This window comes from Monodelphis domestica, chromosome 1, assembly GCF_027887165.1.
Source record: "Monodelphis domestica isolate mMonDom1 chromosome 1, mMonDom1.pri, whole genome shotgun sequence".
Classification (NCBI taxonomy): domain Eukaryota; kingdom Metazoa; phylum Chordata; class Mammalia; order Didelphimorphia; family Didelphidae; genus Monodelphis; species Monodelphis domestica.
In genome coordinates, this window is record NC_077227.1 from 408,338,073 (window position 1) to 408,442,566 (window position 104,494).

The 104,494-nt window shown below is 39.6% G+C and overlaps 1 protein-coding gene and 1 pseudogene across 3 annotated transcripts; both read right to left on the bottom strand.

Moving 5' to 3' along the window:
- Positions 1 to 19,378: 19,378 nt before the first annotated feature.
- On the bottom strand, positions 19,379 to 85,136 carry TM9SF4 (transmembrane 9 superfamily member 4). Of its 3 annotated transcripts, XM_056811963.1 has the most exons (18): positions 84,942 to 85,136; positions 51,494 to 51,610; positions 48,540 to 48,639; positions 42,469 to 42,637; positions 42,108 to 42,237; positions 40,364 to 40,487; positions 39,131 to 39,249; positions 38,917 to 39,028; positions 38,182 to 38,252; positions 37,764 to 37,896; positions 37,188 to 37,269; positions 36,991 to 37,066; positions 35,729 to 35,812; positions 26,289 to 26,464; positions 24,797 to 24,860; positions 23,014 to 23,133; positions 22,399 to 22,488; positions 19,379 to 21,596 (listed from the first exon to the last, which is right to left on the bottom strand). In XM_056811963.1, the coding sequence occupies exons 1-18, from the start codon at positions 85,119 to 85,121 to the stop codon at positions 21,447 to 21,449; spliced, it is 2,097 nt and encodes a 698-aa protein (XP_056667941.1). In that variant the 5' UTR covers positions 85,122 to 85,136; the 3' UTR covers positions 19,379 to 21,446. The 3 variants fall into 3 exon arrangements, with proteins under 3 accessions (XP_056667941.1, XP_056667943.1, XP_056667942.1); XM_056811965.1 differs by lacking the exons at positions 48,540 to 48,639; positions 84,942 to 85,136 and having other exon boundaries at positions 51,494 to 51,611; XM_056811964.1 differs by lacking the exons at positions 48,540 to 48,639; positions 51,494 to 51,610; positions 84,942 to 85,136 and adding an exon at positions 43,804 to 44,259.
- An 11,893-nt stretch (positions 85,137 to 97,029) lies between these two features.
- On the bottom strand, positions 97,030 to 98,040 carry LOC100010136 (glyceraldehyde-3-phosphate dehydrogenase-like; annotated as a pseudogene).
- Between the last annotated feature and the right edge of the window lie 6,454 nt (positions 98,041 to 104,494).

Genomic DNA, 104,494 nt, shown 5'->3' on the forward strand with positions numbered 1-104,494 from the left:
AGGGGTCCCTGTTGCTATCTAAACCCTTTTGCTCCCTCCTCGAGTTTGGGGCAAACTCAGGCCTTGCCAGCCTGAGCCCCCTGAGAGAAAGTCAGGTTGACTTATCCCTGGGAAACAGGAGTTGAGGTAAAATCTGCTCAGGTTTCTTCTCAGAAAGTCCCTTCAATTGGGAAGTGTTTGGGGAAAGGATTTCCAGTCATCAGCAGGAAAAGTGGATAACCCTCAGGAGAAAGTCTTTTTCCACCTTCTCTCTTCAGTGTCTCAAGACTGAGAGACCCTCACTGCTCTTCCAGCGAGAGTCCTCTCTTCCGGAAATTCACTCCTGGGCCCCCTCTCCTATCAAGGTGATCAATTTCATATACTTTTCAGTCTGGCACTTTTTCTCTAGTGTCAGCCTCTATCACATATATATATATGTGTGTATATATATACACACGTGTATGCATAAATAGTATACATATATCTATATACATTTATGTCTTTATCATTTCATCCTATACAGTTTGTCACTGTTCCCTCTAAGTGTAATTCTTCTAGCTGCCCAGGTGATAATAACAATTCCCCCCCCCCCCCTTTTAAACATTATTTTATTTGGTCATTTTCAAACATTATTCATTGGAAAAAAAAGATCATTTTCTTTTCCTTCCCCCCCTCACCCCTCCCATAGCCAACACGCGTTTCCACTGGGTATCAAATGTGTCCTTGATTCGAACCCATTTCCATGTTGTTGGTATTTGCATTAGGGTGTTCATTTAAAGTCTCTCCTCAATCATAAACCCTCAACCCCTGTAATTAAGCAGTTGCTTTTCCTCAGTGTTTTTACTCCCACAGTTTGTCCTCTGCTTGTGGATAATGTTTTTTCTCCAAGATCCCTGCAGATTGTTAAGGGACATTGCACTGACACTAATGGAGAAGTCCATTACATTCGATTGTACCACAGTGTATCAGTCTCTGTGTACAATGATTTCCTGATTCTGTTCCTTTCGCTCTGCATCACTTCCTGGAGGTTACTCCAGTCTCCATGGAATTCCTCCACTTTATTATTCCTTTTAGCATAATAGTATTCCATCACTAACGTATACCACAATTTGTTCATCTATTCCCCGATTGAAGGGCATCCCCTCATTTTACAGTTTTTTGCCACCACAAAGAGCACAGCTATGAATATTCTTGTACAAGTCTTTTTCCTTATTATCTCTTTGCGGTGCAATCCCAGCAGTGCTATGGCTGGATCAAAGGGCAGACAGTCTTTTATTGCCCTTTGGGCATAGTTCCAAATTGCCCTCCAGAATGGTTGGATCAATTCACAACTCCACCAGCAATGAATTAGTGTCCCAACTTTGCCACATCCCGTCCAACATTCATTACTTTTCATAGCTGTCATGTTAGCCAATCTGCTAGTTGTGAGGTGATACCTCAGAGTTGTTTTGATTTGCATCTCTCTGATTATCAGAGATTTAGAGCACTTTTTCATGTGCTTATTAATAGTTTTGATTTCTTTGGCTGAAAACTGCCTATTCATGCCCCTTGTCCATTTATCAATTGGAGAATGGCTTTATTTTTTGTACAATTGATTTAACTCTTTATAGATTTGAGTAATTAGACCTTTGTCAGAGGTTTTTGTTATGAAGATTGTTTCCCAATTTGTTGCTTCCCTTCTAATTTTGGTTACATCGGTTTTGTTTGTATAAAAACTTTTTAATTTGATGTAATCAAAATTGTTTATTTTACATTTTGTGACTCTTTCTATGTTTTGCTTGGTTTTAAAGTTTTTCTCTTCCCACAGGTCTGACATGTATACTATTCTGTTTTGACCTAGTTTACTTATAGTTTCCTTCTTTATGTTCAAGTCATTCACCCATTCTGAGTTTATCTTGGTGTAGGGTGTGAGGTGTTGATCCAAACCTAATCTCTCCCACATTGTCTTCCAGTTTTCCCAGCAGTTTTTGTCAAATAGTGGATTTTTGTCCCCAAAGCTGGGGTCTTTGGGTTTGTCATAGACTATCTTGCTGGGGCAAGTCTATTCCACTGGTCCTCCTTTCTATCTCTTAGCCAGTACCAAATTGTTTTGATGACCACTTCTTTATAATATCTTTTGAGATCTGGGACTGCAAGACCACCTTCCTTTGTATTTTTTTTTCATTATTTCTGGGGATATCCTTGATCCTTTCTTCTTCCAAATGAACTTTTGTTATGTTTTTTTCTAATTCAGTAAAAATTTTTTTTGGAAGTTCAATGGGTATGGCACTAAATAGATACATAAGTTTGGGTAGAATGGTCATTTTTATTATATTGGCTCGTCCTACCCATGAGCAGTTAATGTTTTTCCAATTGTTTAAGCCTAGTTTTAGTTGTGTGAAGAGTGTTTTGTAGTTGTGTTCATATAGTTCCTGTGTTTGTCTCAGGAGATAGATTCCTAAGTATTTTATTTTGTCTAAGGTCATTTTGAATGTGATTTCTCTTTCTAATTCTTGCTGTTGAGCTGTATTGGAAATATATAGAAATGCTGATGACTTATGTGGGTTTATTTTGTATCCTGCAACTTTGCTAAAGTTGTTGATTATTTCGACTAGCTTTTTGATTGATTCCCTGGGATTCTTTAAGTAGACCATCATATCATCCTCAAAGAGTGATAGCTTGGTCTCCTCATTGCCTATTTTAATGCCTTCAGTTTCTTTTTTTTCTATAATTGCTACTGCTAGTGTTTCTAGTACAATGTTAAAGTGGTAGAGGTGATAATAGACATCCTTGTTTCACTGCTGATCTTATTGGGAATGCATCTAGTTTATCCCCATTGCAGATGATATTTGCTGATGGTTTTAGATATATACTGTGTATTATTTTTAGGAAAGACCCTTCTATTCCTGTGCTTTCTAGTGTTTTTTAATAGGAATGGGTGTTGTATTTTATCAAAGGCCTTTTCTGCATCTACTGAAATAATCATGTGATTTTTGTTGGTTTTCTTGTTGATATGGTCAATTATGTGGATGGTTTTCCTAATATTTGAACTAGCCCTGCATTCCTGTTATAAATCCTACTTGATCATAGTGAATGACCCTCCTCATCATTTGCTGGTCTTTTTGCTAGTATCCTGTTTAAGATTTTTGCATTTATGTCCATTAGGGAGATTAGTCTATAGTTTTCTTTCTCCGTTTTTGACCTGCCTGGCTTCGGAATCAGTACCATGTTTGTGTCATAAAAGGAGTTTGGTAGAACTCCCTCTTTGCTTATTATGTCAAATAGTTTGTATAATATTGGGATTAACTGTTCTCTGAGTGTTTGATAGAATTCACTAGTGAATCCATCTGGCCCTGGGGATTTTTTCTTAGGGAGTTCTTTGATGGCCTGTTGAATTTCTTTTTCTGATATGGGATTATTTAAGAATTCTATTTCTTTTTCTGTTAGTCTAGGCAATTTGTATTTTTGTAAGTATTCGTTCATATCGCCTAGATTGGCATATTTATTGCCATATAATTGGGCATAATAGTTTTAAATGATTGCCTTAATTTCCTCTTCATTGGAGGTAAGTTCCCCCTTTTCGTCTATGATACTGCTAATATGCTTTTCTTCTCCTTTTTTTTAATTAGATTGACCAGTACTTTGTCTATTTTGTTTGTTTTTTCAAAGTACTTATTTATTAGTTCAATAGTTCTATCACTTTCAAATTTATTAATTTCTCTTTTAATTTTTAGGATTTCTAATTTGGTTTTCTTCTGGGAGTTTTTAATTTGTTTGCTTTCAAGTTTTTTGATTTGTATTTCCAATTCACTGATCTCTTCCCTCCCTAATTTGTTAATATGTGCACTCAGGGATATGAATTTTCCTCTGAGTATTTTTTTGGCTGCATCCCATAAGGTTTGAAAGGATGTCTCTCCATTGTCATTTTCTTCAATGAAATTATTAATTGTTTCTATGATTTGTTCTCTAACTAACTGATTTTGGAGCATCATATTAATTTCCAATTGATTTTAATTTTGCTCTCTATATACCCTTACTGATCATTATTTTTATTGCCTTATGATCTGAAAAGGTTGCATTAATTAATTCTGATTTTCTGCATTTTTATGCCATGTTTTTATGACCTAGTGTATGGCCAATCTTTGTTAATGTGCCATGTGCTGCTGAAAAGAAGGTGTATTCCTTTTTGTCCCTATTTATTTTTCTCCATATATCTATTAACTCCAATTTTTCTAAGATTTCATTCACCTCTTTTACCTCTTTTTAATTTAATTTTTGATTTGATTTATCTAAATTTGATAGGGGTTGGTTCTGATCTCCCACTAGTATAGTTTTATTATCTGTTTCCTCCTTCAATTCTAGTAGTTTCTCCATTAGAAATTTGGGTACTATACCATTTGGTGCATACATGTTGATTAGTGAAATTTCCTTGTTGTCTATACTCCCTTTTATCAGGATGTATTTACCTTCCCTATACCTTTTAAGCAGGTCTATTTTTGCTTTGGCTTTGTCAGATATCATGATTGCTACTCCTGCCTTCTTACTATCAATTGAGGCTCAATAGGTCTTACTCCAACCTTTAATTCTGACCTTGTGAGTATCTACCCTTCTCATGTGTGTTTCTTGAAGACAACATATGGTAGGGTTTCGGATTCTAATCCATTCTGCTATTTGTCTATGTTTTATGGGTGAGTTCATCCCATTCATGTTCAATGTTATGATTATCATTTTTGAATTCCCTAGCATTTTGATATCCTCCCCTAATTCTGACCTTTCTTCTTTTACTATAACCTTTTAAACCAGTGATTTACTTTAAATCAGTCCCCCTGGACCCCTCCCTTGTTATGCTTCCCTTTATGGCCCCTCCCTTTTTGTTCCCTTCCCCTCCCCCCTCTCCTTCCCTCCCTTTTTGTACTCCCTTCCCCCAAGCCCCCTTTAGTTTCCCTTCTCCCTTGCCCTGTTGGATAAGATAGAATTCAAGATCCCAATGAATCTAGATGCTCTTCCCTCTCAGAGTTGATTTCACTGAGAGTAAGGTTTAAGTAATACCAATTAGCACTCTTTCCCTCTCCTTATAAGAGATTTCTTCCCCTCCCCTTCCCATGTGTATCTTTGTGTGAAAGATTATTCTATGTAATTTATTTTTATTTCTTCAAGTATATCTTAGTACCCTCATTGATTCCCTTCATTATCTTTCTTTTTGTCCCTCCCCCCCAATCATGTTAATGCCCCGATCTTTCCCTATGAGTGATTATTCTGGTTACTCTATTATTGCATACAATTTTTGAACATTACACATAACATTTCCCCCATATGTTAGTATATATAATTTGATCTAATTGTAGCCCTTATAGAAGAGAGTTTGAATAAAAGGAAAAAAACCCACTTTTCTCCTTTTCCCTTTCTGTCATATTTACCTCTTCATGTTTCTCTTGCTCTTTGTGTTTTGATGTCAAATTTTCCACTGAGTTCTGGTATTTTCTTTGTTTCTATTTTGTTGAATGCCCATACTTTCCCCTGGAAGTATATAGTCAGTTTTGATGGATAGCTAATTCTTGGTTGAAGACCCAGTTCTCTTCCCTTTATGAATACCGTGTTCCAGGCTTTGCGGTCTCTTAACATGTTCTCTGCAATGTCTTGTGTAATTCTTATTGGTGCTCCTCTGTATCTGAAGTTCCTCTTTTTAGCTTCTTGTAAGATTTTTTCCTTAGCTTGGAAGCTCTTCAATTTGGCGATTACATTCCTGGGGGTTATCTTTTGGGGATTTAGTATAGAGGGTGTTCTATGAACCCTTTCTATTTCTATTTTGCCCCCTTGTTTGAGAATATCAGGGCAATTCTCTTCAATGATTTCTTGTAGTATGGCAGTGAGATTTTTGTTAATCTCTGGTTTTTCAGGTAGACCAATGATTTGTAGATTGTCTCTCCTTCCTCTGTTTTCCTGGTCTGTCACCTTGTTAGTGAGATATTTTATGTTTTCTTCTAATTCATTAATGTTTTGACTTTGCTTTATTATTTTTTGCTGTTTTGCAAGATCATTGATTTCCAGTTGCTCAATTCTGGTCCTTAAGGCCTGGTTTTCTGCTTTAATCTTTTGGCATTCAGCTGTAATTTTTTGGTTCTCTAATATAATTTGTTGGTTTTCTTTTTGAACCATTTCCCACTTCTCTTTCCAGAGGGCTTCCATCTTTCTGATGATAAACTCCATTTGAGACTCTTCCAGGGCTTGTGGACAATTTTCATTTTTTTTTTCGGTTTTGCCTTTGTTTGACTTTTGTCCAGTATTTCCTCTGTAGCCTGGGTTTTTCCTCCATAAAAAGTTTCGAGGGTGACAGTTTTCTTTTTTGATTTCTTGCTGGGATTTTGAGGCTCCTGTGCACAGTTAGCCATTTTTTTCTGGATGTTTTCAGTTCCCTCTTTAGTCAGAAATCAGAGTCTACTGAGCAGATTTTTTTTTTTGTGTATAGAGTTAATGAGCAGGCTCTTGGTTTTCCTCAGTCCTTTGTGGCTTTTCTTGGTACCTTCCTCCAGGGGTCACTCAGTGTCTGCTCTCTCTTGCCTGCCTGGTTTTCCTGTTTAGTTACTTTTGGGGGTGGGTCCCCAGCAGACCTGGTTAATTCCCAAGGACCCCAAAAATGCTCCCTGTTCATTCCAGAGGGACTCCTGTCTCACTCCCTGGCTCCAGCGGGCATTTGCTCTGGGCACCTGAAGTCTGCTCTCTCTCATGTCTTGAGTTTTTCTGTTTAGCTGCCTTTGGGGGCCTGCTGTCTTAGCTCACAAGGGTGCAGAAGTGCCCTCTCCTCGCTTTAGAGGCGCCCCTTGCTTGTTTGTCTCGGTGTGCGCTGGCCCCGGCTCTATGGGGGGGCAGGCTGGATCCACTTGCATTTACTTTTAGGTGGAAGCCTTTTCCCCCTCTCATAAGCTGGTAAAGCATCGATCCCATAGACCTTCACTGCTGGTCCCTGCTCTACAACTCCTCCACTCCTCTGATATAGATTCTTAAGGTCTTTGGGGATGATCCTTATGGTCTATGTTGGTGTGTGTTGGGGAGAGTGAGTAAGCCATGTTTAGCTGGCCACTGTGCTTACCGATAATAATTTTTAAGAGTTACCAATGACCTCTTTTCTTGTAAAGACATATATCATTTTAACTTATTGGATCTCTTAAAAAAAGGGTTTTTTTGTTTTGTTTTTCTTTTTCCCTCTTTTTAAATTACCTTTTGATGATTCTCTTGAGTTCTGTGCTTGGGAATCAAATTTTCTGTTCAGGTCTGGTGTTTTCTTTACAAATGCTTGGAATTCTTCTATTTTGTTGAATTACCATTCGTTCCCCAGTAAGAATATAGTCAGTTTTGTTGGGTAGTTGATTCTTGGTTGTAGACCTACTTTCCTTGTTTTCTGGAATATCATATTCCATGCCTTTTGGTCCTTCAGTGTAGATGCAGCCAGATCCTGTGTTATCCTCACTGTGATTCCATGGTATCTCAATGACTTCTTGGCAGCTTGTAATATTTTTTCCTTGGTCTAATAGTTCTTGAATTTGGATATAACATTCCTGGGTGTTGTCAGTTGGGGATTAAGTACAGGAGGTGATCTGTGGATTCTTTCAATCTCCACTTTTCCATCTTGTTGTAGAATATTGGGGCAGTTTTCTTGGACAATTTCCTATGTTATGACATGCAGGCTTTTTCTTTTGACATGGTCTTCTGGTAGACCAATGATTCTTAAATTGTCTCTTCTGGACTGATTTTATAAATCTTTTGTTTTGTGAATGAAATGCTTCATATTTTCCTCAATTTTTTCATTCTTTTGATTTTGTTTTATAGTGTCCTGCTGCCTTGTGAAGTCACTTAATTCTAGTTATTGTATTCTGGTTCCTAAAGACTGGATTTCATCCCTGGCTTTTTGGTCATCCTTCTCCTTCTGGTCTGATTTTCTTTGGAGGTTATCTTTCATCCTCTTTACCTCATCTTTCATCTCCTTTGCCTCATTTTTGAAGCTGGTTGATTTTGGCTTTCAAGACACTATTTTCTGTTTCCAGATGACTTATCTTAGTTTTTAAGTTCTTTCCCAATTGTCTTCAGCCTCTCTTAATTGTGTGTGTATGTGTTTTAATTAAAACCCTTACCTTCCGTCTTGGAGGCAATTGCCTCCAAGGCATAAGAGTGGTAAGGGCTAGGCAATGGGGGTCAAGTGACTTGCCCAGGGTCACAAAGCTGAGAAGTGTCTGATGCCAGATTTGAACCTAGGACCTCCCGTCTCTAGACCTGACTCTCAATCCACTGAGCCACCCAGCTTCCCCCTCTTAATTGTGTTTTGAATTGTATTTTGAGTTCTTCCAAAGCCTGTATTCAATTTGCTGAGTTTTCTGTTTTATTACTTGATGTTCCTTCCTCCTTCTCTGTTCCATTTGCTCTTTGTTCATTGCCTGTAAAGAAGCTGTTGATTGTAATTTCTTTTTTCTTATTCTGTTGTTTACTCATATTTACCCCTTTTTTACTCCCTCCAGTTGTCTGTGCTCTTGCTCCTCTCATATTTTTTTTTTGGTTTTGGGGTTTTCTGTCAGTCTCCCCTCTTGGAGCTTTGTCAGGAGTGTTGGAGCTTGAACTTTCCTGACCTCTGAAGACTTTTGATGAGCCCAACTGGGTTGGGCTGGATGTGCCCTTAGGCCAAAACCGTCTGGAAGGCAGGAGCAATATGGAGGGTCTCTGCTGCTGTGACCAGGCTGCCTGCTCTGCGCTCCCTCTACAACTCCTTCCCCACCACTTGTGTTCGATGCTCTGAGCCTGGCACAGCCCTGCCCACAAGGTATTCTCTCCAGACAAGCACCTTTGCCTTCCCAGAGGTTCCTGCTGCCACTGGAGGCTTAGTGCTCCAGGCTGGGGAGGAGTCCCAGGACCTTCCTTCTTCCTTCCCCTTAAACCCTAGTGTTCTTGAATTCCAGCTTTTGGGGGGGCTTTACCTTTTGAATTGAGTCCAGCAGGAGGGTTCCTTTGCTCTGTCTTGTTAGGTTTAATTTTCAGTCCCCTATGAACATTTAGTTTGGAATTGGTAAGGAAGGGTTTTCAGAGGTCTGAACTTTTGCTGCCTCTACGCTGCCATCTTGACTCCACCTCCCTCACTTTTGAATTTCTGAGTCTACATAAGCTCTTTCTATATCAACAGATTCAATAGTTGATAAATGCATTACATGCACTGGAACATTCATGGAAGCATATTTTGCAGTTATATCAGCTCTATGATTTCCTTTAGAGACTGAATCTCTGCCATAAGTATGACTTCTACAATGGATCGTCGCTAACTGTTTAGGTTTTTGGATAGCATCCAACAACACAATTATTATTTCTGCATGAGCTATTGGTTTTCCCAATGCAGTAATAAAACCTCATTGTTTCCAGATCTGTCCTGTAGCATGACATACAGAAAATGCATAATGAGAGTCTGTATAAACATTTGCACTTTTACCATTGGCTAGAAGACATGCTTGCTTTAAAGAGACCAACTCTGCTCCTTGAGAACTTAGGTTTCTAGGTAATGACCCATACCACAGTGTCTCAAATTCTGTGACAACTGCAGCACCTGTACATCGAATTCCATTACACAAATATGAAGAACCATCTGTGAATAAAACCAAGTCTGGATTTTAGATTGGGGTGTCTTTTAAATCCATCCTAGGCATATCCACTAGATCTACTACTTCTATATACTCATGTAATGGTTCACCATTCTTTGGCAAATCAGGAAGAAGTGTAGCTGGATTTAATACACTACACATTCTCAACTCGATGTTCTCACTACCTAGAAATATAATTTTAAACTTAGATATTCATTGGTCTGAATATGCTCGAGTACAAAATCTCTTCATTAGTGCTTCTGTTTGATGTGAACAATATACAGTCAATGGACATCCCAAAACTAACTCACAAGGAACTATACCAGCAGCTATTGGATCAAGCTGACAGCTATAATATCCAATTGGACACTAACTTTGTCCTAAAGTCTGTGACAGTATGCCAGAAGCAATGCCTTTTGTTTCACTGACAAATAGTTGAAATGGTTTTGTATAGTCCGGGATACCCAGAGGTAGGGCAGATAAAATTGCTTCTTTAAGCTTGCTTAAGGCTTGCAGATGTTCATAGATTCTGGTTCTGTATTCCTGGTTAGATCTGTTAAACACTGTTAAAAAAGTTAAACACTTAAACACTTAGTTATTTCACTATACACAGGTATCCATTGCCTACAGAAACCAGTTGTTCTAAGAACAGCTCTGAGTTGCTTTTTTGATATTAGGTGCACTCAGTTTCTGGATGTCTGCTATTCTTTTCTGTGTGATATTTCTGGAACTCTCTGCTAACACAAATCCAAGATATTGCACCTGAGGCAAACCCCACTGTAATTTTGCCTTGGTGATTGTCTGCCCATGTTTATATAATTCAATCAAAAGAATCTTGCTATCTCTTAAACACACTTTAGCACTTGGAGAAGCTAGGAGGATATCATAAACAAAATGAACTGTTTTACTTTCCTTGAATATTATGGTTTTAAGGTCTCTCTTCAAAATTTGTGAGAACTGGCTCAGAGAATCTGTGAATCCCTGTGGCAGACGAGTCCAAGTCCACTTGGTTTTCTCCCAGGTAAAAGCAAAGATCTTTTGAGAATCCTCGTGGATTGGTATTGAGAAAAATGCAGAGCGTAAATATGTCATGGTGAAATATCTTGCCTGACTTGGAATGGAAGAGATTATAGCAGCTGGGCTTGGTATAATAGGATGTGTGATAATTTACAGCTCTCAAATCCTAGATGAATCTGTAGACAATTTTGCCATTCTGATCTAGCTTTGGCTTTTTTGATTGGAGGAATAGGTGCATTATATTCTGAGAAGCAAGGTATCATTATCCCTTGTTGGATTAGGGATTCAATGATTGGCCTGATACCCTCTATTTCTTCTTTACTTAAGGGATATTGAGGTACACAAGGAACTGGTCCTTCCTTAGTCCTCACCCTTACAGGAGTAGCTGATTTCAATAGACCTACATCTGTGGAAGACTTTGACCATGAATCTTCAGGGATATCCTCAGAAATAGGATAGATCAATCCAACTCATCCTCTATACAGACTGAATCTAAGAACAGCAATGGAAAAGCTTTCAGAGATTCTTCTGGTAGATGTAATGATATACCCCCGGAATCAGTACATTGGATTGTTGCTTGTAATTTACAAATTAAATCCCTACCAAGAAGATTCATGGGGCAGTCTGGCTTGTATAGAAATGCATGCTCCATAGATAAAGGACCTAAAGCAATCATTTTAGGTTGTAATTTTGCTACTCTCTCTGGTTTTCTAGTCACTCCCATTACTTCCATGGTACCAACAGCTCTACAATCTTTAGGAAGACTTTGCAAAATGGATTTACTGGCTCCAGTATCAACCAAAAGATCATATATCTGATCACCTATTGTAACAGATACATATGACTCTGTGCTGTTTGGAGGTTGAAATGTTTCTAATACTGGTGCTAGCACAATAACATCAGTACAAAGCTCAGTCACTTCCTATCCATCCAAGTTTATATCTGCTTGAATTACATGATATTCCTAGGATTTTGTATCATCAGATTTTACACTACTCTTATTGGTCCTTATATTCTCCACCTTAGTATCATTGTCCTCATTTACAATTTCATTATTATTCAGTTTATATTCTTCACTAATTTCCCTTATTTTACATTCATTAGGATTTTCTACTAAATTTATATTACAATTTTCTTTTCCCTTACAATTATTTACACTAATTATGTTATTCTTTGATTCATTTAATTCATTTATATCTTCATCAACCTTATCATTACACTAATTTTTACTTATGCTCAACTATACTCTCCCTTAATTCAATTACAGATGTATTCAGGGTAAACCTTTATAACGAACATGTACCCTTGCTCTGATCTCCCTTGACAACCTGGCTATACTTTGACCTAGCACTAGACTTTACGCACTCCTGCATAGTGGTCAGATCTGAGGCTTGGGCTCCTTGGCAACAGGCATTTTGGCACTGATTTACATTTCTCATTTGATAATTATTATCCTACCAGTTATTATTATTCCAATTATGGTAGCTATTATTGTTCCAATTATTATTGCTATATTGTCTATTAAATCTTCCATTTCTGTTTGTCTATTGGCCTCTATACCTACATTCTCTGACAGAATGGCCAACCTGATTATAAAGGAAACAACATTTGGTACCTGATCTGCTGTTTTTAGGCCTATAGTTGTTCTTAGACTGCATGGATCTCAAAGTAGCCACTGCCTTGACCTCTTTTATCCCACTGTTTTTAGTTTTTAATTCTGCTTCCTTAAGCTTTCGTTTTGGGTCTTCCACTATAGTATCTTTCTCCTCATATGTATCCTCAATGTCAGTGGTCAAATACATCGCCTTACATCTGAGATCTTTGTAGCAGCCCAGCCCTAGACGTTGTGGGGAAGCAAGGAATGTGAGTGAGCACATGGTCATTATGTGCATGGCAATGAACTTTATTGCCAGCATGGCTGAAGTTTAGGCGCGAAACCTTGCTTTCCTGTGTCCCACTCACCTGAGGAGTAAAACCCCACCTTCACCTTGTCATAGGTTGTATTATCCAATAGGGGTACCCCAGATAACTCATCCATATGTATTGAGGTATCATATAACTGTTCAATATGTATTGAGCTGGCATGACTATAAATAAACCAGCTCCTCTAAGCTCCGCCCACTGGTTCAGGATTCCCGGGTCTGGCAAGTAGCAACTTCTCCCCTGTCCCTCTTCTCTATCTTTCTTACTAAGGCCTGGTCCTTAGACCAGGCCTGCCTTACTAAGGCCTGGTCATTAGACCAGGCCTGCCTTACTTCCTCTCTTTCTCATAATGCTATCTAGCATTATCTACCTCTTGTAGTTCCTAGTCTCCTTTCCTTCTGCACTAGCTTTATCCTCTGACCGGTACGGTGTTAAAAGAGGATCATTGGGTGGTTTCAGCCTGAATATTCACACCCAGTGGTCGGAGCTTAGCTGTGGCTCATACAAATAATATCCGTCTACTGACTCGGTTACTCACATCTCTAAAGTCGGCCCGTTCACGCCCTTCGCGGGTAAAAATCTCTTCTCTATCTCTATCCTCTCAATTCTTCCCCCCTTTGCAGCCTCTTGCAGGCCGGGAGGTTGCATTCTGGCGCCCAACGTGGGGCGCCATCTGTAGCTCTCTCTCTGAGGTGAGAGAAGCCACAAGGTAGGAAGATAGAGACAGGATAGAAGTTTTGATACCACGAGGGAAGTGACGGAGTCCTAGTAGAGATATGAGGTGTTCAGGATGAGTCTTTATTAATTATCAATGAGCCACAGCTAAGCTCTGATCAAAGGACCAATTCAGTAGGCTATTCCAGTCCTGAGATCCATTCCACGCAGGTCAGAGAGGTGAATAGAGAAAGATTAAAGATGGAGCTTGGCCAGAGGCCAAGCTCCTGCAAGGACAGCCATCAGGTAGCCTGAAAGAGAAGGAGCGAGCAGAGAGCAGAGGGCAGAGGGCAGAGAGAGCGAAGGCGGAGCCTGCTGGGCTAGATATAGTTTTTGATATGCAAATATACACAGTACATAGGGATGATTCTCATTGGTTAATGACAAGGCGTAGGTGTGGTTTCTCTTAACCAGGTGAGAACAAAGAAACCTGTTTTCCCGCCTAACCTGGGAGAAGCTGGGGTCAAGGGTCATGGGCCTTCCCAGCCATGAGCACTACTGAGCATGCCCAAGACTCAGCAATCTGCACATACTGTTTTCCCCTTGCCCCTAGTTAGGAGTGGACTGCTACAATGAGCTACTATCCCTTCCTTGAGCATATGTTTAGGAATGTCTCAGCTGCTTCTGTTATTGTATCTAAAAAGGCCTTAGGTGTTTCTGTGATCTCTTTTGCTTTATGGATTCAAATTTTGACCAGACATTTAGTCTCTTAGTGTGTCTTCACTAATTGTGACTTCATGACTTCAATAATTGATTGCCTACACTCCTTCATCCTGTCATATTGTACTTTGCTATTCATATTCACAGGGTAATGCTCTGGCCATGATGGTAGAATGGGGTCCTCCCTAATCTCATCAATAAATCTATTCCTCTCTCTGTCAATAGCTCCTTCATTAATAATGCAAAATTGTTGTAATCTGGGTCAAGTAAATCTCTTTTATTACATGATTGGGTTCTTCTACAAAGCGAGGAGTTCTTCTTTTCATGGATTCCAAGTGCTCAGGGGTGAATCTTTTGTGTGTTTTGACCTGAAATATCTCATTCCTAGAGACTACAGGAAGATCCCTTAGTGGACAATAGGGTAGCCATTCCTGCAGCCTCTTCCTGTTGTAACCTGTTGAGATTTTTAATTTCCCCAGTGTTGACATTCCCACACCCATATTCTGTGTTCTCTTATATATAATTCCATCTGATCAAGTTGATGTTTCATTTGTATCATCATCAGTTTAAGTTCTGAATCCTTAGTTACCCAGATGACCATAGCCTTTAAGCATTTGTTGGTGAAAAAGAAAGGCACTCTACACTTGTACAAGACATGTAGACAGATACATCATATGGGGATATATGATAAGACAGTTTTCATCTTAATTTCCATAACCAGTTTCATTCATTGATATTCCAAGCCTAATGAACATACGTTAGGGAACAGTACAAACAAAATGTAAGGGATATGCAGAATGCACTCTCACAATATTATTAAAACATCCATTATTACATCTCCAGACATATTTACATTTATGGATAATACAGTGTATACAAGTGAATTTGCATTATTATAATGCACTGTTTTTTTACAAACACTTTCTAACAGGAAAAATTTGAAAAGAAAAAAAATTTTTTGCTCAATATGGCTGCCCAAGATGGCTGCTTAGAGCATGTGGCAATAGTCCTTTAATATTTAAATACCCCTAGCAGCTCAGCTGGAGTCTGAGAATTCCTCTGGCCCCCACCCTTGGGCTAAACCACTTCTCAGAGTGAAAATGGAGTGTTCCAGGCTTAACTGCCTTTTCTTCTATACAAATCAATATTATACAATTAATTATTCAATAAGAAAACCATAAAATTTAGATTTTACAACCTAGCTGACTCAGCCAACTGAGTCAAATATTAATTTGGAGGGGTTTAGAATGGAAAACACATAGGGATTAACATATAAATATTTTAATTTTAATTTTCAGAGAGGGAGAGGGTAGGAATGAGGGAAAGGGAGATCTGACAGCTTAATCCCTATTTTAAGCCACTATCTAATAATCCTATCATAACTACAATAAACTCCTAAGGGTCAGTCCAACAGAGTTCAGAGATCTTACATATAGAGGCTTTTGGCAAGTAGAGGCTGAAGTCCAGATGAGGAGTCCTAAGTGGTCCAGAGAATGGCTGGAGCTCCCAATATTGTCCCTTAGTCCACCTAAAGTTATTGAAAAACTCCTATCCACTCCTGCTTCAGAGGGCTACTTGTAGGATGATCCAGATGTCCACAGGAGCACAGATCAGCGACCTCCAGTTTCTTTGGTAGCTGCTAACCCCCAAGAGACAAGTAAACTATCTCTCCAACTGTTTGGAATCTTTCCCCTGCCAGCTCTGAAGATTCTCTGCCTGTCAATCATGCTTATGCACTAAGCATTACATTGCAACACATCTGGACTATTGTAATATCCTGCTGGTTGATCTCTGCCTCTCTTCTCACTTCAATCCATTTCCACCAAGCTGTCAAACTGATCTTCCTAAAACTTAGCCCTTTATTTAGTAAACTCCAGTGGCTCCTGATTACCTTCAGGGTCAACCATAAAGTCCTCTGGCTTTTAAAGTCTTTTACAACCTGGCTCCTCCAGTCTTCCTACACACACACTTTGTGATCTTGGCCTCTTGGCTATTCCTTGAACTCCAGCTTCCAAGTGCTAGCATTTTCATTGGGCGTCCCATTATGTCTGCAATACCTTTCCTTTTCCTCTCTGCCCCCCACCTTCCTTTAAGTCTCAGAGCGGAAGTACCATTTTCTGCAGGAAGCCTTTCCCAGCGTTTCTTAATCTTCGTGCCTTTCTTCTGAGCTTATCCCCACTTTATCCTATATTGTTAGTATATAGCATATAGCTTTTTGTTTGTTGTCATCTCCTCCATTAGACCATGAGCTCCTTATAGAGTTGGGACTGTTTTTTTTTTTACCTTTGTTATCTACAGATCTTAGCACAGTGTCTGGCACACTGTAAGTGTTTAACAATTGCTGGTTGATTGGTTGTTTCTATGCAAGATTTAGGATTTAGAGCTGTAAAGGAGCAAGAGAAGTTAAATATCTTAAATGTCTTACTCAAGATACTTGCAAAGTTAGGATTTGAATCCAGGCCTTCTGAACCCAATCTAGCTTTCTTTAGATCCTCAAATGGTTCTGATTTGCACTTCCAGACAATGTCAAGGCAACTTTTATCCATTTTTTCCTTCTTCTTTTGAAAGATGGACATTCTATGACTTAATGGAAATGTCATAGACTTTCCAACCACCCCTGACCATACAGGAGGGAAGTGACAGAAAAGCTAGTTTACTTCACACCAGAGAAAAAATTTGTTCAGGAACTGGAATGGATTTAGCTCCTTGTATGGTAGTGAGGTGACTCAATGGATAGAGCAGCAGGCACAGAGTCAGGAAGACCTGAGTTCAAATCTAGTCTCAGATACTTACTAGCTATGTGGCCCTGAACAATTCACTTAACCTGTTTGCCTTGGTCCACTGAAGAAGGAAATGGCAAACTACTTCAGTCTCTTTATCAAGCAAACCCTACAATGGGGCCATAAAGATTTGGATATGACTGAATGACAAAAGGTTAGGAAGGGCTAGTCTCTCACTACTAGACTGGCAGAGCTGAGGATTGTCGAAGATACAGTCTACTTAGATTTTCAGAAAACACCGAACAGTCAGATTACTCTCATGGACAAGATGGAGAAATGTGAAATCTTAGGTTTTTTAGGAGGCATAGAGTTTAGAGTTAAATCAGTGAGTCTCTGCACTCTACACTGACCAAACCACATATGAACTATTTGGGGGGGGGGGGGAGGAAAAGAATAAGCATTTATTAAGTGCCTATGATGTACGTACCAGGGCTAAGCACTTTTTACAAATATGATCTCATTCTATTACATACACATCTAGGTGTGGTTTTAGAAAGAACATTGACAAGCTGGAGGGCATCAGGAGAGGATCGCTGGGCTGGAGAAGGGCCCTGAACTCAAGGTCTGAAGAAGACGCTTTTGGAGGTAGTGGGTCCCTCCTTACAGGGGGAGGATGTCAAGTGGAGGCTGGGTGACTACTTGCCAGTGGTTGTAGGGTAGAGGGCCTTCCTGTTCAAGTGTAGTTTGGGCTTGATGACTTTTGCATTCCCTTCTAGCTCAGACCTCAACCTAAGCCTTTGGTGGTAGAGCAGGAAAGAGAAAGCCTGGAGTTGGAAATATGAAATTCAGAGTCACGTTTGCAGAGCCCTGCCTGGGATTATTGGTGGTGGTGGCCCTGTACCATTCCCCTTCAAGGGGGACCTTTTGCCTCCTTCTAAGAGTCAGGGTCAGGCAGCCACAAAGGACCATTTGTTTTTGAGTAAGGGAGTGACCTGGCCAGATCTCTAGATTACGTATCCTTCCCACAGGAAAAGCACATCTGCTTTTTATAAGTAGGGTGGTGGTTATGTGGTATAGAGAAAATCCCACTGGGTTTGGCGTTAGAGACCTACACACATAACCAGACTCTCAACCATTACTGTTATACTAGATCTGTCACCTCATTCCCTGAGCTGGCTTCCTTTGTAAAATGAGGATAACTTGTACCAATGATCTCCTAAGGAGGTTCTAAGGAATAGACTAGAAATAGGTGCTATTATTGTTGTTTTTAAGGGACCTACTCCTTAGAGCACAATATGCAGATGAGAGAGGGAGACGCCTTAATATGACTTTATTGGCTGTAGTTAAGAAAATGACGTTGGTTTTGCTTTTAAGGAATTTTGAAAGTGATTTTAATTCAGATCTCATGGTGGTCTTGAGCAGGGGCAATCCTTATTTAGTTCAGATTGCTGACCTCTGGGTCTAAATAAATAAATAAGCAAATATATATGTTTATATATATATATGTATATATACATATATATATATATATATATAAAAGTAGTACACATTCAAGTGTGAGGGAAACTTCTGAGATATGGCCAAAGAGCAGATAAAATGTAGGCAAGATTCCCTGAGAGGCAGACACCTCACCATGGAGAGAGGGAGCATGGATATTGGATAGGGCACTGTGATAGGGGTTCCAAGATCTGGGTTCAATCCTACCTCAGACACTACTTGTTGATCCTGGACAAGTCACTTCCCTCTCTGGGTCTCAGTCTCTTCATCCACAAAATGACAGGGTTGGCCTGGATGGTTTCCAAGGTCTCCTTTATCTCTAAATATATGACCCTTTCTAGATCTGTTTCTCTCACCCTTCCTTAAAAAATGAGGGGCTTAAACTCACCAATTAGGGAATTTGGATCTTAAAACTGGAAGGAACATAAATATAATTTTGTCCAGCCTGATTTTTAAAACAGACAGCAGAGTGGCATGGTGGTGAGGGGTAAGATAGAAGAGAGACTTGCTCATGGATTCAAAGCACATTAATGGCAGATCTGAGACCAGTGTTATGACACCTAATTCAGTACTGTCTACTAGTCACAGGACATTAACAAACAACCACATATTCTTATGGCGCTCAAAGGGTAGGAAGCAGTATGATTATTGCCACTTCACAGATGAGAAAGCTGAGGTTTTTCCCTATGGTTCTGAACTTGGAGCAGAAGAAAATGGCTTGGATCTGGAACCAGAGGGGTCAGTGGCTTGCTCTCCTACTTGCTGACTTGTGTGACCTTTGAACGAGTCACTTCAATTCTTTGGGCTTCAGTTTTCTCATCTCTAAAACTAAGGGGTTGTTTAGCCTTAAAGACTCTTCCAACTCAAGAGCTGTGATATTGTGAGCCCCAACCTTTTGCCTCTCATAAGAGAACTCTCCATGAGCTTGACTTCATAGACTCAAGGATCTAACCCAATGCTTGCCTTTTACCTCCAAGGAAGCTGACACTCAGAAAGGAGCCAAGCAGTTCTGTCCTCAGGCCCTATGACTCCCCAACAGTCATACTCTTGCCTCCTCCTGGTGTTGCCTGGTTCACAGAGGGCATGGCATGAGGAGCTGAGTGAGACCACCAGACAAACTTGGAACAGGGAGAACTTTCATGTCTGTGGGGAGAAGCAGCACTGACCTGGCGTTATAGAAAATTAATCTGTCCTCACCCACTAGCTTTGGGGAGCTTGCCCTACCCCAGCATGTGAAGAAAGAGAAGATGTCATAATATAGGACCCAGGAGCCAAAACAACAGGACAATGTCATATTTATTTACAACAGGACAAAAAGATACACATATTAATTAAAAATTAAAAACCATAAAAAAAGTCAGAAAAACATATGATGGATTGAACTTCTCCATGAGGAGTCCATCCCAACATCATCTCTTAGAGAGAATATCCCAAATCTAAATGAACTAAAGATTCCAAATCACAGTTAATGATTGTCCCATGGTTCCCCTTTCCCATCTTGATTCTTGGCTGATCCAACTTTGGTGTTACAAAGTAACCCCAAAGGGTTATTAGGCAAGATTGTAAAGTAGGTTCAATGGTTTTAGCTGGTGAAGGGGGGGGGGGCTGGGAGAAATTAGAGGGGGCAGTACCTCACTTCTTTCTCAAAATAGGAGTTAAATCAATCAGCCATTTACAAACAACCCTGAGCTTTATTCTGTGGTGGGAACCAGTGAGAAGGAAATAGGGCAAGAGAAAAATCGCAAATACACCCCATCCAGGTATTAATTCTGGTATGGGCTTGGCCTCTCACAATGTAACAGTGGGGGAAATTGGTCAGGGCAGAAATAGAACTATTCCTATGAGGTCCGTGAGAATGATTAAGGTCACTGTCTTGTTAAAACACCTTGCATGCTATAAAGAAGAAAGGTGGGAAAGGGCTTCCCTTCCTCGCACTGATATTCGGGGAAGACTCAAACTCACCTCCCTTCTTCACTGCTCTTCATTTTAATTAAACTTAGTGGCTGTGTAGGTATGTAACTGTTCCAGAGGAAGGTGGGAATTCAGACCTGGCTCTGAAGCCTGGGGATGGATGGAATGGAGACATGGAAGAGAGAAGCTGGTAATGAGATAGAGGCTATGGACTGATTTGTCCTGAAGGAAGGCTTTTTCCTCTTCCTCAGCCAACCTGCCACCAAAATGAACTGAAACAAGGACTCCAGTGGTCTTTCTTGTCCAGCCCACAAAAGAACTCAAGGGCCTAAAAACAATAGTGAGAACACCTACCAGAATATATGTAAAAGTGCAGCCCTTTTGAATAATGGAGATGACTCCTATGTGAGGATAAGGTGGGGAAATGAAATCAGTCTCCCCACCTACCCAACAAAGTCTTCTCTTCCCATAGGAATGCAGGAAGGCTTGCTGCTCAGTCACACGTTTCTTGGCACCACAGAAACACTGATCGCTTTGTGTGAGGGCCTCTCTTCCTCTCATCCAGTCCCTAAGATGGGGAGATCCCCACTGTCCAGAGAATGTTGTAATTCTAGCATCTGCGCTTTTCACCCCCCTTCTACCACGGGAACTGCTGCTCCACTCTTGACTTTTCTCTGTCTGGTCACTGAACAAGGCTTGAGTTTTGGTTGTTGCAGAGGGTATCACCAAGCTCTTCCCTGCCTTGCTCTGTCTCTGAACATCCAGGGTACCAGCCTGGGGAGGAGAAAGGAGGAAGCAGGATGGGCAGAAGATGGAGGCAGAGGGTACTTGCTGCTGGGGGAGACAGAATGATTCATCTCCTGGGTGGGAAATGCAGTCAAGGATACAGAGAATACAACCAGAGGATGATGGGGAGAACCCTGTCAAATGGGGTTTTTGCTGGGTAGGATGAAGAGCAGCTTCAAAAATGCCCTGGGTGTTTCAAGATGTCATCTTCCTGATGGTTTCTGAGGACTGCAGATGAAACAGCTCTCCCCAAATCTAAAGCCCTGGTGCTCCAAACTCAAGTGTCCTGGAGATGCCTTCTGTTTTCACCCCAAGTCCATTTGTGAAAAATTGAGCAAAGAAAAATAAAAGAGCCAAAGAATTATGCATGGAAGGGCATTTCTTAGTTTTAGAAAAAATTTTAAAAGTCCCCCAAAGAACTGGAATAATATGATAAAATGCAAGATTTATCTACATGTCCCTCCCACCCTAAGTAGCCCCAGGATCCATGAACACTGTGCCAAAAATTACATTCCAAATGAGTAGGAGTTATTTTATTTCACTCATCAATCCCCATTGGTTGGTTTCCTTCAGAGACCAGGGAAAGGAATCCCCCTTCCTTCCTGGCACGAAATGCACAGGTCTCTTTAGTGACAAGCAAATTTCATGTTCAGTCTATCTTCACTGCTGCATAGATTTTCCGGACAAACATGTAGGCTGCATAGAAGCCAATAGTGCCAGTGAGCAGCCAGAAGGACAGGACCATGAGGGCTGTGTAGCCGAAGTACAGCAGGGAGGGAATGAATTCGACGATGTCCAGCTAGAGGCAGGGGAGACAAGCAGAAGGAAGGCCTCATCAGAACTGTATAGGGCTCAGGGTGTACAAGAGGGGAAGCAGGTGGGCTAGGGAGCTCTGGTACCAGGGAGCTAGGGGATTGAATCTCAAAGCTCACATTTCTTTAGCACTTTGAGGTTTAAAACTTTTTCTCGAAGCAATACTATAAGTCAGGTGGTAAAAGTATTCTCATTTTACAAATAAGGAAACTGATCGAGAGAGATGAAATGACTGGTTACAGGTCTCATGTGTTAGAAGCTAACTAGGTCCAGAACCCACGGCTTCCTAGTCACCTCTTACACACTTGAAGAACCTTAGTTTTGGTATTAATTGTTAAATTTGGTGAAGAAATCTTTATCTACCCAATCTAGTCCCTTAAAAGTTTTTATAGCATTATCATGAAGAAGAGACCCACAGAAAAGCTCTCCTCTCAAAACCACTGAGACTCAGGTTAGCCAAAGTAATATATGTAAAGTGCTTTACAAATCTTAGAGCACTATCTGAATGCTAGCTATTATTTATCCATCCATTTGTTTGTTTACTAAGAGCTGAAAAAGCTAAGAACTTAGGTCCTGAAGAAGTTAGTTCTCACCTTCTCATGATGACAGAACCTGAGTCTTTCTTTTAGGGGTAGGAACAGACTATAATAGGAGGAAGGAGGGCTGGATATCCTTCCAGGCATGTGGGCTATCAAGATTCAGAAATCTGATTCTTCCTAATCCCCTACCACCACGTCCTTCTGCTAAGGGATGGGAGATGGAGGTGGCCTCCAGTATGTAACTAATACCTTATTAACAAAGTAAAAAATGGCATAAATTAGGACGTAGAAAGCAGAGCCTCCAGAAACCAGGAAATTCCTCCACCACCAGCGATAATCCTGAGCAGAGGGGGGAAAAAAAAGAATAAAAATTGCGGACTCTAGCCAGACACTCCTTCCCCTACCTCCCAGGCTGACTATATAGTTCTAAAATCCCTGAGTTCAATTTGTTGAGGGGATGGGATAGTATATCATTTGGCCTGTGTCAGGATACAATACTGAAAACAAGGTATACCTGAGAGGCCTAAATATTCTAAGGTCCCTTCACATCTCCTCTGATATTCTATGTTCCAAAGGATCTTCCAGAACCAACATTCTCTGTTCTAAAAATTTTTGCAGCCAAAGCACTTTCTATTCTCTATGTTCTAAAGTCCCTTTTGTTTCCAGTATTCTATGTTCTGAGAGCCATTTCAATTCTGGTGTTCTCTGGTTCTAGGATTACTAAAGGCCATCCTTTCATTTGAGTAGAGTTGGACCACTTCTAATCAATTCTGCCCTGATTTGTTCTAGATTCCTTCCTTCCTTTCTCTTGGTCCAAGCTAACTAAGTCAGGTGCCAGCTCCCTGTTACTTCACGCTTACTTACCTCAGCGCAGAGCTGGAAGTACACCATGACAATGCTGATCTGGGAGCAGGACACGACCAAGATGATAAATACGAGGAACAAAAAGCCGAAGAGATAATAGAACTGATTCTCCCAGATTGCCTGCACACGGTGGAGAAATGTTTCAGGCAACCTGCCCATCCCAGTTCTCTCTTCTTTCTGTTGTCCTGCCTTGGCTTCAGAGGAAAACTTCTCAAGCTTCCCCTATTCTAGGGGCAGGACTCAGGGGTCATACATGAGTTGAGAAGTTTTCACAATGTAGATAATTAAGCAACCCTGCATGACATGAGAGATACTGATGGTGGCCTTGGTCTAGCCTTACAGATAGCCTACCACAGAGGTGTCAAAACTCTTGACCCTTGGCCAGCAAATCTGGCCTGAACTAGATTAATGTATAATTGGGAAATGTTTAATAACAACAAAATATACAATAGAACATAATGTTAATTTGTAATTTTTTTAGTTTAATAATTCATAGCAAGTCTGATAATACTGATTAAACACAATTCCAATTTGCATTTCTCAACACACAGCTAGTAAATGTTAGAGCAGGGAATCAAACCCTGATTTTCTGTTTCTCAGTCAAATAAACTTTCATTATGCTGTTTTTTTATGCCTCCCAAAGAAATGATTGCAGTATTCTTGGTTGGCTTTTTTTTAAGACTCAAATGAAACACTGTCTTCATATGGACTGTCATATTCCCTCCCCTAACCCTAGCTCTTAAAGCCTTCCTCTCTGAGATTACCTCTTGAAAAAAATTTATCTTTATTTCTTTAAAAAAATTTTAAAAACACATTTCCACATAAGTTTTATGATCCAAATAGTCTCCCTCCCTTCCAGAGCTGGCAAGCAATTCAATCTGGGTTGTATGTGTATTATCACGTAAAACATATTTCCATACTATTCACATTTATAAGTGAATAATCTTATAAAACCAAAACTCCAAAACATAAACCCAAATGAACAAGTGATAAATTGTGTGCTTCCATCTGCATTCGGATTCCAACAGTTCTTTCTCTGCAGGTGGAGAGCAATCTTTGTCATAAGTCCCTCAAAGTTGTCCTGGATCATTGTATTGCTGTTAGTAGCAAATTCTATCACAGTTGATCATTCTACAATATTGCTGTTACTGTTTTTAATGTTCTCCTGGTTCTGCTTATTTCACTCTGCATCAGTTCATGTAGATCATTCCTTACAGCACAATAGTATTCCATCACCATCATATACCACAGTTTGTTCAGCCATTTTCAAATTAAAGAACCCTTTATTTTCTAATATTTTGCCATCACAAAAAACACAGCTATAAATATTTTTGTTCAAGCAGGTCCTTCCCCCCAACCTTTTAAAAAATCTCTTTGGGATACAGACCTAGTAGTGGTATTACTGGTTCAAAAGGTATGCATTGTTTTATAGCCCTTTGGGCATAGTTCCAAATTGCTCTTCAGAATGGTTGGATCAATTCACAACTTACCAATAATGCATTAGTGTCCCAATTTTGCCACATCCCCTCCACCATTTATCCCTTTCTTTTACTGTCATATTGGTCAGTCTGATAGGTCTGAGGTGGTATAATTTGTGGTTTTCTAAGTCATGCCTTAGCTACTAGAACAATGATAGCTCAAGCCTCTCCTGTAGCATGTAAGACTAGAAGCAAACCATATGAGACTAAAGGCACCAGAGAGTGGACATCCTCTCAGGCTACTGATAAAGTGCAGGGCCCAGACGGGTGTGCATGTGTATGTATGCAGGAGAGGGGATACTCACACTGAAGATGAAGAAGAGTTCAATGAACATGGCTCCAAAGGGTAGGATCCCAGCCATTAGGATACTATATGGGAAAAGAAAGAGAAGAGAGGGCAGAGAGCGTAAGGTAACACAGGAAAACAAGACCATTTGGCTTTTCACAATGGATGATGATGGTTCGGTTCCTCACACCTCTTGTGTGTGTGTGTGTGTGTGTGTGTGTGTGTGTGTGTGTTTTCAAACCACACTCACACCCATCATCACACAGATCTCTCTCCCCTGCACTATGGGGTAAAGATAGGTGTACCATACTCATTTTATTAAATTTGACTTGAGTTTTTAAAAAAATGTTTTGTTTTGTTTTTAAACCCTCACCTTCCATCTTGGAGTTAATACTGTGTATTGGCTCCAAGGCAGAAGAGTGGTAAGGGCTAGGCAATGGGGGTCAAGTGACTTGCCCAGGGTCACACAGCTGGGAAGTGTCTGAGGCCAGATTTGTTAAAAAAAATGTTTTATTGAAGCCTTTGGACTTTGCATCAAAACCACTTCATCTTCATTACCCCCTCCAGGATGAGAAAGAAAAAACAGTTCAGCAAAAATGACTAATAAGATGACCTTATCTGACAATGTATACAATATTCTCTCTTCCTCCCATGTGGGACAATAATGAACTTATTTTGAGGAAATGGAGACTCAGAACAGTAAAGTGATTTCACTAAGGTTATGTATAGTGAATCAATGGTAGAGGTATGGCTTGAAGTCAGATCTCCACAGTCTTTTTATTCCTCTAAGTGTGCTTTAGGTTCTTTAGTTTGTCTAGGTTTTTGGGTACTAGATAGCTTTGCTGCTGCTTCTTTTTTTTTTTTAAATCCTTACCTTTCACCTAAGTATCAATTTTAAAATGGAAAAGCAGCAAGGGCTACAATTGGAGTTAAGTGACTTGCCCAGGGCCACAAAGCCAGGAAGTGTGTGAGACCAGATTTGAACCTAGGACCTCCTGACTCCAGACCTGGTGCATTATCCATTGTGCTACCTAACTGCCCCCAAAAGGAAGCTTTGCTTGTTCCTCAGAATAGCTCTAGAAGAATGTGGGGAGATCTTTGGAAAAGGGTGCCCACTATCATAATAACACAATGAAAGTCAATATGGTGTAGTGGAAAGAACACTGGATTTAGAGTTGCAAAGCCCAACACTGAGCACCAATTATACTGATACCAGCCATATGACTCTTCCCCCAAGGAATCATGTGGACTTAGTTCTTTTATCTGTAAAATGGGCATTAATACATTACCTAATTCACAGAGCCCTTTTAAGGAAAGCATAGCAATACCTCAGTGGGAACTGATGATGACACAAAGGACCAAATGGTAAATGAACTTTGGTCTAGCAGAGACGGCCCTACCCAAGGGCCTACTTCTCTTTGCCCCTTTTGAAGAACAGAAAACTCTGACTTAGAAGACGGGAAGGGCATTCTCCCCTTCGCCACCCAAGGAACCCACAGGCACCAACTCACCCCACGAATCTGTTCATGTACCAGCGCTGCTCAGGGATCTGCCGGGGGATCTGGTTGGTGCGCACGGGGTTATCATAAGGCTGCTTGCGGAATCCAAAGTAATAGCCCAGGTATACCAGTGGCAGAGAGATCCCAAACCACATGCACAGCAGGGCCACCATCGTAGGGAATGGCACCTGGAAACATTGGATCCAGGACATGAATGATTTCTAAGTCTATGAAGGTCATTATTTGCCCACCTAGTTTTCAGAAATCTGTCTAACGTTAGTTTAAGGAACACAGGTTCGAGGCAGTCTGGTCACTGGCAATTACTAATTGCATAAGAGGGGAACAGAGAATATCTGAAGCTTCATAAAAACAAAATTCTTGGAACACAGCATCAAGAAGAGGTGAATTTGCCATTGTACTAAGCAGTGGGAATTCACAGGGGGAGCTTATTTTAAGCCTTAACTTTTAAAACTGGCTCAGTGACTCATTGGAACTATGATGTCTGTCTTCCTGCCAGAGGAAATCACCAACTGAGGAAGGCAAAATGTGTGAAATGCACACTTATCTACCTTCTAGAGGAAAAGACAGAAGGACTTCAGGAGGGGGAATAGAATTCAAGAATTCAAGAGGAGCTACATAGTGAACCAGGAAGTACTTCCCCCAAAGGACACATCTGGAGTCTCCCAGTGAAAGGCAACAACCAAGAAAAAAAGAAGGATGATCCAGAAGCACCAGAACAGGCTTGCTAGGAAATCAGTTACTGGTTTCAGGGATAAAGGACAAGTTATGGTGCTCCCAGTGAGGAATACAGAAGCAAAGCAGCCGCCTGTATACTTGATATGGCCAAGTGGTAGAAATGCTATCTTCCTCTCTACTGTATTCTGAGATGGGATGGGGAACCTGTTGAGCCTAATCAAACACAATGACTGGCCACTTACAGTGACTTAGTGATGCTTACTGTGAGAAGAAATCTGGAAAGGTCTCTAGGGACTATGAAAATCTGAGCAGGAAACTAGGCATAAGTAGGAGAGCCATACCTTTTTTTTTTTCCAATGAAAGGTTTCAATTTTACAACAGAAACAATAGAAAAATTGAATAGTTTAAATACTGATGTTAAAGAATTAACTGCCAAATCCAATGACCTTTTCTCAGTCTTCTTGTTTCTGTAACATTTAATACTATTAACCAACCTAAACCAAGGTCTCAACTATTTTTGTATCATGGACCCTTTTGGCAGTCTCAGAATAATGCTTTTAAATGAACAAAATAAAAAAAAACCCATCGGATTACAAAGGAAATCAATAATATATTAAAAGTTCATGAATCCCAGATTGATCCTCTTCTCTCTGAGTTTAAATAACACAGCTCTCACTTGGTTTTTCTTCTTTCGCTTCTGTGGCTATTCCTCCTCAGTCTCCTTTGCTTATCCTTATCCTTATTTCATCCCCTATGCCTGAGCTGCCCTTGAGACTCTCTAAACAGGCATCGCTCTCATAAACTCATCTGTAGTCTCTGTGTAGAATTCCAGGTCTAGCTTTCTAGCTCCAGTCTCAGTTGCTTACTGGATGTCACCAACAGAATGTCCCAGAGGCATCTTGAAATCATCATGTTTGAAATAGAAGTAATTATCTATCCCCTTCCTCATGCTCTCCTTTCTCAAATGTTCCTATTTTTTGAGGGCACTCCACTGGCTCCAGGTTTACAACCTCGGCCATATTGACTTTGCCCCTCTTCGACCTTCATAGGCAAGCAATTGCCATGTCTTGTTGTTTCTATACCACACCACACCTCTCATTCATTTCCATCTCCCTTCTTCCACTCACATGGCTACCACACTAGTTTAGGCCCTCTTCTCATCTAGACTATTGTGTGTAAACCTTAACAACATAATCAATTTTTTAATTCTGAATTCAATTCTAACTATAGATATACACAATATTCAATTTTCTAAGAGAATTAGAATAGTGAGAGAGGAAATAGAAAAGAAAAGAAAGCAAAACCAATGTTTTGCTAGGCGCATTGACAGAAAGCCAATTAGGGGCAGTCCCTTTTGGCATAAATGTGTACAATTACAATAAATGTGCAATCAAAAGTTCAGTCCAATCAATCATATCCAAAGTTCATTCTTGATCTTCTTGATGAAGTGTAGGTTTTCAGCATCTTTCTGCAACAGTTCATTCTCTGGATATAAAAGTTTCAAGCTTATTTCTTGAAGATCTTTTCTCGAACAAAATCAAATCTTGAATTTTTACAAAAGTACAATCTTAAACAAAATTCAAAATTCTTGGATTTTTATAAAAATACAATCTTAAACAACAAAATTCAAAAATTCTTAGATTTTAAATTAAAATATAATCCCCCCTGAAGTAAGTATTAAAAAATATCAAGTTTAGCTCAAAATGCAATGTTCAGTTATGGGGGTGTATGTGTCAATTATCAAAAGAATAGAAAAATAATCAAAGACCTAAGAAAAATTCAAAATAGGCCTTGTATAGGTCCAGTTTAAAGTAATTTCTATCCCACAAGTATGTAGGACAGAATGCAGTAATATTTCACTTAGCCATTTGTAGCCAAGACTACAGGAAGTTGCCATAATATAAGAAGAAAAGAATTAGAATTCTATTTTGATGGGGAAATGTCATTCCCTCGTCTGATTCCCCCCCCCCCCCCCCTCAGGGATATAGGGAGCCAGCATGATAGTCAAGCTTTGTACTTGTTTGAGTACTTCGTAAAGAGTGTAGATACAAGGAAGTCCTACGACTTAAACATAAGTTAAGCGTCGCAACCTCGAGTCTCACTTTAATTTCTTGTGTGCTCTATTGGCACTATTCAGGTTTAGTCTGTGCTCCTTGTTTTTATCCCTTTTCCTGGAATCAGACACAAACATTAATCACAGTCCTATAATATTTTATCAATAAATGGCAGGTTCCCATAGTTTAAAGCTTTTAGGTATATATTGATATTATAGCAAGAGTATATATATTAACTTGTATTACTGCAGGAAAAAAAATAATATTAATATTAATATTAATTATGTGTACCTTCAGTACAAAAAATGAGAAAAAAAATCAAATATTCTGCTCAAAAAAGAAAAGAAAAGAAATAATAAAATTAAGGAAAAAAATCAGTAATTCAATGTGTTCTTGAAAAAACAGCATCCATTTGTCTATGAATTATTATCTCCAATTCATATGATAAGATATAGTCACAATTCATATGATAGGATAGAGTCAATCAGTCTCAGCAGAAGATGCTTTCTTCACATGTGAGCAGTGAATCCAAGAGTCTCTTTCTCCAATCTTTATAGATGTTGGAGTAGCTCACTATCGGTAGGAAATTTTTCAAGTATGAAATTTCCCAATGGGGAAATTTCCAACATTCATAAGTCTAAGAAATTTTAAGGTTTACATGTGACAGGCCCTTAATTGGTCAGCCCTAAAATGCAAAGGCAGTTGGTGGTTCAGTGGATAGAGAACTAGGCTTAGGGACAGGAGGTCCTGGGTTCAAATCTGGCCTCAGACACTTCCTAGCCATGTGCCCTGGGCAAGTTACTTAACCCCCACTGCCTAGTCTTTATCGTTCTTCTGTCTTGGAACAACACATAGTACTGATTCTAAAGCAAACAAGGATTTTTGTTTTTTTAAAACAAAATTCAGATTCTTGATTGGCTTTTAAAAGCTTGTCTCAGTCTGGCTTAGGCCATCCTTTCCAGGCTTTAGTGCACATCCTTTCCTTTATAACTTTTGCCTTCTAGTCCAACTGTCTTACCTGCTGTTTCTTACATATAACATTCCCTCTCTCATATTCTTGCACACATGGGCTGTCTCCTATATCTGGAGTTTTCTTCCTTGGAGGCAAGGGCTCTGTGACTTATCTAAGCTCTATATTGACCACAGTGTTTAATAAAATTTTTGCTATGGGGTAGCTAGTGGCTCAGTGGATAGAGAGCCAGGCCTAGAGACTGGACATCCTTGGTTTAAATATGGCCTCACTTACTAGTTGTATGACCCTGGGCAAGTCACTTAAGCCCCCTACCTAGCCCATACCTCTCTTCTGCCTTGGAACCAATACTTAATATTGATCCTAAGACAGAACATATGGGTTTAAATGGAAAAAAATGCTATATTTAGAATTGATAAGAGGGACGGTGGCACAGATGATACTAAACTGAGGCAGCATAGTATGTGGAAATGGTGCTGCACCTGGAGGTTTCAGAACTGGGATCTGAACGAATGTCTTTCCTTAGTAGCTACATGACAAGCTAAGAAGTTAATGATTGCAAGTTAAAATACCAATTAATGGGAATAAGAATACTTGCAACACCTGCTTTACAAAGCATTTTGCAGATCATAAAGTTCTCTATATATGAGTAATGTTTCCAGATAACTGTGTGGAAATCTATAAACCTTAACAAGTACAGTAGATAGAGCACCAAGCCTGGAGTTGGGAGGTCCTGGGTTCAAATCTGACTTCAGACACTACCTAGCTGTGTGACACTGAGTAAGTAATTTAACCTCATTAGCTTGGCCCCTGCATTCTTCTGTCTTAGAATGGACACTAGGACAGAAGATATGGGTTAAAAAAGAGAAGCATGATAGAGAGTATTTGGGTTTGTATAAAAAGAAAAAGAAACACAAGTTATGATGTTATGGCTGTAAGTTACTAACTACCCAGACAGGTGAACGGAAATGGAAGAGTTATTGATAAAGATCCCCAAACTAGCACTGAGTCAAGAAATACTAAAAGATTGTAATTCCCTGGACCTCTGCTAGAACTCAAGTTCCATTAAACTAGCACATTTTTTTTAAACCTTTACCTTCCATCTTAGACATCTTAGAATCAATACCGTGTATTGGTTCCAAGGCAGAAGAGTAGAAAGGGCTAGGCAATGGGGGTCAAGTGACTTGCCCAGGGTCACACAGCTGGGAAGTGTCTGAGGCCACATTTGAATCTAAGACCTCCTATCTCTAGGCCTGGCTCTCAATCCACTGAGCTACCCAGCTGCCCCCTAAACTAGCACATTGTTGATTGAACTTTTAGTCATGTCATCAAACAAGAAAGTTTTTTTTTTTAAATAAACCCTTACCTTCCATCTTGGAGTGAATACTGTGTATTGGCTCCAAGGCAGAAGAGTGGTAAGGGCTAGGCAATGGGGGTCAAGTGACTTGCCCAGGGTCACACAGCTAGGAAGTGTCTGAGGCCAGATTTGAACCTAGGACCTCCCATCTCTAGGCCTGACTCTCAATCCACTGAGCTACCCAGCTGCCCCCAAACAAGAAAGGTTTTGACCAAAAAGTAGAAACAACTATAATCTTGAGAGAAGATTACCAAGTCATTGTAGACTTTGAAGTAGCCAAAAGGAATATGCTGGGCTTGAGGAGATATATATCTTTGAGCCTTTTCTTTTTAAAATCCGTACCTTTGGTCTTAGAATTAAGTATTGATTCCAAGACAGGTAAAGGCTAGGCAACTGGGATTAAGTGACATCCAGAATTACATTACTAGGAAATATCTGAGGCCAAATGTGAACCCAGGATCTTCTATCTTCAGGCCTGGCTCTGAGCCTTCTGCAAAGTAAAATGATAATGTTTGGAAAATAAGCAGTTGAGTTCCTATGGCCAGGGAATAATCAATCAATCAATCAATCAGAATTTATTAAGTGCCTGTTAGGTGCTTCCAGAAGCACCTAACAGGCACTTACAAGGTCTGGGGGATACAAGTACAAAGAATGAAACAATTCATAAAAGGTTTACATGGTTAAGAGGAGAGATAAGAAGTACATACAGAAATGCATAGAGCATCAATTTTAAGTGAATAAATACAAATATATACAAAGTAGCTAAATACAAGGTGGTTTTGGAAAGGAGGAACTAATGACTTGAGAGATCAGGAACATCATGCTCCACTAAGTCCTTAAAGGAAGAGAGGGACTCCGAAATAGAGGCAAAGGAGTACATTCCAAGCATGGGGAGGCCTGGTGCAGGTTATCAGGTATGAGTAAGGAGCAGAAAGGCCATTCTGGTGGGATCAAAGAAGGCAGCTGAAATGACCAATGAGGTTAAAAGACAGACTAGGTCTAGGTGGTGCAGTGCTCAAAAAGCTAAACAGAGGGATTTATAGTTAGTTCTAGAAGCAATGGGAAGCTACTTGGAGTGGAGGAGGGGAATCACATGGTCAGACCTCTATCTTAGTAGTGTTTAAGAGGGCCTGGAATGGTGAGAAGCTTGAGGTAAAGAGACTAATTAGGAGATTACTAATTATATAATTTAGGTGAGAGGTGAGAAAGGCCCGAACAAAAGTAGTAGCTATATGAGTAGAGAAAAGGATTACATGCAAAAAAGGCTATGAAGGGAAGTGAGTGATTGGGGTGGAGTAGGGCACAGCTGGGTGGCTCAGTGGATTGAGAGCCAGGCCTAGAGATAGGAGGTCCGAAGTTCAAATCTGGCCTCAAGACACTTCCCAGATGTGTGACCCTGGGCAAGTCACTTGACCCCCATTGCCTAGCCCTTACTGCTCTTTAACCTTGGAATCAATAAACAGTATTGATTCTAGGATGTCTAAGATGGAAGGGTTAAAAAAAAAAGGGATGGGGGTGGGGGGAGGACTTAAAAGGAGGAACTAAAAATCCAATCACAAATTTTTTTACATTTCAGTCATTTTTCAGTTGTCTAGCTCTTTGTGACCCCATTTGGGGTTTTCTTGGCAAAGATACTGGAGTGGTTTGCCGTTTCTATTTCTAACTCATTTATAGATGAGGAAACTGAGGCAAACAGGGTGAAATGACTTGCTCAGGGTCACCCAGCTAGTAGGTAGCTGGGGCTGGATTTGAATTTAGGAACATGAATCTTCCTGACTCCAGACTCAGCACTCTATTCACTGTGCCACCCAGTTGCCACACAAATGATTCTAAAGAATAAGAAAAGTAGGAGACAGCTAAAGAGGAATTCAAGTATACAGAAAGTTTTCTAACAAGGTAATTCCAAAAGGATACATAAAGAAGATGGAATCAGGTGTATATAACTAAGGGAGACTATTAAAAAAGCCTGGCACAACACTATAAAAACAATTTCAGGAATGATAAAGCTGAGTATAAGCTGAGACATATACAAAATGCTTTGGACAATAAGATAGTCTTTCTAAGCTATGTTTTGTGCAAGAAGGACAAAGAAGGATTTGGTCTGATGCCTGATCTTTAGACTAGAAAAGAAAAGCAGAAGTTGGGAATTGGTGCTAAAGATGTGTGAGGGGAGATTGAGACCCTTGAATAACTTAACCTTAACCTATGGGACTTCATAATTCTCTATATATACAGGTTCCCTAGGTCAGAATAGTTGGACCCTATGCTATGGGTTCTTAACCTTCTCTGTGTCATAGACCCATTTGGATTTGAGCGAATTTTCTCACTAAGTGTAGAATTAATATGGTGAGCCCCCAGGAATTGAGGGGGTGGTGGTGGTGGAGAATTACTTGGTTGCCTAAAGAGGGAAAAATTAGCTTAGTAATAAAAAGAATAGATGAAAGCATCCACATTAAATTGGTAATGGGACTTGTTGGGTCCTACATTTTCAGCCTATGTGAGGTTTAAAGAAAAAAAAAAGAAACAACTGGGAAGCAGATTTCAGCTCAATGAATGGAAAAAACTTCATAACAAACAATGTTCTTAAAAACAGAATATGGAGAAGCTAGGTGACTTAGTGGATAGAGTGCCAGGCCTAGAATGGAAGTCCTAGGTTCAAATTTGGTCTTGTATGCTTCTTAGCTGTGTGATCCTGGGCAATTCACTCCACTTGTCTATCCTTTACTGCTCCTCTGCCTGGGAACCAATACTTAGTACTGATTCTAAAGACAGAAAGTAAGGGATTAAAAAAATTTTTTTTAACCTCCCTGCTCCCCAAACCCAGAATAAGCTTCTTCTTTCTCTGTGAGATAAGCTTCCTATTCCTGGAGGTCTTCAAAAAGAGGTTAGATCAGGGGTCCCCAAACTTTTTACACAGGGGGCCAGTTCACTGTCCCTCAGATTGTTGGAGGGTCGGACCATAAAAACCTAACCCTAACCCTAACCAGGCAGCAGTATACACAGTGCAGAATCCCCTCCCCCCAGATCACTGCTCACCATGCTAATGTCTTCCATCGTGCAGCCACATAATCCTTTGTTTGGTGCCTCCTTCTAAGGTGCCACGCAAAGGATTATGTCACTGGAAGTAGAACTGTATGTGAGTGTTGCCGCGCTTTGTGGCGCTGCCACATACAGTGCTCTTCTCATTGACCACCAATGAACAAGGTGCCCCTTCCAGAAGTGCGGTGGGGGCCAGATACATGGCCTCAGGGGGCCACATGGGCCATAGTTTGGGGACCCCTGGGTTACATGATCAGTGGCTGGAAATGCTGTGAAAGAGATTCCTGCTTCGAATAAAGGTTAGACTAAACACTCTGAAGTCTCTCCCAGTTTTAGGATTCTATGCTTGAATAAAAGGGCCTTGGCACAACAAACAGTCCTGAGCTATCAGAATGGGAAGACATGAGAGATGATGGCTTTTCAGCTGCTTCACAACTGGGCTAGGCTGGACATAGGGCATCTAGTTCAGAGCTAAAGAGAGTATTAGTCTCATTAAAGAAGGAAATATACATTCAGAGAAATTGAGTTCTCCAGCTAATGAGATGAAAACTTGCTAGGGAAGGCAACTATAGCATTATCCCTTGAACTCTTCATATCCAATTTGGCAGAAAACAGCAAAGGAATAGGGAAGGAAAGAGTCCAAGGAGAGAGAAAAAGAAGAGTGCATCAAGTAAAATAGGGGAAAACTCGTTCATCTATTTAGCTGGCTAGCTCTGGCTATGAAAAAAGAAACCAAGTTAAAAATGGAGGAAGTGAGAGCTGAACAAAAGTTTAAACCTAGAAATGACACAACCACAGACTCAATATGTACTGTTTTTTGACAACTTCTAGAAAATGGCTCTCCTGGCTTCTGAGAAGGAATATTTTCCCCAGCACCTTGCTCCTAAGAATCCTCAGCCAGAACCTTTAAGGAGAAGAATGTTTTCATGGCACTTTTGACTAGGAACAAGCCTTCCTAGGCTTGCTGAGAGCTATGGCCTGGACTCTCGTAGCAATAATTCCTTGGATTCCACAATGGATGATATAGTTACACTACAGATACAAATGAGTTTCTGCTTTGTTTATAAGTTCTAAGGAAAGAAAAGTTGCTCACTCAATTCTCTGCCTGCAGAAACTTCTAAGTATTTTTGGAAAGACTTTTTAAAAAAGTAAATTATATAAATGATACGTAGGAGCAATCTTGAGGGACAAATGTAGGTATGGCTAAGGAAATTCCACTTGGTACAGAGTATTCTCTGCCAAGAACATGACTATTGGACCCCAAACAGAAAAGAAGCAGTCATCATCATAAGAAAAAGGATCTGACCAAAGGACTCGGGGCTTAGGGACTACTTACCGCTCCTGATGAATGTTTCCCCCAGATGAAACAGTTCAGCACAAAGCAGATGCCAAAGACCACTCCAGGATACAGCATCGCCGTCTGGTAATGAGAGCAATTCCAATTGGCTAGAGGGAGCTATCAGCAGAGTTACTCCCTGCCCTAAGTGGAGCTTCCTGTGCAGAATGTCTATTTGCCTAGGGAATGTTCTCCTTCAACAGGTGGGCTAAGGCCACAAGGGCTCTCAGGTCAATGCTGCTGCCTTAACAGAGGTCAGGGTTTTGTCTGCACTGCAAACTTCTCAAGTTAATCACAGTAAGTTACCTCCTCCAGCTGCCTGAAGTCCTGTTTGGTAAGGGCTAGGTATTTCTGAAAGCTGTACATGAATGCTTTCAGTCACTGATAGTCACAGTGTTTTGTTGCTACGATGGCCTTTTAGCTCTAACATCTTATGAATCTGCACAAGTCTTAGTCTGAGAGAGTTAACACCATTTTCCAAAAAACATACTTTTGAGACAAGAGGCAATTTTTGCAGGAAGAAGCTACATCAGTCTTTGAGTTACAATTTCAAAATTTCTACTGATACTACATTTTTCCCTTCTGTGTTCAAAGCTTGGGCTTTCTTTTCCTCCCTTAGCACTTCTGAGAGAGACAAAGGGCCACATATGGCTCTTATTCATTAAAGCAATTTCCCAGCCCTTCTTTCTCCAAGATATTAGTTCTCATTGTTCTTTTGAGCAGGAATCTGTAGCAGGTTTTAGGTAAAGATTACAGGGAAGGAGTCTTTCCAAATTTCTATAACCCTGTTTGTCTTAACTTTGTCATTATATTTTTTAAAAAGTTTTTTTTTTAAACCCTTACCTTCCTTCTTGGAGTCAATACTGTGTATTGGTTCCAAGGCAGAAGAGTGGTAAGGGCTAGGCAATGGGGGTTAAGTGACTTGCCCAGGGTCACACAGCTGGGAAGTGTCTGAGGTCACATTTGAACCCAGGACCTCCCGTCTCTGGGCCTGACTTTCAATCCACTGAGCCATCCAGCTGTCCCAACTTTGTCATTATATTGACCCACAATACTTCACCAGGATTCTTTGTCTGTCCTCTGACTTGTCAGAATTCTTCAAAATGCCATCTTTCTCCAACAAGCTTTCTTCCCAAACCTATCTTTCCCCTAATGTCTGTCACAGCTCCAAATAAATGAATATAAACCATTCAGGCCTGCTGAAGGATATCTTTGCTTCCCAAACAACACTGGGAAGGGTTTAGATAAAGAGAGCTACTCACACAGAAAGCTCCTTTCTTCCACCGATGACCCTTCAGGGTACGATATAGACGACCAGCTGAAAATCCACCAAAAACTCTGAGAGAACATTGGAAATTACTCTAGTTAGGGGGAGGACTCTTTATAGAGATAAAAATAAAGAATATAAAAAATATTTTCACCTAATCTACTCTTCCCAAATAATTAATATGCAACCTACCCCATAAACATGAAAAGGAAACAGGCTGTAGTCATTAGAGCACCCCGGCTGGAGGGAGACAGCATTCCTAGCATGGCAACAACTGGGAAAGGAGAAGACAGAAATATGAGGCAGAGACATATTCCACACCTGTTCTTTGTAACTTGAGGGTTTTAATTGACTACAACTCCTTTGACCCATTCTTTTCCCAAGATGGGAAAACCTTTTTATAGTAAATGGAAAGACAGATGCTAACTAGATCTTTGTAGTAGCTGTTTCTGAAGTCATACTGGTCATGGGAAACTTGATCCCTAAGCTTTAGGTAAGAGAGAGTGAGGAAGACTGAAATCCCCAGGAAATACACAATGGTCACTGGCTAGTAAAAGAAACATCTAGGACCAATGTGGACATCTTTCTCAAGATGGCACTCACCTGGTAGAGAGCTAGAGGCTCAAGCCCTTAGGAACCTGCTCTTACCTTTCCCTCTAAAGTGCTCCCTGGGCAAAAGAGAATGACTAACCCAGTGAATAAGAGAGCCTAGCACAGAAATGTTCATCAGGACAATCATTACCCCTCAAGTCCCAAGACAACACTCACAAATGACAATCAGAATCATACAGAAGAGCTGAATTCCAGAGCCTAGCAGGGAGCTGAGAATCATGGGATACTGGGGGGGCCTGAAGACGTCACCATGTACCAATTTCCAGCCAGATTCCTCCATGGTGTCTTCCTATATCAAAAATCCACAAAAGTAGTACTGTAAGCCTAGATTATAGTGATTACCACCTAAGAAAGTTCCTTACTTCTTTACCTCAAGCTCTGTCCCTTTTTAATATTAAATTACTCCTTCCAATAACCCCAATAGACAGGAGGCACAATGGTCTGGCAGACCAGAGGCATCCCTGTGCTTACTGTGTGATATACAAAGTCATTCCCTTTCTTCTATGACTCTAGGACTAGTACCTGAGAAACTGAAGCCCTTCTCCCTTCCCATCCCCCACCGTGGCCATCATACAATGTCATCCTCCTTGTTATAGTTGGCAATGTCCTTTCGAAGGGTCCTGATGATGATCATGCTGAGGATACCTGAAAGATAGACACAGGTCAACTCATCAACTCTTCCATCTGCTTCGCCTGTTGGTGTCTTACTGAGGACTCATGGGGTTTCTTCTATTAGATATAAGGGTTCAGGACTCTCTCATAGTTTGGAGAGACCTCAGAGAGGATAGCTAGTCAACCAGGACCTGAATAGGAACCTGAACAGAGATGCCCTCTTTGGACACCCCAACAAGAAGTTCTTCAACCTTTGCTTGCAGAGCTCTAGCAATGAAAAACCTCACAATGCCAGGTGAAGTTCCCCAGTCCCCTTTTGAACAGCTCTAGTTACTAGAAAGTTTATCTTTGTATTAAAAATAAAATCTGCCTCTGTACCTTCTACTGATTTATGCTTATTCTGCTGTCTGGGACCAAGCAGAACAAATCTAATCTCTCTTTTATGTGACAACCCATTAAATACTTAAGACAGAAATGAAGAAATTTTCCACCTTAAAGTTCAATGCAAAGCATTCAGCTCTATCCCTAGGACAGGACACATGGTGACATGGGAAAAGTCAATGGTAGCTAAAAGTGAAGCCCAGGAGGATTTGACTCTCATGGAACTGTCACTCTCACCCTCCAAAGGTTCCAGTCTATAAATGGGGAGAGGCCTAATCTAGAGATCTCCTCCAAAGTCACTGCCTGCCTATCTCACCTGAAAGGAAGAAGACCACCACAACAGAGTTAATGATGGAAAACCAGTGAATCTGCACATCACTCATGGTCAGATAGGTGTCCCAGCGGGAGGCCCACTTGATATCGCTCTCCTGGGAGGAGGAACAGAGAGCAGGGTCAGAGCTTTTTCAGGGGAAACCCTCAAACAGAAGAGCATCCACTTCCCTGCCCAGGGACCCTGGCTCTAGCCTCACCTCCCAGTGCACAGAGTAGGTGAACAGTAGCTGATTCTCCTTGGTTGGATCAATTTCTTGCGGGGCAGAGCCTGTAGCATCAGGCAGGGTACATGCGTTCTTTTCATCCACCTTGAGGTCTAGAGGAGACACAAACTTGGTCTGTCCCTGCCAGGATACCCAAGTAGTTCCAACAGAGGCTGATCTACTGTTTTCTGGTGCTGAGACTCCCTCCCTCCCTTTTACCCCACAAAATGTGAACCTGGCCACTAGCATTTTAGCTATCCTCAAGGAAACTGAGATTCACAGAAGGGGAATGACCTTCCAAAGTCACAAAGCTAGAGAGCATTTGAGCTGAGATTTGAATCCAGATTTCCTGACTCGAAGTTAAGGGCTCCTCTTTCAATACATTGTGCTCTGTAGGAGGCTATAGGGTCCAAATGTGACCTCCCTCTCAAAATGGAGGTGAAGGAAGGAAAGGGCCCTGAAATGGAATCCAATAAAAATCAAAGTGACAGGGATAAGCTTAGTCACCTTCAGAGGGTAACCACATATTACTAGGGAGACCCAGGCATTTCTCATAAGAGAAAGCAATCTAAATAGAACTAAGAGGCAAAACTCCTCATAGTTTTGTAGTGTCATCTCATCTGATCCTTACAACATCTCTGTGAAGGAGCAAGCCATATCATATTACCCCCGGTTTATAGCAGAGGACACTGAGGTTCAGAGGTGCCTGGGTCTTCTAATTCCATGCTCTACTTGACCCCACTATTGGTATACCTTTCTCATTCTCTAGAGACTGGTCGAGCTCAGGTCCACTTAGAAGGTATCATGAGGGCAGCTGGGTAGCTCAGTGGATTGAGAGCCAGGCCTAGAGACTGGAGGTCCTAGATTCAAATCTGGCCTCAGATACTTCCTAGCTGTGTGACCCTGGGCAAGTCACTTAACCCCCATTGCCTAACCCTTACCATTCTTCTTCCTAGGAACTAATACATAGTATTGATTCCAAAATGGAAGGTAAGGGTTTCGGGAAAAAAAAAAGAAGGTATCACAGAGCACTGGACTTGGGAGCAGTCAGACCTGGCTTCCATTTTGGATCCCTTGGGCCCGGTAGGCAAACTTCTAAGCATATACTTGCTGACCAGAATCCAGTTTCTCTCTCTGTTTTGTGTCCTTGGCTGCTCTTCCTATTTCTGCAGCTAGAAGTACCCTGGCTGTGGAATACCTCCCCTCTGACCTCAGCCCCCCACTCACCCTCCAGTCTGATGCTCTGGGGAATCACCTCAAAACGGACAACACGATAATTGTGCTCCTGATCTTCTTCTACATCTTCTCTGTGATAGTAAAGGATGAAGGAGAGATGATTATGTAGATAGATCTGAAACAGAAAGAAAAGGAAAAATAAATATACACATTGATGGCTGGATGAGTGGCAGCATGGAGTAGTAGTAAGTTGGCCTAAAAGCCAAAAAAAACAAAACAAAAAACAAAACAAAACCCAAAAAACCCCAAAAACCTTTGGTTCAAGCTTTGCTTCTTGCATGTACTTGCTGTGTGGCCCTGGACAAGTCACCTGACCTCTCAAGTGTTCTGGGCAACTCTCTAAGTCTGTAAGTTACCTAGAAGGTACTGACCTGCATTGGTAGAGGGAGTTTCCTCACCTGGGAATTCCCTGTATCAGTGATATCACAGGTCCAGTCCCTCCCCTTCGGTGTATCCTTGGGAAACTAACATCCTTCTCTTGGGGAGGACAGGGATGATCCAGGGTTCTAGAAATCAATTCCCTGGGAAGTCCTACCAAGTAAAAAAGGGACCATGTATAGGCTCAGCAACATACTGTGTGTCTATCATTCCAGGTACAGCTTAGCTATCTGAATTCAGGGAGGCCCATCAACTCCTGAAGACCATCTGAAGTTGTTAACTGCAACAGTGAAAGAAGTAAGTTCCCACACTGAGGAAAGTATAGATTCTTGTATGGACAGTCAATTGAGCAACAGCTGCAGAAGTTATCATTTGGTGAAGAGATCAGAGGAGGCAGGATGACCAGTTAGGAGACAAGAAACAAAAAAATCTGATCCTTAATTGGTCTTCTCCATGTTCCAATTTACTTTGCCCAGCTATATTACCTTTCTAAAATGTCTCTTGGATCATGTCTCTCTCCTCCTCAAAAACCTACTCCTTTTGGAAAAATCTGAAAGTCCTTTCTTCATATGGCTTTTAGAGGGGCTCTATAATGTCCCCTCATCTATTTCCCCCAAATTTACCTTACCCCTCTCCGGCCTGAATTCCAGCTAGAACTCCATGCCCAAACAATCTTTATCCTTCCCTACCTCTAATTCCTTCTTCCTTGTTATTGGACTCCTGTTCATCTTTCTGAGCCCAGCCCACTTTAGTACCACCTATTTCCTGACTATGGCCTGTGCTCTCCTACCTCCTTACCTGACTCATTCTGTAGCCTCAGTCTCCACTCTGATCTGTTGAATTCTGACCCCTCTTTTAAATCCCAAGGCAGATGCTGCTTTCTTCAAGAAACCTTTCTTTTGTGTCAGTACCCACTTTCCCCTCTCCCTTTCATGTACACTACTGACAGCCAACATTATTCACTGATGACAAGCTTTCTCTTCATGAAAATATCTTGTCAGCTAGGCTGTGAAGTCCAAGAATGACAAAATCTTGCAATTCTTTGTATCTCCTTAAGCCCCTATCAGTGTCCTGCACATAGCAGACTTTTGATAATCAAGACCAGTGACTGACTGATTAGAACAGTTCAATAATTAGGTTGGATGGCTGTGGTGTAGATGAGAAAGCCTTGGACAGGAAGCCAAAGATAATAGATATGTGGAACCCAGGCAAATCACTTTGCCTGATACTATTTCCTTTCTCACAAATGGATGGCCTACACGTTCCCTTCCTGCACTACCATTTCCTAATCCCTACCTGGCAACCTTTGAATATAAGTTGTGGACAAGAGATCCCCAAGCACTTGGTAACTGTTTACCTTTGTGGCATCCATGAAGCCTAGCCTGTAGCCATGTTCAAATTGCACTTCCTTTTCCTTCTTCTTGCCCTCATCATCCCGATTTGAGTATAGCTCCAACCGAGTGGCCACAGGCAAATTATCTGCAATGCTGAAATGGCAAACCCCAAGTCAGTCCCTCCAGGTCTGCCCCAATTGAAAAACAGCCCTCTTGGGGGTATGAAAGAGGAGGAGGAATTAAATATACTAAAAAAAAAATAATTAAATGCTTCACTTTTATTATAGAACCCAAAATAAAAAACTTATTCCAAGGCTTCAATTTAGATAGACATCACTGAAATAGAGAAGGAGGAAGAAGAGGAAGAGAAAGAGAGCCACTCACAGGTGGACATAATAATCCTCATTGATGCGTTCAGCCACAAGTTTGCTCTGTTCAACTGTCAGCACCACAGGCTTTCGAGGCTGGTAACACAGAACCTCACACTTCTTCTCGCTGTTCATTAACACCTGGAAAGGGGTGTTGACAATCCGATCCCCTCTCAGCACCTCTCCTGCCACATGAAAGAGACACAGAGAGAAGCAGTCCATCACAGAGCACTTGCTTGATATCAGCAGAGGCTCAGTTCTCCTCTATCTCCAAGGGACAAGATGAATTTGTAATAACAGATAATATGTAACATATAATGCTTTAGGGGCAGCTAGGGTGCTCAGTGGATAGGGAGCCAGGTTAGAGAAGGGAGATTGGGCAAGTCAGTCAACTCTAATTATTTAGCCTATACCACTCTTCTGCCTTTGAACAAGACACAGTATTGATTCTAAGACAAAACCCCCATGAATATATAATGCTTTATAGAGACATTATTTCATTTGATGTTCACAATGACCTTGAGAGGCAGGCAAGTACAGCATTATTTCTATTTTACAGATTAAGAAACTGAGGCACAGAGAAAGTGATTTGCCAAAGTTACAAAGCTGATAGATAGGTCCAGTACTTTTTTCCTATTATTTGCTTAAGGAAGAGAAGGAAAGAAGATGAGGAGAAAGTGAGAAGAGTTTAGCAAAACAAACACCACTTTTTCAAACCCAGAAAATTCTGTTAAAACAAGAATATACTGTAGTACTTTGTCTCTTTTTGACACAGTTCTTATTTTTTTCTGTTGTAAAAAGATGATTAAGCTACATGAGCAATTAACTAAGAAAACTGTGTAGATAAGAATAAAATGTATTTTTCTAGTTAAATGAAAATAATAAAATTAATTTCAGATTATGATCGTCACAATACAAAATGTTTCATAAAGGAGAAGGTAACTCACAAGGGGACACATTAATTCTTCACAAGGTGATCAAGAATCAATTCATTCCATAACAATTAGGTACATGGTAAACAGTTGACTGTCTTTAGAATAACTTTTGCACACCCAAAGCAAGCATTTCTTAAATATCTGGGGAAAAGGAAACAGAGAAATGGGGCAGAAGTTGTCTGAAGTCTCTCACAAGATCCCTGGATTCCACAACTTAGTAAGACTCACAAGCAGGTAGATTTCCCTACTTTGGTGGCAGAAGAGAAAGAATTAATAGAAAGCTCTGAAAATGAGAGGAGAGCAGAATTTGGGACCCTTTCTCTTGACAGTGGGGGTCAAGAAAAATCAGCAGAGGAAATGATTGCTCCATTAGTTTCTTCTCTTCAGCTTGAGGTTGAGGAGACTCCTTTTCTTACCTTTTAGTGAATCCTGTTGGATCTGCCCTACCCATAACACATCTAGTTGGTTCCAAGATCCTACACTTAGCCCTTTCTTAGATCCTGATATCCAGAGGTGGTAGTGCCTGGTGGTTGAGGGCTCCATGAACACTATTCATTAGCACTCCCTGCCTGAGCATTAGGGAGGCCAGGCTGCTTGTGTCCTCCTGAGTTACAGAACATGATTCTATTGTCCTCAATTCCTTCAGCTCCTACTACCTTCGTCCAAGCTAGAAGAAACAGGAAAAAACAAATGCCCCTTCTATCTTCCAAGCCTAACACATTTACTACTTGAAATTCTTCTCCTTAAGAGGTTCACTTGAGTCAACAAGTAACCCCTGGAGATGCTAAAAGTGAGGGAATTCACACTTTAGTGTGGATTAGCTTTAATAACATTGTTTTATACCAGTTGAAATGCACGGTGATGGGTCAACAGAATCTTAAGAGTTAAAAGGTTCTTCAGTTTCTCTTGTCAAACTTCGGACCAAAGGCATCCTCTACAACCAAGAAACAATAATCCTCTCTATTGGAGGCAGTCCTTTCCAGGATGTGGGATTAGCTACTTCTTTCTCAGGTTTTAACTGATAAGCTTATTTTGACATATTAACCTATTTCCCATGAACAGCTCTCTCCCCCATTTCTTTTTGAAACCCTTACTTTTTGTCTCAGATTCGATACTAAGTATCTACTTCAAGGCACAAGAGTAGTAAGGGCTAGGCAACTGGGGTTAAGTGACCTGCCCAGGGTCACACAACTGGGAAATATCTGAGGCCACATTTGAGGCCAGGTCTTCCAGACTCTAGGTTTGGCTCTCTATCCACTGATATTACGTAGCTGCCCCTCTATGTACATTTCATACAAAAACCCATCAATATAGCCATCATTACTGACAACAGGTGTAGCTTTCTATTTCAACACTGGCCATAGGGATGAATGCAATACTCCAGATGTGTTCTGGCCAGGGCAAGGAACAGTAAGACTAGCACCTTTCTCTTTAGAGAGGTTATACCACATTGCTGGTCTGTTGTAGTCAGCCAAAATATCCATATTTTTTTTAAGAAACAGGAACTGTTAAATCATATCTAACTTATTATATGTATACATACATATATAATTTATTTTATTTTAATGCTAGTAGAGGACTTAATAACATTTATCCCTGTTAAATTTCATCTTCAGTTCATTTACCTAACTTGGGAGTCTTTTCTGAATCTCAATTCTGTCATCAAAATACACTAGCTTTGTTTCACCTGCCAATTCATCATCACAGATTTTGTCTTCATGTAAATTATTGAGAAAACATTGAACCCAATAGGGCCCTAGATAGAATTTTTTAGATGCCATTAAAGACTGCCTTCCAAGGGCAATTCAACTTAAAAAATACTTATTAAATGCTTGCTACATAGAATGAATTGTGTTCAAGATGGGGATGTCTAGTGGAGTTGAAGTCTTACCTTTAACATTTTTTAGCTTGGTGATTATGGGGAATTTAATTTCTTTAAGCCTCAGCTTCCTCATTTGTAAAATGAGGGTCATAATACCTATTGGATCTACTTCACAGAGTTGTTAAATGCCTCAAATGAGAGAACAAGTGCAAAACATTCTGCAAACCTTAAAGTATTATATATCAGTTATTATCATTAAAAAGATAAAAACTATATCATCAGTGCCTCAAGGAGTTTGCATTCTAATGGAGAAGAGGGCAAGAAGAAGAGATAACAAGTATTCCTCTGATGAAGGCAGAAAGTCATGGGATCAAAAGAGAGCCAGGGAAATACCTGAACAAAGCAGTTTCTCCTAGAGTACAGGTAGTATTTGGGGAGGGGAGAGAGTGGTAGAGGAGAGCTTCAGGCAGGAGATAATATCTGAGTGGAGCCTCAGGGGAAGGGGAGAAGGAGGTATTCCAAGCAGAGCTATGAAATGAGCAAAGGATGAGATAGGAATCTCTGACAAAGATTAGAGAGGAAAGGACGAGAGTGAAGGACAGAGAGTAGTTTAGTCTGACTGGCACACAGGATAGATGGAAAGATGTAGTAAGAGATTAGGCTGGAACCTATTTTTCTCACAATTCCAAAATAGTAAAAGGAAGCATTCACAGATCTGTCAGTAGTGAATTAGAATTAGTGCCCCTGTCATGTCAGGGTCATTTTATTTAGCAAGTAATGGGGAGAAACGAAAAGTTTTGGGTTTTTTTAAAGGACAGTGACATGGTAGGATCTTAATAAGTTTACTTGGGTAGGATGGATTGGATGGGAAAGAGAACAGGTAAGAAGCTTTTTAAACAGTCCAGGAAAAAAAAAGACGAAGACTTGGACAAGGCTGTTATAGAGAAGAGAGGAAGGAGTGTTAATTAAAATTATTCCAAGAGACTGAATTTGGGTAAGAGATAACAATTCACTGAATGGTTTGTTAGCCTAGCATCATAACTGATAAAGTGACATACAGATCTCCATGGCCTTCTCAAATGACCAGGGACTTGGAAGCTAGGTTAGGCAGCTTAATAAAGTTTCAGGAGTTCATTATTCAGCTCCTACCTTGAATATCCCAAGAAATTTCTAACTAGTGGATAGCTAATAGGTTGTTTATAACATCATCCACATCTTGCCCCCATCTCCACAGGTAGAGAGACCCCTCAGATCACATACACAGGAAAAGAACTTTCTTCTCCTTCATTTATTAATCAAATTTTGGTAAAAAGGAAGATATTCTTTGGGATTCCTAAGGACAAAGAAAATGCAAAAGGCAGTAAACCAGATAGAATTTCTGATCCAGATTCCAAACACAGAAATACATAGTAATTTTCTTAAATATAAAAGAATTGATAGCCCTGCCTGATATGAGAATACAATATGTGAAAATAAATTCTCACAGGAGGTACTGGATAAGATATTGTAGAAAGAGAAACTTGGTAGAGGTAGAAGTATGATAGAGTTAGAACTTGGGGAAATGATTAGCTGAATGAGATGAGGAGATGTGGAAGTCAAAGATGAATTATGAGGATGGTGATACCATTAAAAGAGAGAACATGGTGGAGAGAAGCAGGTTGGGGGAGGGGGGTGTTTGATTAGTTCTCCTTATTATGCTTTTGAATTTCTGGTTTAACATCATGCCTCAAGAGCTATATTCGCATCCAGGAACTTTCCTCCTCATCTGAATCCTCTTCATTCTTGATTATCCATTAGCTCCTGTAGCCTTCTTATCCAGAAGTATCTTTCCCAACATGCTGGTCCCCTTTTCTCATTAGTGAGTTCCTCCTGGGGCCTCCATTTTGTGGAGAGGCTCAGACTAGCCAACTTTCATTCCCCTGCTGGCTTGGCTCCTGAATTTCTGGATTTTAATGTCACAGATACCCTGTCCCAGTCCCCCCCCCCTTTTTTTTTTGGTATTTTATCTTCCTCTATTACAATGTAAGCTCCCAGAGGGCAAAGACCATCTTTCTTTTTGCCTATATTTGTACCTCCAGGGCTTAGTAGTTTTTGGCCTATCATAATTGCATAATAAATATATCATGTCTTGGGTTTGGTTTTAAACATAACGTTTTTGAAGTCATGGCAATTTAACCATATTTTAGAATAATTATAGGGGGCCAGAGATAGATTTAGGAATAATCTCCATAGAAGTGATAATTGAACCCACAGTAGCATATAAGATCAATAAAGGAGAAAATGTAGAGAGAAGACCTAGGAGAGAATCTTGGGACATAGCCACATTTTAAAAAGGGTACAGACAAAAAGTCATTGGATTTGATAGTAAAGAGGTGTCTAGGGGAGAACAGCATCAGTACAGTAGTGGGGACACATAAGACTATAAAGGATTTAGAAGCAATTGGCAAGAAAAATGCAAAAAATGAGTGTAGTCTAATATAAGAGTTTAGTGGTGATAGGGAGGAAAGAAGTGGAATAGATGGTAATCAATGGAAAGTTTATTTTAGGGAAGGGAGACTTGAAAATGCTTGTAGATTCAGGGGAAGCCCACAAGAAAGACTGAAAGTGCATGAGAAATGGAGCTAGGTCACAGGAAATTGGTGGGGGAGGAGTATACATGTGAAGGGCAGATTTAACAAGGAAGAAGAAAAAAAGTTGGATGGGTGAGGACATTGTGATGTAAGGATAGATGAAAGAAGTTGAGGAAATTCACAGTGGATGGCTTCAATCTTCTTAGTAAAGTAGAAGGCCAAGTAAAAATAGAGAAAGCAGAAGTAAATCTTAGAATGTAGAGCATTTTGGGAGAGCATTGGTTGGGAAGAATAAGGGGTTTTTATCCATCTAGAGGGTAATAGGAAGACACTGGAGTCCAGGCAAGCTGGTTCATAAAGCACCAGGAGGCAGAAAGGGTAAGGGTTCAAAGACAAAGAAGTGGGAGATTACAAAAGACAAACTTTTCAGCTTACTAGGTCCTATCACCACCATCTGTTCACTTTACTCCTTTTGGAATGGGGAGAAAACAGATGGGTACAAAGATATTTAAAACAGATGCAGAGAACTGCCTGATAAGTATACAAACTTTTAGTGAGATGAGAATAGGTGTGGGCAGGCAAGATACATGCAGAAATACTTTATGCTTCTTCTGGTCCCAACTCTGCTTACTTTTAGATTTAGGATATTTATTCCTTCAGCCTGAGGACCAACATCTGACTAAAAGACCCAGAAATAGACAAAGAGAAAAGACACTAATGCCTATTTGGACCACACTGTTTTGAGGAAGAAAGGGCTTACCAAGATTCTCTGCCTTATATGTTATCTTCTTGGGCTGGCAGAAAGGCAGTGAGTAATATTCATAGGGCAGCTGAGTTCGAGAACTGGTCAGCTTCACAGCCTGGGGGGGAGAGAGAGGGGGGGTTGAAGAGAGAGAGAGGGAGAGAGAGAGAGGGAGGGAGAGAGGGAGAGAGAGAGAGGGAGGGAGAGAGGGAGAGAGAGAGAGGGAGGGAGAGAGGGAGAGAGAGAGAGAGAGAGAGAGAGAGAGAGAGAGAGAGAGAGAGAGAGAGAGCATTATCTTCAAATCAGGCAAACAAATAGGATTCGCTATACTCTTCCTCCTAGATAAATAATATTCTAGACTTCCTAATCCATGGCACATTCTCAACTAAACTTTTCCAATGGAAGAATGAATAACAGCAAATATCTAGTCTATAAAAATCAATGTGAATTATTTAGGTACTTCAAAAACCTACTATGTGTGTCCTCAGGCTGGAAGCTGCCTGCAACTCTGATATCTTAGCATATAATTTCACGAGTTGCTATGACCAAAAGGGGAAAAAAAGGACATCCCCTGGTGGCCAACACCCAGGGGATGAAGTTTCTTTGCACTCAGCTTGGCTGGTTCTTTTTCCTTGGCCCTTACTCTCAATAAACATTTATTAAGTGACTCCTATTTCTCAGGTGCCTTTCTAAGTAAGCAATGGGAAGTTTACAATCTAAGGGGGGAGACAGCACACAAATACATACAAAACAAGCTATTTACAAGATAAATGGGAAATAACAGGATAATAACCATAACAATAATAAGGGCATCAGAAGTAAGAGGGGCTGGGGAAGGCCTCCTGTAAGAGGTTAGGACTTAAAGGAAGCCAGGGAGGTTAGTAGTAGGAATGGAAGAGGGAGAGCATTCTAGCATGAAGGATAGCCAGGGAGAATGCCCGGAGCCTACAGAAGGAATGACTTGTTCATGAACAGCCAGGAGACTAGTGTCATTGGATTGAAGAGTACCTTTTGAAAAGGTAGGAGGGGGCTAGGAGATGAAGGGTTTTGAATACCGAACAGGGCATTTTGTATTTGCTCCTGGAGGCAATGGGCAGCCATTGTAGTTTACTGAATAGGGGGAATAAAATAATCAGACCTGTGTTTTAGGAAAATCACTTTAGTAGTTGAATGGAGAATGATGAACGACGAATGACTTGGAAGTAGGGAAGAGACTTGAAGCAGGCAGATCCACAATATTGCTATTGCAATAATCAAGGTGTGAAGTGATGAGGGCCTGTACCAGAGTGGTGGCAGTGTCAGAGTAGAGAAGGGGACATATCCCAGAATTTGCAAAGGTAAAAATTGACATTGGTAACAGCTTGTATACGAGGGTTGGGTGGGGGTGAGAGATAGTGAGGAATCCAGGATGGCTCCTAAGTTGTGAGTCTGAGGGGCTGCCCTCTATAGTAACTGGGAAGGTGGAAGGGGGACTCAGAGTTATGTTAGTTTGGAAAGACTGGAGCTTACCCTCCACTAGGTGTAGCTTTCAGAATTCAGGGTCACTTTCATATTATGATGAGGGAACACTTTGTGGAGGGCATGTTGGAATATTATTTACTTAATGAGTAAATGTACTTAATGTAAAAATGGAGATTTGAACTCTGGACTCCATTCCCCAGAAGTCCTTGCTCACTTCCCAAAGTGCCTTGTAACCTCACCTGGGCCAAGAGCGAGATGGAGTATTTAACCTGGTTGTAAAGGCTTCTGGGGCCTCTTTTCTACTTCTGCTTCGGAGCATACGCGTCTCTCATGATGTGAGTGAAATTGAATTGGGCCTCTTGGCCCACCTGGCACGTGCCTTTCTTACTTGTATTTTCTTTATATTTTAATCTTCAATAAACCTCTAAAAATATAATATTCCTTGCAGAGAGAAACTAATTCCTACCTGCCTCAGTTTCCCCCAAATTTTAATCTTTACATCAAGAGTAAAAGTACTAGGGCAACAAGCTCAATGTATAGAGTGGCCTGGAGTTGGGAGGACCTGGGTTCAAGTCTGGCCTCAGATACTTCCTAGCTATATGACCTTGGGCAAGTCATTTAACCCCCATTGCCTAGCCCTTACCACTCCTCTGTCTTGGAGCAGATACTTAGTATTGATTCTAAGATGAAGGTATGGGTTAAAAAGAGTAAATATACTTATTACTTAATAAAGTATATTTAAGAATACCAAGTTGTACTTCTATCACATAGTCTAAAGACAATGCCTTTAACAATCTTTGAGAGGCAGAGAAGGAAAATACTATTATCTCTCAATTTATAGAAGGAAAAGCTTAGACCTACAGAATGTCTTGCTGTAAAGGATAATTTTAGCATTGTGACCTAAACTATATTTATTATTGGTCACCATGGGATATCCCAAATAAAATACCCAAGACAACTGGAAATTTATGGTGATTTTAATTAATATAGAGGAAAGAAATTAAGGAGAAGGTCATAAAGTGAGATGGAGAAAGAGCTAGGAATAGATCCAAGGTGTCCTCTATCCACTAAATCCTATATCTCCTTTTAGGGGCAAAACTGAAACAAAGAAGGGGTTAAGATGACACAGTGGCAACAACAGGAATTATCCTCACCTGTGACTAAACCATAGCACTAAGAATTAAAAAACTAAAAACAAAACCCCCCAAAAAACCAATTAAAAAAAAAATCCAAAACACTAAGATAGGTGAGTCGAGTTGCATTAAAGAGCTCCAGGCCTAGTGAATGTCTTACTACATGGATACATAAAGAGGTCAGGACTGTCACTGAACTGGTCCAAGGAGGAGCCAGTCCCAAGTAAGGGCAAATAGTATAAGCAAGAACCTTGACCATTAACGTCAGCACCCTTCTCTACTAGCTATGGAGGATGAAGAATTCTTCTGTTAACCCAAGGACTCCTTCTGTCCCACCTATTTCTTCACTCTTTCTGTAGAAGCACAGCATATACTTACCTTGATTTCTACAGGGTCATTCTGGTGGAAGTTGATTGGTGCAACTCCTGGGACATAGAAGGAGTTTATTCCACAAACAAGAGAGAGAAACCCCAGGGTCTGTGGCAGCAACCAGCCCTGCCAGGAAGAAGAGAAGTCAGGTTGGACAAAGCAGGAAGGATCATAGTATTTTGAGCTAAAGGGGCCTTAGACATCATTTAATTCATCTCCCTCATGCTGATGAGGAATTTGAGGAACGGAAAGGTTAAGTAGCTTGATCAGCATTATATACATGATAAGGAGCAAAGGGGGAACCCAAACTCAGGTCTTCTGATTTTAAATCCAATGTTTTTTGCACCATGCCATGGTGTCTTTAAGAGAGGGAACAGCACTCAATGAAAAGATGAAGTCATTGAAAATTACCTTCAATCAATCCTGCTACTGACAAAGTATTTTTCTCTGAGAAGTCAAACCACTTTTTATTTGCTGTTTTCCAGTAGTTCTATAAGGCAATCATTTTTTTCTTCCCATGAAATGGGTACCAAAATGGAAAATGAGTAAAAAAGCTAGAAATAGAAACCAAATTTCTCATCTTGCAGATGAGCATTCTTCCTATATCTTTTTTCTTGACCCTGTTAACACCTAGTAGAAAAGAAAATTCCATAATGCTTCCAGAAAATGCTTTGTTCCTCATTCCAAATAGCTTATTTCCCAAGGCAGTGGAGTTTTCTCCAAAACAGCAATAAGTACATGGAATCCCATCAGTGTGACAAAGTTTAATGATGCCATCATTTAAACACACCAGAATGCAAAATGGGAGAGTCTGTTCAATCTGACCAACACTTGTTAACTGCCTACTATAATGGAGATATAAAGTAGAGTGGCATTGTAGAGAAAACCAGTTTTAGTAATAAGGAAGACCCTGATCTTACTTCAGTACATGTGGTCATATATGCCAGTGAAGTGACCACAGGCAAATGACTTTACTCTCACTAAAACTATAGATTCCAAATAAGTTGCCAATGGGCAGCTAGGCAGCACAGTTGATAGAGAGCCAGGACTGGAGATGGGATATTCTGCATTCAAATCTGGCTTCAGACATTTCCTACTTATATAACCCTGGGCAACTTATTTAACCCTGACTATCTAGGCCTTACTGATCTGCTTTAGGATTGATCCCAAGACAGATGATAAAGATTTGAAAAAAAAATTGATAATATGTATAGGTGGGGATAGTTTCCATACTGGTGATGTATACTAATAAAATCATGTGGTTAGAGTCTCCCCACCAGCTCCCCAAAATGCTAATATAAAGGTGAAAAACAAGAAACAACATTTCCCCTATAAAACTTGCTTGGTATTGTGAAGATGGGATTAACTCTCCCCTGCCCATTTTTTAGATTTAATCACCAGAATAGTATATACTCCACTTATCGTTAAGTGGGGGAGGTCTGTGGCCCATGTGTGTGAAAGTGGGTGATGAATTAGAACCTACTGGCTTCCCCCGGGCAGTCCTAAGAAAATTTATAGATTATAATTGGTCCACATAAAGTGGAAGAAGGCACAGGAAGTGACACAAAGACACGTCTTTAAAAGGAGCAGTAACTTCTTGTGAAGGCAGTTCTTTGGAGTTCTGAGTTTGAGTTGGAGGCTGGTGAAGAATCTGCTTCATGGGGCTGAGACCCTGGACTTGGTGAGACTGCTCTTAAATTTCTCCCTCTGAACTACCATGTGGGTGAGTGAAAAAGGCTGACTCCCTTCCCTGGATTGTTCTAGAGGTACTAGCCTCTGGAGAGGCCCTTCATCTTGGAGGAGGCTTTGTGGCTAAAACCTTGTATAATTTACCTCTGGGCCCTCCTCACTGGACCTCTGAAGCATTGTCTGGTTTGGACCAGGCCAGAGTAAATATCTACTCTCTTTGATTTTCTTATTTTTACTCTTTCTCCTTTTGTAAATAAATTACCATAAAAATCATTTGGAATTTAATAATAATTCTTGGTGACCACACTCTTATAAATTTAGTCCAGTCTTTTATTTTTACCCTTTACATTCTGACCCTTACAGTATGCTGCAAGAAATTATGAGCAATCAAAAAAACAAACAAACCATGGAAAGACCTACATGAAATTATGAAGAGAAATGAGTAGAACCAAGAGAACATTATATATAGCTATGCAAATAATGTTTGAAGAATAACTTGTGAATGTCCACCTGTAAAGAAAGAACTAATAAACAGACATGAAAGACATAGTTAGATGTTCTCTCTCTCTCTCTCTCTCTCTCTCTCTCTCTCTCTCTCTCTCTCTCTCTCTCTCTCTCTCTCTCTCTCTCTCGATCAGAATGTCTGTTCTAGTGTAGGGAAGGAGGGAGATACCTGGGAATTTTAATGTAACCAATAAACAAATTAATTAATAATTCCTGCTTGGATTTATTGGAGAAGAATTGACTGCTTTCCCTCACTGTGCTCCATCAAATCACAGAAATTCTATGACTATTTCCCCTCATTTCCAATGAATACTGTTTTTTACCCTTAGTATTCACCTACCTCTTGATCTGTATTAATACATCTCTCATCACGATGTGAATTATCTTCAGAATACACAAATATGACCAAATTACTTTGCAAAACTCTTGAATGGCTCTCTTTTAACTTTTTCTTGACCGGACATTTCAATCTCACAACAACCTAGTGTCTTTTTACTTTTTCTAGTTCCTTTATGCAATCTCATTTCCCTGGTGCTTCAAGAAAACTGGACTTCTCAGGGTACCTGCTTTCTTACAGGTCTCCTATGCTTTCTTACTTCTGCACCCATGCTAACAATTTGCTAAGAGGTAACACAGTGACATGGAAAAAGCACTAACATCTGGAGGCAGGAGACCCAGATCTAATATCTACTACCTGTGTGACCTTGAGCTAATATCATTTGCCCTTCTCTGAGACATAACTGGCTCAACTATAAAATGGCGATTAATAACAGAACACCCTCACAGGGTTGTTATGGGGCAAAGTTGAAAAATCTTTTCCAAGAGCCTTCCTCTCTCATCCAAGTCTGGCACTTTCAAGGCACAGCAAAGTCACCTTGGACATGAAGCTTTTCCTGATCCCACTACCCAACTCTGATTTTTCTTCTCTTGGTACTCATATAACAGACATTTTACACTTTTCACACTTTTATATTGTTTAAAGCACTTTGCCCACATCACATTTCACTTTGTAAAATAATTGTCAGTATATTTCTTTCCTATTAGTTGTGAATAACTTGAGGGCAAGGCCTATGCTGCTTTTTACTTTTGTAACTACAATGCCTATTTCACAATAGTCATCAGATATATGTCTGTTGAACTGCTGGATCCATTTCACATTATAGTTATTTGTGTGTGTTTCATTTCCTCCCATTAGGTTAAAACTTTATGAGGGCAGGAAGAGCATCTTATTTTCTTTGCATTTCTCCCAAGGTGTAGTCCAGGAGTATTTTAACAGATTAGTAAATGGTGAACTGACCTGAAGTAATGCTAAGACAGAGGGAAGAAAAATGGATCTAGTGGCAGGAGATTCCTAAAATGGGGCCCCATCTTTGCTACATTGAAATCTTGGGCAAATGACTTTACTTCTCTTGAGTCTCGGGTTCTTCCTATGTAAGGTTTTAAGGTCTCCTTAACTTCTAAATCCTAGGATTCTATGACCTTCTATAATGTCTGTGTTATCCTTACAAAAATGTCCACCTCTTTTCATTAAATCCTCAGAGACCAACTCTAAGTAATTTACAGGTGAGTAAAGATGCAAAGGTACCTCTGGTGCTTTGGTGATGTAACTACATCCTTACATTAAAGAGAATAAACAAAATCACCAAAGCCCCAGTGGTATATGATTTGATGCTTAGAAGGGTGTTTATAATCTCTTTTGGATCCCAATTTGATTAAATCCAATAATTCACTATAGTTCTAATCCTTCTGAACCTGAATTGTTAGGTCTCATCAACTAAACTGCCCCCAGGGAATTCAAGGGTTCCTGGGGGGCTCAAGTTGCAAGGTGAAATGAACCCAAACCAATCTACTCAAATCTATGTTCATAGGAAAGCTTCAAAACAGATACAAAAATGCAGGAAATAAAATGCATCACAACAAAGATGATGGTTCTCTCTTTCTCCACTAAAATTGGATCCTCTTCCTACCTCCATCTTTGCCTACTTAAATTTCCCCTTCCAACTTAAAGGAGGCTAAGTTAAAGGAAACTAAACTATCACTTTATGCAGATGATATGATAGTATACTTAGAGAATCCTAGAGAAGCAACTAAAAAACTAGTTGAAATAACTTTAGCAAAGTTGCAGGATAAAAAATAAACCCAGATAAATCATCAGAATTTCTATATTACCAACAAAGTACAGTAGCAAGAGATAGAAAGAAAAATTCCATTTAAAATAATTCTAGACAATATAAAACACTTGTAAATCGATTCCCCCGTTAAAAGGAATTATAGGAACACAATTACAAAACACTTTTCACACAAATAAAGTCAGATCTAAGCAACTGGAAAAACATTAATTGCTCATGAGTAGGTCCAACTAATATAATATGACAATTCTATCTAAATTTACTTATTTGGTGCCATAGCAATCAAACTAACCAAAAATATTTTATAGCACTAGAAAAAATAATAAAATTCATCTTGAAGAACAAAAGATCAAGGGAATTAATGAAAAAAAAATGTCAAGGATGATGGCCTAGTAACTATGCTCTTGTAGAGTTTTGTGATTGGGAAGGCTTGGCATGTACCACATATTTGAAGAAAGCACATTTTATTTTTTAAAATTTTATTTAGTCAATTTAGAATATTTTCTCTTGGTTACAAGAATCATGCTCCTTCCTTCCCCTCCCTCCACCCCCTCTGGTAGCTGATGAGCAACTGGGTTTTACATGTGTCCTCAATCAAAACTCATTTCCATGTTGCTGATGTTTGCACTAGGATGATCATGCACTAGGATGAGTCTACATCCCCAACCATATTCCCCTCAAACCATGTGATCAAGCAGTTGTTCTTCTGTGTTTCTACTTCCATAGTTCTTCCTCTGGATGTAGATAGTGTTCTTTCTCATAAGTTCCTCAGAATTGTCCTGGATCATTGCATTGCTGCTAGTAGAGAAGTCCCTTACATTCAATTGTGTGTCAGTCTTTGTATACAATAAAGAAAGTACATTTTAAAGGATTAATAGGTGGGATCTCAGGGACTAAAATTCTTTTTAGGGGAAGCAACCCAGAAGGGTTGGGAAACCTTCAATATAGAAATCTTGTGCACAGAGGGAAATAATTCCAGAGTAAGAAAGACGAGATTTAACTGGAGTGGTAGATGTGGATGCACAGAGAACTAAACCAATAGATACTGTTTAGGTACATTCTGTATGGGAAAATTCTAGAACAGATCATTAAAGTGAGAAGAGGGAATTATAAAGACAGTTAACATGGACTCATAAGAACAGTTCAATGCCAGGCTAATCTTATTTCCTTTTTGGATAGGGATAGTATTCTGGCAGATCATGAGAATACTGTAGACAAGGCTTCCTGCAGATTTCAGAAAAATAAAAGATAAAGCATTGCATATTATTCTTGTAGAAAAGTTGGAGATATATTGACTAGATTCAGAAGTCAAACTGAAAAGTTTTCAGTGAAGGGTGCTTTACTCTGTATTGTTTAACTTCTTTTTTTTTATTATCAATAACAAAATCATATGGAAAGCTCAGAAAATTTGTACATAAGAGCAAGCTTGAAAGGTTGGCTAACTGCTAGCTTAGAGTCTGGATCCCAAAAGATCTTGACAAGAACTGTGCTAAATCTAAAAATGCAAAATTCAACAGGGACAAACGCAAGCTTTATGTCTGGGCACAAAAAAATTCTGGGTACAATTTCACAAGTACAAAATAGGGAAGGTATGGTTGTATGAAAAAGATCTATGAGTTCCAGTGGACAACTGGCTAGAGGAGTCAGCAGTGTGGTCTTGTGCTGCATCAAGAGAAATGTGGCTTCCCAAACTAATAAGATATTTCCTCTATACTCTGCACTAGCCAGACAATCTCAAGAGGACTGTATGCAGTGCTGAGTAAGATGGTTTAAGGATACGGATATGTTAGAGGACAAGCAGAGGAAGGTAACAAGAATGGTAAAATGTCTTAAATCAATATTACATGAGGATTGATTTAGAGAACTGGGGATATTTAGCCAGAAGAGAAGACTCAGAAAGGATACAACAGCTTCCTTCAAGTATCTGAAAGAATATCATGTAGAAGAGGGACTCTGTCTTGTTCTTGTTCTGTTATTTTCATTACATTCCCCTACTTCATAACTTAGTACTGTCAACACTGTAGTTGTGCCTATGTCAATGTGCATTTAAGTAAGGTGGAGGTTATCGAAGTGGTAACCTTCAAGAATTATGGGTTGTCTATTAAAGGAGTTGCCAACATGAGTAATGAAGTCTCTGATTTTGAGGTAGACATCCTAGGATCAGGATAGATAAACTGAATATTATGCCAAAGCACAAATTACAGTACACCACCTTTGGGAAGTGTCTCACTGCCAAACGGCCCCTAGGCTTTACAGGTTCATCATTCCTACCACTCCAGTCTTTTGACTCCTCTACTTACCACCTCTTCAGTGTATACAGTCTGACCCCACGAATGTATTTTTTTAAAAACCCTTACTTTCCCTCTTAGAATCAATAGTGTATATTGGTTTAAGACAGAAGAGTGGAAAGGCTAGGAAAGGGGTGGGGGGTGGGGAATGACTTGCCCAGGGTCACATAGCTGGGAAGTGTCATGAGGCCAAATTTGAACACAGGAGCTCTCGACTCCAGGACTGGCTCTCTATCCACTGTGCTACATAGCTGGGCAGCTGAATAAATGGTTTTGCAGTTCCATCTGAAAAGATCCTCTCCTTCCAGTTCCAAAAGGCTAGAGATAAGATACTTGGCCCCAAAGGGCAGAATAAGTGGCAATAGTGGAAATTGCAAAGTAGATTGAGATATGACATAAGGAAAAACTTGCTAACAAAATGGGCTACATTGAAGTGAAAGAGATGGCATCCAAGGGAGGTAGTGAGTTCCTTCCCACTGGAGGCTTTTAATCATGGGCTGAATGGTCACTTCTTAGTACTTTGTTCTTAGATACATTGTAGAAGATATTTTTATTTGTTACATGAAAGAGGGGAGGATACCAAAGATCCAGGGAAAAAAAAATGTCAAGACCTAATTATTATCCCTACAAGGAAAATGAAAATATATCAGTAATTATTAACTTCCATGTCCAAATTCCCAATTATGGAAAACATTTGATAATAATCTACTCAGGCATTGATGACATTCTTGATAGACAGGCAAAGGCAAATAATATTCCATAGTAACCCACATCTTTCCATAATAAAATTGTCTCAAATGTGTAGAGAATATTGTGCTTATTGTTTGACTACTAAAAGGCTTTGATTTGACAAGCGTAAAAAGTTGCCTTAGAAATTCTCCTCCAACAATGTCTCTAAAAGCATGTCAAAATTATAAAAAAAAATACCCTGAAATATCCAATAAGAGATAATTTTGTACAATGACCTTCTGATTATTAACATCAAGTGATGAATAAAACAGGGAGGAAAAGGTATACACCACTGTCAAGGAGGATGCCCAGATAGGGCCCAAATGAAAGGGATTCCCAATAGATGGAGAGATTCTCCAGAGTCTGCTCTTTGTGGATGACATTGTGCTCAAGATATCTTGCCTTAGAACATTATGGAGCCTACTAAACGAGATTCACGATCTCTTAAGGGTTTGGCTTAAATACCACTTAAGAAAAAACAAGCAGATGAAGAATGTTCATTGTCTATGACTGACTATGTATAGGACGGACAGTATGTATAGAATTCAACTATTAAGACTTCTCTCCGTGACAGTCACTGCAAAAGGATGGTGAACAAAGACATGAGAGCAAGCTGGAGTGTCTTTGGGAAATTATCCTATATTTTCCAAACTTCTAGAAATAAAAGTCTAGATTCCTTTTGTTTAAAAACAAAATAAATCAAAAATGGGGTGGGGGGTACAGCTGGGTAGCCCAGTGAATTCATTAGTACTAAGAGAAATGGGAAGAGACAAAATGGGGTAAATTTATATGTCATAAAGATGCATGTGGTGGGAGTGGGGAAGAACATCAGTACACTGGAAGGGTAAAGAGGTCGGAGACAGGAAATACTTAATTCTTACGTGCATTGAAATTGACTCAAAGAGGGAAGAACACTCAGATCCATTGGGGCAGAGAATTGATTTAAGCCTTATAGAGTAGTAGAAGGGTAACAAACAGACTGGTGGGGAGGGAAGTAGTACAAGGGAGGGAGAGCATGGGGGTAGATTAAAAAGACTCTAAAGAAAAATAAGAGGGGAATAAGAAGGGGGGAGGGAAGCAAAATAAGGGTGGGAATAGGGAGACTGATTAAAAACAAAACACTAGTGTAGAAGGAAATAGTTAAAGAAGAAAGGGCAGGACTAGCAGTGGAAATCAAAATGTTGGGAAATACACAGCTGATAATCATAACTCTGAATGTGAATGGAATAAACTCACCCATAAAACGCAAATAGCAGAGTGGATTAGAAACCAAAATCCTACCATATGTTGTCTACAAGAAACACACACGAGGAAGGTAGATACACACAGGGTAAAGGTAAGCAGATGGAACAAATTGTATTGGGCATCAACTGAGAAAAAAAAGGCAGGAGTCACAATCGTAATATCTGACAAAACCAAAGTAAAAATAGATTTAGTTAAAAGAGATAGGGAAGGTAATTACATCCTGATAAAAGGCAGTATAGACAATGAGGAAATAACAGTACTCAACATGTATGCATCAAATGGCATAGCACCCAAATTTCTAAAGGAGAAACTAGTGGAGCTTAAGGATGAAATAGATAGAAAAACTATACTAGAGGGAGACCTGAATCTTCCTCTATCGGATCTAGATAAATCAAACCAAAAAATAAATAAGAAAGAGGTAAGAGATGTAAATGAAATCTTAGAAAAATTAGAGTTAGTAGATATGTGGAGAAAAATAAATAGGGACAAAGAGGAATACATCTTCTTTTCAGCAGCACATGGTACATTCATAAAGATTGACCATGTACTAGGGCATAAAAACATGGCAAACAAGTGCAAAAGAGCAGAAATAATAAATGCAACCTTTGCAGATCATAATGCAATAAAAATAATAATTAGTAAGAGTACATGGAGAAGCAAATAAAACATTAATTGGAAATTAAACAATATGATTCTCCAAAATCGGTTAAAGAACAAATCATAGAAACAATAATTTCATTGAAGAAAATGATGAGACATCCTTTCAAAATCTATGGGATACAGCCAAAGAACTACTCAGGGGGAAATTTATATCCTTGAGTTCATATATTAACAAATTAGGGAGGGCAGAGGTCAATGAATTGGGCATGCAAATTAAAAAACTAGAAAGTGAACAAATTAAAAATCCTCAGATGAAAACAAAATTAGAGATCCTTAAAATTAAAGGAGAAATTAATAAAATCAAAAGTAAAAGAACTATTGAATTAATAAATAAGACTACAAGCTGGTACTTTGAAAAAACAAATAAAATAGACAAAGTACTGGTCAATCTAATTTAAAAAGTTAAGAAGAAAATGAAATTAACAGTATCAAAGATGAAAAGGGAAACCTCGCTTCTAATGAAGAGGAAATTAAAGCAATCATTAAAAACTATTATGCAATCTTGGTGATATGGATGAATATTTACAAAAATATAAATTGCCTAGATTAACAGAAGAACTAGAATACCTAAATAACCCCATATCAGAAAAAGAAATTGAACAAGCCATCAAAGAACTCCCTAAGAAAAAATCCCCAAGTCCAGACGGATTCACAAATGAATTCTATCAAACATTCAAAGAACAACTACTCCCAATATTATACGAACTATTTGACAGAATAAGCAAAGAAGTAGTTCTACCAAATTCATTTTATGAAACAAATATGGTACTGATTCCAAAGCCAGGCAGGTCAAAAACAGAAAAAGAAAACTACAGACCAATCTCCTTAATGAACATAGATGCAAAAATCTTAAATAGAATACTAGCAAAAAGACTCCAGCAAGTGATAAGGAGGGTTATTTATTATGACTAGGTGGGATTTATACCAGGAATTCAAGTATGGTTCAATATAAGGAAAATCATCCACATAATTGACCATATTAACAAGCAAACCAACAAAAATCACATGATTACTTCAATAGATGCAGAAAAGGCTTTTGACAAAATACTCATTCCTACTGAAAACACTAGAAAGCATAGAAATAGAAGGGCTTTTCCTAAAAATAATAAAAAGTATATATCTAAAACCATCAGCAAATATCATCTGCAATGGGGATAAACTAGAAGCCTTCCTAATAAGATCAGGAGTGAAACATTGCCCATTATCACCTCTTATTTAACATTGTACAATAGAAACACTAGAAGTAGCAATTAGAAAAGAAAAAGAAATCGAAGGTATTAAAATAGGCAATGAGGAGACCAAGCTATCATTCTCTGCAGATGATATAATGGTCTACTTAAAGAATCCTAGGGAATCAACCAAAAAGCTAGTCGAAATAATCAACAACTTTAGCAAAGTTTCAGGATACAAAAAATAAACCCACACAAGTCATCAACATTTCTATATATTTCCAACACATTTCAGCAACAAGAATTAGAAAGAGAAATTCCATTTAAAATCACCCTAGGCAATATAAAATACTTAGGAATCTATCTGCTGAGACAAACACAGGAACTATATGAACATAACTACAAACACTTTTCACACAATTAAAACTAGATCTAAATAATTGGGGGGAAAGGGGCACTAAAAGACTGTCTGCCCTTTGATCCAGTCATAGCAATACTGGGTTTGTACCCCAAAGAGATAATAAGGAAAAAGACTTGTACAAGAATATTCATAGCTGCACTCTTTGCAGTGGCAAAAACCTGGAAAATGAGGGGATGCCCTTCAATTGGAGAATGGCTGAACAAATTGTGGTATTTGTTGGCAATGGAATACTATTGTGCTCAAAGGAATAATGAACTGGAGGAATTCCATGTGAAGTAGAAGGACCTCCAAGAATTGATGCAGAGTGAAAGGAGCAGAAGCAGGAGAACATTATATACAGAGAATAATACAGTGTTACAATCGAATGTAATTGACTTCTCTATTAGTAGCAGTGCAATGCTCCAGAACAATTCTGAGGGACTTATGAGAAAGAACACTATCCACATCCAGAGGGAAAACTGTGGGAGAAGAAATACAGAAGAAAAACAACTGCTTGATCACGTGGGTCAAGAGGGATATGATTGGGGATGCAGACTCTAAATGATCACCCTAGTGCAAACATCAACAACATGGAAATAGGTTTTGATCAATGACACATGTAAATCCCAGTGGAATTGTGTGCCACAGGTAGGGGTGGAGGGAAAGAATATTATTCTTGTAACCAAGGGAAAATGTTCTAAATTGACTAATTAAATAAAATTAAAAACAAACAAACAAAAAAGGTGAGCAAGGCCTCCCTCAGTCAGTGAAGGTAAGGAGGAGTGTCATACAGGATAGGATGGGGTTGCAATCTGCATTGTTGGAGGAAATACTCACATTGGATAAATCTCATATCTATGCTGATGAATATTTGCATAGAAGATAGAACATTCTAACAATTAGAGCCATGCTATCAGAGCAAGGGCTGCCACCAGTGGAAGTGTTCAAGTGGAAGTTTGAAGATCATCTCTTTTGGCCCTTGTAAGATCAGACTAGGTGACTTCTGAGGTTCCTTCCAACTCTAAGACTCTATGATTATCCTGAAAATAGGATGCAATCATCCATTTTATCTCTCCCTACCTTGATGCTAAAGCTAAATGTTCACTCCCAAAGCAGGATTTGACAAAAGTCTTATGACTCTATAGGCTCCCAAGTTATAAATTATGACTCTTTCCCCCTAGAAAGTAGGAAATTTGATCTTTCTAGGTTTCCTTATAAAACTGCTTTCACTGTGGATGAGAGGATTACAGACTGCATTGCAAGGACTTGGTTTGCAAAAACATGCAGAAAGAGGATGGAATTCTGCTGTCAACAGGGGATGGGCTAGAACCTCTAGCCAAGAAAAGCAGATCAGCAGTTGGAGAGGGGGTTCTTCTCTCTTTTGAACTTGAGGAGAGAGGACCATCTTGCTGAGCTCAACCTGTTGTGATCCCTCATATATCTGAAGAAAATCAGATTAGCCATCCATTCCTCAGTAGTGGATAGAGACTTTTTCCCTGTGGGGAACAGAAGAGACTATCCACCCAAGAAGATTTTCAGTTGACCTCTTCAATCACTGTACATCCCTCTATATCAGGAAAATCCAACATCCTGACTCCACAATCTCACCAGGGACTCAGGTCCTCAGACCTGAGCCCTCAACCTCTGAGGGGAATTTAGATTGAAATAGTAATTAAGGATTCCTAATTTTCCCTCTACCCTAAACCTTACCATTCCTAAGTACTCTAAAGAATAGACCTTATTACTTAGAAGGGACTGAATATCTTATTCATCTAACATGCTAAGGGAATCAGGATAATAACTATCAAAGGAAGAAGCCAGAAACCAGAGACTGAAGGGGATTTCCTCCTTACCTCTCAGCTCTGGACCTTGATCAAATCCCTCCCCTTCCCTTGGAGAGAGGAAGTAGTGCTTCTTTTTATCTGTCCCCTTTCTCTCTTAGATCTTTCAAACTTTGGTTCCTGATATCCTGCTAGTACAGCACAGAAGTCCTGATAAATATAAATTCATGAGAGTAGATACCACTGCCATTACTTGAAAAATATCATGTTAAGTCCTTTTAGAGACTAAAGGGACTACTTAAGAAAAAAGCATCTTTATTGATAAGCAACTCCTGCCATTTTGCAATAAAAGTTTTATCATTAAGTACCAGTATTCTTGAATGGAAATAATGAATTCTACAAGCATTTGTTATTCACTCATTCTGGGTTTCATGGTGAATGTAAGGAGGAAGAAGGGAGTAGGGGCAGAGCCACAAGTCTAACACTCTTCCCACTGCTGCCTAACATCATGTCCTAAGTCTTCAATTCTATAGCTAAACCTCTCCAGTCTCATCTTCAATTCAATTCAATCATACAATATGTTGTCTGAGCCTTTCACTTCCTAGTCACTCTCATCTGGACACTAGCTTATTAAGGCCCTTGCCAAAATGGAGTACTCAGAACCGAACATCAGCTAACAGTGTACTATCATCTCACCTATTCTGACATCTACTGGAGTTTTCTCAGTCTTAAGAGAAGAGCAGCTGAAAAATGTTTGATTTGCTTTAATGACTATTTTATTTTTTTCAAAGGGTATATGACCAATGAAAAAGAACTGGTTGTTTCTTAAGAAATGATGAGAATTTAAGAGGAAGCAATCACTTCACCTTTGAATTAAGATAAAGAAGGGTAAAACTGGGAGTAATTTAACATGCACCTTGGAGAGTAGGAGTCTGGATTTGAGTTAAGAGAAAAAAGGCTCTCATCACCTAAGATTTTACCAGGAATTTGGCTTAAGGAGGAAGTAATCTAAAGAGAACAATTGGGGAAATTAATGACTACCTTTGATTTTAAAAAGAAACATCCACAAATTGGGGTATATGAAAGATTATTACCGTACCACAAAAAAGATAACATTAGAGAGTCAGGTCTAGAGATGAAAGGTCTTGGGTTCAAATCTGATCCCAGACACTTCCTCACTGTGTGACCCTGGGTGAGTCACTTAACCCCAAATGCCTAGCCCTTACCTCTCTTCTGCTTTGAAACTGACACTTGGTATTGATTCTAAGATAGAAGATAATGGTTAAAAAAACCCCATAAGGAATTGAGAGAAACCAGGGAAGATTTACATGAAGTTACACACAGTAAAGAAAGCAGAATGATAATATGACAATAACAATAACAGCAACAATATAAATAACAACAGAAACAATACTGATGAATTTTAAGGAACAATCTTGCTCTCAGAGAACTGATAATGAAACATGCCTTCCTCCTCTCAAGAAAGAGTGATGTGAAATGTGAACATGTGAAATCCAATATGCATAATTACATACATTTGCTGCTGGTTGACCTTGGGTCTAGCATAGTGCCATAGTAGGTATTTAATAAATGCATGCTGATTGCTGGTTGATTATTTAAATGGGCTGGTTTTTTTTTTTTTGGTTGTTGTTACAAGGAAGGGTTTGGTGTGTGTGTGTTAAAACAACTATCTTGGGCATATAATCTTAACCAAATATCCATAGCAACACTATGAATGTAACATAATATTACTGTAGTGTAAGAAATGAAGAGGATGAATTCAGAGAAACATAAGAGGCATTGCGTGAAATGATTCAGAGTGAAGTAAACAGACCTTGAAAAACAACATATTATGACCACAATAATGTAAACAGAAAGAACCAAGCCAAGCTGTTTTTATAATGAACAATCTGGTCCCTGAGAAGAGATACATCACTTTTTTTCTCTTGGTGACAAAAGTGAGCAAGTAGGGTTTAATACTCAGTCAGGTAACTATTACTCTTTTTGTTACAAGGAAGGCTCACTGGGCAGGAAGGGAGAAGGATAGCTCAGCCACAAATTATGGTGATGTGAAAACAAAAGGTATCAATAAAACTCTTTTAAAAGTTCATAGTTTTGGTCCTGTGTTATGATTCATCTGTAAAGAAAATTCTCAATGAGGAAAGTTCTTTCATCATGCAAATGACAATTATTCTTCATCTTTTAGTCTTATAGAGTTGCCTGGGACATTCAGATGTTAAGTGACTACCCCTGGTGACATTAAATATCAATCAATAAGTAAGAGTCTACTAGGAACAAGGCACTCCATTAGGTCTTGGAGTCTATTCTGGGTTAATGCAAATACAAAAATACACACATATATATGCACACATACATGAGCAACTTGAAGATGTATAAATACAAAACTTATACAAAGTAAACACAAGGGAATTTTTCACAGGAGAGGAAATACTAGCTGCTGAGAGACATTAGGAAAAGATTTCACGGTAGTAGGTGGCTCTTGAGGTAGACTCTGAAAAAAGCTAGAGATTCTAAGAGACAGGCAAAAGCCTGGAGGACAACCTGTGCAAAGGCACACAGATAGGAGATCAAGTGTCATGGGTGAGGAAAAGCAAGGCCTCTCTGACTACATAGTATGAAGGGGAGTAATAAGTACCATTCTGAAAGGTAAGCTGGAGCTCCACTGTGAAGAAATTTAAATCCCAAATAAAGGAGTTTCTTTTATCTTAGGGGCAATATGGAGGTACTGGAGATTTTTAAGGGAGTGGGGTTGTGTGACATGGTCAGATCTGTCTGAGTATTATTTTAGCAGCTGGGTAGAGGACTGGAGGGGGAAGGGACTTGAGGAAGGGACCAATTATAAGATTACGAGAATAATCCTGGTGAGAGGAGATAAAGCCACTAGTGTGGTAGCCACATAAGTGGAGAGGAGATAGATGAGATTTGGAAGTAAATCAACAAGACTTGGCAACTTTTTAGATAGAGCTGAAGGAGAGAGGAGTAGGATGATTCCAAGGTTGCATACCTAGAGTAACTGGAAGGAGGTAGTATCCTCAACAGAAATAGGGAAGTTAGGTGTTGAGGGGAAAATAATGAAATCTGTTTTGGATGTGTTAAGTGCAAGATTGCCTATGGGACATTCATTAGAAAATTTACAGTAGACATTTGGTGTCACAGAAATATAGCTCAAAAGTGAGATGAGATACATGGATCTTGGATTCTGCAGAAAGATGATAAATAAACCAAGGTAAGTCAATGAAGTCACAAAGGAAAAAAGGTGGCAGAGCTAGAAGACAAAGACCAACAAGGACAGAGCCTTGGGTACAATTACAGTTAAGGATTACGACAGGGGATGATGCTAATACAGTAAAGATCAAAGTAATAGGAGGAGGACCAAGGAGAAAAGCAGATCATGAAAATCCAGGGAAGAGATTATTCAGGAGGAGAAGTGGTAAACAGCATTAAATATCGTAGAGGTTGTTATAAGATTGAGCTTGGTGGTCTTGAGGCCATTATGATAGTCTCTCCTTAAGATTATGAAATCTATACATAGAAACTACTGCTATAAGATTAGGCCTGATAGTCTTGAGGCATCATGATGGTGTCCCTGTGAAGGGAATTGAAAGCTTGTAGAACATACTCATGGAAAAACACTGACAATATTTTTTGAAGCTCTGTCCCACATCTGCCAATTCCAAAGGGCCAACCCAAATCATTGTATAAGAACTTCATTCTCTGAAGGGTACCATGGAACACCTCATTCCTGATGAATGGATCTGTCTCTGCTTCCCAACACAGTGCCACCCTTACATGAATTATATTCTATATTCATGTGCATGCCTGAGTTGTATGTTGGGCTGCCATTTCCTTTCTCCTCCTTCCCCTTCTTCCCTATTGCTTGAAATAAAGCTTTACACAGAACTGATTTCCAGTGTTTAACACGTTATTGTCATCATATGGGCTCATTAAGGAATTTTTTTCTTCAATATCTTTGGTTGGCCCATGAGCCTTTCCTTAAACATAAGTTGGGTACTTAGGAGCATGGCACTGTGAGCCTAGCTGTAGAAAGCAAGAGTCAGTAAGTAGGGGTACCCTATGCCCTCCCAAGAGGGGCTCTCTCATGCTAGAGGTGTGTCACAAAATAGAGGTCAAAGAGAACGACTGAGAAAAGACCACTAAATTTGGAGTTTAGAAACCTTTGGTGCCTTTGGGGAAGGCAATTTTAAATGATGAGATCAGACAATAGGCTGAAAAGGGTTGAGAAAGACGTGAAAGGAGAAGAATAATAGGAGGTAGAGTTTTTTCTAGTACTTTGCATTAAAAGGGAAGAGGGTTATAGAATAATAGCTTGACAAGGTAATAGGTTTTAGGAAGGGTTTTTTAAGGATAGGGGAAACTAGGGCATGTTTGTAAAAAGCAAGAAAGGAACCAGTAGATAGGAAGAGATTGAAGACCAGACAGAAAGAGACAATGATTATCTCTCACAATAATGATTGTGAGAGAAATCTGCTGGAAGAAGTTAGAAGGAGATAGAATCAGAGGTCCAAGTAGAGGGACAAACCTTGGCGAGGAAAGGGGCCATTTTAAAACCAGAAAATGGAAAGTATCAAAAAGAGGCAGGACATGAACTCAAGAGGTCTTTCAAACTATGAAGCTGCCTGTCTATTCATTACTCCATGTTGCTTTTTAGTAATAATATATAGCATTTTGAATGGAAACCAAATATAAGTCAGCACCACTACAAATATGAAGTGTCTGTACCACATTACAGAATAAAAAGGAACATAATTCTGCTGCTGGAAAGAATGGTCTTTTGGCCCAAGACTAGGCCCTTTGACAAGGTCATTAGGACAGCTCCCAGGTTCCTTTGGAATCTCATTAGTGAGACAATACAATAGAACCACATATGAGAGTCAAATAACCCTTGCTTCTTGGAGAAGTGTTTTTTATTCAGTGAAAGGAAAAGAATACTGAATTTGAAGTCAGGAGATCCCAAATGTTCAGACTTCAGACTGCTCAGCAAGTCATATTATTTCATAGGGAATCAGTTTTCCCCCATGTAAATTGAGGATGTTGAACTAGATGACACCTGAAGTCTCAGATTTAAATTCCATGATCCTAATGACTACCATAAAGATTCCAACTTTAATTTCAGTTTGAAAAGTCAGTTGATAAATTGATAAATACTTATATTCCAATTCTCCTCCAGGCTAGGAGAGGCATTAAAGAGTTGTGAAGAAATAAGCTCAAGATTCTTTGACTGATTTCTTTGTAAGTCACCTGATTGCAAAGGTGGGTGACATTCCGCTCCAAGGCAAGGGCAATCTACAGTTTTTATGGAATGTAATCTTATGTAGCATCTTTGGCTTCAAGGGTGACTTGGAAGCAGTAGAGCCAAGATGGCAGAGAAAAGATAGGGTTGCCTCAAATCTCCCAAATTTCCCACCAAACAACTTTAAAATAATGCCTCAAAATGAATTCTGGAGAAGCAGAACTTGCAAAAGGACAAGGTGAAATGATTTCCCAGCCAAGACAACTTAAAAGGTCAGAAGGAAAGGTTGGTTTCATTACAATAACATTGCCCTGACAAGCCAGCAGCAAGCCTCAAAAATGACTGAATCAGTACTGCTGACTTTCAGAACTCTCAGCTCACAGATGGTTAGGGGGTCAGACAACTGGTAAGAAGATTACAGTGGTCCCTTTGCTGGCACTGGGAGCTGGACTCTATTGTACCCCCTATACATAAATTTGCAGTCCCAGGATGAGGAGGAATATTATCACATCTAAGTTTTTGGCCATAGGGAAGCAGGGATCCTAGTCATAGTTCCAGGGAGGAAAAGACTGCTTGTAGTTGTTCACAGACAGAGCACAGGCCAAGAGAGTTGTAATACACCTCTCTTTAGATCATAACACCTAGAAAGAACTGAAAACTTATGGACCTCTAGAACTAGCTCTGAAAACATCTGACAAAAGAGACCTGAAGTTTGGCTGTGATCTTTTGATTTTCCTTTTTGGTTTGGTCTATCCCGCTTTTCATGGCTTTCCAGCAGGTCAATTCTGATCTCCAATTTGCTTATTACTTCATTTGATTTCTGTGCCTCTTTAACTACATGGGCAATTTTGTCTTTTAAGCTGTTATTTTCTTTTTGTTACTTTCATTTCTTTCCACCACTTTTCTTGTATCTTTCTTACTTGGTTCTTGAACCCTTTTTTGAGTTCCTTGAGAGCTTATGACCAATTTCCTTTTTTTTTTGTTTTTGTTGGAAAGTTTGGATGTGTTTGCTTGTTTGTCACTCTCTGCTGTTGCTTCTATATTTTGCTCTTTTTCTTGATAGAAATTATTCAGGGTCGAGTTTTTTTTTCCCTACCTGCGGCTTATTCCTTTTGCCACTAATGGATTGGGGTTCCTACATGCTGATTGTTTTCATAGCTTCTGTCTTACAGGGTTTTGCATTGGTAGTATCTTCCCTTCCCAGTCAGAAGCCTGAATGAGGGCAGGTAAATATATGATATTCCTGTGTAGCTCGCTTTAAAGAGTTTTCCCCGAGGCTATCTTTCCAGCTCCTAATGTCTCTGCTATGGGCAGCTTTGCTTCTGCCCAAGCTCCATGCTCTGCTGCCCAGGCTCATACTCCTCAGCCTTAAGTCTCAAGTCTCACGGCCAAGGCCTTGCACTGCCCTCAGCCAGCCCCCGAGAATTTAGATTGCCCCAGCCCTCCCTCAGACTCTGAAGCAGTAGGTCATGTGGGGGAGGGGTGGTCAGCTTGCGCTTTGATAAGTGCAGTTTTGCCTCCTGATAGCGTGGGAATCCCCAAACACTGCCTATCTTTAAGGGTGTGTCCAGTAGGAGATCCCCTTTTATTTGTCTGATTTTGATTTCTGCCTTTTTGAGATACTTTGTAATTATTTGTTGGAAGGAGATTCAGAAGGCTCCCACTACAATGCTGCCATCTTAGCTCCCAAGACTTGAAGATTTAGGACAGTGCTTCCTCTCAACTTTTAACAGTTTTAAAATTTTAAAATCCAGAAACAGTCTGAAAAAAATGAGCAAACAACAAAAACAAAAAGATAACCATAGAAAGTTATTATGGTGACAAGAAAAATCAAAAACTAAACTGAGAAAAAGACAACAAAGTAAAAACTGCTATATCCAAAGCCTTAAAAAAAAGTGAATTGGTTTCAAGCTGAAAATGAATTTCTTGGAAGAATTCAAAAAGAATTTAAAATTTTTTTTAATTTAAATTTTAAATTTAATTTTAAAAAATTAAAAATCAAATAAGAGGCAGAGGAAAAACTGAGAAATGAGAATGATGCAAAAAAATGTCGAAAAAGAGTCAACAGACTGGTAAATGAGGCATGAAAAATAAATGAAGAAAACAACACTTTATAGAATCAAATAAGCCAAGTGGAGAAAGATACACAAAAATTCAGTGAAGAAAATAATTTCCTAAAAAGTAGAATTGGCCAAATGGAAAAGGTAAAAAAATTCACTGAAGAAAATAATTTCTAAAAATTGGAATTGGGTAAGTAGAAATTAATGACTCCATGAGATATCAGGAAATAATAAAAGAAAATCAAAAGAATGAAAAAAAAATGTTAAACACCTCAATGGTCCTGAAAATAGATCCAGGAGAGGTAATTTAAGGAGTATTTGACTACCTGAAAAGCATGATCAAAAAGAGCCTTGACATCATCTTTCAAAAAGTTATCAAGGAAAACTGCCTTGATATTCTAGAACCAGAGGGTAAAACAGAAATGGAAAGAATTCACCCATCAACTCCTGAAAGAAATCCCAAAATGAAAACTCCCAGGAATAATATAGTCAAATTCCAGAGCTCCCAGGTCAAGTAGAAAATATTGCAAGCCGTCAAAAAGAAATAATTCAAGTACTGCAAAGCACAATCAGCATCTCAAGATTTAGCAACTTCTACATTAAAGAGGGTTTAGAATGTAACATTCTGAAGGGCAAAGGAGTTAGAATCACAACCAAGAATTACCTATACAGAAAAACTGAATATAATCCTTTGGGGGAGGGGGAAAGGAAAGGAATGGCTATTCAAAAAAAAAAAAGAGGACTTTCAAGTATTCTTGGTAAAAAAAGACTGGAGCTGAATAGAACACCTGAATTTCAACTACAAGAATACAAGACTCAAGGGAAGCTTAAAAAAGTAAACAAGAAAGAAAAATCATAAGGGATTCAATAACATTAATTTGTTTTACATTCCTACACAGGAAGATGATACTTGTAACTCTTTAACTATATTGTTATTAGGACAGTTAGAAAGAAAGAGCGAATACTTAAGACAGAAGGCAGGGGTGTTAACTGAATATGATAGAATGAGATCTAAAAAAATTAAGAATGAGAAAGAGGAATGCACTGGAAGAAGGGGGAAGGGAGAGGAAGAATAGGGTAAATTATCTCACACATAAGAGGCATGAAAGAACTTTTAATGAAGGAGAAGATAGGAGTGGAAGTAGTGGGCAACACTTGAACCTTACTCTCATCAAAACTGGCTCAGAGGTAATAACATACACACTCAGTTGGGTATAGAAACCTATCTTATCCTATAGCAAAGTAGGAGGGGAAGGGGATAAGAGGAGAGTAGAGAGGGCTGACAGAAGGAAGGGTGGATTAGGGGAAGCAATAGTCAGAAGCAAACTACTTTTGAGAGTGGACAAGGTGAAAGAAGAAAGAGAGTAAGATAAATGGGGAGAAAAGAATGGAGGGAAACACAATAATCATAACTGTGGAAAAAAATTTGTAGCAAGTTTCTCTGATAAAGGTTTCAAAATATGTAGAAAACTGGGTCAAATATATAAGAAAACAAGTCATTCCCTAGTTGATAAATGGTCAAAGGATATGAACAGGCAGTTTTCATACAAAGTAATCAAAGCTATCTCTAATCATATGAGAAAATGCTATAAATTACTATTGATTAAAGAAATACAAATTAAAATAACTCTGAGGAACTACTCCATGCCTATAAGATTGGCTAATATGACTGAAAAGGAAAATGATAAATGTTAAAGGCGATGTGAGTAAATTGAGACACTAATGTATTGTTGGTGAAACTGTGAAGTGACCCAACCATTCTGGAGAGCACTTTGGAACTACGCCCAAAGGGCTATAAAACTCTGCATACCTTTGACCCAACAATACCAATAGATCTGTATTCCAAAGAAATAAAAAGCAATAAGGAAAAAGACCTATTTGTACAAAAATGTTTATAGCAGCTCTTTTTCTGGTGGCAAAGAATTAGAAAGTGAAGGGGCAGGTAGGTGACGCTGTGGAAAGAGAGCCAGGCCTGGAGACAGGAGGTCCTGGGTTCAAATGTGGCCTCAGACACTTCCTTGATGTGTGGCCCTGGACAAATGACTTAATCCTGACTGCCTACCCCTTTTTGCTCTTCTATTTTAAGAAAGAAGGTACAAGTTAAAAAAAAAAAACAACCAACTACCAAAATATACTATATCTTACTTTTTTTCTCTACCTTTTTTAAAAAGTTCTCTTCAATAAAATAACTAATAGAAAAATGTTTCACATTATTGCACATGTAAAAATCTGTATCAGATTGCTTGCCATTTTAGGGTGGAGGAATGAAGAGGAAGAGAATATCCCTCAAAATTAAAAAAAATGTTAGAAATTATCTTTATATGTAATTGAGGAAAACAATTTTAATGTTAAAATTGTTTTTTTACATGTAATTGGGAAAAATAAAAAAAATTTTAAAAGTGATGACAAGACATTAAATGATGAAAAACATGAGAGACTCAAGTACTAAGGTACTATGGTTAAGATGTTCATGGAAACCTAATCATATACAAGAAATAGAGCCAAGTCTCTCAAGATGTCAGAGCTAGAAGGAGCCATATAGACTAGCTAGCCCAATCTGCTTGTTGCTTTCACTACACACTCCACCTCATTTTTCAAATGAGAAAACTGATATACAGAAAAGGCAAGTGATTTTCTCAAGACTACAAATAGCTCATGTAAAATTAAAATGTGAGTGGTTCTAAAAGAGGTGATGGACTCAGATTGGGGGGGGAGGGGTTGGCCAATGTGGGAATTTGTTTTGTTTGATTAAATATGTTTTTAATGGGTTTTTTGTTTTTCTTGCTTTTTCAATGAGGGGTGAGGGGGAAGATGAGCAGGAGAGAATGTGGACCTGAAAATAAGATGAAATTGAATTAAAAAAAGAAAAAAGCATACAAACAAAAATAAAATGGGAGACTCAAAATCTGCTCTCCCTTCTATAATCTAATACTCTCATCCAAGATTCAAGGGATGTAAATAATCAAACTTCTACTAAAGGAAATTAGAGGTTTAAAAATATTAATTCATATCTGTCATAACAAGAGATCTGAAAAGTCCATGTCTTAGCCCTTGAAGAAATTCCCTTTACATAATATGCATGACATTCAACAAATCCTCTGCTTGAACACTTCAGTCATAGAAAACTCACCTTATAAGATAACCTATTTGAATATAGAACCTCATAGAATAATGAATTGGAAAGGAATCTCAAGAGACCAACTAATCCTGCCTTTTACTTTTTTTTTTTAATCTTTATCTTTTGTCTTAGAATCAATACTCAGTATTGGTTCTAAGGTAGAAAAATAGTAAAGGTTAGGCAACTGGGGTAAAGTGCCTTGCCCAAGGTCACATAGCTAGGAAGTATTTGAGACCAGATTTGAACCCAGGACCTCCTGTCTTTAGGCATGGCTCTTCATCCACTGAGCCACCTACTTGCCCTGTTACCTTCTCTTTTAAAGATAAAGAAATTATGGAAAAGAGAGGTATAACAATCCGGCTAGCAGTTGTTATATAATTTTCCTTTGTGGGTTTTAACTTGAGAAGGAGAAGGGAGTCTAAGGAAAATGGGTGATAAATGAAGACTCAAAGACAAGTTAATTGATATGGGGAGCGGCGCTTGCTCCTATAATATTTTCCTTTGAAAATTAATTAAAGGAAAATATGAGAAATAAGAGAACACGTGGAAGAAAGAATTCCTAAGTAGAGATAGAGAGAGATAGGAGGAAAAACTCTGAAGATGCAGGAATCAAGAGAGAGTAGTACCCCTCACCCCAGCATTTATTGTGGATTGAGAGGTGATCAATGAATATGTAACATAGCACTAGTAGGTCTTAACATTGGTTGAATAGACAATGACAAGATCAGAGGAGGTGGGGGTTCACCTGACATGCGCTTTTCAGATGAATGTGGTTTGACAAGGTGAGGGCTAAGCCTTTGTGGCTTAGGCTCAGGAATTCTCCTGCCCTTATAATTGTCTATATATTGATCATTAACTGATCTGATCAAGTATCTAATACATCAACCATACTTCCCAGATGCCAATATTCCTGGTATGCTACAAGAGGAGATTTAAATTGTCCAAAGTCACAAAATTAAAGCTAGTACAAAAAGCAAGATTGAATTCCCAGTCTTATGGGTCTTTCCATTGCACCATACCCACCTCTTGCTAAATAAACTAACCTTTCCTTTTCTTTTATACACAAAAATCAAACCTCAGGATTTTGAAGTCTTATTGTCTTAAAGGGAACTTGATCTAGGACCAGCCTGAAGCTCTGGGAGATTCAAGGAATACATAAAATGATATCAAGAGACTAGATGTCCCCCAAATTCTCTACTATTCATCTTTAGTTGGAAAGAATTGCTTTCTTTACACAATCTGCTTTCTATATCCTCATACTAACTGTTTCTTATAGGAAATGCAGCCAAATTACCATTTTCCTTACCAAGAGCACACATGTCTCTCTCTATGGTAGGCTTTTTTAGATCACTCTACAACCTGTTATCAAGAACCCAGAAAATCAGCCTTACCTCAGACTAGCAAGAGACAAAAGGCTTTAGGGAACCATGTCATTAGGTGTTAATAAGAGCAATTGCCTAATCAATTAAAGCCCTCAGAGAAAGAAGACAAAAGAATGATAGGGGAAAAAAACCTAACACAACAAAAAAATTCACCATGAGAAATTTTGGAAAGGTTACCTTTATTCTAAATTATAATCATAGTATCTGTTAAACAAAGACAAAGAAAATTACTTTAAAATAGCGGGAGAGGTTTGGAAAATGGAGAAAAAAATCATCTAGCAAACTATAGCTTAAACAAATCTTCAGGAAACTAAGTAGTTATGATTTGCTATTTGAAAGGCAACATAAAAAGACCAAAATTGCTTTGGAGAAGCACAAGAAAAACATACCATACTGAAAGGTCCCCTTTATGTAGGATTCAAGAAGAGGACAGACTCAAAATAGTTGTTTGCAGAGGACATGTTGCTGAAATAAGACTAGGCCTTCCTTATCGAAATCACAGGATCCTTTAACAGCAAAGCTCAAAGGGGCCTCAGAGCCATTACCTAAACCAAGGATATCATATAATAGAGATGAAAATTGAAGCCCAAAGGGATGACATGACTTGCCCATGGTCATACAAATAGTGCCACAGCCAGAGCTCATTCTACTATCCCATGGAGCTCCTCAGAGAAGGAAGGCAACTGGTACACCCTTGTCCAGAAAGAGGACTCATAAAACAAGCCCCACTGGACCCTAACTCCTCCCTCTTCAGGCTAATGCTTTTGAAACAGTCTTAGAATTCAACTACTGCTCATAGAGTAGTTTTAAGAGACCTACTGGCTACTTTTAGTAAGACCCCTGAATTCCGAAGAGCTTTCAAATTTATGTTTGTCTCACTAACTATATACATAGTACAGGAAGAAAATATTAACAATATGGAGAAGGAAATAATGAAGACTAATAGAACAAGGTAAGAGACACAATAAATGAGATTTGGAAAGGAATCATGATAAACACTGAGAAGTGACTGAAGAGTTACCATATTCTAGGTACTGAAATTAACATGGATATATAGTTACTAAGAAAGTTTAGTTGATTAATATTTAATATTAGATTTTTAATAAACATTTAATAAAAGACTAATGGAATAGAGAGGAGCCCCAGGCATCCTTGGCTTCTGGAAAAATGTGGTTTGAGCAAATGGTTCATGGATCAAAGTAGATTTGTTGATGGGTGGCTTGTAGCATTCAAAAGAAACCAAATGGCTTTAGGTTCATCTAGTGTCTTTCCCACCCTCCTGGATCAAAACTCAGAGAGGGAAGTACTGTCATGACCATCTGCATTCTCCTGCCAGTTAGCTAAATGCTAGATCAAAGGAAAACTTTTGCTAAGATTGTAAAAGAGAAACCAGGTGAAGGAGAAAAGCAAGTGGTAACTTAATGCTATTTCCATCCTTCCTAGATATACTGAGTATCCCCCATAAGGGGCCTGAGGAGAATATTAAAAAGTTTGGTCATGCAAGAAGAGTCATCACCTGTCTGAATATTTATTTCATGTCTATGCACTCAGAAGAGAATGAGGTAATCAGTTCAATTCTCCTAGAGACCACAGGTCTTTGCAGACTGAGGACAGACTTAGAGTAAGTACACAGTGATACAACCAATTGTTAATACATCAGGGGCAAAAAAGTCAGATCATTTCAAAACCACAAGGTCAATGAAAATGTAAAGAAATCAGAACATTTCACATTTTTAAGCAATCATAGGGAACATGCAACCCCCTACCCAGTATTATGCAATTTCAGAACTGGAAGGGATCATACTAAAATCACTACCTCCAACACACCCCTCTCCTATTTACAAATGGAGAAACTGATGTCCAGTGATAAGAAGAGACTTGCCCAAAGTGTTGTGGGCTAATTTATTGCTGGGTCAAGATTAGTCTACTAATTGCTCCTTTTAACACAGCCCCAGTTATTATTAGCATATAAGGTTCCCGGGGCTGATAACACAAATACTTTCTGGATATAAAGAGATAGCAAGATGCCTTTGCTTTCTGATGAGGAGCATTAATTATAGTCTCCTTAGTTCAGAAGGGATCATTAGGTCTTTTAGTCATACATGTAGGACCAAAACAAAAACACTAAAGACAGTATGAACACCTGAAAGGGAAGAAGTTGGAACTCTGTTCTTTAAACTGAGTGTCAAGTTCCTCTAAGAGGTCTCCTGAAAAAAATAATAAAACTTATACTATATATAAATTTCCCCCAAGTTTAACCAAAATGATATTCCCAATGGTAGCTGTCTTCACTCAACAGTGATATGCATTGTCCTTCCTCTCATTTCACAGTGAGCTAGTTTAACTGGTGATCTTGAAATCTTTCAGCAATGATTCAAATCCAGATTAAAAAGGTATTTGGAAAACCAAGGGGGAATGGGTGAAATTACAGTAACCCTGGTGCAACAATCAGTAAGGCAGCACTAGAAATATTCATTCTCAGGAAACACCTATCCTAATACAGTAGTGGTTGCTGGCAGCCCATCCCAGAAAGAGAGACAAAAACCAAACAACATGAAAAGAAGAGATAAGAATAAGACAAAAGGAGTAGGGCAATATGTGCCTGGGGGAAGGTAAGGGAAAGACTATTAAAAAATAACAACAACAAAACCAACCTGGAGAACTTTTAGACTTGCACTTATAATCTTAACTTATCAAAACAGCCAATTTCCCATGACCATAAGGCTACACACTTGCCTTGTTCCTATTTGACTGTCTTACATTCAAGTTTTGCCATGGAGCCTAGAAACCGAAAGGCAAGTTTTATCTTACTAAGTTGTGAAATCTGTGTGTCAGAGGAGGAGTCCTGTTTCCATATCAGTCTGAATCATCTGCCAATTCTGTGACCACAATTTGCATATGACGCATCCCCAGTAGCAGGCTAGTTTTCCAACTCTCACTATTGGGCCTGACTCGAAATCTCTTTCACATCCTTCTAGTTGTCTTATGATCTGGCTGCTAAAAAGTTCAAGCAACTATGTACAAAAAACATGGCTTACTGAGGCCAAAGTAGGCCTTTTCTTCCAGGAATAAGCTTGTGTCATAAACTATGCATAGTATTTCCTGATGGAATCCTTTACATTGAATTATTACAGGAAGTTTCTGCTGCTAATTTACTATTCCTCAAAACAAAACAACAAATCTACCCTCTGAACTGAGTATTGTATCACTGGCCAAACATTGTCAACACTGTTTTACCAAACACCTTCATTGAGGCAGGAAATTGGTCTAATTTCCTGTTACTATCTTATCCCACAGATTTCCTAGATGCCCCTCTCCCTCAAGCCTCCAAAAAGGATGAGGGATGTGAATGGAAATAGGTTTCTAAGTACTCTTATTTCCAAATCATCTCTTCAAGCAATCAAATCAACCAATAAACATTTATTAAGCTCCTACTATACACCAGGCCCTGTTCAAACAATCTCTTTCCATTAAGAAATTTCCTAACATTTCTTAGCTGCACAAAACAATCTATGAGGTAATCCCTGAAGTACTTAAGTCCTTTTCTAAGCAATTATTCCTCATTAAAAGGTAAGGTTTAGTAATCTGTACACTAATAAAAGGGCAAACCCAAAACAATCAATGTACCATATAACCCCAGAAGAAGAGAAAACCAATACTTAGAGGCATTCTTCTATTGTGAGTGACAAATATCACTTATCTGCTATAGGCTTTGTTTCTGTAAACTTATATGAAACAAAATTAATAGCTGCCCCTCCAGGAGAAGTCTCTGATGAATGACACTTACCATGTACTAAGCAATCTTTATTCCACCAGCTTTTGAGAGGTGAATGTATGTGAGGGGGGAGTTATTGCTCTTTTCCCACTGAGTAAAAGTAGTTCACATGTATATGGTGCTCTACAAATCATTGCTGTTGGGACAAATTAAATGGTGGCAGTATTATCACCCATCTTATAGATAAGGAAACAGGATCTTGGAGAAAGTGGCTTATAGAATACTAGGATTTCAGCACTCAAAGGAAGAAAACTTAGGGATCAGCTAGGAGAACTTCTCTGGATCCTCTTCCTAACTGCTTCCAATATGCTTTGGTCCCTTCTTTTTCTGTTCTCTTTTCCTGGTCAACTTCACTTATTCCAAAAACTTCAAAACAGATCACTCCCAAATCTATACCTTATCAATCCCATTAGAATCTTCAGGGATGGTTTCCTTCTTTGTACTTGTATTCCAAATGCTTGTCAGTTAATCGATTTAATCCTGACATCAGAGCCACACAGCAAATCTTTGTAAGCACAGTGTCCGCAGAACATTTATACTTTGGGGGTATCCTACTGACAACTCAAATTCAACAGATCCAAAATCAAGTTTATCTTTCCGACTAAACTTATTTCCCCTTAGAATTTTACTACATCTGCTTATAGGGAAACCATTTATTCCTTCACATTACTACAAGAGAGAGGAAGGTGGATAAAATGCTAGGTCTTGGGAAGTACCGAATTAAAATTTGATCTGACATACTGTGCTTGACTCTAGGAAAGCCATTTAACCTGTTTCCCTCAGTTTTCTCAACTGTAAAATGAGCTTGATAATAATAGTACCTATCTCACAGGGCTGTTGTAAGGATCAAATGAGATAATATTTGTAAATCATTTAGCAAAGCCTGACACATAGTAGGCACTTAATAAATGTTTATTTCCTTCTATGTTCATAATCTGAGGATTATCTTTGTATTAAAAGATGAGAGAAAAATCAATTATGAAAGCCTGTTGATTCTACCTATTCGGAATTTCTGGCACTTTTCCCACTACCACTAATTTAGTACAGACACTCATTACCTTTCACCTGTACTACTGTAATAGTCTCCATTCATTCCCCTCGCCAATCTAAACATTATATTGAGCCCAAAATCTTATCCAAAGATCTGGTCATGTAACTCCTCTTTACAAAAATCTTTAATGGTTTCCTATTATTTACTGAGGACAGTTCAAAATTTTATCTGATCGTCAGGACTCTTAACAATGACACTCCAGTCTTCTCTCATGTTATTCTTGTCCATGATCATCTATTCTATGATCCTAAATTGGATCTAAATTAGATTTCTCAGCCAAATTGGATTTCTCCATTTCCCCATGCCCTATTCTCTCCTATCTCCATTCATGCCTCTGATTATCCTACTATTCCTGAACCTGAACCATCTTGCCCTCCTCTCCTTTTCCTATGTAAATTTTTACCCTATTCTTTATTTTTAAATTTAGAATATTTTTCCATAGTTACATGAATCATGCTCTTCCCCCCCCCCCATAGCCAATGAACAGCTCCAATGGCTTTTATATGTGTCATTGATCAAGACCTATTTCCATATTATTAGTATTTGCACTAGGGTGATCGTTTAAGAGTCTATATTCCCAATCATATCCCTGTTGAACCATGTGATCAAGCAGTTGTTTTTCGTTAGCATTTCTACTCCCAGTTTTCTCTGGATGTGGATAGCATTCTTTCTCATGAGTCCCTCAGAATTGTCCTGGATCATTGCATTACTGCTAGTAGAGAGATCCATTACATTCCATTGTACCACTGTATATAATGTTCTCCTGGTTCTGCTCCTTTCACTCTGCATCAATTCCTGGAGGTAGTTCCAGTTCATATGGAATTCCTCCAGTTCATTATTCATTTTAGCACAATAGTATTCCATCACCAACAGATACCACAATTTGTTCAGCCATTCCCCAGTTGAAGGGCATCCCCTCATTTTCTAATTTTTTTGCCACCACAAAGAGGGCAGCTATAAATATTTTTGTAACAAGTCTTTTTCCTTATTATCTCTTTGGGGTATAAACCCAGCAGTACTATGGCTGGATCAAAGGGCAGACAGTCTTTTAGTGCCCTTTGGGCGTAGTTCCAAATTGCCTTCCAGAATGGTTGGATCAATTCACAACTCCACAACAATGCATTAATGTCCCAATTTTGCCACATCCCCTCCAGCATTTATTACTTTCCTTTGCTGTCATATTAGCCAATCTGCTAGGTATGAGGTGGTATCTCAGAATTGTTTTGATTTGCATTTCTCTGATTATAAGAGATTTAGAATACTTTTTCATGTCCTTATTGATAGGTTTGATTTTTTTGACTATTCATATCCCTTGCCCATCTATCAATTGGGGAATGGGCTTGATTTTTTTTTGTATAACTGATTTAGAGGTTTTTGTTATAAAGACTTTTCCCCCCAATTTGTTGCTTTCCTTCTAATTTTGGTTGTATTGGTTTTGTTTGTACCTTTTTAATTTAATGTAATCAAAATTATTTATTTTACATTTTGTAATATTCTCTCTCACGTGGTCTTAAAATCTTTCCCATAGATCTGACAAGTATACTATTCTGTGTTCACCTAATTTACTTATATTTTTCTTCTTTATATTTAAGTCATTCACCCATTCTGAATTTATCTTGGTGTATTTTACCCTATCCTTTAAAGCCCAATTCAAAGGCCATCTTCTCTATGAAGCTGAATTTGATTCCACACCCTCCCCCACCTCCCAGCTTTCCAATTTAGAACTTGCATTTAAGGGGGAAACTGGATAGCTCAGTGGATTGAGAACCAGGCCTACAGACAGGAGGTCCTAGAAAAATCTGACCTCACACACTTCCCAGCTGTGTGACTCTGGTCAAGTCACTTGACCCCCATTGCCTAGCCCTTACCACTCTTTTGCCAATACATAGTATTGATTCCAAGATGAAAGGTAAGGGTTTTTAAAAAACAAAAACAAAAACAAAAAGCTTGCATGTAACATAGTTTTACATCTATTCAATACACTTTTTATGTAATACTGTATTTATCCTGTCTGTATCAATGCTGTAACTCACTGGTCAGGTACTCTGTCTTAACTACACTTTGTATCTTTGTTCTAGCATGATGCTCTGTAACACTTTTAATAAATGACTGCTAAAATTGTGAATAAATTGCAGAATATCAAAGCTAAAAACCTCATTTAACAGAGGCCCAAAAAGAGGAACTTTGCCCCAAAGTTTAACAGAACTGAAAGGAAAATACTCATTTTCTAACTTCAAATTCAGTTTTTCAACACAACATCTCACTGTTCCTTTAAAACACAATCACAATCACAAGAACAATCACAAACAATTCTAGTGACCCAGGTTTGTCCCTTCTGTTTCATGAATAAACACTGGATTTGGAATCAGAAAAGTTACTCAAGTTTGAGTTTTAACATTTACTAGTTTGGGGCAAATGACTTCATCTCTTACTGTCTCATGGTATCAGAGAATTTAGAGTAGGAAGGGACCTTCAAGACTTGTGTTTGAAATAAGCTAAGCTCATCAACTGTGGGACTGTGGACTAGAAATGGTATCTTTGAGCCTCAATTCTCTATCTGTAAAATGAGGATGCTACCAGTAGCTCCTACTTCAGAGCCCTTATAAGAATCAAGAAAGAAAGTTTATGTAAAGCATTTTGCAGATCCCAAGATTCTATATAAATGTTAGCTACCTAATCCAACCTATTCATTTTACAGAGGAAGAAATTGTGTTCCAGAGAAGTTGCCATTGCTTGGTTTTCTCCTCCTTGAAATGTGAATAATGCTTTTGTAAACTGTAAGGTGCTATATAACAATAAAGAGTTGGTCTTGGAGAAAGGCTTGGTTTCTTGGAGTCCGGAAGAATGGTTCTATTGCACCTCAGACACTTCCTGGTAGCATGAAGCTGGCCAAGTCACCTCTTCCCTGTCTCTATTAGACTAAGTTGTATCCCAAAGTTTCCATAAGACTAACAGTTGCCTCTCTGCACTGCTGCTGTAAGTTTCCTTATCAGGGATAACACATACCAAGTATGTACATACACATATATGTATCATATACACACACAGGCATCCTTGAATTAAAAAAATTCTACCTTCTAATGGAAACCTTCCCCTATCTCACTAATTCCAATGCTTTCCCTCTATTATTTCCTACTTATCTTGTATATGGCTTGCTCTGTATATATGTAAGCATGTTGTATCCCCCCCATTAGATTGCAAACTCCTTGACGGCAAGGACTGTCTTTTCCTTCTTTTCATATCTCTAGCACTGAGTTAGCACAATGCCTGTCAGCTTGAAAAAGGTGCTTAAGAAATGTTTATTGAATGGAATATATGCAAGTATGTCAATATACATAAACAGGGGAACCCCAAACTGGGCTGGAGCCAGGGCCTCACATGCACACCTCATACTGATCTCTCCATTCATTCTTTTCCAGCAATTTTACGATTTGCAATTGGGTAGATAATACAAGCTTAGGGAGTAACGTGACTTGCCTTCAGTCACTAGTGTTTCCAGTACACTCCACTATCAAAAGGCTATTTTTAACGTTATTAAGCACCTACTGTGTGCATCAAGTCTCTCGGACGGTTTCTCTGCACCTAACCCAGTGGCAATTTTGATATTGCCGGATATGGAGCTAAAAGGTGTCTTTGGAATCACCTAGTCTAAGAGGCTCATTCTACAGAGGAAGAAACTGAGGGATCCTAGGGACCATTCAGTCTAATCCCTTCATTTTACATATAAGTTAACTGAAGCCCAGATAGGTTGAGTAACTTGGCCAAGGTCACAGAGGGATCAAGTAGGAGGCACTTGGGATTCGAACTCCGGTTTGCTCTCTTCAAGTCGGGTGCTAAAGCCCGACGCCCTGGTGTTGGTCCCCGCCTCGAACAGCCCTGCGGGGCCTGGGACGAGCTGCTCCTGAGAGGCCGAGGGGCTGCTTTGGGGGAGGGGAGGGTGTTTGGCTTCTGGCTCCCCGGGGAGTGTTCCAAGCGGCGACTCCTCTCAGGCCTCGGTCCCGAGGGTAGGGGCTTCTCGGGCCGGCTGAGCCTGAGTGGGCGGGTGAGGGGCATGGGGACCAGGCCCGGGATGAAGGCGCCAGGGCGTCCCGGCTGCAGCTACAGCCCCGGCCCCGGCCCCGGCCCCAGCCCCAGCCCCGGTCTCAGGGTTCCCCCCACCCTGCAGACACCCGCTCCTGCCCGGCTTCGGCTTCTCCTTCACTCACCATCGCTACCGCCATCTTGGATCCACGTGTCGCCGCCGCCGACGTCAGCGGAAGTGGCGCCCCAAGTCTGACGGATTTAGGCCCGGTGAGGAGGGTGGGGTCCGTCCTGGGCAGCTTTTGGGCTCCCGGCCCCGATGACCGGAAAGGCAGAGGCGCGGATTCTGGGATTCGAAGGCGCATAATGATGTCGCCAATTCGGAGCTGGAAGGGAAGCTGTAGCTTTGAGAGCCATCTTGACTCTTGGCAACGCCCTCCCTCTCATCCATAGGTGTTTTTTTCTGCGCCATCTTGACTCCTGGCAGCGACTGCCTTACTGACTCAATTATTCGCAGCTGGGTTTCTGCGCCATCTTGACTCCTGAAAACGACTTCCTTACTTAGTTCCTCATTGTCGGGTACTTCGCACCATCTTGACTCCTGGCAGGGAGAAGCGTTTCCTGGACTGGTGCGAGTCGGATTTACGAAGCCTGGAACCGAAAAGCCTTGACTTTGAGTGTGAAAATAAACATCGCTAAAACCACTGAGCTGGTCTCGTATTGGGATTCTCCGGAGAAGCTTTTAGCTATATATGGGCAAAGAGCCTCGGTTTTCCTCATCTGTAAAATGGACCTCCTGATCTCAAATTTGTTGTCAGGATAGGCAGCAATATGAAGTAGGAAAGTAGAAAGGCACAATGCTGCACAGATTATTAGATTATAGGATTTTGATCTAGAAAGAACATCGGGAACACGGCCATTTATGTTGCCCTTTACGGATATCATTTCATCCTCACAGTAACCCTGTGAATTAGAAACTTTTATCATGTTGGTCATTTGCCCAGTGGCATACAGCTGGTAAGCATCTGAGATTGGATTTGATCTCGGGGCTTCCTGACTGAAGGTACTTTATCCATTGACACCTAGAGCTACCTTATAGTAAGTAGTAAGCACGGTCATGGATTTAGAACCAGAAAGGACCTTAATGGTCACCTAGATCAATTCCCTCATTTTACAGGTGAGGAAACTGAGACTCAATGAAGTCAAGGTTATACAGGTTGAAGGTGACAATACTGGAACAGCTAGGTGGTGCAGGGATAGAGTGCTGCCCCTGCAGTCAGGAGTTCAGATGTGACTTACTAGGTGTGGAATCCTGGGTGAGGCACTTGATCCTGTTTGCTTCAATTTCCTCATTTATAAAATGGGCTGGAGAAGGAATGCAAACCTCTCTGGGATCTTTGCCAAGGAAACCCCAAATGGGGTCACAGAGAGTCAGACCTGACTGAATAAGTGACAGTATAAGAGTCCTCTTATCACTCCAAATCCTAATTTCACCCTGTTTTTCTACACTGGATTTTATTTAATGCCAACTATGCTTCTGGCATTGGGTAAATATTGGGGGATACAAAGGTAAAAGTGAAGAAGTCTCTGCCCTCAAGGAGCTTACATTCTAAGGGAGAGACAACACACATATAGTATACATATGTGTACTCATGTATGCATAGTAGAGACAAAATAAATACAAGGTAGTCTGGGGAATTTGAGCACTAGCAGCTGGGAGGTGATGAAGAAAAGCTTCATATAGAAGGCAAGAACTTGAACTGGGTCTTGAAAGAAATTAGGGACTCATGAAGTCACAGAGAGTAAGGGGGTACCTTCCAGACATGGGAAACAAGTCCAAAAGTGCTAAAATAGATCAGGGTGGCTAGATGTCAGGGTATGTAAGAAGACTATAAAGGTAGTGTCTTAGGATTTCTCACTTTGCCCAGGAATTGGGCTCCATTGATTTAAAGCACCTTTACTCATTGAATTCCACAATAAAGATAGGCTAAATGGATTCAGGTCCACTTTTTGGTAAGTCTTATATATACACCAGTATTAAGAAGGCATAGCTTTTCAGATCTTCTAAATTATATTTACATGAATGAAGAAGAAAAGGGAATAGAGAGTGGGGCATTTGACCAAGAAGTTTCTCACATTTCCACCAATTCTCTTGTGTTCTGATTTTATGAAATTTAAATACTGTAAGAGCTATGGTTAAATTCCCCAGAGCTGTCAGTTTTTTTCATCTGGACAATAAGAGATCAGAAGTCCCTTTTCCACTTTGTAACACCACATGATAGTTTATCATGAGGGAAGCCCAATTCAGACTGCTGAAGAGAGATCAGCTGGACATTGAAAGCCGAGTGACTATCATCATCTTTGGATACTTCATTTGGTTTAGACACATAAATTATGTGTCTGGAAGCTGGAAGGTGTGGAAGAGTTACCATAGCAAGTGACAAACTACTATTCACTCCTGTATTCATTTTGTGGTCTTATTTTAATATCGGTTAGAGAGGATTCTCATGGTGACTTGGTGTTTCTCTGTTCTATTCTCAAACTCTGCTATTCAGATAAAGGTAAGAGGCAGTTTGTGCCTAAATTAAGAAGCAGCTGAACTCTGGGACTGGAGTCAGGAAGACCCTCGTTCATATCTGGTCTCACAAACTCCCTATCTGTATGATCCCAGGCAAGTCACTTAAACTCTGACTCAATTTCTTCAACTGTAAAATGAGGGTAATACTAGCACCAACCTTCCAGGGTCATGTGAGGATTAAATGAGGTATTTGTTAAAAGTGCTTAGTACAGTACCTGGAACATAGTAGGCACTACATAAATGCTTATACCTTTCCCCTATCATAATCATAAATTAGCCTGAATTTATAATGAAGATGGATTGGGGGAAATGGTCCAGTTTCTGCAATTGTTTCATTTGCTAAGTCCCATATAGTAAAGAAAGATCATTGGAAGTGTAAGAATTTAAATTTAGGTTTTATGCTAAATAAGATAATTCTAAAGTAATATTGTGTTCACTAACTTAAAAATATTACAGCTTAAGTCAAAATGACTTTTAGTGGCTTTATTTACAAAGAGGTGGAGTGAAAATGTAAAGAGATAGAAAGTATTGACTAACTAGAAATACCCTAAATTTAATCCTAATATCTTCAGACTACAGATGCCAATCCAAAAGCGAATCTCACCAAAATCCAAAGTCCTAATTAGGAAGCAAAAATCTGAAGAGTCAGGAGACACTGGATATAGCAACCCCCCACGGGAGTCCTATAATATTTATCTATGGGTAATAACCTGATGTGGAGAGAGGAGGCTAAGGAAGTGGGAGAATAATGATGACTCAAAGGCAAAAACACATGGGGCGTAACACAAATCCGAGGAAATAAGAGGAATAAGAGAATAGGTGGGGAGTACCAACCCCTAGATACTCCTATAGACAAGGGAGTCTGCTTTGGGGGCGACAGTGTCACTAGAAAACATGAGGAGTCTCAACTCCTTGGTTCCCCCTATAGCAATAGGGGGCACTGGGGGTGACCGCGTCTGTAGCATACCAGGCATGTTGGCATCTGGGAAGTATGGTTGATGTATTGATATTGTATTATAAATATTCATTTATCAGATACTTGGTCAGATCAGTTAATGGTCTTTGTATAAGAAGTTACAGTCCAAAGGGCAACAGAATTCCTGAGCCGCCACAAAGGCTTAGCCCTCACCTGGTCAAACCACATTCCTTTGAAAGCGCATGTCAGATGAATCTCCACCTCCTCTGATCTGTCATTGTCTATTCAACCAATGTTAAGACCTATGTGCTATGTTTCATATTCATTGATCACCTCTCAATCCACAGTAAATGCTGGGGTGAGGGGTACTACTCTCTCTCTTGATTCCTGCATCTTCAGAGTTCTTTCTCCTAATTTCTTCTTATCTGTCCTAGTGACACTGTCACCCACATGCTTTCTATCTAGAAGTTCTTACTCCCACGGGTTTTCTTATTTCTCATGTTTTCCTTTAATTGATTATCCAAGGAAGACATAATAAGTAGATAGCACCTCTCCCCATATCTTTTAACTTGTCTTTGAGTCTTCATTTATCATCCATTTCCCTCAGGCTCCTTTCTCTTTCTCAAGTTATAACCCACAGGAAAATTTATATAACAACCACAGGCCGGATTGTTATAGTGTCACTAGAAAAGGGGGAGGGAGGAGTCACAACTCCCTGGTACCCCCTATAGTAATAGGAAGCACTGGCAACAGCGTCGCTATGAAAGAGATATAGTGAAGCAAGAGGGGAAGAGAGAGAGAGTAAGAGTAAAAGTGAGAGAGCTAGCAAGAGAGCTTGAAAAAGAGAGTTTTGCGCTAGTTCCCTAGTATTTATTGAAGGTTTTTAGGAATGTGGGTCAACGAATAGGTAACATGACATAGGTTTTAACATTGGTTGAATTGACAGTGACGAGATCAAAGAGGTGGAGATTAATCCGACAGGGAGCAGAGGCATGGCTATCAAGGCCCTAATTGCGCTTTGCAAATGAGTGTAGCAGTTGCCCCGTCAAGGCCCAGCCCATGAATTTGCCTGTCCCTTGCTAGGGCTTCGGCCTATCCCTTTCCATACAATGACCATCAAGAGGTCTGACCATGTGTCTGGTAATTCAATATCAATACATCAATCATACTTCCCAGATGCCAACATGCCTGGTATGCTACACTGAAGAATCCACTGAGAATCTTCAGTGCACAGGAGGCTAAGACTGCCAAGAATCTCATCAGAACTCACACTGAAGGGAGTGTCCCACAAAGCTCCACTGAGCAGAGAGGGTCTCCTCAACAAAGAACTAAGGACAGGATCCAAGGAAAGAGTCTCCTCCTGATTTGGAGACTTCCGGTTAAGATGGCGGCTTAGAGAAAGCTAAAGCTCAGATCTCCGGAAAACCCTTCCCGACTGATCTCAAACTATAAGCTCCTAAGGCGCCGAAATTCAAAACGATCAACAGCACAGACCCTGGGAACCCTCCTCCTGGACCTGGACCCGGTTCAAAAGGTACGGCTCCCCTCAAAAGCCAGAACCCGAGATCACTCGGACCTCAGGGGTAGGAGCGCAGAGTCCAAGGCTCCCGGAAGCCGCAGCCCGGCCGGGCTCAGAGAGCAGGGTCCTCGGAACAACAACCCTCAGGGCCTTCTACCTGAGTCCCGGTGAAAGTTACTGCCTGGGGCTTCCACTGCAGAGAGCTGGTCTAAACAACAGCAACCCTCAGGGCGGGCAAGACAGCCTCACGGGCTGGATCCTGCTATCCAAGTCTCAGTGAAAGTCCTTGCCCTCGGAGCTTGGGAAAGCTGCAGCCCATCCCCCCCCGCAGGCCTACGAAACAGCCTCACGGCCAGCGATTCTGAAGGCAATTTCCGGAAAGCGAGCCAGGGGGAGAGTGTGGCCTCGTGGTCCGACCCTTCCACTCCAGTTCCAGTGAGGCATATTCAGTTTAACCCAGGGAAAGCTCATAGAACCATCTGCCCAGGACTAAAGCCTCTGATCACCAGACAGAGATAAGAAAAGCTAATCCTCCACATTCAGAGATGACAAACTCCACAGAAGCACAGAAGCCCCAAAATACCAAGAAAAATAAGAAGAAAGGGGCGACTTTGGACACATTCTATGGAGCCAAAATACAAAATACAGAGCAGATAGAAGAAGATATACAAGAAAATTCTCCAAAATCTTCCAAAGGAAATAGAAACTCTCCACAAACCCATGAAGAATTTGAATCAGAAATGACCAAAAAGATGGAAGCCCTCTGGGAGGAAAAGTGGGAAATAATGCAAAAGAAATTCATGCATCTACAAAACCAGTTTGACCAAACTGTAAAAGAAAACCAGGCTTTAAAGCAAGAACTAATAAAGCAAAGCCAAAACACCAAGAAATTAGAAGAGAACATAAAATATCTCACCGACAAGGTGATAGATCTGGAAAATAGAGGGAGAAGAGAAAATTTAAGAATAATTGGACTCCCAGAAAAGCCAGAAATAAACACCAAACTGGACATGGTGATACAAGATATAATCAAAGAAAATTGCCCAGAGATTCTAGAACAAGGGGGCAATACAGCCACTGACAGAGCTCACAGAACACCTTCTACACTAAACCCCCAAAAGACAACTCCCAGGAATGTAATTGCCAAATTCCAAAGCTCTCAAACAAAAGAAAAAATCCTACAGGAAGCCAGAAAAAGACAATTTAGATATAAAGGAATACCAATCAGGGTCACACAAGACCTTGCAAGTTCTACTCTGAATGATCGTAAGGCATGGAACATGATCTTCAGAAAGGCAAGAGAGCTGGGTCTCCAACCAAGAATCAGCTACCCAGCAAAACTGACTATATACTTCCAAGGGAAAGTATGGGCATTCAACAAAATAGAAGACTTCCAACTTTTTGCAAAGAAAAGACCAGAGCTCTGTGGAAAGTTTGATACCGAAAATCAAAGAGCAAGGAATACCTGAAAAGGTAAATATTAAGGAAAGGGGAAAAATGTTATCTTCTTCTTTTACTCAAACTCTCTTCTATAAGGACTACATTTATATCAATCTATGTATACTAACATATGGGGAAAATGTAATGTATAAATAGGGGGTAAAGAAAGACCAAATAGAATAATGGTTCTCACACAAAGATTCACATGGGAAGGGGAGGGGAAGAAAACTCCTATAAGAAGGAGAGGAAGAGAGGGGGGGGGGGTTACTTAAACCTCAATCTCAGGGAAATCAACTCTGAGAGGGAAAAACATCCAGATCCATTGGGATCTTGAATTCTATCTTACCCAACAAGGGTAAGGAGAAGGGAAAACCAAGGGGGGGGAGGGGGAGAGGGAGAACAAAAAGGGAGGGTAAGAGAGGGGGGAGGGGGAGGGAACAAAAAGGGAGGGAAAGAGAGGGGGGAGGGGGAGGGAAGAAAAAGGGAGGGACTAAAAAGGGAAACATCAAGGGAGGGGACAAGGGGCACTGATTCAAAGTAAATCACTGGACTAAAAGGTAGAGCCAAAGAAGAAAAGGTTAGAATTAGGGAAGGCAATCAAAATGCCAGGGAGTCCACAAATGACAATCATAACTTTGAACGTGAATGGGATGAACTCACCCATAAAATGTAGACGAATAGCAGAATGGATTAGAATCCAAAATCCTACCATATGTTGTCTTCAAGAAACACACATGAGGCGGGTTGACACCCACAAGGTCAGAATTAAAGGATGGAGTAAGACCTTCTGGGCCTCAACTGATAGAAAGAAGGCAGGAGTGGTAATCATGATATCTGATAAAGCCAATGCAAAAATAGACCCGATCAAAAGGGATAGGGAAGGTAATTATATTTTGTTAAAAGGGACTCTAGACAACGAGGAAATATCATTAATCAACATGTATGCACCAAATAATATAGCACCCAAATTTCTAATGGAGAAACTAGGCGAATTGAAGGAAGAAATAGACAATAAAACCATACTAGTGGGAGACTTAAACCAACCATTATCAAATTTAGATAAATCAAATCAAAAAATAAATAAGAAAGAGGTAAAAGAAGTGAATGAAATCTTAGAAAAATTAGAATTAATAGACATATGGAGAAAAATAAATAGGGATAAAAAGGAATACACCTTCTTCTCAGCACCACATGGCACATTCACAAAAATTGACCATACATTAGGTCACAGAAACATAGCACACAAATGCAAAAAAGCAGAAATAATGAATGCAGCCTTCTCAGATCACAAGGCAATAAAAATAATGATTAGTAATGGTACATGGAAAACCAAATCTAAAACCAATTGGAAATTAAACAATATGATACTCCAAAACCGTTTAGTTAAAGAAGAAATCATAGAAACAATTAATAATTTCATCAAGGAAAATGACAATGGCGAAACATCCTTTCAAACCTTTTGGGATGCAGCCAAAGCGGTAATCAGAGGCAAATTCATATCCCTGAAAGCTTATATTAACAAACAAGGGAGAGCAGAGATCAATCGATTGGAAATGCAATTGAAAAAACTCGAAAGCGATCAAATTAAAAACCCCCAGCAGAAAACCAAATTAGAAATCCTAAAAATTAAGGGAGAAATTAATAAAATCGAAAGTGATAGAACTATTGATTTAATAAATAAGACAAGAAGCTGGTACTTTGAAAAAACAAACAAAATAGACAAAGTACTGGTCAATCTAATTAAAAAAAGGAAGGAAGAAAAGCAAATTCACAGCATTAAAGATGAAAAGGGGGACAGCACCTCCAATGAGGAGGAAATTAAGGCAATCATTAGAAATTACTTTGCCCAATTATATGGCAACAAATACACCAATTTAGGAGAAATGGATGAATATATACAAAAATACAAACTGCCTAGACTAACAGAAGAGGAAATAGAATTCTTAAATAATCCCATATCAGAAATTGAAATCCATCAAGCCATCAAAGAACTTCCTAAGAAAAAATCCCCAGGGCCTGATGGATTCACCTGTGAATTCTATCAAACATTCAGAGAACAGTTAACCCCAATACTATACAAACTATTTGACATAATAAGCAAAGAGGGAGTTCTACCAAACTCCTTTTACGACACAAACATGGTACTGATTCCAAAACCAGGCAGGTCAAAAACAGAGAAAGAAAACTATAGGCCAATCTCCCTAATGAATATAGATGCAAAAATCTTAAATAGGATACTAGCAAAAAGACTCCAGCAAGTGATCAGAAGGATCATTCACCATGATCAAGTAGGATTCATACCAGGGATGCAGGGCTGGTTCAACATTAGGAAAACCATCCACATAATTGACCACATCAACAAGCAAACTAGCAAGAACCACATGATTATCTCAATAGATGCAGAAAAAGCCTTTGATAAAATACAACACCCATTCCTATTAAAAACACTAGAAAGCATAGGAATAGAAGGGTCATTCCTAAAAATAATAAACAGTATATATCTAAAACCAACAGCTAATATCATCTGCAATGGGGATAAACTAGATGCATTCCCAATAAGATCAGGGGTGAAACAAGGATGCCCATTATCACCCCTACTATTTGACATTGTACTAGAAACACTAGCAGTAGCAATTAGAGAAGATAAAGAAATTGAAGGCATCAGAATAGGCAAGGAGGAGACCAAGTTATCACTCTTTGCGGATGACATGATGGTCTACTTAAAGAATCCTAGAGATTCAACCAAAAAGCTAATTGAAATAATCAACAACTTTAGCAAAGTTGCAGGATACAAAATAAACCCACATAAATCATCAGCTTTTCTATATATCTCCAACACAGCTCAGCAGCAAGAACTAGAAAGAGAAATCCCATTCAAAATCACCTTAGACAAAATAAAATACCTAGGAATCTATCTCCCAAGACAAACACAGGAACTATATGAACACAACTACAAAACACTCGCCACACAACTAAAACTAGACCTGAACAAATGGAAAAACATTAACTGCTCATGGATAGGACGAGCCAGTATAATAAAAATGACCATCCTACCCAAACTTATTTATCTATTTAGTGCCATACCCATTGAACTACCAAAATACTTCTTCACTGATTTAGAAAAAACCATAACAAAGTTCATTTGGAAGAACAAAAGATCAAGGATATCCAGGGAAATAATGAAAAAAAAACACATACAATGGGGGCCTTGCAGTCCCTGACCTAAAACTATATTACAAAGCAGCAGTCATCAAAACAATTTGGTACTGGCTAAGAAACAGAAAGGAAGATCAGTGGAATAGACTGGGGGAAAGCGACCTCAGCAAGACAGTATACGATAAACCCAAAGATCCCAGCTTTTGGGACAAAAATCCACTATTCGATAAAAACTGCTGGGAAAATTGGAAGACAGTGTGGGAGAGACTAGGAATAGATCAACACCTCACACCCTACACCAAGATAAATTCAAAATGGGTGAGTGACTTAAACATAAAGAAGGAAACCATAAGTAAATTGGGTAAACACAGAATAGTATACATGTCAGACCTTTGGGAGGGGAAAGGCTTTAAAACCAAGCAAGATATAGAAAGAATCACAAAATGTAAAATAAATAATTTTGACTACATCAAACTAAAAAGCTTTTGTACAAACAAAACCAATATAACTAAAATCAGAAGGGAAACAACAAATTGGGAAAAAATCTTCATAGAAACCTCTGACAAAGGTTTAATTACTCATATTTATAATGAGCTAAATCAATTGTACAAAAAATCAAGCCATTCTCCAATTGATAAATGGGCAAGGGACATGGATAGGCAGTTCTCAGATAAAGAAATCAAAACTATTAACAAGCACATGAAGAAGTGCTCTACATCTCTTATAATCAGAGAGATGCAAATCAAAACAACTCTGAGGTATCACCTCACACCTAGCAGATTGGCTAACATTACAGCAAAGGAAAGTAATGAATGCTGGAGGGGATGTGGCAAAGTAGGGACATTAATTCATTGCTGGTGGAGTTGTGAACTGATCCAACCATTCTGGAGGGCAATTTGGAACTATGCCCAAAGGGCGACAAAAGAATATCTACCCTTTGACCCAGCCATAGCACTGCTGGGTCTGTACCCCAAAGAGATAATGGACAAAAAGACTTGTACAAAAATATTCATAGCTGCGCTCTTTGTGGTGGCCCAAAACTGGAAAACGAGGGGATGCCCATCAATTGGGGAATGGCTGAACAAACTGTGGTATATGTTGGTGATGGAGTACTATTGTGCTAAAAGGAATAATAAAGTGGAGAAGTTCCATGGAGACTGGAACAACCTCCAGGAAGTGATGCAGAGCGAGAGGAGCAGAACCAGGAGAACATTGTACACAGAGACTAATACACTGTGGTATAATCGAACGTAATGGACTTCTCCATTAGTGGCGGTGTAATGTCCCTGAACAACTTGCAGGGATCCAGGAGAAAAAAACACCATTCATAAGCAAAGGATAAACTATGGGAGTGGAAACACCGAGAAAAAGCAACTGCCTGAATACAGAGGTTGAGGGGACATGACAGAGGACAGACTCTAAATGAACACTCTAGTGCAAATACTATCAACAAAGCAATGGGTTCAAATCAAGAAAACATCTAATGCCCAGTGGACTTACGCGTCGGCTATGGGGGTTGGGGGGGAGGAAAAGAAAATGATCTTTAACGAATAATGCTTGGAAATGATCAAATAAAATATATTTAAAAAAAAAAAAAGAAAGAGTCTCCTCCTTAAACCCAGCTCACCAACTTAGAGAGCCTCACTGAATCCTTGAGCTGGCCTTTTATTTTTTTTAAACCCTTACCTTCCACCTTCAAATCAATACTGTGTATTAGTCCCAAGGCAGAATTGTGGTAAAGGCTAGGTAATGGGAGTCAATTGACTTGTCCAGGGTCACACAGCAAGGAAGTGGCTGAGGTCCGATTTGAACCCAGGACCTCCTGTCTCTAGGACTGGCTCTCAATCCACTGAACCACTACCTAGCTGCAACCTTGAGCTGGCCTTTTAAAGCCATTTTCTTATCGTCACTTCCTCTCTCTCCCTCTTCTAATTTTCCTCCTAATTAATCATTCCTTTTCAATCTTTGTTTCTGTTTCTTCCTCTAGGTCATAACCACTAAATATGATTATCTCCCAAGACTCTGTACTGGGGTCCTCTATACTATTTCCCTTGGTGATATTATTAGCATCAGCAGATTCAATAGTAATCTCTATACAGATAATTCTCATATTTATTTGTCCTAATATAACCTCTCTCCTGACCAACAGAGTCTTTCATCTCCAAGTGCCTATTGGACATCTAGAACTGGATATCCCATAGACATCTTAAACTCAACTTTTCCAAAACTTAACTCATTACATTTTCTCAAAGACCCTAACTTTTCTGTTACTGTCAAGGAACTCACCATTTTCCCAATCACCCAGATGAGGTATTATCATAAGTACCTCATTCTCACTGCCCATATCCAATCAATTGCCAATATTACAGTAGCCTGCTGGTTGATCTCCCTATCATGAATCTTTCTCCAATCTAGTCCATCTTCCATTCCGCTACCATATTGATCTTCCTAAAGCACAGCTCTGATAACGACACACCCCACCCCATTCAGTAAACTCCATTGGCTAGGACCAAATATAAAATCCTCTACCTGCATTTTGAAGTCCATCATCCTCTGTCCCCTTCCTATTTCACCAGTATTCTTATACTTTATTCCCTTCCATGTACTCCACAATCCAGTGGCACTATCTTCCTTATTGTTCCCCTCAGCTTCCTTATTGTTCCTGTTCAGCTTTCCACTTTACTCTTTGGAGGTCATGTACATCATGAGGTCTACTACATGGTGGCTGTAACCTTACTCAGTCATACCAAGAAGTGAGCTTGACATAATGGTCATTGAGGGCAATGTCAGTGCCAGCATCAAAGGCAGAAGAGTGTGTGTCACTGTTAAAGTCACAGGATGCAACCTGGTCCTCTATGTAGCCCAAGATGCCCTTCTAGGATCCCTTTGCAGCTTGCTTCATCATCTTCTTAATATCATCATATTTGGCAGTTTCCTCCAGGTGGCAAGTCAGATCCACCACAGACACATTGGGAGTAGGAACACGGAAGGACATGCCTGTGAGCTTCCCATTCAGTTCAGGTATAACCTTGCCCACAACCTTGGCAGCACCAGTGGAAGCAGGGATGATATTCTGGGTAGCACCATGCCCATCATGCCACAGCTTGCCAGAGGGGCCATCTACTTTCTTCTGGGTAGCAGTAATGGTATGGACTGTGGCCATGAGTCCATCCACAATACTGAAGTTGTCATAAATGATCTTGGCCAAGGGGGCTAAACAGTTGGTAGTGCAGGAGGCATTACTGATGATTCTGAGGGAATTATCATATTTCTCATAGTTCACTCCCATCGCAAACATTGGGGCATCAGCAGAAGGGGCAGATATAATGATTCACTTGGCTTCACCCTTCAAGTGAGTCCAAGCCTTTTCCATGGTGGTATGGACTCCACGATGTACTTGACTCTGGCATTTCCCTATTTAATGTTGGTGGGATCCCACTCCTGGAAGATGGTAATAGCTTTTCCATTGATCACCAGCTTTCCATTCTCTGCCTTTACAGTTCCCTTGAACTTGCCATGGGTGGAATCATATTGGAACATGTAAACCATGTAGTTGAGGTCAATGAAGGGGTCATTGATGGCCACAACTTCTACTCCATTGCAGTAGAATGCTGCCCTGGTCACCAGGTGTTCAATATGGCCAAATCCGTTGACTCCAACCTTCACCATCTTGTCTAAGGGATGTGACTGCAGCAAAGGATCATGGGAGCAAGCTTGGGAGAAGGGCTGAGAGCCGTGATTGCTTTTCCCCCTTTGCTTAGAATGTACCTTCTGTTTTATCAGTTAACATTAGAACTGAGGTTGGAGCCACTTACTATTTGCCAAAATGTGTGGTCGTATTTCTCCCCTGTAAGATAATTTTAGTGTTTTGACTTAAAATCTAAATAAGTGGTCACCATGGTCACCACCCAAATATAAAAATACCCAAGTCAGCTGGGGATTTATGGAGATTTTAATTAATAAAGAGAGAAGGAATTAAGGGAAGGAGGGAGAGAGAGAGAGAGGGACAGAGACAGAGAGAGAGACAGAGACAGAGAGAGAGAAAGAGAGAGAGAGAGAGAGAGAGAAAGAGAGAAAGAAAGAGAGTGAGAATTAATTTAAAATGCTCTGGCTCAGACTGAGCCAAGCAGTAGTTAAAAGGCCTAGGCCAAAGTGGCCTCCTTGAGCCTAAGGGAGAGGGAGTCAGTCTTATCACTCACCACAAGACCATCTCCAAGCAAGCTCCAGTCCTCCACTGAATCTCCTGAACTGAGTTCAGAATCCAATTCCTCTCCTAACTCCCCTTTGAACTATTCCTTAGCCTTAGCCTCCTTTTAAAGAGAATTTTCTCTTATGTCACCTCCACTAAATTTTCATGTCTACCAATCACAGTAGACACTTTTTTCCAGGACTGCCCATTCTTAGTTCTCATCTTCTTTGGTTCTCATCTTCTCTGGTTAGATTATATCTTCTGAGTACTTCACACCTCTTTGTTGAGCTTGCCTTTTGTAAGTTACTTGACCTTTTTGTGATTAATTTAAGCTTTACAGGTACTTAACACCTTTTTGTATTAGATCTAAAAACAGATCTAGGTTAAGTTCTAGCTTCACTATAAGGTATGAGTTAAGTACCTTCATTATTCAATCAGGTGTTTACAACTTTTATCTTCCCCTAAAGTATGTCTAATTAGGGTGGAGTAATTTTAAAAGTTCCCAATACATTCCTGATTCTTGTTAGACCAAGTATCTCCATTGTTACAATAAGGGAAGAGCTAAACCAAAACTTCTAAGGTACAGTCAGAGTAGTTTTTAAGATTCACAATCTACCCTGATGATCATTGGGAGACTAGTCTCCCCATTGATCATTTAACATAATCATCTTGTAGTCCTAAAGCACTTCTAACTACAAATGTATACAATATTCAATTTCCTAAGAAGAAATTACAGTAGTTAGGGAGGAATAGAAAAGAAAGAAAGCAAAACCAATGTTTTGCTAGGCGCATTGACAGAAAGTCAAATTAGAGGCAGTCCCTTTGGCATAAAAGTGTACATTTACAAATAAATGTTCAATCAAATTTCTGTTCAATCAACCACACCCGAAGTTATTTCTGGATCTTCTTGATGTAGTGTGCTTTCTGGCATCTTTCTGTGACAGTTCATTCTCTGGTTTTAGGAGTTAGCAAGCATCTTCCCTTGAAGATCTTTCTCAAACAAAAATTCAAAATCTTGGATTTTTATTAAAATACAATCCCCACCTGAAGTTGGTGTTAAAAACATCCAGTTTGGCTCAGGATGCAATATTGAGTTATGAGGGTGTATGAGTTAATTATCAAAAGAAGAGAAAAACAACCAAAAACATAAGGAAAGGAAAAAATGGAAAGAAAAATATTCAAAATAGGCCCTTATTTGGGTTTAATAAATTTCTAACAGGCCCTTATATAGGTCCAATTTAAAGTAATTTCTATCCTACAAGTCTGTAGGACAGAATGCAGTAATATTTCACTTACCCATTTATAGCCAAGACTATAGGAAGTTGCCATACTATAAGGAGGAAAAGGAACTAGAATTTTATTTTGATAGGGAAGCGTCATTCCCTGATCTGATTTACTGTCATTCTCAGAGATATGGGGAGCCAGGATGATAATCAAATTTTGTACTTGTATGAGTACTTCACAAAAAGTGTAGATACAAGGAAGTCCTATGACTTAACATATGTCAAGTGTTGCAATCTCAAGTCTCACACTAGTTTTTTTTTTTCCTGTGTGCTCTTTTTGGCAATATTCAGGTTAAGTCTGTGCTCCTTGTTTTTATCCCATTTCCTAGAATCAGACACAAACATTAATCACAGTCCCATAACATTTTGTCAATAAATGGAAGGTTCCCATAGTTTAATGCTTTTGGGTATGCATTGATATTATAGCAAGTATATATATATATATATATAACTTATATTACTGCAGAAAAATAATATTAATTGTATGTAACTTTAGTACAAGAAATGAGAAAAAAGGGAAAAAATCAAATATTCTAATCAAAAGAAAAAGAAAACCAATAATAAAAATAAGGGGGAAAATCAATAATTCAATGTGTCCTCAAAAAACAGCATCTACTTGTCTATGGATTATTATCTCCAATGCATGTGATAGGATACAGTCAATCATTCTCAACAGAAGATGCTTTCTTCACATGTGAGCAATGAATTCCAGAGTCCTTCTCTCCAACCTTTATATATGTTGGAGTAGTTAACAATATTTGGAATGGTCCTTCCCAGGAAGGCTGAGTTGATCCAGTATGCTTGAAACTCTTAATATACACTTTATCTCCTGGGTTCAGGTCATGAAGAGAAAAGTCTAGTGGTCTGACCTGTACTGCAGCTCTGTATTCATAAAGTTCATGCAGTTTGTGCTATAATTCCTGTATATAGGAAGAAAAAGTAGTATCTCTCCATAATAGTGATGTATATGCAGGGGAGAAAGATTTAGCCTGTATAGGTGGATGTCCAAAAAGTAGCTCAAATGGTGAGAGGTGTAGGCCTCCTCTAGGCCCGCTTCTAAGATAAAATAGGGCCAGAGGGAGAATTTCAGTCCATTTTATTTTATTTTATTTTTTCATTTTATTTATTTTTTAAACATTATTTTATTTGGTCATTTCCAAATATTATTCATTGGAAACAAAAATCATTTTCTTTTCCTCCCCCCCCCCCCACCTCTCCCATAGCCGACGTGCAATTCCACTGGGTATCACAAGTATTCTTGACTCAAACCCCTTTCCATGTTGTTGGTATTTGCATTAGAGTGTTCATTTGGAGTCTCTTCTCATTCCTATCCTCTCAACCTCTGTAGTCAAGCAGTTGCCTTTCCTTGGTGTTTTTACTCCCACAGTTTGTCCTCTGCTTGTGGATAGTGTTTTTTTTCCTAGATCCCTGCAGATTGTTCAGGGACATTGCATTGCCACTAATGGAGAAGTCAGTTTTTTAGCACTCACCACAAGGTCTGACTAAACAAGGATACTAGTGACACCAGGCCAGCGTCCTTCCTCAAAGAGTCTTCCAGCCAGAGATTGTTTCAAAGGGCCTCTCTCAAGAGCCTCCAGAGCTCCTACAATGGGGTATGTATGAGAAAGGGAAGGGTTGGGCACACTGAGGAGGAAGGTTTGTTGTTGTCCCATAGTGCCAGAAGGATCAGAAGTAGGAAGGGTATGGGAATTGAATTGGGCAGGGTGGGAAGGAGGGGCAAAGGAAGAAGGGTCATTAGCTGGGGGGAAGGATGCAGAGGGGTTAGGGTTGGAGGAATGAGCAGGATGTAAACGTAAGTGTGAACTTAGGGTGGAGAGGGTAGGGTAGGAGGCATGGGTGGGGGGGAACTGGGACTGAGCAGGTTGGCAGGAGGAATAGGCAGGGGGAGGGGTGGGCTGGTTAGGAGTAGGGGGTTCTGGGGATGGGGGGAGAGAGTAGTGGGTCGGTTAGGAGGGTTAATGTTTTTCATAAAAGTTATGAGCTCCCCCATACTTTTCTCTAAAAACTCAAGCCGAGTATTTAGTTCTGCATTTTATTGAATATTAGAAGGAGCAATCGGTTGGTTTGACTGAGAAATGAGTTTTTTAAGGAGATACAATATTATAGCTACAACAATCAAAATCTCAAGGGGGAGTAGTATGTCGATTAGACTTTGCGATAAGGTCCATGGGATGAGCCATTTCAGAGAGACAAGGAATACTATATTTACAAGTTTGGTCATGGAGCTGATGAGCCAGTTGTTAAGTAAGTTGTGAACTGACTGTAACCACATATTTCTAAAGTAAACACATGGGGAGAAGGACAAAGCCAAAAGCTTTCTCCAGGTTTCCCTTAATCCTAATCTAGGCAGTTGTTCCCTAAAGGAAAGGAGATTTAGAAACAGCTCTCCTAGCCAGGACCTTAGGGCCCTCTTGCTAAGATTTAAAACAGCTGTGTTCTATTTAATTTAAGGAGAAATTCAAATGTATTTTACTCACCTGCTCTTGCAGCTATGTTTTTGAAGCTGAGTTAGCTTGTTTAAAAAGATTGACTGATTTGAGCAAGTAATAAAGAGAGAAAGGAAAGAGATTTCTGTGATTGGTTCCTGTGAAGAGGGGAGGAGATCAGAAGCCACTATAAAAGGCTCTGAAGAGCCTCTGAAGAAAAAAAAGGAAGTCAGTTTCAAGGAGAAGTTGGATTTGAAGAAAGAAGTCAGCTCAAGAAAGAAGGTTGGCTCAAGGAAGAAAGTTGAGCTCAGGAGTCACCTTCAGCTTGAGTCATTGTCTTGACCTGCCTCTTGAAGAGAACTTAGATGAGAGAATAGCTGTCTCTCCTTTACTGACTTTACTCAAAGCCATTAATTTTTAATTCCTACATATTTTGGAGGCCACAAAGGGACAACGAATATCTATAATCTTCTGATACTCTCCTTTCTATTATCTCTAAACTATCCCTCAGACAGCTATTAGTAACTAATTCTTCAGCTGAAGAAAAGTAAGTCCTAAACTTTAAAATTAAATAGGCAACCAAACATGATACTGAGCAGCATAACCCAAATTGGGAAAATACTATTTCTTGTAGATCTAAAATGGCTTGTGATCTTAGAAAACACAGCACAGTGTATACATCTAGCACTGTTCCAGGGGATTCTTATAATAACAAAATATTGTGCTGTTCATCTATCTCTCCTTAAGAGAAGATTGACATATAGCCTGTGTAACCTTGGGATCCAAAGAAGAAATTCATCTTACCTTGAGAGAGATTGTATAATTCTCATAAAAAACTTGAGGAGAGTTTGGGGGAGCTCAAGACATATATCAAAAACATCGAAAAAAGCTTAAAAAACCCCAGAGTAAGAAGAAAGATTTATCCAACTTCTCCTCCTCTATCTCCCATACTTCCTCAGTTATCCCAATCTATTGTCCCCCACATAGTAAAAAACCTTATGTAACTGTAAAGGTTGGGAACACATATTATAATTTTCTCTTAGATACTGGAACTTCCAGATCAGTTTTAGTAAGTAAAGTGGATGCTGAATGTGATTTGATTGGCTCTGAAAATGTAGTAGATGTATTAGGAATACCTCAAAAGGTCTCAGAACTTTCCCCTTGAATGGTATCTGTTGGACATGTATCAGTAGAACATTCTTTTCTTTTAATGCCTGGTTCCCCTCTAAATTTGCTAGGGAGAGACCTTTTATATAAATTTAGAGTCACAATAACATTCATTCAAAATGGCACCATGATACTAAAAATTACCTGAGGAATCAACTGTTTCAGTTTGCTCCCCTCCAAATAACGAAAAAGTCTCAGTAAAGAAGCCATCAAAAAGAAAAGGGACTCTTTAATTCACCCCCATTGTTAAAGAGTGGAGTGCACTAAGCATTACTCATTCAACCTAGACCTTGGACCTTAAAGAGTTGACTAGATTGCATGATATTAATGACTGACAGAGTATTCAGAGCCTTTAGTTCTAATACAAAAACTAGGTTGAATTCATTTTTTGTAAATCATATGGAAATCAGCATTGAGGAGATATACATCTTTGGTCTTATTCCTCTGCATGAATATTATTGAGCTGGATGTGTCCTAGTGAGTAGGAAATTAGAGTACTATACTTGTCAATGTACTTCCTTCCTGATTGCTTGTCTGTTTTTGGTAAAGGTTTTTTAAAAATCTGTATTATCTGCCTCAATGATTCATTTTCTCTGCATCCTGAATCTGTACTTGGGACCTGGTTTGCACCTGGCCCAAGACAAGCCTGATATAGTCAGGTTTTGAAGGTCTTTAAATGCCTAGCAGAGGCATTTGATCCCACAGGTAAGAGGGAGTTACTAGAGAGTTGAGGACAACATGGCCATACTTGTTCATTAGGGAAATTAATTTGGGAACCATGTGGGGATGAATTGGAATGGGGAGAGGCTTGATACAGGTAGGCCAAATAAAAGGCTATTAAAATAATCCAGGTGAGAGACTATGAAAGAGGTATCTAAGATGGAAAGGGAAGGGGAGAAGGTATATAGAGCCTGCTGTGTGCTATGCACTATGAGTGTTTTGCAAATATTCTCTCATTTGTTGTTCATCCTCAATTTTTGAAGAGGACCAATGACATCATGGGGCAATGGCTTGACCTGAGCATGAATTGGATTTAAGTGAGA

Bases quoted from the DNA above. Each gene is read 5' to 3' on its own strand.
- TM9SF4 (XM_056811963.1), bottom strand. From the start codon at position 85,121: ATGCGCCTTCGAATCCCAGAATCCGCGCCTCTGCCTTTCCGGTCATCG. The intron at 48,640-51,493 runs GTAAGTATATGC...TCTCCCCCCCAG, and splicing joins ATGACCCTGTAGAAATCAAG to GCTGTGAAGCTGACCAGTTC. The intron at 23,134-24,796 runs GTGAGTATCCCC...CACCGTGTGCAG, and splicing joins AACTCTTCTTCATCTTCAGT to GCAATCTGGGAGAATCAGTT.